A 144,179-nucleotide genomic window follows, 5' to 3' on the forward strand; every position below is an offset into this window, starting at 1 on the left:
AACAAAGTTGGAGGCATCACTCTTCCTGATTCCAAAATACATTACAAAGCTATAGTAATTAAAACAGTATGGCAGTGGCCTAAATACAGACATAGACCAATGGAACAGAATAGAGATCCCAAAAATAATCCCATTCATATATGGTCAAGTGATCTTCAGCAAGAGTGTCAAGAGCATAAAATTCAGAAAAGATAGTCTCTTCCATAAATGATGCTGGGAAAACTGAATATCCACATGCAAAAGAATGAAATTAGACCTCTATCTCACTCCATACATAAAAATCAACCCAAAATGGATTAAAAACTTAAATGTAAGACCTGAAACTATAAAACTTCTCAAAGAAAACATAGGGGAAAGGCTTCTTGACTTGATCTTGGCGATGATTTCTCAGATTTGACACCACAGCACAGGCAACGAAACCAAAAATAGACAAGTGGGACTACTTCAAACTAAATGGCTTCTGCACAGCCAACGAAACCATCAACAGAGTGAAAAGACAACCTACACAATGGGAAAAAATATTTGCAAACCATCTATCTGATAAGCAGTTAATATCCAAAATATGTAAGAATCTCTTACAACTCAATAGCAAGAAAATAAATAACCTGATTCAAAAATGGGCAAAGAACTTGAATAGACATTTCCAAGAAGACATACAGATGTCCAGCAGGTATATGAAAAGGTGCCCAATATCACTAAGCATCAGGGAAATGCAGATCAAAACCACAATAAGATATCATCTCACACCTATTAGGATGGCTATTATTTAACAAAGGGTAAGTGTTGGTGAGGATGTAGAGAAATTGGAACACTTTATACACTATTATAGGAACGTAGAATGGGGCAGTCACTGTAGAAAATAGTATGGCACTTCCTCAAAAAATTAGAAATAGAATACCATATGATCCAGCAATTCCAATTCTGGGTATATATCCAAAAGAATTGACATCAGGATTTCGAAAAGATATCTACACCTCCATAGTCCTTGCAGCATTATTCACAATAGCCAAGACATGGAAACAACCCAAATGTCCATCAACAGATAAATGGATAAAGAAAATGTGGTATAGACATACAATGGGGATATTACTCAGCCTTTAAAAAGAGGAAAATCCTACCATTTGTAACAGTATGGATGGACCTTGAAGGTATTATGCTAAATGAAATAACGAAGTCACAGAAGGACAAATACTGGCATGATTCCACTTATACAGAATATCTAAAATTGTGAAACTCACAGAAGCAGAGAATAGAATGGTGATTGTCAGCTGGGGGGAGGAGGAAATTAGGAGGTATTGCTCAGTGGGTGTAAAGTTTCAGTTATGGAAAACAAAGAAGTTTTAGAGATCTGCTGATCAACATAACACCTATAGTTAACAATACCATATTGTGCACTTTAAAATATCTTAGAAGGATAGACCTCATGTTGTGTTCTCATCACAAAAAAAGAAAAAGAAAATTTTTGGAGGTGATAGATATGTTTAGTACCTTGATTGTAGTAATGGTATCAGGGGTGAATACATATGTCCAAATTCATCAAAATGTATACCTTAAATATGTGCAATTTTTTATGTATCAATTCTATCTCAAGAAAGCTTAAGAAAAAAGACCGAGTTAAGGAAGACGACGCAGTCAAAGATCCTCCAAAGACCTCCTTTTGGGTTGATTCCATCCCTCTGGGAACCCACTTAATACTACGATGTCATTATCACCTTCACCACCTATTAGACTACCCTAGACTCCTTGATGTTTTATAATCCAATCCACAGGGTTCTGTAACTGAATCTAGGTGGCTTCCTCCCCAGAAATAATTCACACCACAAATGGCATTTTCTGCAGAGACCCAAAAGCTAAAAAAATTATTTTTTCATTTCAATGAATCAACAACTATAGCATCTGAGAGAAACCAATAAAAATATTACCTAAAGACAAACCAGTTTGGGAAATGAGGGCTACATTAAGCAATGAACATAGCCTCTGTCGGCAACAGTCTCTCTCTTTCTTGGTTGTAAATAGCACTGAGTTCCCGAGGGGAGACACAACAGTGCGCTCCTTCCCTGGAGGCTTGGAAGGCTCTCCATTCGCTCCCGCATTACTTGCATCGCTGGACTTCTGCGCATGCTCACTGGAGTGAGGGCAGATGAATGTTTTCTCTTGAACTATCCTATTTTTGCCTCTAAGTTTCTTTTCTGAGTTCGCATCTATTTTCCCCCATTCCTTTTCTCACAGATTTTGTCTCCATGGTGTTTTTCACCACTTTCCTATAAATAAGGAATATCTCGATAGCAGTTCATTTGCCTAATCAATCCTTCCTCTCAGACTTCTTGATATTTAAGTGGACATAAAATAAAAATACAAAGTGCCAGAGCCTCTAAGGAATTTTAGAAGTCTAGAATTCCTTGAAAATAGGGAAACACCACAGTTTCCCACCTGGTACTGTGACTTTCCTTTCCTTCTGTAACCCTGAAACAGAGAAGGCAAGCACCAGATCTACGTGGTGGCCCCAGAAGGATGGCTGGATAAGATTTGTTGCATTTTCCACTTAAAGGCAGCTCATCACAGGGAGAAGGGGAGCTAGTCTGCTAGCTATATTCTATGGCTATTTGTGTTTCATAGAAACATGTAGAACTCTAAAATATTTCTCTAGAAATGAGTCAGTCCCTTGACCTCATTGTATTATGAACTCAACGAATCTTAGTCTACCAACTCACATAAACAGGAAACATCACCTGTCAATTTCCTTTAAATATGATTAAATTACCTGAAAGGAGGGATTCGTTCTCAGTCATTGTTGGGATGCCCTTCCCTTCCTTTGGGGCACAATTGTCCAAAGGGCTCATGTGATACCTGGAAAATAGATGTCTAGTCATCTATTGCTGCATAGCAAACTATCCCAAAACATAGTGGTGTAAGACATGAAAGACTTAGGTTATCGATTCCATTTATATGAAATTTCTAGAAAAGGAGGAACTACAGAGTCAGAAAATAGATCTGAAGTTGCCTGCTGTTGGAATTAGAAGTAGAAATTGACTACAAAAGTCACAATGGAATTTTTTGGGTGATGAACTTGGCCTAAAATTCACTGTGGTGACAACCTTATATATTTACTAAAACCCATTGAACTGTACACTTTAAGTGGGTGGATTTTATTGTATACAAATTATACTTCAATAAAGCTATTTCCTTAAATTAGTGGCATAAAATAACACAGTGGCATAAAAAAACAACCACCATTTCATTGCACTCATGCATCCTATCGTTAGGAATTCAGTTAGGACCGTGGGCATGGCTTGTCTCTGCTCCACAATGTTTGTAGATTCTGATGAGAAGGCTTGAACGGCCGGGGGCTGGAATCCCCTGGAGCCTTGTTCACTCGCATGTCCAGCACCTGCACTGGGCTGGCTGTAAAGCTGAGCTCCACCGATCCTGTTGACTGGAGCGCCTACGCGTGACCAGTCCACGTAGCTTGCGTTTCTTACAGCAGAACAGCCAGATTCTGAGATGGAGCGTCCCTGGAAGGACCCTCCAGAGAACTAGCTTTCCAAAAGACCAAGGCAGAAGCTGCAAGACTTCTTCAAGTTCCATGCAAAGCTCTAGGCCAGCCTAGATTCGAGGGGAGAGAAATAAGACCCCACCCCTTGATGGTGATGTCACAGAGCCATTTTCTTCTAATTTGCAGAAGAGCATGGGGGATGGGAGAGATTGTCCAGACCATCTTCGGAAGATAGAATCTGCTGCAGGACCCTGTTCTTCAGAACATCATGGCCCCTGGGTCCCTGCCAGCCTCTCACTGTGCCAGCCCTCACGGCCTCCCCATAGGTGGGCAGAATTTTCTTTTCAAGAAGTAACAGAGATTGCTTACACAGAGGAATTCTGAAGCTGGGGTCTTGGCAGTTCCCAATGGCACAGTAAGGCCTGAGCCTTCTGGGGCCTTGTGGGGACATTTCGCTTTCTCGGCGCAGGCACCGTCCCTTGAGAAGCCCGCTGGCCTTGGCCCACATGTCTGATTCAGAAACTGCCCCTCATCGCTGCTCCTGCCCTTCTGTTCTCCAAGGCACTCAGGCCCCATCCCCGCTCAGAGGCACCTCAGAAAACATCTTCAATGAGCCTTATTTTTGATAAAATATGAGAAGAGGTTGCTCACAAGCAACAGCATTTATTTAGGGTTCTGCAAAATCTCCGAAGTGGAGGAAAAAGAGAGATAGAGTCCACTATTTTCTTTAAATTGAGGAAGGCAAAAGACAGAAGAAAACACACCAATTTTTCAGTAAGTCAACCTGCCACGGTTGCCAAATGTACACATGCACACAAGAGTGTGTGCACACACACGAAAAAGACAGAGAGGGAGGAAGGGATGGGGGGTGGGGGAGAGAAAGAGATCTGTCAAAGCCTCTGCAATACTTGCTTGTATGTTTCAAATCACAGAAAAGGAGGCCCACTTCGGGGTAGAATGTAATAAAGAAGGAAGAGAGGAGAAACTGGTGTCATGTGGAGAAGAAAATTTTAATTATTTGTGCTTTTGGGGGGGATACTTAATACCACATCTCATATTTGTGAGAGATAGAGCTCTAATCTTTTTAATTCACAAACACGTTTAACATAACCCACCAGTGACAGCTTAGAGAGCATTTTTTAAACAAATTCACTGACTTATCTATTTTTTTTTTTTTTTGAGGATTGGCACCTGGGCTAACAACTGTTGCCAATCTTTTTTTTTTTTCTGCTTTGTCTCCCCAAAACCCCCCTGTACACTACACAGTTGTATATCTTAGTTGCATGTCCTTCTAGTTGTGGGATGTGGGACGCCGCCTCAACGTGGCCTGACGAGTGGTGCCATGTCCCCGCCCAGGATCTGAATCCTGAGCCGCCGCAGAGGAGCACGCGAACTTAACCACTCAGCCACGGAGCCAGCCCCTGACTTATCTATTTATATATCAATGAATTCTTTACATGACCAGAAGAAAACTTGCTATACTCTAGGCAAAGTTCAAGGGGAAATGGAGAAACCAAATTTTATTGAGCACTTAATACATGGCATGCACTCTGCAAGGAGCTTTCAATTTGTTATGGAGTTGAATCTTCCCAACTATGTGAGGCAGCTCTTAACATCTAATCCTGTTTTACAGATTAATAAACTGAGACTAAAGAAAGTAAATAACAAGCAAATCTGTCCATACCTGGCAAGGCTCTGAGTCAATGCAAAGCTGGCTGTGGTTTAACCTGAGGCTTCCTGGACCCCCAGGAATTCGATTCCAAGGCTCAGAGACGCCTTGGTGCCTCCTAATGTGATAAATTGAGACCCATCTGATGGAGACATTCTGATAGGCCATCAACATCTTTCCCCCCAGCTCCAGTTTTCCATCTTGGCCCAGCTGAGAATGTAGCTCGTTTAGGAATTCTTCCCAATTAACTCCATCCCTCTCCGCGACCCCAGCAAGGGCTTTGTTAAATCGAAGTCTTCCCTCAGCAGCACTCTTATGCTTATTCCTAACACAGCACTGAACCTTCCAGACTATAAACAGCTCTGCTTGTCCATCTCCCACAATAGACTATTCGTTTTCTGAGGGGGGCACTATGTCCTACTCAGCATTTATCCCAGTGCTTGGCACACAGTAGATGCTCAAATGCCTGTTGAATACATGGATTAGTTATTAAAGATCCTGCAACCACGATTAGTGCCAGAGCCCCTCTCAAGGATTTCACTGAGCACATTGAACTTATAAATCATAAAGAGCTTTTCTAATGAGAAGAAATAGACAAGAATGCCTACATAAAAATTTCAAGCTTCCTGATGGCAAGAGACACATAAACAAAATTTAAAAGGGAAGTGATCAACCGGAAGAAAATATTTACAAAGCAAAAAAAGTTTAAATCTTTAACATATAAAGAATTCCTAAAAATCAGTATCAAAAGATGCATAATGTAAGAGGGGAAGGAAGGTTCTAATAGGGCAATTCACAGAACAAATGCGAACAGCTAAAATGCAAAAAGATGTTTAACATCTTTGATAATTAGGGAAATGCAAACTATAATGTCTATCAATTAGCAAAGATATTAAAAGTGTAGTTACTCAGGTGTAGCTCTGGTGCAAAGAAATGGACCCCCTCACACAGCACTGGTGGACGTGTAAACCAGAGTGACCTTCCTGAAGGGTAATTTGTCAACATTCATCAAAATTTTAAATATGTGCTCCCTTAAATTCCATAATTCCACTTGTAGGAACATATATTACAGAGATATGACTGGCATGTGTACACAAAGATGCGCATACAAATAACTGTTGCCAATCTTCTTTCTTTCTTTCTTCTTTTTTTTTCTTCTTCTCCCTAAAGCCCCCCCAGTACATAGTTGTATATTTTAGTTGTGAGTGCCTCTGGTTGTGCCATGCGGGATGCCACCTCAGCGTGGCCTGACCAGTGGTGCCATGTCTGCGCCCAGGATCTGAACTACCGAAACCCCGGGCCGCTGACGCTAGGCACGCAAACTTAACCACTCGGCCACGGGGCTGGGCCCCAGATCTATTAAATTTAATGAGGTCATGCTAGATGTGTTAATCTGTCCATGTTATATAGTTTTAAAAAATTGGTTACTGAACAATATAATAACTGATTTAATTTTTTGAAAAAATATGTATATTTCTTTGTGGAGATTTGCATAAGCACCCCCAAAAGTTCTAAAATGATACACTCCAAGCTATTAACAAGCTGTTTATTTCTGGGACTGGAAATGGAGTGAGCAAGAAAAAACTTATCCTTTTAACTCTATATTTGTCTGTACTATTTAAATTTGCTGCAGTTTATGGTGCTTTGCAATATACAAAAAAAGCAAGGAAGTTTTTAAAAAATTCTATCATATCTTTTCTTAGCTGTGTTGCTATTCTTTGTAGAACTAGGCAGAATGTTAAAAAAAAAAAAAAAAGAGAGAGAGAGAGAAAGACTGACGCTGGACAGAAAGGACCCTGGTTTGAGAGTGCTGCATCCCCAGGAACTCCTCAGCAACACACTCTTGTCCTCATATGCCCAACACCAGGCAAAGGTACTTTGATAATTGCTTGTCCAACTTTTTGTTGAAAGTGTCAGTATTTAGCTCACAAGATTCAGTGATATAGTCTCTTCCCTTGAGGAGCTTACAAAGTCCAGTGAGGAGATCAACAATAAACAGGTAGAACTTGGGCCCAGCCAGTGACGCAGCGCTTAAGTTTGCACGTTCCACTTCGGCGGCCTCAGTTCACCGGTTCGGATGCCGGGTGTGGACATGGCACTGCTTGGCAAGCCATGCTGTGGTGGGCGTCCCACATATAAAGTAGAGGAAGATGGGCATGGATGTCAGCTCAGGGCCAGTCTTCCTCAGAAAAAGAGGGGGATTGGCAGCAGATGTTAGCTCAGGGCTAATCTTCCTCAAAAAAAGAAAAAAAAGAAGAACTAGCCAACCCATAATGAGGGACAGGTGTGCCGCGATGATGGCATGACGGAGGCCTGGATAGATGAACACAAGTCGGCCAGGGAAAGCCAGGGAAGGCTTCACCAAGGCAGAAGCTCATAAACTGAGACTCAGACATTGAGTAGAATTTTTTTTTCAGGTAATTGAAAATGTAATTTTTGATGAAATTTTATATAATTAAAAGTAAAATTGTTTTTTGCATAAAACCATAAAAGAATTTGAGACAAAAGTAAATACATTAATTGAATACAAAGTGAAAGAGAGAAAGGTAGATGACTTCCAAGCTCTCTTCTGACTTTAGAAATGGCCATTTTGATCACTTGCAGCCTTTGCTGAGCACCTGCGGCGCGGTCAGCTCTGCACGGGGTGTGGGGCCAGGAGGGATGACAGAACTATGTGCCGTGGTCTCAGTCCTTAAGAAGTTTACAACCTCGGTAAGGGAGCCAATTAATGCACAAAAAGCATGTACCTAGCAGTGCCGAGCGCACTAGGTCATTCCAAATATCAGCCTACTGGCATTACGTAACTAGGCCCTAAATTGTATGGCACAGACTCCAAAGATGATGGCCATAAACAATCAACCGAAACCCAAGACGCACTCTTCAGATTTGTAAACTGATGTACAGGATGCAATATTCAGCTATATTTAGTAACACTTTCAATGAATCTATTTTTTAAAATAGTAAAGTTATATGAAATTTAAATTCTGGCAAAAATATACATAAAATAAGCGAGTCTTTAATTATTGTAGGCACTACACATGTTGGTCATAAAACAAAGCCGTCAGTACCCCTGGAGGAGTCAGGAGCAGTATGATGGAGTGCGACTTGACCTGGGCCTAAAAGGACATGCAGGATTTGGATAACGGAAGACATTAGGAAGAATCTCAGAGGCAGGAAGACCACCACCAAGGGTCTCCGGATTCTCTTCCATTCTGAATGACTTAATGATCCCACGTGTTCTTATTACCCTTGCTCCCCGTCCATAAAATGCCCAGGCATAAATAAAGTTTGCTTTTGAAAATCCTTGTCAGTGCTAGAGAAGGAAACAGACACTTGCTGGTTTACCAAGGCTGATGCAGGCGGGAAGCCCATTGGGGCACCAAGGATTTCCATCGACTGTACATTCGAAGGTTCAGAACTTTTGCTTTCTTGTCTCTCATTAGTCTGAGTTGTAAACTATTTGTTTCTAAGAGGAAAAAGTATTAGGAGAAAGCAGCATTTCCAAAAGTCTTAAAGACTGCGGGAGGTGAGTTTACAAAGCAGATGGAAGTGTACTAGAAACTAGAACTTTGGAATAGGCAGTGGGGACATGAGCTGGGGGAGGCTGAGGGAAGGGAGGAAAACCAACTCTTGTTAAGTTTACGGCCAATTAACATTTGCCTTACTTCAGACCCCACTGTTCAGCAAGGGCTTCTCAATATTAAAGGCAGCTCTTTGAACAATAGACTCCTTTTTCTTCCTGCAGTTCACAGCTGTCAGAGATCATTTAACTCCCAATATGTTTCCAAAAAGTGATGCCTTTAATGGGCAGCACAAACCCTGAGGTTCGAGCACGTGCAGCTCGACGCAGACGCGTAATGCTGGGGCATCGCTCGCACCTGTCAGGGTCCAGGGGGGAGGCCTAAGTAAATAATGCCCTAAATTGCATTTAGAAAAAGAACAGAAGAAAGGAAAGGGTCGGGGGTGAGATGAGAGGACAGATGAGGGAGACAGCCAGAGGGAAAGAGAAGAGAAGACGGGAAGTGATACAAGGATAAGTAAAAGACAGACAGATTAAACTTCTGCCATAGAAGTTGAAAAAGCGTTAATGAAAGCTTCAATTCCCTTCTTAAAGTAGAGCATTTCCATTCAAATGGGAGCATAGTCATAAAGGAACATGTTAAATCTCATGTGTCAGACCTAAACAAATTTCCTAGTTATTAGGAGTTCAACCAGTACTCTTATCATCTCAACACAGTTTTTTTTTTAAAGATTTTATTTTTTTCCTTTTTCTCCCCAAAGCCCCCCAGTACATAGTTGTATATTCTCAGCTGTGGGTCCCTCCAGCTGTGGCATGTGGGATGCCACCTCAGCGTGGCCTGATGAGCAGTGCCATGTCCATACCCAGGACTCGAACTGACGAAACACTGGCCCGACTGCAGCAGAATGCACAAACTTAACCACTCGACCAGCCCCCTCAACACAGTTTAATTTTAATTTCCAATTTGTTTTTCTTCTTCTACAACAGGTCCAGGTATCACGTGTACTGATTTTTCTGTTTCTCTGAGTACTATCAATGGCCTCACTGTTCTCCAAGACCAATAAAGCCAGTGGTGTGATGTTCCTCCCTTTGGGCTGGGCCTCTGCATTAGAAAGATAAACCCAATACCGTTATTAAAGACCAACTTGAAACCTAAGAAAAAGGCTCACGCTTTTAATTAAGCAAGGGTAACCTGCAAGATTCAAGTTTTTGTGAGCTCAGCAGTGTTTGTAAAAATATAAGAATCTTAAAAATCTTCCTTTCAAATGAATAGTCAAAAGTAGCAAAATTGGCTTCAAATCATGACTGTAAGTAAAATTCCAAATGCATAGAAATTTTAAATGTAATCTTAAAAACAGTTAACCCTTAAAAACTGAATTCGTTGAAGGGTGTCACCTAACTATTTTCTTAAGGAATATTTATATTTGTAATAAAATCATAGAAAGCTTAGCAACACAGAAAAGTTCTGAGAAGTAAACAACTTACCCCAAATGTTACCAACCAGAAGTAAGCAATGTGAAGAGTTCACAAATACTATTACCACAGAATCTCTCTGAAAAACAGACAGCTAAAAAATGATTGTTATACATCAACGCCATCTCAACAAAGCTGGGAAAATAAAATAAGCAATGAATAAAAACTCGATAGATCGATAGACAGACAGACATAGATAGATAGACACAAAGGCAAATAATCATTTCATTAGAATGAAATCATGCAATATGTGCCCATTTTAAATATTTAATCTTTTTTTTTCTACTTTTTTTTTTCTGCTTTATCTCCCCCAACCTTCCCCCCCCCCCCATACATAGTTGTATATCTTAGTTGCAGGTCCTTCTAGTTGTGGGATGTGGGACGCCGCCTCAACGTGGCCTGACCAGCGGTGCCATGTCCGTGCCCAGGATCCGAACCCTGGGCCGCTGCAGCAGAGCACTCTAACTTAACCACTTGGCCACGGAGCCGGCCCCAAAATATTTAATCTTATTTTATACGCATTTACTAAAGGAAATAGAAATGATGTAATGCTGAGGAAATTGCAGAATTTTCCATAAATGTCTCTTTGCCATCTATGATTAAGAAAGAGATTAAGTCACTAGCAGCCTAGAATCATCATTTGTTGCTGGCAGTTTAAAATATATACTTTATTTTTCGACAGTTTGGATTGATTTCCTGCCAGAAAAGATGAGGCCCTCTTTCACTTCCTCCTGCCTTCCCTACCCCTCCTAATTTTTGTCGCTTCATATTATTTTTATATTGTCAGGATCTGGAACATTTACACAAACCACAATTCCCCCATTAGTCTCTTCCTAGATCTAAGTTTGAATGGCTTCTTGCTCACAACTCGTCTTTCCACCACCGCCTCTCCATTCTTGAGTTCTTTATTTTGATTCATCCCTGTGCCCCACATTATTTTTTACAATGTAGGGAAACAACCTTCTTTGTAAAATTTATTAGAAGTTTTTCAGTTTAATGCAAATCATGGGACTTGGGTAAATGTGATTGTGCATTTATTGAGAGTTAGGAAAACATAATCTGCTCGGGCGCCTCAGACGTTAAACCCAGCAGGTCCCTGGAGATGCAGTGTTTGCGAGGACTTGCTGTACTCCAAAGGGAAGCCAGGCAGAAAACTGCAGGGGCTGACAGAGAGGCCGAGAGGGTGGGAGGAAGGTTCCAAAGCCGGGGGAGGGGAGACGTCGGCCACAGCCAGCCTCTTCAGAAGTCCCAATTAGGCAGCCAGTGCCTCTCGCAGGGGGAGTGAGGTCGGCCTGGTGTGTTGGTCATTCAGAGGCCAGCAGGACGACTTGGAGGGGTGATTCGTCTCCTCTTCATGCCATCTCTGCTTAGACCTTTAAAATTTACCTCAAACTCCGCCTGTCGAAAACTGAACACCCCACCCTCCCCTGCCCATCAGGACTTCCTCGCGTCGTCCCTACTCAAGTGGGGAGGCGTCCTCACCCCTCGCAGTCACGCAGCCACAGACTTTCTCCCCCTTACTCCTGCATCCTACATCCAATCCACTTTCGCCTTCTCCACTGTCACCATCCTAACCAGCATGACTTCATGGGTGACAAGTTATGGCTCTTCCTCATTCCATCCTCCAAAATATAGAAATGTACCTGTGAAGCAGCACTTGCATGGCTAAATGGCCTAATAAAACTTTTAAATTATTGTGAATATTTTATTTTGAAAGGCAGATGTCTCAGTTTTCCATGAAAGAGAAACCCTATGAACAAGAAACAAGATTTAGAGTCTCGACTAGGGGGTCAGTAACTGTTTTTGTGAAGGGACAGATAGTAATTATTTTCTACTTTGCAGGCTGCACAGGCTCTGTTGCAATGGCTCAACGCTGCCATTGACAGGAGCGCAAAAGCAGCCATAGATAACATGCAAACGAATGAACGCAGCTGTGCTCCAACAGAACTTCACGTATAAAAGCAAGGGGGGACATTCCAAAAAGAATTAACACGAATCCTTCTCAAACTCTTCCAAACATAGAAAAGAAGGGAACATTCTGTGAGATCAGTAAGGGTCTAATATCTAGAATACATAAAGAACTCTTTCAACTCAACAACAAAAAACAACGCAAAAGTTAAACATAGAATGACCCAGTGATTCCACGCCAAAAGAACTGAAAACAGATTCCAATAAGTACATGCACACACATGTGCATAGCAGCATTATCACAACAGCCAAAAGATGGAAACAACTCAAACGCCCATCAACAGAAGAAGGAACAGACGAAGTGTGGCGTACACGTACAAGGAAGCACTGATTCCTGCCACAACATGGATGAACCTCAAAACAGTAGGCTACAGGAAATAAGCCAGACACAAGAGGTCATATACTGTATGACTCTATTGATATGAAATAACCAGAATAGGCAAATTAATAAAGGCAGACAGCAGCTTGGTGATTGTCAGAAGCTGGGGCGTGGGAGGAACAAACCAGTTAACAGGTAAAGGGTTTCCTTCTGGGGTGACACAAATGTTTTGGAAATAGATAGACATGGTGGTTGGGCAACATTGTGAATGTCCTAAATGCCACTAAATTGTTCACATTAAAATGGTTACTTTTACGTTATGTGAATTTTACCTCAATGAAAACAAAAATAAAACAGCGGTAGATTTGGCCATGCACGCTGGTTAGCTGAGGCCTGGTCTAGACGATGCCAGGAGTGCACAGCTTGCTTTAACAGTCCCGTTCTGGGAGGCACTGAGACTAGCAGTTCTAAGGTAACCCATCACAAAAGCACTTCCTCTCTCCACGTTCAACACGACTATAATTCCAGGTGACCGCAGAGCTGATGGAGCCGAAGACTAAACACACAAACACACACTTGTACATGCACACTCACACACACGTACACATCCCTGGAGAGTCCCGGAATTCTCCTCACTGAGATGGAGCACTGAGAAGAACACACACAGAGAAATCAGTCCCGGCATTCAAGGCACGAGAAATCCAGAAAGTGAATGTTCACATGAAAACTGAAAAAAATGTAAACTTCAAGAAACCCATCAGCCTTTCCAGACAGAGGTCACAGGTGCATCTTAGAGCACTGACGAGCGGGGAATAGTTGTAGCTTGTCTTGCGTCAGCCCACGAGGATGCTTACATCAGCCACAGCATTTAGGACACAGATCTGACAGGGTATGTCTTGAGGGTCCGCAGAGACTTGGACCCAGAGAACAGCCTGGGGCTATGGCGTCACTTCTGACCTTCCTGCTTAACACGTACCTGTACACCACATGCCCAAGCCAGAAACCTGGTGGCCCTTCTCCACTCCTCCCTTTCCTTCACTCCCCTCACCCAGCCAAGCGCCACGCTCTCATACCCCTTAATCTCTCCTAAAGTTATCCATTTCTGGCACTCCTCTTGGTGCTGTCAGAGTTCAGCACAATTACCTCTCAGCTAGACTGTTGCACCAGCCACCTTGCTGGGCCTCCTCACTCCAATGCTGTCCCCTCCAATGCGTGTTCCTTATTCCAGCTTCAATGTGCTTTCTAAGACACAAATTTGAGATTTAATGTAACTGTTAAGAACTCAGGCTCAGGGTCAGTATGTCTGGGTTCGAGTCCTCAGTCCATCACTTTCCAGCCCCACGACCTTGGACAAGTTACTTCTTGTTATAGGCAGAGTTGTATCCACCCCCCCAAATTCATATGTCGAAAGCCTAACCCCAAGTACCTCAAAATGTGACTGTATTTGGAGATGGGGTCTTTGAAGAGGGAATTAAGGTTAAATGAGGTCATTAGTGTATTAGGGTATTAGTGTCATTCTGGGTATTTATCCAAAGAAAATGAAAACACTTACTTGAAGAGATATCTTCAGCATTATTTACAACAGCCAACACATGGAAGCAACCTAAGTGTCCACTGATGGATGAATGGATAAAGAAATTGTGGTATATATACACAACGGAATATTACTCAGCCATTAAAAAAAGAATGAAATCTTGTCATTTGCCACAACATGGATGGACCTCAAGGACATTGCGCTAAGTGAAATGCATCAGACAGAGGACAACAAACACTGTATGATCTCTCATATGTGGAATGTAAGACAAAAAAACAAAAACAAGCTCACAGATACAGAGAACAGATTGCTGGTGGCCAGAGGTGGAAGGTGGAAAGGAGGGAGAAATGGGTGAAGGGAGTCAAAAGATAAAAAGGAAAAAAAGACAAAAACAAAGAAATTATGGTGACACAGAAAGAATATGGAAACGGGAGTCAGAGGACTTCGATCTGACTCTCAACCCACGTGACCATGAGCAGCTCCTTTTGCTGCTTCCTGCCTCAGTTTCCCTATCTGTAACATGGAGATAATGATAATATTTACCCCGAGAGGTGGCCATGAGTCTTATTAATGAAGACAAAAATAATATAAGAAAGGATGTGTGAAATGTTTCTAAGAGAGTAGATCTTAAAAGTTGTAATCACAAGAAAAAAAGTTTTGAAACTATGTATGGTGATGGATGTTAACTAGATTTATTGTGGTGATAATTTCTCAATATATACAAATATCAAATCGTGTTGTACACTCGCAATGAATACAATGTTATGAGTCAATTATTAAAATAAACAAAGAGGCATTAAGTTAAAATGAGGTCACTAGGGCGGCCCTAATCCAGTATGACTAGTGTCCTCCTCAGAAGTGGAGATGTGGACACAGACTGTCTCAGAAGGAAGACCATGTGCAAACGGAGGAAGACGGCCCTCCACGAGCCAAGGAGAGAGGCCTCAGAAGAAACCAGCCCTGCCGACACCTTGCCCTTGGACTTCCAGCCTGCAGAACGGCGAGGAAATAATGTCCCTTGTATATGCCATCCAGTCTGTGGTACTTTCTTATGTCAGCCTTAGCAACCAATGCACTTCTCTAAAGCCTTGGTCTTCTGCATTGACAAAGTGGAAACACAGTTACTGTGACTGGCTATTCAGTGTAATTCTCAAATTCTTGACAGCCACGGCAAAACTGGAAACATGTCAGTGAGAGAACGAATTAGTCCAAAATGCTTGATGTTGAATTTAAAGAGGAACATCATGCGACTGTTTGGGGGGTCTCCAGGCTCCCGTTCCAGGCTGGCTTAGTCAGCATTTAACTGGGGGAATGGCTGAGCGCAGCTTGAAATTCCAGGTGCCGGTGTGTGCTGCGGAGGTGGCAGGAGAAGCCACGGCGAGTGTCCTCTGGGCGAGGGCGTGAGGGGTACAAGGGCCACCTGCGGGGGACACACCTCATCAGGAGTGGGGAGATGGGCCTCAGACGAAAGGCATCTGCTGCCCTCAGGCACATTCTTGGCATTTCATTTGAGAAGAAAGCCTGACGGCCAACATGTCAGGAACGTGCTTGTAAATAACGAATTCCTTAGAGGTACTGATCACTTCTCATCCTCTTGTCCAAAAAGCTTGCAGTCCCCTCTTTGAAGCTTACGGACACATCCTAGGGCTTCTCCTCTCAAATATAACACGGTTCCCCTCTTGCAATCATTTTGAAACGTGCGGCCATCCACGGGAGGCTTGGCCCTCAATGCCAGCACTCTGCCAAGCTCCCATCCAGAGTGCTGCGGGAAAGGGCCGGCTGCCTCCCACTGAGAGCACAGCTGAGGATACCGGGTCGGAATCATTCATTCACTCACTCACTCATTCATTCATTCAACAAATATTTAAAGAGTTATTTCATGGTACAGAATCTGTGCTAGCGATCCAATTATGAATCGCACACAACCCCTCCAGGAGTACAGGGTCTGCTGGGCAAGTCTGATAAGCCGTGGACGGGTCTTATTCAGGGTGATCCACGGTATCATAAAGTCAAAGATGGAGGCAGATGGGGAGGACACGCCTTTCAGCAGAGGGCAGAAGCGGGCTGACAGACCCCTCAGGACGATAATATCTGAGCTGAACAGTAGCTCTGAAGATGGGAGGAAGCAAACTGCCAAATTTTACTCTAATATTCAGCACAGTGGCAGAGAGCATAGTCCTGGGCTCTAAAGTTGACTATGTGGGTGTGGATCCTGGCTCTGCCCCTCACCAGCTGTGTGACCTTGGGGTAGTTAATTAACCACTCTGTGCCTCAGTTTCCTCATCTGTAAAATGGGAGCAGTTAAATAAGTTAATATATATAAATAGAATGTTGACACAATGTATATAAATATATATAGAGAGAAACATACATACAATAAATAAAAATATGTAGACCAGTGCCTGGCAGAAAGTAATTGCTACATCAGAACTCGTGATATACGGTTATCAATATGAGTTGCTTCAAATATCTTTGGGAAGCAGTTTGAGTAGAAATTGCAAACGTATGATAATTTTAGTAAAATATAGTTACTCTAGTAACTGGACAAATTTGATCCAGGACCCCATGGCACAAACACACACATACATCCACACACACACACAAACACAAAAGCTAAATTTACCTTGGAAGCAAGACTGCAGGAATCTCAACTTCAGCACGAATTCCTTCTATCCTAGAATCTGTGATTGGCATTGCTGCAAAATCTATGTTTACTAGACAGCTACCAATCCTCAAATTTCATGATGTTTGAATAATTTGGGTCTCTAAGGGGACTTGTGGTTTAACAAGCCAAAAAAGAGAATAATGTGTCTCTATCTGAACACTGTCGGAAGGGTAGCACCTTATGCTAAACGTGGGAACAGACTTCAGACTGCGTTGGCAAAAAGTCACAGATCCTGACATCTGTCGCAAACACTACCTCCCACAACTATCTGCTTGGCAACAAAAACATCAAAACAGTTAACAGTCAATAAAAACTTCTTTGGGTGGGTCAGGCCTTCTTTGTTCTCTTGAAGTGCTTGAAGTAACAAAGTATTTGATTCGTGAATCAAAACTCATTTTCTGGGTGACATGCTGTGTCCGGCTCCATGGGTCCTGTCTAGGGAACTGGCGGCGGACGCCATGGGCCCAGGTTCTGCTCACAGAACTCAGTCACGCAGTGGATGACGTGGCAGGTCAACAGGCAATTGCCACGTTGCCTGAGTCTCGCCCGCCTGGCTGGGAGAAGACATAACAGACGTGTGAGCTCAGGTATGACACTTACTCTCAAGTCACAATGTGCATTTCCAGTCTGAGCCGTGGTTTGCAGCACACTCACATTTTGTGCTATGTCTGCCAGTCACAGAAAGCTGGGTGAGAGGCAAAAATAAACCTATTAGCCACTTCTAATGGCTGAGTTCATATTTTCAGTGAAAACACTTGGGTTCTCCATGACACTAACTCATCTACTGCTCCACTTTCTCCCCCTCCTTTCAAAACCTTCTTAGACCCTTGGAGCTGACGCCTTTGTTTATATGGTTTAATTAAGACTATTGATCAAGTAAGGGGGAGTTTTTGAGCTCCAGCTCTTTCTGATAGAAATTACAGCATAGCTGGAAGTAAAGCCACATTAAAATTAGCTTTTGCAAGCCTTAAAATACTAAATACAGTACTTAAAAAAAGTATGTGATGATGCAAACTGAAGTCCTCAATGCCATGATGCAGCCTTACCCAGCATGCACTAGGGAGGGAAGAGGTGGTCAGTGGAGGGGGTAAGGTTTGGAATGAGCCTTGAAGGATAGATAATGCATGCATGAGTAAGAGATGGAAAATCTTGTCTCGTGACTCAGGGAAGGAAAAGTGCCGACAGTCAGAAATGGAAGATCAAGTAGCAAAGATCTGAAGCTGGAAATGAGCTTGGCACGTCTGTGGAAGCAGAGAAATCAGACCAGAGCCGGGGGCCTCTCCAAAGGAGGGGCAGGCAGGGCAGAGCCACCACTCTCTGATGTGTCCACTCGTGCACGCATTGAAATGTCTTCCCCACAGCACCACATAAAACTCAACTATCCCAAGTCCTCGAGTAATGGGAATCCTTTCTCTACATTCAATGGTTGGGAAGTAATGTTCATAATTATAATCCATATTGCTGATTCTGTATCACGAAGTGGAAATAAGTGTTTATACATTTATACCCTTCTGTTTTCCAAAGTATATTAAAGATAGATGGCAAAGATAATATAAAGTACAATGAAAGAGAATTAGGTAAGAGAAATAATGAAGAAAAACACCAAAGGTATGTATTAAATGGAGCCAGAAATAAGCTTAGTACTAATTATATGTCACTTGGGGCCATAAATTTGTCTTCTGGCAGCATGAAGAGAGAAGCTTGATGGTTACAGCAAAGTGATCACTTAATCCATCATAGTCACACATATCGTTAAAGCCATTAGAAGCATTAGGAATCATCCATGTCCAACCCTGTCATTTCAAGACGTGGCAGGTAGGGCTCCAGACCCTATGAGGACGATCACAGAGCTAGTCAGGGCAGAAGAGAAATCCACTTTCAGTACTGTGGAAATTACTCCCAGAGAGCAGATTAAAAGTGAGAAGTGAACCAATGAATAAAGGTCGCCTTCTGATGGATTTGGAACCTCCTTCAAGAGCAGTCAGATTTCTTCTGCAAAGGCTGCCACTGAGATGTGAATTAAGGAGCCCTTTAAGTTCCTAATTAGATTACCATAATTGTTGCTATGCTCAACTACAAAACCTGAAAGAATGTTTGAAATCCCGCACAGTCTTTATGAGATAGTGTGTTTCTTGTACATCATTCAGCCTCAGCAATGAACTGCGTCTGCTGATTTCACACTCTCCAGTGAGCGCACAGGCATATCCATTTTCTGGTACATGGGCACAGGCATTTTCTTTTTGGGTTTTTATTCATTCTAGGGAGTATGGCAACCACATATCCTCACTCTGGTGGAGAAATATGTTTCGCTAAAGCTATAATTTACTACTTGGGTCACTCCACTCGTAACAAAATGGTGACTTTACAGGAAAGACCTCATTACAACCACTTTGTTCAACTTTGTTGTTGTAATGAGAGAATAAAAGAATAATATTTAATACTTGCTGGAGACACTGGTATAACTGCAATGTCTAATTGAGCTAATAAAAGGAAAGAAATGTGGCATCATGCCCATGTGATGAAGATAAGACTAAACATAATCAACAAAAGTGGGCCACAAAGACATCCTGAGAGTCAGAAGGTGGAAGTGACGCAGCAGCCATATTACCACTACACTTGAAATGGCAGTGTAAGGCTCTTAGGCTGTCCTGCAGCTCACATCATTGACCCAGGGCAGCGGCCAGGCCCTAGCTGCTCCACTGTCCCCAGATCCTCCTGGTCCACGCCCCGGGCCAGGGGCATGCTGTGCTCAAGATCACCCCATCGTTGAAGCTGGAAGTGATGAGGGTTCTAGTTCATCCTTGCGGTTTCTAGCTCCTGCTTGTGGTGCCAGTTTGTCCTTGTTCTTCCCCACTTTTATCTGCCTTCCCTTCCAGCTTCTCCAACATCAGATGCAAAGACCAGTTAGTCAGCAACCACGATTGCATAGGGTGAAATCTCTCTAAAAACTCTCCAGTGGTATTTGCCCCTCTTCGCACGAGATAACACTGTTCTCCGTAGAATCAACAGCCCTCATTCTTCTAACGTGGGAGTTTTCTCTTCTTTTAGAGTTTCTGCAATTGTGTGGGGTATTTTTAACTGAAAAAAAAAAGCATTATAATATAATTAAGGAATACTTTGAAAAATGGGGGAAAAAATCCCTAACGTATGATTCCTTGTCTCCAACATGCCAAATGTTTTGTCTTTTATCTTATAATCTACAATTATAAAACTGCATGTGAGGCAGTTGATGGTTTATTTTAATCAGTTTGGGCTATAACAAAATATCACAGCTGGGTGGCTTATACACAAAAGGAATTTATTTCTCATGGTTCTAGAGGCTGGAAGTCCCAGATCAGGGTGCCAGCATGGTCAGGTTGTGGCGAACGTCCTCTTCTGGGTTGCAACCTGCCCACTTCTCACTGTGTGCTCACACGGTGGAGCGGGTAAGCTAGCTCTCCGAGGCCTTTTCACAGAGGCACTAATCCCGTTCACGATGGCTTCATCTCCATGACCTAAGCACCTCTGTAGGGGAGGAGGACATTTCCTCTCCCTAAATGTGGGTTCGTCTGGCCGGAGAACGAATTAAATTCACATGAGACAGAATAGCAAGAGAAAATTAAACAAAGCTTTATGAGGAACCATGGCCCGGGGCCTTTCTTCCTGAAGGAAGAAAGGGCACCAAAGAAGTGGGGTGCACATAGTGGTTATATACCCCCAAAAGGGGTGTTTCACATGTGACTGAAAATGTCCCTCCCACAATAGTCACAAGATTGCCCTGTCGGCACAGTGCTTGATGGACACAGCAGGTAGTGGTCTGCTGTCTCAGAGGGCGTAGCAGGAGGCAAATCTATTGTCTGGAGCTGGGCGGTTACAGGTGAGCACAGCAATCAGTTCCTAGCCTAAGGAAAGATGCTTAATCCTTAAGGAAATGCCAACGTTGGGAGGCGGAGGGAAGTCAGTTACAGGAGGTTACCAGACTAGCACAATAAAATGCAGATTTAAGTCCTTGCCTTTGGTATTGATTAAGAGTTTCTAGAGAGAACATCATCTCCTTTCTTCTTCCTGGTACAGAGAGGGAGGCACCTTTTTCGATAGAGATTTACCTTACAAATGTAAGTGTCCTAACAAAGGGCAAGTTCCATTCCTCCTTCCCTGTCCCAGTTTATCAAAAGCAATCAGCCTCAAATAATCCTGATGCCAAAGAGACATATCTTGGGGTGGCCAATTTCAGGTCCCCACACCTCCATCACTTTGGGCGTTGGATTTTTAACGTATGAATTTAATGAGGGACACAAACATTCAGACTATAGCAGGGCTCATAAGTTTTAAGGAAAATTTCCTTGTAGAAAGTTGTTCATCAACACTGCCTAGGAGAAAAGGTTCCCAACACGCACAGGGTGGTCACAAATTAATAAGATATCTTTGTGTGCTTTGTATCAACCCTTACAGTCATATTTCACTAGCTTTATTAGACAATCTGCAGAGGAAGTTCCATGTGCCCACACACTGTTTGGTTTATAAGGCTATGTATACAAGATTTCTTTGAAGACTTTTTTGTTTGCCCTTACCTGACCAAGTTGTCCAAATGACAGAATCACATTCTATTATATGTTTGCTGTGCCCAGATTTTGGTTTCCAAATACCATTTTCCCCTAACAGGAACCAGTGCTCCTTGGAGAAATGACTTATTCTGGGTCTGGCACAACAAACGTAGAAGAGGAGCCTAGAACCTCTGTCACCCCAGAGATCCAGGAAGCTACTGAGACTACTGGGCTGTTTCAAAAGAAAAGGGAACCAACTCGAAGTGGTTCCTACTGGCCAAAGACAAAATAATTTGAGCGCCGAAAAGAATAATGACATGGAGGAGATGAGAATATGTCAAATAGGCCACTTAAGCAAAAGTATTATTTTGAGCTGAAGGCAATTGAGAAACAGCAGATACAGGAAAAGCTGTTTACCCTCCCTAGCTTCCTAAAGGCGGGACAAAAGTTTCCCTTTGTGAAAGTGTCCCTCTCTCATGCCAGGAAGGGAAGAACAACCTTTATCCCCGGAGGTGGAGATAGTAAGAAGACGGGCTCTACAAACAAACCTTACTGAAGCAACCCTTACCTTCCATTTATTTCCCTCATATTGCTGCCTTCCCACAATTTACCACCCCAGAAGCCCAAGGTCCTTTTCCTTTGTCTTGTCAATGCCCCCAAATTTACTGCCCTTTGTTAAAATGATACATAAACCCACAGGTCTAACTGCCTCTTTGGATCTTCACTTCCTTTTCTTAGAGACCACCCTGTGCATACAGAATAACCCTTTTCTTCTGTTAATCTGTCTCTTATCAGTTTGACTCACCGAACCTAAGAGGGTAAAAACGTTTCTCCTCCTCTACCACTGCAATAGCTTGAGGCTACCAATTATATTAAAAACTCATAAATTCACCATGATACTAAAAATAGTAAGAGTAAACATTGGTCCCTTCTGGAGGACGCTCGGGAACCAGCTTATTATTCTGAAAACTGGTAACTAAAGAGAAATGGGCAGGCTTCCTCTACCCTTCTCGTTCAATCTGTTTTTCAAGACAACCAAATAGGTGATGAAGGAATTGTAGCCAATAAATACAAAAGCAATCACAGAATTAGAAAATCGCCATTTGACAGCCCTTAATGATCATCAGTGGTTGCTAAAACCAGTAGATGAAAGACTGACAAGGAACTGTATACTGAGCAAAGGAGGCTGACGGCACCTGGGCTACTGAGCAACATCAGCATCACACGGAAAAAGGCCACCAAAGAGTAGTTACCTTCTGAGGGGAAGAGGTGAGAAGGACAGAGCCCCACCTATGAAATATTCTAGCTGCAAAATTGAACCTGAACCTAATCAAGGCGCCACATGAAATTGACAATTCACAGGAAACACAGGGGCTAGAAGCACATGACAAAGGACACCAGAGGCTACAATCATCAAAATCCAGAATGTGAGAAGTGTGACAGAACATTTCCCCCAGGTTGGATGCCTTGGGGTCATCTATGACTCTTTCAAGACATCAACCTTTCTTCTTAATGCGCCTCCAAACCATACTATTATTCCTTTGCTATCTCTGTTAAATGCACTGTTTCTCTTTTTATTTTATTTTATTTTTTTTAAGATTGGCACCTGAGCTAACAACTGTTGCCAATCTTCTTTTTTTTCTGCTTTTTCTCCCCAAATCCCCCCAGTTCGTAGTTGTATATTTTAATTGTGAGTTCCTCTAGTTGTGGTATGTGGGACGCTGCCTCAGCATGGCCTGACCAGCAATGCCATGTCCATGCCCAGGATCCGAACCAGCGAAAACCTGGGCCGCTGAAGCAGAGCGCACAAACTTAACACTCAGCCATGGGGCCAGCCCCTAAATGCACTTTTCTCTTCCTTCCCATGAACTGTAACAAATTTACTCTTGTCCTTATGAGCAATCTTTTCCTTTTCATAGTGTTTATCACACTTTTTAATTAAATAGCAATATCTGTGTTTGTTTAGTTTGTGTCTCCCTCTGTCCATCCTAAAAGCTCCGTGAAGGCAAACAGCATGACTCTCTCGTTCTTATCTGTTACCCTGACATCTATTTAATGTATCATAATCATATGTTCCGTGACTGAATGCTCGATTGAATAAATGAACAAATGCACCAGCCTTCCGGACCACAATGTTAATTCCAGACATTTTTCCCCTTTCAATTCATCCTATAAACCGCTACCACACAAATGTCCCATAAAAATTACAATTATCCTATTACTTGAGTGACTTCCTTTCATCTATAGCATCAAGCTGAACTTCTCTGCTTCACTTTGAGGGCTGCAAAATCTGGCCCATCATTCCTTTCCTACCCAAAGACATTTCCCACCAGCCCCTAACTTTTCTGCTCCATGGCGTCCCATCCCTGCCACCCTCATCCCCAAGGCAGCCCTTTGCTGGAGCTGCAGCCATGCCAGTGGCGGATTCCCTCCTTCCTTCTCTCTGATTATCTGAATCCAACTCATTTCCAAAAACTCCTCTACAGTATCTTCTCCAGCTTCTCCAGAAGCTATCCATATTTCCCAGAGGCCAGAACCTCAGAGTGAATCAAGTCAAGTCAATCCTTTTCATGTTCATCTGATAAAACAGAATACAAAAGAAGTGAAGTGGCAGTTCCAAGCTACTTAGAAAGACAGATCAAAGCCCTGTGTACCAGCTCCCAGTTCAATGCCTCTTCACTCCACACCCGAGGGTCCTGCCTACCCTGTGAGTTGTTCAAGGACAGTATATTTCGCTGTGTTCTCCAGAGTGGTAGACGCGAAAGTAGGGTGAGCGTCCCTCAGGGGTACCCAACGCCATCGGGTAAGAAAATATTAGAACTTGTATTCATTTGTATTCTTCATTTCTTCCTTTTAAATTTTCTATTTCTATATGTGTTTTAATGTACATCACATATTGGTATAGTAGAACATGAATATAATTTATAAATACATGCAATGCATATACAGAGGTGCACGCTTCCGTATATACAAAATGTTTTTAACAGATAGGCAGCACGCAAACTTAGTAAAATCTGCAGTAGGCTGCTAAGCCAACTCCTGAGCATTAATAGCCCTAAGTATATATATCTATTGCCTATTGTTAACTAAGAAACCCTGGAACCATTTTGAAGGAGGTCTCTCTTCTCTGCTCCCTCCCTTGCTCTTTGAAATGTCTATTTTTTAAAGCCACTCAGTAGACTCCATGGCTTCAGGCAGTTTCAATCTGTTCAAATTCTTAATGACACTTACAGGCAATGGCTTCATTTAGAGAAGGCTTTCTTGAGAACTGTAGAGAGGATAGAGAGGGAGAGAAGGCTAAAGATCACGCCCCCGAGCCTGCTGGAGCACCTGGCAATATTTTCCTATGAGCTCACTTTTAGTGAGTTTATTTTGGTAACTTTCTGGAGATAAATCAAGTTCTAATTGGAAAGCAACATTTGTATATTGGGAGAGAGGAAAGTCAATAAGTGCTGGCATAAGGCACGGGGCAGCGTGGTGACTGACGAGAGCTCTCCTGAAACCAGACCCACGTATTGTACGGCTCTGGGCACATAACTTAAATCAAACACTCATAATTCCTCACTAGGTCAAAAAAATGTAAGCTAAACCCTTTGAAATAAAGGGTTCAAGTCTAGGTTTGCTCATTCTGGAATCGGGGATGTGAGAAAACTGGCGACTGAAATGAACATGATTTTTATTTCTGTTCCTTATGGAAGTAGATATCACCTAAAATAACTTAACAATCAGTTATTTCTAAAAAAGAAAAGAAAAGTTAAAGTAAAACACAGTTTACTGATTTGCTGGTTGTTCCCGCCTTCAAGTTGAGGTCGCTGGTTATATTGGTCATAAATCATATTCTACTTTTCATGGACATTCTGTTTAGGAAAAACATTGTGTTATTCTCCAATGTTTTCTCACCTGGAGAGTAAAAAGAATAAACTTTATCTCCTTAAACTTAAGCAAGAATTTTCAAAAGTACATCTAATTTTTTCCACAAAACGTAAGTGACCCAAAAAAGGACACTTTGTAAATTGCTAACTCTACAAATACTTCTCAGTAGACAAGATTTCTGATTACAGTATTAAGCACGGGCAATCAGCTGCATTCAGTATTTTATTCCTCAGATCCAGTTCTACTCTGTCCATACAGTCGAATCAGTTGGAAATGGAATTAATTATGTTTAGAAAGCGCTATTCAGGAAAGCACCGCTGGAGAGCTACAGATGTCCCCACACCTGTTGACTCCATCCCAAATCCAGCCCCATCCCCTGCACAGGAAGTTATTATTAGTTCTTTCCGGTGTCCTTCCTGTAGTCAGAAATATGTCAGCTGAGGACATAATAGAGCGTGCAACAGCATTTGCTCGTCTAGAATTACAGAACGTGGGGAGTGCGCTCCCAGAGGCTCGGCCCGCCTGTGAGCTCACAGACACCTGCGAGGTGAGTGAGGGACCAGGACAGCCAAAGTACCTTCTCCAACGGAAGGCGAGTCACAGTCCTCTCTGTGAGACACTTGGATTTTAAGGCTGCAAAGAAAGAACCGAGCACGGTTTAACATCCAATAATAATCCTCAGTCACGGCTTGTAGAAAAATACTGGAATGCCCTGAATATAGTGACTTTTTACTGATTAAAATTAAGCAATCTTCAAGTCTAGAAATACATCTGAGACAAAAATCAATCCTGTAGTTTATTTGTAAGTTGAGTCTCTAAGATTCCAAAGACCTAGATAGAAACGTTAAAAATCCATCGATTGTTAAGACATTTGCCTCTATCAGGGAAGAGAAGGGTGCACCGGGGACAGGCGCACAGGGAGCAGCTCTGGGAGCACCTTAGGAGTCAGCTGAGCAGGGCAGCACAGTTGAAAGGGTCTCTGCCCAGAATGACCAGGGAGGGCGGGAGTAGAGACTATGCTAATCGGGAAAATGTTATGTGAGTTTTTGAGCCATGAAATGAGAAATAGGTTTTGGCTGATGAAACCCACACTAGTTGGGGGTGAAGATAATTTATTTTCCTTTTTGAAAATAGGCACCCTTCCCTGGCCAGTTGATTCAGCTATTTGGAGCTTAACATTTAACAAGGCCCAAAGCTTCAAATAAGCCAGCGATAAGTGTCACAAAGAGGAAGCTTTCTTTCACGACCAAAGATGGATCTACTACCTCTAAACCATCTCCTCCTAGAAGTCGATCTTTTTTGCCAGACAAAAGACTATGATTAACGTAGGGTAAACTGCTCAGCCTAATTTGAAAAATGAAGCATTCCATGTGACCTTGAGCAAGTTACCTAACCTCTCTGAGTCTTAGCATCCTCCTATGTCAGTTGCACTTTATAATTCCACTGACCATGTAGGGTTTGGGGGAAGGTTAGAACAGCTTCTACATGGAAAGCTCTGGGTAGCACGTCAGGCACATAGTACGTGCTCAAGAAATGTTAGCTATCACTAATATCATTATTTTCTTACTAAACATTAAGGATGGGTCAGTAAATCGTCTTCTCTCCTGAAAGCATACCAAGAACGAGGGACTTGACTTTGGAAACTGAGGAAGTAGTTAAGCAATAGGATTCAGGGAGTCTTAACCTGATCAAAGTGAAAAGACTGTCCTTGGCAAAGCCTCAGGAAGGGAACGCTACGAAAAGGAAAGGCAGCCGGAAGGGGAACCCTGTGGAGGACCGACTTGACCCATATTAAGAAACTGGGTGTGATGTGCCATCTACGCCCTAGATGTTCGGCTTTGCCGCAAGCAGAGAGGCGGTGGTGAAAACGCAAAGGCGCGGAAGGTGCCCTTTCCTCGGAGAACCAGGCAGCGTCCTCGCGGGGAGACCCATGTCACTATAACCCAGCTGAAAACAGCGCCCGTTGGGGTGACACTGAGGTTGCAGCAGGAAGGACACCATCCATCAGCCTGAAAAGAAAAAGGGCTCCCTGCAAACATGAATGTGTCCCCACAGGCTTGCCCTCCCTCCCTCGCGCCCCTTCTCGGGAGGCTGCTCCTCTGCGCCGAGGTGTTGGGTCGGTGGGGGTGTCGGCTTAGTTGCTGAAGCAGGCCAATGGGATCAGAAGCTAAGTAAACTTCCTCCGCAACAATAAAGACCTGCTAAACAAAGGATTATCCCCAAGTGGGAAAAAAAGGATGTCTTTGCTGTCACTCATCGCTCCCTTCAGGGAACAAGCTCGTGAAAGCCAGCCTCAGACGCTTACAAATAGAGCAGCTTTCCCAAATCTGATTATGAGCCCTCTGGGCTTTGAAAATTATGGCAGCTTATGAAAAGTAACCACAGAGCCCTCTGCGGGTGTAGAGTGGGGCCCTGGGGGAGCGCCCTGGGAAGGGAATAAATTCTAGCCGGGCCCTCCAGGTCTCCTTGCCAAATAAAAATACAGAGCTTTCCATCAACACAGAACCATTTGCATCTTTGGCTTAAAAAACAAAGAGTAAATTCTTTCTGTTGTTGTGTGTGTGTGTGTGTGTGTTTGCTTTGTTTTACTCATGTAGATATTTGTGGTTGATGTAAAATAAGACTTCTAAAATTATGAAGGTTGCAAAGACAATATAAGATAGTACAAACCAAGGAAAATTGAAGTGTCTCCCTTCATAACATCGTCATAAAGAAAACATAAAGTGTGATATTTGTTATCACAGATTGCCCCCAGAGAGCCAGAGGCGAAGGCAGGGCTGATGGCAGCACTGCCCCTCCCCTGGCTACCCCTGGGGACCTCGCTAATCAATCATGGTACTGTTCCTTCTAAACAAAACAGTCCAGGCATTCGCCCATCCATCAGAGATGGCATGGAAGTGGAGACCAAGTCGGGAAGATATCTAGGAGTCACTGAATGAACTCTGAACAAAAATATTTGTAAGAAGGTACTTCACACTGGGTACCAAAGTGCGGAGAAAAGAATGCTAGATTAGGACAGTGGTGTCAGATGGCAGCGTACATCAGAATGCCCTGGAGGGCTTCTGAGGCACCGATTGCTGAGACCCGCAGCGTTTCTGACCGAGTAGGTCTGGGGCTTCCCAGAATTTGCATTTCTCGCAAGCTCCCAGATGGTGCTGATGCTGCTGGTCCGAGGACCGCATTTGAGAACCACTGAACTAGGGCTTAAGGACACTGTGGGCTGATCATGACTCCCAAAGGTATGTCCACATCCTCATCCCTGGAACCCTGCATGCTACCTGATATGGTAAAGTTTTTGCAGATATGGTTAAGTTAAAGGTCTTGAGATGAGGGGGTTATCCTAGACTAGCTGGTGGGCCTGCTGTGAACTGAATGTTTGCATCCCCCCAAAATTCATATGTTGAAACCCCAACCCCCAGTGTGATGGTATTAGGAGGTGGAGGCATTGGGAGGTTATTAGATTTAGATGGAGTCATGAGAGTGGGGCCCCTGTAACGTGATTATCGTCCTTACGAGAAGAGGAAGAGCCCAGAGCTCATTCCCTCTCTTGAGGACATAGCAAGAAGGCAGCCATCGCAAGCCAGAGACAGAGCCTTTGCCAAGAACCCAACCATGCTGGCACCCTGGTTTGGACTTCGCAGTCTTCAGGACTGTGAGAAATAACCATCTGTGGTTTAAGCCCTCGGTGTGTGGTTGTTATAGCAGTCCAAGCAGACGCAGACAGTCCCCAAATGCCATCACCAGTATCCTTGTAAGAGGGAGGCAGAGGAGATCAGACACAGAAGGGGAGGCGGCACCGTGAGCACAGAGGCAGAGGCTGGAGGGATGTGGCCACAAGCCGAGGAACGCCAGCAGCTCCCAACAGCAGTGGGGCAGGAAGGACTCTCCCCCAGAGGCTCCAGGGAGACCTGCCCTGCAGACACCTGGATTTCAACCTGGTAACACTGGCTTTGGACTTCTGACCTCAGAACTGTGAGAAAACACATGTCTCAAGCCCCCAAGTTTCTGGTAATTTGTTACAGCAGCCATAAAAAAATGAATGCACCATCTTAAACCTGAGAGACTAGATGCACAAACAGACAATGGCTCGACCAGTCACAAGCACAGAGCTTGGACCTACAGCCTCTGCAGCCATCAGCCTGGAATGGGCAGGCTTGGTCAGTAACTGCCAGCTTCCCTAATTTTTGCCACTGTTTCCAAATCAGGATCAAGGAGGAAAAGCCGATCCCACAGGATGCCTGCTTCTCCTTAGCTTTCTGCTGCCTTCCCCAGACCAGCAGCCTCCATCAGAGCATTCCTAGAGCCTTCCGCTTTTCGTGATAAAGATTCCCCACTCCCTGCCCGCCTCTGGGTCTCTGGCAAACGCAGGTGACGTGGCTGGGATTCCCTTGCATAGCGCGTTCTGAATAAATGGTCTCGATTTGTTGTCAGTTGGGTGGGTGTTATTTCCACAAATCCTTTGTCCCAATAATAAATTTGTACTCAGAGTTTACTTCCTACCACACCAAGCAGTACCTTTCTCACAGAAGATATTCAGCAATTATTTTTAAGATCGAAGTGACTTCAGTACAGCCTCCCATATTACAGATGAGGAAACTGAGACCTGGAGAGATGAATCGATTTGCTAAAATTTGTGTCAAAGGTAAGATTAGAATCCAGATTTCTGGACTCCCAATCCAGTGGTTTTTTACACTGGGAGGTTGCCCTATTGCTCCAGTCCCCACCCCGATCCACCACCTCCTCGGTAGTATTATACATCCTTGCGAAGGGCTTGGGATGGAAAGAGTGGCCTTTCCGGTCCTGTGACTGGGTTTGGCCATGGGACTTGCTTTGGCTGATGGCATGTTCCTATCCTGACTCAAGCAAGACTCGAAATACGCTCTCACGGCTGGGCCGGCCTCTTGCACCCCTGGCTGTCGCCACAAGAAGAACCTGCTTCGGTTCCTCGCAGGTCCGAGGAGGAGAAGAGACCCACAGAGCAGGCCTGCCCTCGCCCGGATCCTGGAGCCCTGATCAGTCGATCGTGGCCGCCCCAGAGACGCAGGAGCGGAAAGGCCCGGTGGGCCCTGAGGGTGCGTGGTATTTCTCTGCAGCAATAGCTGAGTAACGCCACTACTAATTATTTTAAAGAAAATGCCTGAGGCTCGCTCAACAATGGAAAGGTACAGCCGGGCAGGCTCCTCGCAGGGAGGGCGCACGGGGGGCGCTTCAAAGCCCACCAGCGGGGAGAGAGGAGAAGTCAGCTGGCGACCGAGACCGAGGCGCCTAAATCATCTCAGAGCCGCCCACCGCCCCCGCCCCCCGGGTGCCGCGTTCTCATAGCTGGAACCCCGTCTCAGGAGCCGCTGCCTCTGGGGCGGGATTCCACGGAGGCTGCGCCCCAGGGGCGGGCGCGGGCCGAGGAACTCCCGAAGGCCCCGGCCAGCTCCCGGGGGGACGCCCGCATGACCCCGGCCCGCTCCGTGGGGACCCCTGCAGGCCCCCGGCCCGCTCCGGGGGGGCGCCCTCAGACCCCCGGCCCGCTCTGCAGCGGTCTGCTCCGCCGCCCTCCCTGCAGCTAGTGGTCCCCTCAGACCCCATGGAGGCCCTGGGCCCATGCTCCTGAAGAGCTGGCCTGGAGAACCTAAGGAAGACGCAAGGAAACGGTGATAGTCTCTGGAAAAGAAAAAGCCGAATGAAGCTGGATTTGCTCTTTGATTCCCTTTCAGGCACATTCATTACGTTACTAATGAAATTTGGGCTATAACTCTACTTTTTGGACTCTGCCCCAGAGAACTTCTAGCACGTGCCCGAGGAGACATACGCAGGGGTCGCCGTCTGTCTGTCGTGTCCAGACCTAGAAACAACCCATGTGCCCAGCAGTAGAGGAATGGCTGCACGGACTTTGATCTCTCTGCACCCTGGAATCCTTTGGGACTGGTTTAAACGAAAAAGGTCAATTCGAAGTGTACTGTTGAGCATTGAGTGGGAAAGACAAGGGAGAGAATATACAGGCATATGATACCATGTGTGTAAATACACTCCCGCACACAAAACATGGGTATTTTCTGAATATAAAGTGCCTAGGGAAGCATCTGGAAGGATACATAGCAGCATCATAGTACTGCTCAGCTCAGAGCTTTTGAGTCGACAAGAACTCCGTCAGGGGAGGGGTCAAAGGGCAATCTGGTCGTCGGTAATGTTTTGATTTTTTCACATGGTGAATGTATTTGTCTTTACATTACTATATATTAACATATAATATATATTATTATAGTATATAGTATATATATATTAACATATAATATCTATTATTTCCGCCTAGGAGCACATGGGAGCACATGGATGGTAGGAACGCATGTCAGTTCAGTCCTACGGATATTCAGGTGTCAGGCGTTGTGGAAAGGATGGAATTAAAATACAGTCCTTGTCTTCAGTGTGCTGGCAGTCACCAGACTTGGGAAATGCCCTTCACCAGGGAAAAAACCCTGAAGATGTACCAAACCTTTCTTGCAGGATAGCGCTCACCGAAACCACAGCATCCGTCTTGTCAGTAAGTGCTCTTCGGTTCCACCCACAGTGGGATGTTCCTTCCGCTTCAGAACGCCTTCTTCCAGCTCTGCTCCAGGATCACGGCAGCAATCTGGAGGCTACAGTGACCGGCTGTGAGCACACTCCCGGTTCTGTGAAGTCTGCGCACACACACGTTAATGTTGGCGACGGTCATGGCTGGGTGTTTGGATGACTTGCAATTTAATCTTCTTCCTGGTGATTCCCTTTTTCAAATTTTCTGCAATAAATATGTATTAATTGAGAAAGCAAAACTAAGCAAATGCTAATTCTTTTTAAAAGTTACCACATGTTAATCAATTGACAAATAAGTGCTCTTTCTTTCAACATTCAGAAGCCATTTTTATTGAGTCCCTAACTCACCACCCTACCTACTTACCTACCTACCTTCAGCTGATGTGGCCACCTCACAGGAAGCTGGGGGACCCTGCGACCCCCTGTGGCAGGTGCATATCCCAGAAGGAAACAAGTAAAAGCTTCTGACCTGATGGAAAAACCCCCTTGATTCTGAGGCCTTGGGGCTGGTGGCTGTCTTGTTCCTGACGCTCAGACTTGGGATGGAAGGCGGGTTTGCCCTGGAGCCTCGGACTCAGCAGCTAGCCCGGGTCTGGCTCCCACCTGTTCGTAGAAGCGAGGGGCCAGGCAGCCTTGAGAAGCCAGTCTGCCCTGGGCCTGCTCTCCACCTTTCACTTCCCGGCTGGCCTTGACTCCTGTGTTCTAGCTTCTGGCGTGATGAAAGGCAAGGAGCAGGGTGCTCCTCTTGACCCTTACCAATTTTCTCTTCTTCCTCTTTCTCATCCTGAATCTTGTCCCTTGCCATTGCCAACCAAGCGCTCCTGCCCTGAAGCCTGGACTGCTTCAGGAGCCTCCGCACCGTCTTCACGGCCGCTACTGTCCCCTCCTTCGATCCACCCAGCATGGCGCTGCGGGACTGACACACTCGTCACATCACTTCTGACTCAGATCTCTCCCGTGTGTTCATGTCGCCCGACCTGAAGTCTGGATCCTCACCACAACAGTCGGCACCTCCAGACTCCATCCCGTCCGAAAGCTGTCTCTCCAAACACATCTCTGCCGCTCCCCCAATGCCGTCCACCAACACGTTTACTGACACCTGCCGTGCGAGCACTCCACTCGGTGCTGGGGCAGAGACACGGAGAGCCACCAGTCTGCTGAAGGAGACAGACAGCTAGCAGATGATCAGGCAGACTGAGCTAAGAGCTCTCATGCAGGGGCTGGGCGGCGGGGCCTCGGGTAGCACCACGGAGGAAAGCCTATTCCAGACGGGAAAGTGGGAGGAGGGTCTTGGAGGGGTTCCGGAGGAGATGATGCCTGAGCCAGAGCTAGAAGGGAAGTGAAGGCTAAAAAGCTGAAGTGGACAAAGGGCTTTCCGCACAGAGGGAACAGCACGGGCAAGGCCTGGAGGCCTGAGGGAGGAACTCATGAGATGGTGCACGTGGGCCTGGCCGGAGGCACGGGAGGGAGAGCTCACTCTGTCTGGGCAAAGTGGTGCTGATGGGCCGAGCCTGGGCTTTGAGCATGGCAGATCACAGACTAAATGTGACATAAGACAAGTTATTTAGCCTATCAGAGCCACAGTTTCCCCATCTCTAAAATGGGATTAAAAATATCAACAATGGGGGCCAGCCTGGTGGCACGGCAGTTAAGTTCACACACTGCTTCTGCAGCCCGGGGCTCACCAGTTCAGATGTGGGGTGTGGACCTATACGCTGCTCATCAGCCATGCTGTGGAGGCGTCCCACATATAAAGTAGAGGAAATGTGCACAGATGTTAGCTCAGGGCTAATCTTCCCCCCCAAAAAACCCAACGACCTAGTGGTTATGTTCAAGTTCAGCATGCTCTGCTTCAGCAGCCCAGGTCCAGTTCCTGGGCATGGACCTACACTACTCGTCTATCAGGGGCCATGCTGTGGTGGCTCACACACAGAAAGTCGAGGAAGATTGGCAACAGATGTTAGCTCAGAGCAGATCTTCCTCAGCAAGAAAAAGGAAAAAAACCCAACAATGTAGTGTTATTTTGAAGATTATAAAACAAGATAAACGTATATCACCAAGTTGAGTGCCTATCCTATGATGGAAGTTTGAAAAATACATGCTTCCTTTTGCCTTCCATTTCTTAATAAAAACAATAGCAAACAATTATGCAGCATTTGCTCTGCACCAGGCACTTGACTAGCATTTGTTTACTCATTGAATCCTGAGCACAACAGTATGAGATGGTACTATTTTCATACTCAATTTAATAGCTGGGGAAACTAAAGCACAGAGAGGTTGAGTAACTTCCCACGGTCACACAGCTAATGAGTGGCAGTTTGAATTGGACCTAGGCTGTCTGGCTCCAGAGTTTGCAGCGTTATCCACTATATTTGGAGAAGTCATTCAAATTAGTCTGCCTGAGACCATCCTGGCTGATGCCCGCTTTTCTCAGAGTAATAATCAGGTCCTTTTTCGTTCTCAAAAGTGCCCTGTTTGGGACCGTAAACTAGAGGATCCCCTAACTGCCCTGGGAACCTCCGATAGTCCCCACTGCTTAGGCAAGGTCCTCTTGCAAGCTGCGCGGAGGCGCTGACCCTCGGGAGGGAGGCCCCTTCCTCTCCCAGAGGTGACAGGATGCTTCCAGGTGCGACACTGATGATTTGGATTCTGAGCTAACTCCCGAAGCCGAGGTCAGTGAGGGCGCGGGAGCCGCCAGCTCTGCAGTCAGGATCTCCGCTCAGGGCTGAGTCGCACATGCCTGGCCCGGAGCCAGCACATGGTGGCCGTGTGTCTTCCTTCCATCGGGAAGAACGCCCTCCGAGTGCCCTGCAGGTCCTTCCAGTGAGTTGAGTGCACACGGCTCCCAGAGGAGCGGAAGGAGGCCACGGCCCCTTACTTACTGAAAACAACGTCACCCGCGTCAGCTTCAGACTCAGCAAGGGCAGGAGAGGAGCCCTCGCCTCTGCTCCAGCTGGCGAACCTGCTCTAGGCTCACGGCCCGGGCCCACCGCTCCACTACAGGCAAGGGCGAGGACGCCGGACCCACTGTCCCGGAAACGCCAGCAGCAGCGGAGGGAGACGGCATGCCATTGCGATCCAGGTTCACCGCGCTGGGTGATGAGAGAGGATGGGAGGGAAGCGGGGTTTATTCAGCCTCCATCGAGTGCCGTTAGGCGACTGCGTCACATCGTGTAGTCACAACGTCCTGGTGGAATTTGTCTCAGCATAGTTAATTCTCACTGAGCAAACTGGAGAGGGTAGGACAGCATTATCATGTAGGTATAATGTTGTCACCGAGTTTCATCCCCAGAGAGGCACCCTGAGCTGAAGGAACTCACCCAGTCCTTTCCCAGTGTCCCTCCTCCCCACTTTGTCGCTGATTAGCAATGCGACACTGGGTAGGTTATTTCTTGTCTCTGGGCCTCCTTTCCCCAAAGTGGTTAAACCAAATGATCGTTAAGGAGCTTTCTTGGCTCGAGGGCCCCTGACCTTTGAAACCATCCTCTTGTTCTCCTGATCATGAAACATGTCATTCATCTAGCACTGGCCAGCTAGCCTTCCTGGGGGTCCCTTGCCCTTGGACCTGTGAAGGGCCTGGAGGATGCCAGTGGTGGCTTTTGATGACGTTCCTGTCTCAGGAATAGGACCAACCCCAAGTGGTAAGACTGTGAACTAACCCTCAGATTTGAGTTATGGATGGATCTCCCACGCATTTCAGTCACATGTGTTAAAAGCCATCAGGGTCTATTTTATAATTTCTGGAAGATAAATGCCTCAAGAACACACATGAAATGCTTAGTAGGTCTACAGAGAGGTTCCGCCACCACAGCAGAACAAACAGAGGGTAGAGAAGCAAAGATCAGAAAGAAAGGAGTCACCTTTTGTTTAAGGTAGCATAAAACTGTAGATCAGAGAGGAGCAAAAACCTTTGAAATCACAGAGCTCTAGACCCTCCTTGAAATCAAGGGCCCTGGGACTGGGCGAGGGCCGCAGCTCTGTGGCCTCTGCCGTCAGGAGCACAGGTCCGGTTCCAGCGTCAGAACTCCATCAGGCCTTTGCCTTATCAGCCCCCACTTCCACACGTAGAAAGGCGGAGCGTCTCCTGAGTGAGGCGCCCCTTCTCCCTGCTCACGTCACTCTTCATTGCGAACAAGAGGACAAAATTCTCTCTTCTATCACAGTTTGTTTATTCAATCAAGCATTCATTCAGCTGATATTTAGAGAATGTGTAGAATGTCAACCAAGGAGAAATCACTACAATTTAAACAGCAGATATTTATTTGGGCAATTAGAATTGCAACTTGGGAGACGGAGATTCAGGTAGAAACCCAAGACATGTCCTGATTAAAGGAGAAAGGCTTAGTCGTAATGGGGAAAAGGGAGGAGGACGAGGTGAGCTGTATTAAAGAAGAGTTCATTGGTGCTAGACGAGGTAAGGCTAGGTCTGTGCTTCATAAACTGCCCTGAGGTTTGATCATCGGGCAAAAGGCTAGACTTGTACTTCATTGGTTGGTTAGGGATTTGGTCATCAGCACAGGCCAGTTTCATCACTCCTTACAGACAGGATATTCTTGTCCTTAGTGACTTCTTGGAGTGTCACTGGTTGGTCCACTTTGGAAGAGAAATAAAATAAGACATGCAAGGCGAGTCCTCTGAAATGGCTGCTCTGGCTCTATTTTAATGTGGCTCCACTCAGGTCACCTTTCACAAGAATGTGCCAGATTGAGGCTGAGAACATAACGATAATCAAAATAGACACAGCCCTCCCCTCCTGGAGCTCACAGAGCTTAGAAACAAGTGAGAAAGCAAGACAGTAATCATTACAGAAGTAAATGTATAAATGTATTTTTTTAATGTAAGATACCAGGAAGCAACAGGCTGCTGGAAGAGTGTCGAGCAGGGTTATCTGACGCAGTGTATTGTGGGGTCTTAGAAGACTGCTGGTATTTGCCTCCGACTGTTTTACAAGCGAGCTCCTGTAGGCAGGACCCCATCAGGTTTCTCTGTGCCTCGCCTGCAGCCCTGGCTGGTGCCACATAGTAGCAGCTCAGTGAATGTCCGCTGCAGTAAAGAAATTACCAGACCAGTGCAGTTCAAGGCCTTACTCCCACCAGAGTCAACAAAAAGCTCGGTTTACAGGCTTCCAAAGTCACAACCTGTGATGTTTGCTTTTCCTCATTCTCAAGGAAGGAGTTCTAGAGTTCCAAACATTTAAGAGAAGGCTCGAGGGAGAAAGTATGCGTAGCTCCTGATCCAGCTTGGGATGCTTTATCTCAAAGCCCGGAGAGTTTTTGCAGCCTTCACCCTGTCAGCAGGAAACTGGATCTGAAGACGCGGGAGATTACAGGAGCTTTCAGGACAAAGGAACATAAATCAAAAAGAATGAAAAGAAAACAAGATCCTTGATCCTCCTCCTGTTAACGTTCTTTTGCAACTGTTTTGCAAGAGAGCAAGTGAGGGAGGGTAAATGCAGTTCATAAAAGGGAATGAAGCCAGAAGTTAAACGGCTGAAGGCAGTGTGGAGCCCGGGTCTGCCCCCGCCCTTCTCTCTTTACTTTTTTCTGTCTTACCATTAACAACCCAAAACAATGAACTAACAATTGGAAAAAGATGTCGAAGAGATAAGCCGTTTCCTTCCGCTCTTCCCGGTCTTGTTTCAATTCCTGTGTAGTTCAGCATCTCTGAGCTATAGATCTTCTGTAAAGAGCAATGGTTTGAGCTCCACTTAATAAATCAAGATCAGAGTGCAGAGTGGTGATGAGCAGGTGGCATGGAGACACTCTATTCTGAAAGAATAAAAGTAAACCCGATTTAGATTTAAGTATTAACTCTTCAACAAAGCTGTGCAAGAGCTATGGAAGTCCCATGTCCTCCACAAACCAGGAGTGCGGGGAGCCCCTTCCTAGAGTTGCAGGGAAAAACCATCCCATCCCAGAGTCTCCTCGGGCTTCTGGTCTCCTCTAAGATAATGCGTTCCAAGAACCTCGGACAGGAACGATAATTCCAGCCCCCAAAACTTCCATGGTATTCTACTCTCCTACACAGCATATTACTTTCTCAAGAATTAGAGTTGCCATGTAAAATTCAGGATGTCTAGTTAGATGTGAGTTTCAGATAAACAACAAATAATTTTTCATTATAAGTAAGGCCAAAATATTACATATTTGGGTGTCCTATACTTTTATTTGCTAAATCTGGCAAACTTTCCAATTATCAAACTCAGTAGACCCTTAATATCCAGGGTTGCCAGATGAAATACAGGGGGACCCAGTTAAATTTCAGAGAAATTTCAAATTTTTCTAATATAAATATGTCCCATGCTACAATATTTGGGACATACATATAATGAAAAAGTTACTTGTTTTCTCTCTGAAATTCAAATTTAGCTGGGCATACGGTATTATTTGCTACCTCAGCCAACCCTACTCACAAGTCTTGTTCCCCCAAACAATTTCATGAAAGTAAAGCTAAGATGAGATGAAAATGAGGGCACCCTGGGCTGGGAGGGCAAGTCCAGAAAGAGCCAACAGTTGAAGCGAATGTGGAGAAGTGGCCAGGGTGAGCCCCACCTCTCTCCTTTCATATCTAAATTTTCAAAATCACGGGCTTGGAGATTTTCCTATTATTCGTGTGTTCTTTAAAATCCCTATATCTGAATTATTTCACCTTTACTATTCTTAACGCTGCTTATTTGTTTGCTCACTCGCGTGCACATACACATATTAATCTTATCAGAGATAGTCCTTTTAAAGAACTAAGTTTTAGTTTTAAAGAGTTTGCCTATTTCATTTGTTTATGCTTTTATCTTTAAAAGCATATATTTCCTTCTATTTTCTTTGGATTTACTTTGGGTTATTTTTTGTTTGGTTGGTTTTTCTCTTTTTTTTACTTTCTTGAGTTGAGACATTTTATGCGTGTGTTTTGTCATCACCATTAAGATTTCTTCTCTTTGCAATCACTGTATTTAGAAGTATTTTACTTTAATAAATATACTTTTATAAATATAAGAACTTCTCCTTTGGCTGTTTGCTGGTTTTTCAATCTGAGGTTGCTCTCTCATGGTGCTATTTTTATGCTCTTGCTTCGTAAGTTTAGGGCATGAGCCCGTTTTCAGCAGAGTTTTCCCACACGTGTCCTCGTGCCCAGCTTGTGGAGGTCCCTCTGCAGGTTTTTTTTTTTTTTTTCAGATTTTTTTTTTTTTCCTTTTTCTCCCCAAGGCCCCCAGTACATAGTTGTATATTCTTAGTTGTGGGTCCTTCTAGTTGTGGCATGTGGGACGCCACCTCAGTGTGGCTCAATGAGCAGTGCCATGTCCGCACCCAGGATTCGAACTGATGAAACACTGGGCCACCTGGAGCAGAGCACACAAACTTAACCACTCGGCCACAGGGCCAGGCCCCTCTGCAGGTTTTGAGCTTAGGGGCTCAGCTGAGCTTCTGTGCTACCGAGGGACAAATTCGCCTGCATGCTGCTCCCAGTGTGGGCTTGAGGTCCTGATTTGTCACAGGCCCTCTGTGTCTACCCACAAGCTAAGGTCACACCGGCACTGCCAGTGAACAGGCCTGAGTTAGCCCGTTGTACCATATATGAGAAGGGCAGACTGTTTAGGAGCCTCTAAGTTGGGGGGTGGGGGCAGGCAATAACAGGATCTTCCTCCTAGGATTTGTGTGAAGATGAGATGAAGAGTCCTGGCACAGAGTAAATGCCCAATAAATGTTAGATATTATTAAGGTTATTGTATTGTTATTATGGTTGATAATAAAACTGTTCATGAAGCACAAAAATTGGCACACAGCATAAGCAAAATAAATGTTAGCTCTTGTTAACCGGTTGCCGATTATTTCAAATAACGAGCATCTTGCTATTAGACTCTTTAATTTCTTCTTCAGTGTGTGTATCCACTATGTACAAGGCATCAGGCTAAAGCCAGCACAGAGATCGCGTGCAGCTTTTGTGAGGATGACCTGACAAAGATGAAGATGTACCACACTACCACAGGGCACCTGTGTGTGCACACACGTGTATAAGGAGCCATCATCAAGTTGATGATGATGACAACTATGAAAACACCTGAGTTACCATTGTTGCTGCTTTCAGACGGAAGAGAGAAGTCTCAAGAACACATACAAATATAAATCATAAATGAGGTGGGGTGTCTCTTCTGAGAAAACGAAGGGGTAGAAGCAGTGGTAAAGGCCCCAAATGGGTCTTGAGGGTAAAGGAAGAAACATGTGAAATGGCCTCAGTCCCAGAATAGAAGGAGAAGGCTCACCCTCCGTATGTTTCATCTGGGAGCTTATGGAAGACGCATTTAATTCAAAGTCACTTAGGAGCCTAGCATTTGTCTGGGTGTTTTTGTGAATGCTTGGCCTGTTTTGGTGGTTTTATTTTTGATTATTGGGTTTTCACCATTCTCTGTTTCGCATTCTGTGAGTGCGTATAGCTAAAACGTATCCTTTCTTCTTAGTCTACCCACCAATGTGTAATCCAAGTGGAAACACCTGCAAGGATTCAAATACATTTTCCAAAATTATTATAGTCAACTCCATTTAAAAATTGTAAGAGGGCCAGCCCAGTGGCACAGTGGTCAAGTTCTCACCTTCCGCTTCGGGGCCCTGGGTTCACTGGTTTGGATCCCAGGCACAGACCTACACATTGCTTATCAAGCCATACCGTGGCAGTTGTCCCACATATAAAGTAGAGGAAGATGGGCATGGATGTTAGCTCAGGGCCAGTCTTCCTCAGCAAAAAGAGGAAGATTGGCAGCAGATGTGAGTTCAGGGCTAATATTCCTGGGGAAAAAAAAATTGGAAGACATGTTCATAAGAAGTGATCAAAAATTTCCGATCTTGCTCAAGATGTGTTTAGGAAGAATAACAATGATCATTCAAGGCAGTGCTGGCCAATGGAAACAATGTGGCCCACTACATAATTTTAAATTTTCTAGTAGCCATATCAGAAAAAGGTAAAAAGAAACAGGTGAAATTAATGTTAATAATATATTTTAATTTAGTCCAATATATCCAAAATATTCTTATTTCAACACACAATTAATATAAAATTATTAATGAGATATGTTATTCTTTTTCTCATACTAAGTCTTCAAAATCTGGCACATCTCAATTTAGACGCTAAATTTTTATCAGAAATGCTTAATCTGTATTTAGATTTTATAAAACGTACAATTGAAAAAGTAGATTCATGTGGCCAAGTTGTTCTAAAATACTTAAAAGCTTCCCAATAAGTCAAGTGTGTATCATTTTAAGATTTAAGCTTAAATTTCATAAAATAAACAGAATTGAAAATCCAGTCTTCAGCTGCACTAGCCGCATTTCAAGTGATCAATGCTTGACAACACAGATCGAAGGTAGAGATACAAGTTTCCAGTCCTCAGTTTTCAGCCGTTAAGTAGCATAATCCACTTCTAGTTTTAGTGCCATATTTCTTGTTCTTTCAGCATCCTGAGTGCCACCCGACCTCCTCCATGTGTAGTAAGGCTAGCCCAGCCTCTGGGAGAAAAAGACGGAAAAGAAAAGGGGTTCACAACCAACTTACTCCAACGAACAAAGCAAATCCATCCCGCGAGCTCCACTGACATTTCCTTGATGATAGCATTCATGTCTGTAAATACTATAGGAGTATCCCAGGAATCCCATTTACACATAATTTGGGGGCGTTCTTGCACCTAGTTTTTCGCATTTCCTATTGGTAGGCACAGAGCCTTGTGGGTGGTAAGTATTCAACAAACGCATGTTGGATGAACAAATACAGGACCATTTGTGTATATTTTCCAGTTAATTATTTTCATAGAGTACCTGAAGATCATTTAAGGAAAATTTCTCTGTCCTATTCTTTGGGCAATGTCTTTGACTGAGAGTCTTTCATCCAGAGGTGCCTGACAACAGCAAAAGGAGGACAGAGGGAGGAGGAGGATGCTGGGAGGAGGTGAGCCACCAGCCATCTCTGCTCAGATGAATGAACAGAATTCTACCTCCCACCCTGCTCCCCCGCCGCAATCTGATGGTCACACAGGACCAGCACAGCTAGGACGTGGGCAAAGGGCTGTTAGCAGGATTCAGGTTTTGAGGGGAAGAAATAGAGCAGAGTACCCAACCCAGCAGAAAAGTTTCAGAGATAGAAGGGCCCATAGAGACCAAAGCACCGCCCCCTGAGAGCTGCCGAGAGCATTCATAAGTAAATACATACGAAAACACGTGGATTGTACAAACTCAGATGATTTCAACAAGGAAGAGATGGGGAAAACTCTGTCTAAGAAAAATGCAAATCACTTAGGAATCGCACAAAGAACTTTCAGATCAAGTCTACTTTACACAACTAGAAGGACCCACAACTAGAATATACAACTATATACTGGGGGGCAGTGGGGAGAAGAAGAAGAAAAAAGAGAAGTCTACTTTAAGCAGGCCATGTGCAAAGATGGAAAAGAAGATGCATGAGTAGTACCCACCTCTAGGAATAATGTCAGCAGAGAAAAAACCCAAATCAAGGTTAGGATTGAGAAAAAAATGCTCAAAAATTATTAAAAGGATATCGTGCTAGTTTCTTAATTGCTGCCGGAACAAATTACCACAAACTTCATGACTTAAAATAACATAAATTTATTATCTTACAGTTTTGGAGGTCAGACGTCCCAAATCAGTTTTCCTGGGCTAAGATCAAGGTGTCGGTGGGCCGGCATTCCTTCTGGAGGCTCTAGTGGATAATCCATTTCCTTGCCTTTTCCAGCTTCTAGAAGCTTCCTGTATTCCTTGGCTTGTGGCCCAACATGGCTCCATCCTCTTCTTCCGTGGTCACATCTCCTTCTCTCTGTCTGATCCTCCCGTCTCCCTCTTAGAAGAACACCTGTGATTACATTGGGCCCACCCAGATCAGCCAAGATAACCTCCCCATCTCAAGATCCGGAACTTCATCACGTCTGCAAGCATCTTTGGGGACTATTATTCGGCTGACCACAAATAAACGGAACTATTTTCAGGGAAAAACAATAAATATTTCTTGCAGGCAATGGTGTAACGCTAAGAGATGACAACGAGGAAGTGAATTTCCTTAATTCCCTTATGGCTTCCAACTTCTCTGACAGGAAGATTGATCCCTCGGCTGATAAATTTGGGACTCACACCTGCCCTGCCCAGCCCGAATAAGCTCATGCCTCACTATTTCCCCTCGGTCCCCATGGCCCGTTGCCCGTTCCTTTGTTATGTCATTCAATCACTCGATAAATATGTGTTGAGCACCCACTATGTGGAAGCAACATTGGAGTCACCCAGGAGAATCAGTGCACAAAACAATTGGAAGTTCCTCCCGTCAGAGAATTACCACCCTTGTTGGGGAAGGCACATGATAAAAAGTAAAGAAGGGAATTGTATGGCATTCTTGAAAGCAGCTAAGTGCTATAAAGAAAAATGAAGCAGGGAAGACCGGTAGAGATGGAGCAGGAGTTAGTGGCAGAGCTAAATCGGGTGTCTAGGAGAGGCTCAGCCGAGAAGATGGCAATTGAGCAAGGTTTGAAAGGTATGTAGGGGGCACACTCTTTCTTAGATGCTCTAAGAAAAGAAATAGCAAATAATGCAAAGGCCCTGCAGAGGAGCAGCATGGGCATTTTGAGCAGATGCAGACTAGCCGGATGCAGGAGAATCAGCAAGGGGGCAGTTGCAGGAGCTGAGGACAGATCTTAACGGGCAGGTCAGCCCTAGAAAGGCCCTGTCACATGGGGTCGCACAGGACTGCGAGCTCCAGAGAGGGCACACTCATTCTCATTGGTGTCCCTGGCAGCTTGCACAGCACGAGCTTGCATCATCAGCACTTGAGAACTGTGACTAAAGGGAGGAAGCTCTGTTAGGTTTCCCACGGGGCAGGCGAGGAAACAAGTCATTGTTTTCTCCTTAGAAGCTCACTTGGAGTTTCACCTTCCCTTCTGCATCTGGGCCAGAGGCCTGGGGCATCTGTCATTAGACTGCGCAGGAACCACCCCTGATGCCACGACATTAGAGCTGCAGTTGCGTTGGCCAGAATCCTGTGGGCTCAGCTCACACTCTCTGTCTACGTGTCCTGCAGCTACTGCCCTGCCCCTCCCTCATATTACTGTCCCTGCCAATGCCATCCCACCTTGGCCAAAGCCCTGGTGAGGCCTTGGTCCTCTCATCACCTGCTGGGGGCACTAGCTCAGCTGAAATCTGGAAAGAATGGAAGGACATGGGGTAGGAGAGGGAGGTGTAAGCAGTCGGGGTTGGGGGGCGGGGAGAGTCGAGAAACAGCCCAGGGAATGGGAGGGGAGGCACATTTGTTGCCGCACAGGGGAGCAACAAAGGGTTAAGTGATTTGCATTACTGTACTTGTGTGCAGGCCTGGAGGGCCGCCGGGCTGCACTTGGGTGGTCCGGTACGGTCTCAGGCAGCGACCTCTTAGTGGTATCGGTGTGATTTATGCAGCTGTCAAGCTGCCTTCACCAGGACAAGTGAACTGCGGGCACCGGCCGGCAGCCGTGCTCCCTCCGAGAGGGTCAGTAAATGGGGCCAAAGAGAAAGAAAAACAGCCCAAGGTGCCACCCCTCATCCTCCGGGTCCACTAATGGCGAGTCCCCTCTATAGAAAAACATCCAGCTGCCCACAGGAGACCGACTCACAGAGGCCCACTGTCTCGGGCCGCCAGGCTTGGCAGGGAGCCACCCACCACTGATGGAGCGGGAGAGGCCAGGCTGACAGACAGACCGACCTGAGCCCAGCCAGCTAGCCTGGCGTGGACCCGGGGACCTGCTGTCTCAGGTCCGAGGGTGATGTGACAAGGCCAGGGTGTGGACTGTCGTCCTGCAGCCAGGGAAGCATTGTCACACCAAGATGCCACCCACAAGGTCCTCCGTCCCTCGGGAGAAGGCCAGGGCTCTTGACCCTTCGGCACAGGCCAGGGTAGGTAGCACAGCAGGCAGCACGGGGAGAGCCAGAACACAGAAGCCATCTCAGCAGCGAGGGAGAGCCTGCCTGAGCATCCGAGGCTCGGGGGACCACCCCGCCCTGGACTGGGACCCTCTCAGGGTGGGTCTGTTCATAAGCACCAGGCCTCCCCACCCCCCCACACACCTCCACACACACACACACACCTCTACACTCATACCCTCCTACATACACACACACACCCCTGCATACACATAGATACCCCTACATATACACACAACACCTCTCTATACACACACACCCACACACACTCCCCTACACACACCCCTACATACACACCTGTTATCCACAGAGGAGAGGGCTCTCTCTCTTATTCAGTGTTTGATTGACAGTGAAGTAGCCAGGGACATGGGACATGCACAAAGCTTTAGAGGCCTGTAGAGTGCGTGTGTGTGTGTGAGAGAGAGAGCGTGTGTGAGAGAGAGAGAGAGCATGCACGCACAATGGCAGGACTGCACTTCTTAATAATGTCAGGAACTTTTCTTTAATGGGCCTCTTTCGCTCCACTGCCAACTGGCATGTGGTGCATTGTGCGTGTGGGACGGCAGTGGAAGGCAGGTGTTTCATCTTGGACTTGATTCCCAGCCAGAACGTTTCCGAGACCCGGGTGGCGGGCAGAGCCGAATTCCTGACTGAGCAGAGCAGAGCGAGAAGGGGAACTGGCTGCGTGCTCTCAGCCGTCGGCAACGGGCGAACCGCTCTCTTCCACCCCTCCCTCCTTCAGTCCTCTGCCTGCCCCTCACTCCGTGGGACCCGTCACTCCACAATGGGGTGCCCAAAGAGGAAATCTCTCAGCTGGACTCAGACAGACACAGGTGGCCCCAGCAGCTGCACGTCCCCTGGGTCTCTCAACTTGGCAAAGCTCTGTAGACTTGGCATTTAACAGTCTTGTCAGCACAGGCGGGAAAGGACAATGGCGTTTTTAATAGGCTTCCTGTTTGTTCAGATAGGAAGCTGCTAATGCCTCCTTGGAAATGGTGTCTGGAGGTAAACGTGCCAACTGGCCCTCCCGGCACCTGACCCGCCTCCTCTTCGCCCATTCAGCCGGAAGTTTAAAAGGTTGACAGTTGAGTTCAGGGCATGGCAGCACTTGTATTTCCCATTGCCAGGGGCTCTTAAGGACCCTGTGCCCTTCTGTTTTGCAGGACACCATTCTTCTGCTCTCGTCCTGGGTATAAAGAGAACAGCTGCCCTGGACGCCGGACTGTAGCGGGCTTGGCCGGCAGTGCTGGTGTAATTCCCGTCTTGGCCCTCTCCCTCACGCCCCCACATCCGGTCATCACAGACAGCTCATGGTTTCTTGAGCTGGCTTCTCATGTCAAATCTAAAATGTGGAACTTTTGTGCTGTCCCCAAAAGACCTGAGATGGCCTCCCTCGTGGGAATCCCTCACACCACACTACACCTTGTAGGGTTCACACAACACAAGGAGCCTTTTTAGGATTTGTTTCCTGGACAGCTCTCTAGAGGCCCTGGACAGAGAAAGTCACGAAGATGTGGAAAGGATCCTTTCCCTTTTCGGCTGCTCTTGAGAAAGCAGGCGGGTGGTGACGAGGCAGAAACTGTTCTCATGTGCCAGGTGCTTTTCTGACAGGCTCTGTGGGGAGGCCGTGCCTGGAAATAACAGGCAATGGAGCCCAGGGTGATATTTTCTGCTAACACTTCACATGTAGGGTCTTCTCTAACAAACTTACTGAGGGTTGCTTTCTTTTCCATGAAGTTGAGAGAAGGTTAAATTTCACACAAGAGTCATACACTTTCTTCTGTGGGAGCTGTGAATACGTTTGTCCCCTTTACTGTTCCTACGTGGCTTCAGCCCCACCGTGTCCCATCCAGGTCATTGCAATGACTTCCTAAGAATCCACCCTTCGTGCTTTCACCATAATCACCTTCCTAAAATACAAGCCAGATCCCATGTCTTCCTTCTCAAAATCTTCACTCGTACTCCCTCAGCCTAAATCCCAAACTTGAGAGCGGCATTAAAGGTCCTCCGACAAGATGACTCTATCCAGTCTCTTGTCCTATATCCTGCCTGCAGAAGATACAGACGATATGTGTTAATCCGAGTCTTCCAGAAGCTGACACCGTAATGGGATTAAAAGTGCACAGATTTGATTAGGGCTAACACCTGTGTAAGAGGAAATGGGGAGACAGCTGGAGAAGGTTGGAAAAACTGTCACAGTGGGATGAAGGTTTGACGCCAAGTGAAGGAAAGAAGCAGGGAATGTCAGGTGAAAACCCCCTGGACTGCTGTAGAGTCTAAGGAAGTTGCAGCAAGGCCACCGGGGAGTGATGTCAACCCATATCAAGGGAAAATCAGCCAATACAAGGAGTTCCTTGGCTCCTAGGAATGAGCCAATCTTAGAATTCCTGCATCAGCCAGCCACTGGCTGAGAGCAGACAATGGGAAATGCGCATGGTCTTGGTGTGGATTGGCTTATGGATTTCAGAGAGCAGCAGCTTGGGCCTTCGGTCAACTACACTCCCCAGAGTTGGAGGTCTACAAGGAGCATTCCCATAGCCTCCATAAGACACAAGTCAGCCAAAGAGGTAACCCACAGTTTCCAGAGCATGTCACTCGATTCCATGTATCCATGCATTTGCTCATGCCTTCCTCTTTGCCTGCTATGCTTTTTCTCCCATTCCACCACCAAATGAAATTCCACTCATCCTTCAAGCCTCCATTCAAGTGCCACCTGCTCCATGAAACCTGTTCATTACACTGATGATACTTTGCCTGCCCCTCTATTATAGCATTCCTTCAGATTAGAACTAGTTGTTTGCAAGTCTCTCTCCTCTCTGGTCTCGAAGGCAAGGACTGTTTAATTTCTCTTCATATAAAGGAGTCTAGCACTACAGCTCACATGCATTATTTCATTTATTTATTCAACAAAATGTATTAATTGTGCCAGGCACTATGCTAGGCCCTGCTGGTCTGGCAATGTAGAAGACAGGGAAGGAGCTTACTTTCCAGTCTTGGTGAGGGAACTAGTGGGATGACAATGGTTAGAGTCAGAGCAGTAAGCAAAAGTTGATACTGTACCTCCCACAGAAGATGGGGGAAGAGAGAAAAGAGGGCTGGACCAAGGATAACCAGGTATTAGGTTTCTAAAAACATACAGCAACAGTGTATAAGGTCTTGGGATGCTAAAGGTGGAAAGTTGAATCTGAGACCCTTACAAAAGCCAGAGCTCTCAAAGGGCTGCAATCCCAGTGAAAGAATTAGTAAACCTCAGTGACCCCATCAGCCCAGCAAAATCACCAGGAAACCTCTATCTACAATGTTTTTCAATGGGCAACACATCTGTGCCTGTGTCTTGCACTACTTTAAAATTTTTATTTTAACTATGCACAGTTTATGAAACCCCAAGCCAAAGTCAAGAAGATAATTTAAAAAACATAAAGCAAAAGTTCTTCTGAAACTAGTTCTCCATTAAGAATTACAAAGTGCTTGAGCAAGTAATCTACCATGAGTGAAAGTCAGTAGATACAATAGATGTTTAATTCATCAGAGCCTCAGATAATAGAAAAACAATGTAATAGAAAATAAAAAGCATGTTTAAAATATAAAAGGGATTTTGAAACAGTCTTAGAAAAATAAGGAAAGAATTATACTCCATGAAAAATGAACAGACAGATTTAAAAAAGAACCAAATGGAACTTCCACAAATGGAAAATATTTTCATTAAAATTAAAGAGTGAACAGGCAGCTCAAACAGCAGATTACCCAAGACAGACTTGGAAAAGTCATCAACTATGGCATAGTGAAATAATGAGATAGAAAATACGAAACAGAGGTTAAGAAATATGGATGATATAATGAGATGGCTGAATGTATGTCTAGTTGGAGTAGAGGCAATATTCAAAGAAATAATGTTTGAGAATTTTCTCAAATAGATGAAAGACATGAATCTTCAGATTTAATAAGTATGAATCTCAAGCAGAATAAATAAAAATAAACCCAACCCTAGAATACCAAATGGAGACCGCAGAACACCAATGTCGCAGAAGAATTCTTCAAAACAACCAGAGAGAAAAGAAAGATCACCTGCATGAAACAGAAATTAACCAGTGTAACTCAATAGTTCTAGTAAAGGTCAGAAGACAGGAGAATAGTGTAAAAATCCTGAAGGACAAAAATGTTCAATCCAAAATTCTATACTCAGATAAAATTCTATGCTTTATTCTATAATCAAGAACACATAAATTAAGGATATTTCAGGCATATAAATGCTGATGTAATTTATAATTAACAGGTTCTCAGTGGAAAATATTCAAAAGGAGAAGAAAGATTAAACCAAAGGCAGGAGGCAAATAAAAAAGATGAAAGTCAGCTAATAAGTTTTAAAATTTAGGTAAATCTAAATAAACATTGACTATAAAATTAATAGTAATAATAAAAACTAATTTAGGATAGTTTAAACACAAATGAATTTAAAGTACTTGACAAAAACAACATGTGAACCATGGAAGGATGTCAGGGTAAAGGTCTTCACTGTATTGTTCAAAAGGAGGACAGCCACAATAGGTCAAGATCTGGCCAGATCATGTTAGGTCAAACATGCATAGTAAATATCTAAGGGCACTAAATGCAATGGGATACCCTGAATCCAATCTTGGAACAGAAAAAGGACATCTGTGGAAAAACTGGTAAAATCCAGAGTTTAGTTAATAATTGTGCATGCCTGTTGTTTTGTTTTTCTAACTTTAACAAGTGTGCCATGCTATATAAGATGTTAACGTTGGGAAAAGCTGGGTGAGAGGTATAAAGAACTCTGTATTCCAAATTTGTAACTTTTCTGTACACCTAAAATTATCCCAGAATAAAAATCTTATTAAAACATACAAACTTTTAAAATCTAAAGGTAACCGCTAAAGACTAGAATGGGAAGGTATAACCTCCAAATCAGTAGACAGTAGAGAGAAATAGAAGGAAAACTTGATGATCAAAATACAAGGCAGGAAAGCAGAAAAATAAATAACAAAATAAAATAGTGATAAATAGAAAGTAAAAAATAAGTTAGTAGAAATAATTTTAAAGATGAGATTAGGGACTTGAAAAAGATAAAAGCAGCAATTAATGAATCACAAAACAGAAAAAAGATAAGCGAATTAATAAAATGCAGATCTAGTTCTTTAATACAAAAAGAAAGACAGAAAAACAATAAATCATTAAGTAAAATAATTTCCTTAAAAAAGGAGAAAACAGGAGAGTGATGTCAGCATCATGGCAGAGTGAGTTGTTCCCTTTGTCTCTCCCCTCTAAGTCACAACTAAACTGACATTCATTAACCAAAAGAGGACACCCAACACAGCACAGTAGGATCCCTGAGAGATCCACACAGCCAAACATCTGAAGGTTGGTGGACTGAATCCCCAGGAAGCAGTGGAACTAGGTGAGCAGACCCCTCCCCTTCCCCAGTGCCAGGGATCCAGGTGGTGGGTCCTCACACAGCCATCGGTATGACTGTAACAGGAGGTGGGGGCAGCCTGGCCTGTGCACAAACACTTTCACAATTGTAGCCTGGCCTGTGGGAGTGCCCACCAAGCTGTGGTGGCCTCATCTGTGGTAATGCTCCCCAACAGGTGGTGATGGCTCAGCCCCAGGCCCCAAGAAAGAGACCCACCTACCAAGTGCAAGAGCTCAGCTGAACCACTGGCAAGTGCACAGCTGCTCATGCTCAAAAGAAAGTGCCCCTCCCCTCCCACTTAGCACAGCAGCTCAGCTGGTCCCCTGCTGAGCACAGCAGGACCACCCACATTAAAGCAACCCACCCAGTGGAGCACAGAGGTCCTGCCTGTACATATATGCATGACCCACCAAGCAGCTGTGGCCAGCACACAAACACAGAGTAGCCCTACAGGCACAACTTCCAGCAGATGGGGTGGGACCAGAAAACACAGCTCCTGCCACCCCCCACCCAGAGGTTGGCAGGTGGAATCTGTGACCTGATCCTACAGCAAATGTGCCAGCAAAGGATCAATTCATCAAACACCATGAAAAACTACAGTAACAATTAAGAGCAGAAAGAAAATGACAAGTCTCCAGAAACCAATCCTGAAGTCAGAGAAATTTATCATTTAAATGACAGAGAATTCAAAATAGTTGTCAGAAAGAAACTGAACAAGTAGCAAGAAAACTCAGAAAGACAGTTCAATGAGCTCAGGAATAAAATTAATGAGCAGAAGGAATACGTCACCAAAGAGATTGAAGCTCTGAGAAGAAGAAAACAACAGAAATGCTGGATAGGAAAAACACATTTAATGAGATAAAAAGTAACCTAGCGACCATAAAAAACAGAGCTGATATTGTGGAGGACAGAATTAGTGATGTAGAAGATAGAAATATTGAAATGCTTCAGGTGGAGGAGGAGAGAGAACTAAGATGTTTTAAAATTGAAGAAGTTCTTCAAGTAATATCTTACTCAATTAGAAAAAGCAACATATGGATTATAGGCATTCCAGAGGGACAAGTGAGAGAGACACAAGTAGAGAGTTTGTTTAAAGAATTAATAGCTGGGAACTTCCCAAAACTGGGGAAAGAACTAGACTTACAAGTACATGAAGCCAACAGAACTCCTAATTACATCAACACAAAAAGACCTTCTCCAAGGCATATATTAAAACTGGAAAAAGTCAATGACAAAGAAAAAATATTAAGGGCAGCAAGGCAGAAGAAAATAACCTACAAAAGAACCCCTATCAGGCTGTCAGCAGATTTCTCAGCAGAAACATTACAGGCTAGAAGAGAATGGAATGATATATTCCAAATACTGAAAGACAAAAACTTTCAGCCAAGAATACTCTGTCCAGTGAAACTACCCTTCAGATGCAATAAGGAAATAAAAGCTTTCCCAGATAAACAAAAGCTGAGGGAGTTCATTGCCACTAGACCTCCCCTACAAGAAATGTTGAAAGGATCCCTCCCATCTGAAATTAAAAGGCAAAGATTTACAAAACCTTGAGCAAGGAGATAAATAGACAGAATCAGAAAATTGCAGCTCTATATTAGAATAGGCTAATAAACACTTAATTATAACATGAAAGATAAATGGAAGGAAAGTATCAAAAATAACTAAACAGTTCAATTTAGCCACAAACTCACAACACAAAAAAGAACAATTTGTGACAACAATAACTCAGAAGGGGAAGAGGATAGGGACGGAACCTGCTTAGACTAATGGAGATAAGGGGCTATCAGAAAATGGACTATCTCATCTACAAGATGTTTTATACAAACCTCATGGTAACCATTAAACAAAAAATCAAAGCAGAGCCACAAGACATAAATAAAGAGAAAACCATCACAGGAAACCACCAAAATGAAATGGCAGTCAGAAATACAATGGAAAAGAAACAATGGAAATATAGAACAACTGGAAAACAAGGGATAAAATGGCAATATTCTTCCCTCATATATCAGTACAGACTCTAAATGTAAATGGATTCAATTCTCCAATCAAAGGACACAGAGTGGCTAGATGGATTAAAAAACAAGACCAAACTGCTGCCTCCAGGAAACACATCGCAGCTCTAAAGAAAAACATAGGCTCAGAGTGAAGGGATGGAAGATGATACCCCAAGCAAATGACAAGCAAAAGAAAGCATGTGTTGCAAAACTTATATAAGACAAAGCAGACTTTAAGATAAAAAAGACAATGAGAGACAAAGAGGGGCAAGTGTATAATGATAAAAGGGACATTCCAGCAAGAGGACATAACACTTATGAATATATATGCACCTACTACAGGAGCACCAAAGTATATAAGACAACTATTAACAGACCTAAAGGGAGAAATTGACACCAAGACAATAATAGTAGGGGACCTGAACACCCCACTTACATCAATGGACAGGTCATCTAGACAGAAAATCAACAAGGAAACAGTGGCCTTAAATGAAATACTAGACCAGAGGGACTTAATAGATATATAGAGAACATTTCATCCAAAAAAAAGCAGAATATACATTTTTCTCAAGTGCATATGGAACATTCTCAAAGATAGACCATGTGTTGGGAAACAAGGCAAGCCTCAATAAATTTAAGAAGATTGAAATCATATCAAGCATCTTTCCTGACCACAAGCCTATGAAATTAGAAATCAACTACAAGAAAAAGGCTGGGAAAGTCACAAATACATGGAGACTAAACAATGTGCTCTTGAACAACCATTGGATCAATTAATAAATCAAAGGAGAAATCAAAAAATACCTGGAGACAAATGAAAATGAAAAAACAACATAACAACTCTTATGGGTTGCAGCAAAAGTGCTACTAACAGGGAAATTTAGAGCAATACAGACCTACCTCAACAAACAAGAAAAATCTCAAATAAGTAATCTTAAACTACACCTAGCAGAACTAGAAAAAGAACAAACAAAGCCCAACGTCAGCAGAAGGAGAAAAATAATAAAAATTAGAGCAGAAATAAATGAAATAGAGACTAAAAACACAATAAAAAGGATCAATGAAACTAAGAGCTGGTTCTTTGAGAAGATAAACAAAATTGACAAACCCTTAGCCAGACTTACTAAGAGAAAAAGAGACAAGGTTCAAATAAATAAAAGTAAAAATGAAAGAAGAGAAATTACAATGGATACCACAGAAATACAAAGGACTACAAGAGAATACCATGAAAAACTATATACCAACAATTGGACAGCCTAGAAGAAACGGATATATTCTTAGATTTGTACAAATTCACAAACCAGAATCAAGAAGAAAGAGAGAATCAGAATAGACAAACACAAGTTAAAAGATTAAAACAGCAATCATAAACCTCCCAAAAAACAAAAGTCCAGGACCAGATGGCTTCTCTGGATAATTGTACCAAATATTCAAAGAAGATTTAATACCTATCCTTTTCAAACTGTTCCAAAAAATTCAAGAAGATGGAACACATCCTAACTTGAATAAGTTGAATATGATGCCAACATCACTCTGATACCAAACCCAGACAAGGACAACACAAAGAAAGAAAATTACAGTCAATATAACTGATGAACATAGATGCAAAAATCCTCCACAAAATATTAGCAAACTGAATACAGCAATACATTACAAGGATCATACACCATGATCAAGTGGGATTTACACCAGGAACACAGGGATGGTTCAACACCCGCAAATCAATCAATGTGATACACCACATTAACAAAATGAAGAATAAAAACCACATGATCATCTCAATAGATGCAGAGAAAGCATTTGACAAGATCCAACATCATTTATGACAAAACTCTCAATAAAATGGGTATAGAAGGAAACTACCTCAGCAAAATGTGACAAATATATATATATATATATTTTATATATAAAAAAATATGACAAACCCACAGCTAACATCATACTTAACAGTGAAAAACTGAAAGCCATCCATCTGAGAACAGGAACAAGACAAATGTGCCCACTCTCACCCGACTCCTATTCAACATAGTTCTGGAGGGTTTGGCCAGAGCAATCAAGGAAGAAAAAGAAATAAAAGGTATCCAAATTGGAAATGAAGAAGTAAAACTCTCACTGTTTGCAGACGACATGATTCTATATATAGAAAACTATTAGAAATAATCGACAACTATGGCAAAGGTGCAGGGTACAAAATCAACTTACAAAAATTGGTTGCATTTCTATACACTGTTAACAAACTAGCAGAAAGAGAAGTCAAGAATACAATCCCATTTACAATCACAACAAAAAGAATAAAATACCTAGGAATAAACTTACCCAAGGAGGTGAAAGACCTACACACTGAAAACTATAAGACATTATGGAAAAATATTGAAGAAGATATAAAGAAATGGAAAGATATTCTATCCTCGTGGATTGGAAGAATAAACATAGTTAAAATGTCCATACTACCTAAAGCAATCTAGAGATTCAATGCAATCCTAAGCAGAACCTCAAGGACATTCTTCACAGAAACGGAACAAAGAATCCTAAAATTTATATGGAACAACAAAAGACCCCAATTAGCCAAAGCAATCCTGAGAAAAAAGAACAAAGCTAGAGGCATCACAATCCCTGATTTCAAAATATACTACAAAGTTATAGTAATCAAAGCAGTATAGTACTGGTACAAAAATAGACACACAGGTCAATGGAACAGAATTGAAAGCCCAGAAATAAAACCACACATCTATGGACAGCTAATCTTTGACAAATGAGTCAAGAACAAACAATGGAGAAGGGAAAGTCTCTTCAATAAAGAGTGTTGGGAAAACTGGACAGCCACCTGCAAAAGAATGAAAGTAAACCATTATCTTACACCATACACAAAAATTAACTCAAAATGGATTAAAGACTTCAATGTAAGACCTGAAACCATAAAACTCCTAGAAGAAAATATAGAAAAAGTACGCTCTTTGACGTCAGTCTTATCAGTATCTTTTCGAATACCATGTCTACTCAGATAAGGGAAACAAAAGAAAAAATAAACAAATGGGACCACATCAGACTAAAGCTTCTGCAAGGCAAAGGAAACCAGGATCAAAACAAAAAGACAACCCATCAAGTGGGAGAAAACATTTGCAGATCATGTATCTGACAAGGGGTTAATTTCCAAAATATATCAAGAACTCATACATCTCAACCAAAAAAAAAAACAAACAATCCAATCAAAAAATGGGCAGAGGGGAGCTGTTCCAGTAGCATAGTGGTTAGGTTTGTGCACTCTGCTTTGGCAGCCTGGGGTTTTCAGGTTCGGACACCAGGTGTATACCCATGCACTGCTCATCAGGCCATGCTGAGGCAGCATCGCATATAAAAAACAGAGGAAGATTGGCACAAATGTTAGCTCTGTGCTAACATCTGACAGTCTTCCTTGGGAAGAAAGAGGAGTATTGGCTCAGGGCCAATCTTCCTCATCCCCACCCCCACCCCCCAAAAATGAGCAGAGGATATGAACAGACATTTTTCCAAAGACGATATACAGATGGCCAATAGGCATATGAAAAGATGTTCAATATCACTAATTATTAGGGAAATTCAAATCAAAACTACAATGAGATATCACCTTACACCTGTCAGAATGGCTATAATAACCAAGACAAAAAATAACAAATATTGGAGAGGATGTGGAAAAAAGGAGACCCTCATACGCTGCAGGTAGGAATGCAAACTGGTGCAGCCACTGTGGAAAACAGTATGGAGATTTCTCAAAAAATTAAAAATAGAGGGGGCTGGCCCCGTGGCCGAGCGGTTAAGTTCGCACACTCCGCTGCAGGCAGCCCAGTGTTTCGTTGGTTCGAATCCTGGGCGCGGACATGACACTGCTCATCAAACCACGCTGAGGCAGCGTCCCACATGCCACAACTAGAAGGACCCACAACAAAGAATATACAACTATGTACCGGGGGGCTTTGGGGAGAAAAAGCAAAAAATAAAAAATCTTAAAAAAAAAAAATTAAAAATAGAAATACCATACAATCCAGCTATACCACTACTAGGTATTTATCCAAACAACTTGAAATCAACAATCCAAAGAGATTTACACACCCCTATGTTCATTGCAGCATTATTCACAATAGCCAAGACGTAGAAGCAATCTAAGTGCCCATCGACTGATGATTGGATAAGAAGATGTGGTATATATACATATATATATATGTATATATATATATGTATATATACAATGGAATACTATTCAGCCATAAAAAAGACAAAATTGTGCCATTTGCAACAACATGGATGGACGTTGAGAGTGTGATGTTAAGCAAAATAAACCAGACGGACAAAGACAAACACCATATGATTTCACTCATATGTGGAAGATAAACAAACACATGGATAAAGAGAACAGATTAGTGGTTACCAGAGCGGAAGGGGGTGGGGGTGGGTGAAAGAGGTTAAGGGGCACATACGTAAGGTGATGGATGAAAACTAGACTATTGATAGTGAGCACAATACAGTCCACACAGAAACTGATATACCATAATGTACACCTGAAATTACACAATGTTATAAACCAATATGACCTCAGTAAAACAATTGCAAATTAATTAATTAAATTAAAAGGGAGAAAACAAGTAGACAAAATTAGAAAATAACCACAGAAACAGAAGAAACTTAAAAAACTATGAAAGCGTCTATTGAGCTCTATGTAAATCAACTTTCTAGAATGACTCGGGTGATGGGTTTTTTCTTTGTCCTCCAGATCCTCTCTGCCCTTCTCCTCCCAGCTGTGGGCCCAGAAGGTTGACATTTAGGGACCACATGAACCGCTCTGACTTCCAGTCAGTTTTAGGTTCAGCCAGTGGGAAGGCGTGAGAGGAGGGACCTTATCCCCCCAGCTCCTTCCTCCACCAAAGGGCACAGCTCCTGTCAGGAAGTCCTCTCCTACAGCTATTCTCGTGGGTGCCCAGAGCAGCTGCCTCTCCTTTCCCTGGTGGATTACATTCTCCTGCATTGGTTCCCTTAACCTTGCCAACGATATTATAAATCAATCATCCTTTAATTATACTCTCTTTAATTGACCCTTTTGAGGTTCCCTGTTGGAACCTTGGCTAGATGATATGGAAGACTTGCAAGTAAAACAGAAATGACTAAGGATAACCAGAGAAAATGTACATTGGCCACAACCATAGCAGAAATTGAGAAAATTATCAAAGAATTATCCCTCCTCCTCATCCATTTGCCCCAAAAGTATTTAGGCTATGTGGGGGCCAGAATGGGAGACAGGGAGGAGGGGGTGAGCGTATCTTAGTATAACTGACATGGAAGATATTATGTATTATTGACAACCTGGATGGGAAGGAAGAGGGAGTGAGCAAACCAAATATATGACAAGATGGGGAATCTGTTCCTCTTCTCTTATCTTCCACGTTATAACTCTATTTGGGTTCCTCTTGTGTTAGAGAAGAATAATTGTGTTAAAACAGCAATGGAGTAAATTCCAGAACTCAAGTTCACATTGCTTTGATCACTGACCTTAGAGCCCAGAGCACCATTTCCCCCTTAGCAGCCTGGCTTGTTGATCTCATTTAGAGTAGAGGCCAACAGGAAGCATTTTTCACAGGTGTTCTGTAGAGCATTAGTTCCACGAAATTGTTGGTGAAAAGATGTCCCACGGTAGTGGTAGAGGTGCCCAGATCCCCTCTTTTGGGCTGATGTGTCCATTCGCCCAGGCTGCGAAGCTCATAGCTGAACCTTTCTCCGGGAAATGCCCTCAGCTAAAGGGAGTTGCTTCAGTGTGGGAGCCAGAAGCCACTGATGGCTGATGCAGGAACATAAAGGCCCGACCTCCTTGCCCAAGTTCAGGACACTCTGTAGGGCCCATCCCAGCTCCAGAGCCCCCAGTGGCACCGCTGAGGATTCAGCTGCAGCTGTGTGGCAGCTCAGCTTCTCCCTCAGCCCAGTCCTGCCTTCCTCACTTCCATATGGGTATGACTCCCGAGAACAGGCGCCGACTACTTATTCCACAGCCAATGCTCCATCTCAGCATCTGCTTTCAAGGAACCCAATCTAAGACAACGAACAAACACGTCTAGGAAGCCAGTCGTACTCGCTACCACCAATCATCTGCAGTGCTGCACAGCACTGCAACATCTCTGAGATTTCCACTATGAAGAATTTAAATTTGTTTGACCTAGCAATTACCACATTTGTTTGCCCACAGAACCTTTTTCCAATGCACGTGAACATGCCATGGAACGTACTTTGGAAGTATTGACTCAAAGGTCAGAGCAGTCCATAAGCTATAAGTCAATCTGCATGTAAGACACGGTTTTTATTTTTAGTTTTGGCAAAGGCAAACTGAAAAACCAAGAGACCGTTCCCTGTCTGTGATCACCAAGAGCCCCTGCAGAGGGGCAGGACAGCCTCAGGAATGGGGAAGAGGCTGGGAGCCTGTGAAATCCAACTCTGTAGGCCCTGTCTGTGTGGCCTTGGCCTGGTGAGTCCCTTATATGTACGTTAGAGGTAAGAGGAAGAGATATGCAAAAGAATAGCAGTAATGCATGTAACCAATAGAGAGATATTTGCAAAGGCTTAGAGATATTAAGTAAAGTAATCAATATATATCATAATTTAGAACCTTCACAGTAATTCTTCCTTATCACCTCTGTCATTTTGCTCTTATCTCTATCCTGTCGCTTTCCTAAGTAATTAAACTATGTGTAACGAAAAAGACATAGGAAGTTGACAAGATCACAAAAAAACAGGAGCCAGATTCTCTGGAAATTTCACTGTCGCCATGATCATCATGCACATCTATAAAGGCTATGAGCCATTGACTCATTTGGACCCAGCAAGGAGAGGCTAGAGCCTTGGTCTTCAATCTGTGTATCCATGGTTACACTGTTAAAAACTGAGTGAAAATAGGGGCTGGCCCCGTGGCTGAGTGGTTAAGTTCCAGTGCTCCGCTGCAGGCGGCCCAGTGTTTTGTTGGTTCGAATCCTGGGTGGGGACATGGCACTGCTCATCAAACCATGCTGAGGCAGCGTCCCACATGCCACAACTAGAAGGACCCACAACGAAGAATATACAACTATGTACCAGGGGGCTTTGGGGAGAAAAAGGAAAAAATAAAATCTTTAAAAAAAAAAAATGAGTGAAAATACATTGAAGATTTTGGGGTCAGATTTGTTGCAAATTGATCCTTTCATCACTTGGATGGAATGAATGAATGAATGAATGATACGGGACATCAGTAAAAAGCCTGGCGAGAACAGACAGCCAGGTGCCCTGGTGATGGTTTCTAAATGAGGCAACGAGCCATCTGTACGTAGCTGGTTATTTCACATTAGTTTTGGCGCAGGACAGGAACTAAGCAGTTCTAATTTTCCTTCTGCTTCATTTTCATTGCTTTTTTCTTTTCACATCATTTCTGGCAAAGTCCAGTATTTCCAGTATGCCCAGACTGGATTGGGGAGTTACAAACAGAAATACAGACCTCACAGAGGCACCTCTATGCAGAGTTAGCATTTGATTCTCCCTTCTCTTACATCCTGTTTTTTTCCTAATCAAGCTTTTGGGTGATTTCAGCCCTCACTAGAATCTTCACCAAAAGGAGGAACAGTCATGTTTGGTCTCTTGGTTTTTCAATTTGCCTTTGCCAAAACTAAAAATAAAAACCATGTCTTACATGCAGATTGACTTATAGCTTATGGACTGCTCTGACCTTTGAGTCAATATTTCCAAAGTTTGGAGCGGCCAGTGTCGCAGCCATGTGCAATTCTGGGAAGGAGCTGAAATGCCCTGCTCGTCTCTCAGTGGGCCTTGTTCACTTCACCCAACACGGAGGGCTGCACCGGGCACCTTCGAACCTGTCCAGCGCTGCCCAGGGAGAGGTGTGCAATCTCTTCCTTGTCTAGGTGACAGATCTTAAAGATCTCATGACACCAGGACCAAGGTCATGTGGACAACCCAGCTCCAAGGGATGGAGCTCAAAACTCACTTTCTCCTCTGAGGTGGTCTTTCCTCATAAAACCAAATGAAGCCTCATAAAATAATTTCCTTCCATGACTCAAAAGTGGCATCCGTAACATACACATAAATCTGGCAAGCTCCTCTTCTCTAATCACGTCATATGATATAAAAGGCAATATATTTTTTAAACCACCTCCTGTCTCTCCAATATAGTGACAGTCTGAGTCCCTTCACCCACCGGTATATGCATCATAAAATACTTAAGAAGAAGAAACAAGAGGAAGCTTCCTCCCATGTGGGGTGTTTCCCTCTGAAAAGCTTGTTTCCTTCCACATCTAGAACGGCACTCCTCCACAGGCCGCCTCCTGGGAACAACCTTGCGATGGGGACACAGACAGTCTAGACGTGAAAGCCATTTAACAGTTTCAACTCCACTCGAACCGTTTTCCTGTTTGCCAGACCCTGGTATTGATGCCTTTTCTTCTCGTTTTGCCAGTCTGCAAGTCAGGCACAGAAACGATTCCAGGGATCCCATCATTTTAGATGTATGAAACAAAGGAGTTTTGTTTATTTATTTTCATTTTTTTCTGCTTTCCCAAATTTTATCCTCAATATTTGGATCTGCCCAGGAGGGGCTTCATAATTTCACTAAGCAAAATTCTTTCTTACATTTACATTACATTACATTACATTACATTACATTACATTTTTTTGCATTTTATAAGATGAGTTTCACAAAAAGTGGACTAACAGAACTTATACCTTTTGAGCTCAATGCTACTTAAAAAATTAAATGTAAATAACAGGGAAATGAAATGAATACAGTCTGGAAGGGAAAACACCTGCTGTAGTTGGGACCATCCTGCAACCCCCTCCCTTTCTGCTCCGCAGACGCTGTTTCTGTCTGTGTTCACTGCAAACCATAAGCTCCCAAAGAGGAAGACTTCCCGGCGAAGTGGGGCCTGAATCCCACCTGTGTCACACACCTTCTGGCAACTTGTGCTGTGGGATCTCCTTGCCTCCCTCTAAGCTTTGCTCTGGGCCCAGCCCTTGGTCAGCCCTCCTGCTCTGTGGCTCCTGGAGAGAGAGCTGGGTAGGCCCCCAGGGCGGACACCTCTCTGATTTATCTCATTGTACCCAGCACTCCTGGTCGCAGCTCCCACATAGAGTCTACCCTTCAGAAGATTCCGCGTCGGCGGCCCAGGGTTCACCACTTCACATCCCAGGCAGGGACATACACACCACTCGTCAAGCCATGCTGTGACAGCGTCCCACATAGAAGAACTAGAAGGACTTACAACTAGGATATACAACTATGTGCTGGGGCTTTGGGGAGGAAAAAAAAAGATTCTGCAATGCCGATGGGATTAGTATCTCCCTAAATTTAAAGGGGGTGAGGAGAGCATTTCCTTTTTGGGGAAAAGGCATAAGTTTTGGAGATAGACCTGATTGGAATCTTGGCTCTAACGCTGATTAACTGTGACCCTGTGAAAATTACAAGCATCCCTGAACCTTTATTTCCTCGACAGTAAAATGGAAATGGTATCAGTCCTTTTAGGGGATTGCATGAAATGAAGTATGTCTCCTCTATATTTCTGGGAGTCACTGTCTGGTACATATCAGGTTCAATAACAAATATTAATGTCCTACCCCATTTCTGGAACTTCCACCTTTTTTCCTATCAGCTACTTGATGAGCTAACTTCTAATCTGGACACTTTGCACTTTTTTTCACAATATAATCTCTGAACAAAACATATTTCCAATCTAACTTTAGAATGTATTTAAGGCTTGGCATCATTAACCTCAATGCCCCCTCCCAGATATTGGCTGTACCAAAAGGTACCATCATTTTTCTGGCCAAAGAGAACATCTTGGGTGTCCGTTCAATCCACTGGGCATTTATAGAGCGTGCAATCATGCCAGGCGTTGTGCTGGGTGCTGGGGGATACAGAAACGCATTGAACACATTTTTTTTCCTGCTTTTTCTCCCCAAATTCCCCCCAGTACATAGTTGTATATTTTGGTTGTGAGTCCTTCTAGTTGTGGCATGTGGGATGCCGCCTCAGCGTGGCCTGATGAGTGGTGCCTTGTCTGCACCCAGGATTCGAACCGGCAAAACCCCGGGCCACCGAAGCGGAGCACACAAACCCAACTACTCGGCCATGGGGCCGGCCCCACACTGAACACATTTTAATGCGAGAAGCCTATATCCTGCTATAACGTCAAGCCATCCCCTCTCCTTCCCTCACTAAGTGAATCACATCCGTTGTCCTCGGTATATCCTTTGAAGAAATGTAAAATTTTCAGAAAATTTGCAGCCATAAAGGAAGGGAGTATCCTCTACTGACCTGTTGTTTGGTGAGCGATAGAAAAAGGCGGGGAGATACTGCAAGGGGTGCTTGCTTTTTGGTCTCATTGACAAACTAAATCTCTTGATGTGTTTAGGAAGATAAAATATATCACGTGCAACAGGACAAAAGGTATTACGTGGAAGTTTCCACTATTTCTCCTCACTTCCCCCTGCAGAACCGAAGAGGAGAGAGCGAATGGAGACAATAAAATGTCATCAGACTGATTTAAGAGAGAAAAGCCAATGAGAGCAGAGAAAGAAGGACGATGCATTACAGTTTGCTCATAGGAGGATCCCGTTTTGTATATTAACTTCAAGGGGAAATGTGTACAAATTTAATATGTCTTTACATGGAATTGTACATTGATGAGCTTTAAGAACTCTAACCTAACACATTCTAAGGTTTGCCAGTTTATGATAAGCTGACAAAAGTATGAGAACCCAGGAAAACATCAACCTTAGGTTAAAAAAGGAATATCACACTTTCTGTGGTGGTGTCATCCATGGTACTGAGCAGAGAAGGAATACACCTTATTTCTCATTTGTCTGAGGTTATTCTGATACAATCTCACCTCTTTCTTATCCTATTGAAGCAAGCAAGAAGGAAGGAAAGTGAGAAAATGAATGCTGCTCGCCCCATGGTGGGCAGTTCCCAGAGGGCATGCCGAGATCAGACATTACCCTTGAATGTGACTTTTCAACACCAACACTTGGCAATCCTGCTTGCTTTGTATTATCAGGAAACACATTAACAGCGTCTGCTCACGATCACACGTCTACCAAATTCCCAAAGGACTTCCGCCTTAGATTTTGGAGTCTAGAAGATTCAGGGGAGCATAAGTAACTCACTAAACTTCTTCCAGGAACTCAGGAAGATCATTCTCTTTTCTTTCTTCTGCCCTTTCACAAAAGTCCTCCAAGATTTCCACTAAAGCTGGGACATTTGAAGAGGGATTTTGACCAAAATGAGATGGCTGATTCAGACGCAGTGACGACCGGCAAAGTCGGCATCCTAAGGAGGCACTGCAGCTGGACGCAGAGGGCATCCTAACCACAAAGGACACCCACATTCGACCTTTGGGTACTTTCTAAATTCTTAACTGCAACTCTTTCTTGAATTTTCCTTGACTTTTACTCAAAAGACTGCATCAAGCCTTGTCCTTCCTTGCTTCTTTTGGGAAAAAAAAAAAAGAAGATCATAGACTATAACAAGACTGTAGACTATAGACTATAACGAGACTGTAGACTATAGACTATAACAAGACTGTAGGCTATAGACTATAACGAGACTGTAGACTATAGACTATAATGAAACTGTAGACTATAGACTATAACAAGACTGTAGAGTATAGACTATAACAAGACTGTAGACTATAGACTATAACGAGACTGTAGACTATAGACTATAACGAGACTGTAGACTATAGACTATAACGAGACTGTAGACTATAGACTATAACGAGACTGTAGACTATAGACTATAACAAGACTGTAGACTATAGACTATAACGAGACTGTAGACTATAGACTATAACGAGACTGTAGAGCTATAGACTATAACAAGACTGTAGACTATAGACTATAACGAGACTGTAGACTATAGACTATAACGAGACTGTAGACTATAGACTATAACAACACTGTAGACTATAGACTATAACAACACTGTAGAGTATAGACTATAACAAGACTGTAGACTATAGACTATAACGAGACTGTAGACTATAGACTATAACGAGACTGTAGACTATAGACTATAACGAGACTGTATACTATAGACTATAACGAGACTGTAGACTATAGACTATAACAACACTGTAGACTATAGACTATAACAACACTGTAGACTATAGACTATAACGAGACTGTAGACTATAGACTATAACGAGACTGTAGACTATAGACTATAACAACACTGTAGACTATAGACTATAAACTGAGACTATAACGAAACTGTAGACTATAGACTATAACGAGACTGTAGACTATAGACTATAACAACACTGTAGACTATAGACTATAACGAGACTGTAGACTATAGACTATAACGAGACTGTAGACTATAGACTATAACGAGACTGTAGACTATAGACTATAACAACACTGTAGACTATAGACTATAACGAGACTGTAGACTATAGACTATAACAAGACTGTAGACTATAGACTATAACGAGACTGTAGACTATAGACTACAACAAGAGGGCTTATTTTTGGCCTGCTCCAGACTCAGGGCAGGCGATCAGTCTGGTGAGTCACTGCGGTGTAGGTCTGGGCTGTGGGAAGTTCACGGCACTGAGGTTACACTGCTGGTCAGTAAAACACACTTTCTTTCTCCCTATTTTTGATATATTTTATGATTGACATATTCCATGGGTCTGCTGTTATTTCAATCCTTCTCGCTTTTTAGGTGTCTTATTTATTCTCCCTTATGCAGACCCTGTCATCTATTTACATTGCTATTGACTGAATGTTTCTGTCCTCCCAAAATTTATATGTTGAAATCTAACCCCCAATGTGATGGTATTAGGAGGTGGGGCCTTTGGGAGGTGATTAGGTCGTGAGGGTGAAGTCCTCATAAATGGGATTAGTGCCTTAGACCCCAGGGAGCTCCCTAGCCCCCTCCACCATATGAGGTTACAGTGGGAAGACAGCCATCTACGAAGCAGGTCCTCACCAGACACTGAATCTCATAGCACTTTGATAGTGGATTTTCCGGCCTCCAGAACAGGAAGAAATAATTTTCTGTTGTTTGTAAACCATCCAGTCTATGGTGTTCTGTTATAGCAGCATGAACAGACTCAGACACACATGTGCACGGTTGTCACATGGCAACACCGATGTGACACAGGCAAAGGCCACAGCTTCTTTAATGTGCTAAAGGACACAACATAGGACAAACTGAGGGCTGTGCAGAGAGGCCATGGCAACAGCTTCCCCATTTGTTCGTAAAGCTCCCTGATTTCAAGTCCCCAAGAAGCTTTACAATGGCCAAAAACATCAAGGGATAAGCGTAAGGAACATCATGGGACAAGGGTAAGAACCATCATGAGATAAGGGTAGGGAATATCATGGGATAAGAGTAAAGGACATCATGGGCTAAGGGTAAGGACCATCATGGAATAAGGGTCAGGACCATCATGGGATAAGGGTAAGGGCCATCAAGGGATAAGGGTAAGGGCCATCATGGGATAAGGGTCAGGGCCATCATGGGATAAGGTTCAGGACCATCATGGGATAAGATTCAGGGCCATCATGGGATAAGGGTAAGGGCCATCATGGGATAAGGGTCAGGATCATCACGGGATAAGGGTAAGGGCCATTATGGGATAAGGGTCAGGACCATCATGGGATAAGGGTCAGGAACATCTAGGGTAAGGGTAAGGACCATCATTGGATAAGGATAAGAACCATAATTGGATAAGGATAAGAACCATCATTGGATAAGGATAAGGACCATCACTGGATAAGGGTGAGGACTCCATGGGGCCATGGAAGAGGCTGGCCTTCCTCACTCTCAAGGGAGGGATCATATCCTCCTGGACCTTATACTGTATTCTCCTAGGATGGCATGTTTACATCTGACAATCAGCAAAAGTGACTTTACTATAAAAGGGGAAGGCTGCTTGAGGAGGACTAATGCTCTCAGTGGCCAGCTCATTAATGAATACTTTTTAACTATGGTGATTCCCTATGTAACCTCATAGCCTTAGAAACTTGGATAGTAAATACCTGAATAATGAGGACCACCCACACAGAAAACTGATTGATTGATTGATGGATGGATTGATAAGCATTAGTAGGCCTGAAATGTCTCAATGCCCTTGACCCCTAGCGACCACTGCCAACATTGAAAGGTACTCCCTTCAGAGAGCTGTGCGTCGAGCACCTCCGTTGGACTGTGTGAACAGCACTTTATCATTATGGTGGCTTATAAGGAACGGAAACAACGTGTTTCTGAGTAAGTCTTCCTCTTGCGCAATTTTGGAAAATTATTTTTGGGAATTCAATGCCAGGTAAACAACTTGTCAAACATGTTTTTCACCATTCAGAACTATTTCATAATTCTCCATTTTTCTAACTTTCACTGTGGGAGGCAGCGAGGAGGAGAGTCTGTGAAAGGAGAAAAATAATCATTTTTCCCGTTTGTTTTCCTGGACTTTCAGGTCTGTCATCCAGTTGAGCAGCCCTCAACTTTCTCTCTCCCCGCCTCCCCATTCTGTGTCCTCTGTTCTGGGGGCCAGAGGTTCCAAGATCTGCCTCCGGCCTCTTCTCCCGAGCAGCCGAAGACCGTCAGCGCTTTCGCCTCAGGTCTTGTTCCGCCTCTGCTGCCATCAACAGGCACCGTCATTCCAGGGCAGTAACAGAAGCCTTGGTAACGCCCTGAAAACCAGCTTTGCCTTTGTCACACCTTCCATGTCCGTCCAACTTTGTCAAGTCTGGTTGACTTCTACATTGCTCATCTCTTCTGTAAGGTTTGCAAAGTCCTTCTCCCTTCTCAGATAGAAAACCACAACTTGTCAAAAAGAAGCAAACCTGAAGCCCTGGAAGGTCAAGTTCAATTTCCATTAGAAACAGACACCTCATGGTGTTTAAGCAGAGGCTAAACCTGAGTGAATCAGGGCTTCCACCCCAGCTTTTCACACTGTGACACTTGAACCCACCAACGCTCCCAGCCCCAGAGCAGCTGTCAGATGCACTGGGATTTCTGCTACTGGCCAGACCCAAATCTACACCAGAGCCTTGTGGCCCCACAGCAGTGGGCGTTTACACAAACTCACACACACATGTGACAAGCACGTGTGCATGTGCACACACACAGAGTGAAGGCTGGGGTCTCCAAATTTTTTAATTTATCCTATTTTAGTCTAAAATTTTTAAAGTTCTCTTTGCATGGCTACTGCATAGACATTGACTGCTAATAAATTAATTCTTTCTCTTCAGTCCAGCAAAGGAATTCTAGTTAAGCTGTACTGAATATTAACATGAGTACACATGCACACACAAATTTAGGTAATATTTAGAGCAAAGCCAAATATTTACATAATAAAAAATTACCCTCTGATGGCAAACAACATATTTTTCCACTGCTGGAAGTGATAGAGGGCATTTTCCTCCCTGACTTTTGCTGATCCACTGTACAAGGATTTCTGTTTTCCTGAACAAAAGCTTTTTTCCTTGTCCTTGCTCTTCAAGATAAGGCAGTTTGCGTACAGCTAAAGACAGAAGCAGCCGCTTGTTTCTTGTGTGTCTGCACAAACACCTTCCCCTGGTCACTAGGATCTTCCTTCTCCGTTTCTCCCTTGGTGGAGTCAACTGCCAGTGGGCACGTGGCCTAGCTTCATGGAGGAAGATGAAGCACGGCAGATAAATTGCAGCATTATCACTGGTGTGCCCAGAGGCCCAGGAAACTAGGCATCTGCACATTGCAAAATAAATATGCTTAGCAGCCCTTTGAGTCAGCAGCAGTGGGAGCAGCCCACGCCATGCTGAGGGCACTTCGCGTGGTGCCGATCTTTAATTTCCAGGGTTAGCCAGCTCTCCGTTATGGCAGTGGTTTATCCCGCTAGGAAGAGCCAAGCCCTCTTCTCCTTTTTCTCCCCCCACTGCTTGATGCTTCGCTTCACTCCCATGCTGTGTTCCCGCCTCCCCAGCAGAGGACCTGAAGCCATCCAGTCTTGCTGCTGCCGCACCCCATCACTTAGCTTACTCCTGCATTTCTTCCTTTCCGTAGTGTTTATGCACCCTTTTTCCCATGGGCATCGCTTTGCAATTGTTCTTACTTTGCTTAGTGGATATCTAGTTTATATGAAAAAAAATGATCACAGACAGAAAAGCGTTTGACATGTGTTATCTCAGTTGTCCACCGACTGTTACCTACATGCCCCCCTGAGATAGGTTAGAATTCTGCCTATTCTATGAATGCGCACTTTCCAGAGTGAGATCAAATGATTTCTCCAGGTTCATATAAAGAGAAAGTGGCAGAGTCAGGTCACAAACCCATCCTTATTCCAAATCCAGTGCCCTTTCTATTACACAATGCTCTACTTCTTTTTTTTAATTAAGGTGAAATTCATGTTAACATAAAATTAACCATTTTAAAGTGTAAAATTCAGTGGCATTTAGTACATGCACAATGTTGAGCAACTACCACATTTGTCAAGTTCTAAAACATTTTCATCACCCCAAACCACTACGGCAACAACTAGTCTGATTTCTGACTCTCTTGTTACCTATGCTGGATATTTCATATAAATAGTATCATACAATATGTGACCTTGATGTATGGTTTATTTAATTTAGCATAATTTTTGGAGGTTCCCCTACATTGCAGAATGTATCAGTACTTTGTTTCTTTATATGATTGAATAATATCCCATTGTATGTAGACACGCAACTTGTTTGCCCATTCTTCCATCAACGGACATTTAGGTTGTTTCTACCTTGTGGCTCTTGTGAATAATGCTGCCATGAACACGCATGTACGTGTACTTGTTCGAGTCCCTGTTTTCAGTACTTTTGGGTATATACTTAGAAGTGGAGTTACTGGATTATATGGTAATTCTATTCTCAACTTTTAGAGGAATCATCAAACTATTTTCCACAGTAGCTGAACCATTTTACATTCTCATCAGCGATGAAAGAGGTCTCCAATTTCTCCACATACTCTCCAAAACTAGTTATTTACCTCTCTTTAATTTTTTCGTTATAGCTTTTCTAGTGGGTGTGAAGTGGTATCTCATATGGTTTTGATGTGCGTTTCCCTAACGACTAGTGGTGTTGAGTATCTTTGTCTGTGACGGTTGGTCATTTATACATCTTCTTTGAAGAACTGTCTATTCAGATCCTTTGCCCCTTTTGTAACTGGATTATTTGCATTTTGCTTGTTGAAATGTAGGAGATCTTTATATTCTGAATACTAGACCCTTATCAAATATATGATTTAAAAATATTTCCTCCCATTCTCTAGGTCGCCCTTTCACTTTCTTGATAATGTCCTTTGATGTGCAAAAGTTTTTAATTTTGAAGAAGTCCAGTTATCCATTTTTTCTTTTTTTGCTCATGCTTTTGGTGTCATTTTACTTCTTTTGTACCCAAAGTACCTAGATTAGCACTATACACCTGGTAGGAAGCCAATAAATGTTTGTCGAATGGTTTCCCGTACCCATGTGGCTGAAGAGAATGATCTCTAACTTCTCGTTCAGCTCAAATATGCTAGGACTCTAAGGCTGTTTGCAATCATATTCCGGACCATTTCATAATTTCCCCCAAACCAATAGATTGTTTCTCACTAGACTCTTAGAAAAATCATAAAGATACAAATTAGTTTTGGCATACATCTTTTTTTGCATATTTACATGGCATGTATGTATTTTACATGTTTTACGTGGTACAGGTGTTCCTTTCTAAGAAAGAAATGGCACGTTGCTAGTCTTCTGCTCGAGAGTGTTCAGCGTCTTTTCTGTTGTTCTTGGCTACTCAACAGCTCTGACCTCCTTTTGAAAATACAGACCTTTCAGTACATTTTTCTCAGGCATAAATCATGAGTGGGAGGGAGGAACCTGAACATTTAATTGTGTTATAATTGCTCTTGAACTGCTACACCAACTCGACTTCTTATTCCCAAGGAAATGATACCATTTCAATCTTTCTATGGTGATTTATGGCTACACTTTGCAGGAAACTCATTTATGTGGCTAATAAATCCAAGACGAATTTCCCAGGTACATGACAGAGAGGGCTGTCAACCTTTGCTTTGTCCTTTGTGATTGCCCATCCTCGAGCAGATGGCATGGACAACTCTTACTGCCAAGAGCAAGCCCTACCCTCCATTGCACCATCACCTCCTACCTCCTCCAGCTCCTAATCAAAGCTTCACAAGAGTTTCCAGCACAATGCTTATGCAGATCGTGGCTAAACGTGGTTTAGATCCAGCGCCTTCTGATCTATTCTCCAGTTTGGAATGCCCACATTCAAAGCTGCCCCTTCTTTAAAAAGTGATTTCTCAATTATTTGTGCAAACTAATTCAAATAATATATTGATATATCTTCTAGGGGAGAGAAATACACTTTGCATAACTACCATCCCCTCTGAAATAACGAGAAAAAAATACTCCTCAGGTAGAAAAACTCCTCTGGGGAAAATATGAGAAATAGTGGTGCTGTAAAGCATTGCATTTGAGAGATGCAAAGCCAGATCTAACGAAATATTTCGCAAAATCATAATTATTAGTTCCTTAGGAAATAGAGGCTCTCTTATAAATACTGGATTTATTATTATTTATTAGACCTGGACCAATCACATTTTAATGACGGTAGAGGGATATCTAATCTCAAAAAAGAAAACATACAAAACCTTAAAACATACAAGCAAAAAAACCCCTTTGTATGTAAGTTTCCTCCTCTATAAAAAGGGGTTAATGATAGTATCTAGCATGGGGTTGTTGAGGGCATTAAATAAGTGACTGTGTACAACACGTTTAAAACAGCGACAAGCACATAAATTTTGGCTATTTTTTAATGCCTTATCTTAGTAATATAATGGATAGAGTAGAAAAGTGGAGACAGGAGATGGCTCTTTTGAACTGTGGCTCTTCTTTCTTCCTCCTCTCTGTTCTTTCTTCTGGACACAACTTCTTTTTCATTCCCTCCCTTCACTTGTGTGTGCATGTGTGTGCGTGTGTGCATGTGCACCAGCTCCTGTGCATATGCATGCCCTGGTGATGGAGTGAGTACTGTGATTCTGACGGCCGTGTATGATCAGAGGGGCCGGTGACTAGAAATACTAGAATTCACAGCCAGTTCAATCAGCAACAACCAGGAAGTCACACTCCTTAAAATCCATCGTAATACTCCACCCTTGTCTCTATCCTAGAACCTCCCACGTGGTTCTGACCTGCTCACTGTGTCTCTCCACACCCATCCTTACCCCACCCCCACCAGACTGAGATGAAGACCCTGTTTTATACCTTCTGGTATCTCAGACCCAAGCAACCACACCAATGTTGGCTGGTTGATCAAATGCAACAAGCAAATGAGAAGAACTGTCCTGAAATAGGCTACTGTGACTGAAGCAAAAAACCACCGCCAGTCACACTCCCTGGAGGAATCCCTTAATGCCTGGAAAGCACAGCTTCCCCAGCTTTGCACAGAATCAGACTCCCAACTTACCAAACCAGACATGGTATAGCACCGGAATATTAGAGAAATTATATATTTTTATGAAATAAAAGGGTTATAATGGGCCTTAGAAGTCCCAGTTCCTTTTATAAAAGGAGAATATAAGGCCCAGAGAGATTAAGGGCTTTGCTTAAAGTCACACAGCAAGTTACCCTGAGAGCTGGAAACAGAACCTGTAGTATCACCATTCATCTGACTGAACATCTTCTGTCCCATTAGAGGCTTTAATAAGCTTCTTCTATTTTTAGAACTGGCCTTCCCAAGGCACAATCCTTGTGTTTTTCCTCATCTGCAAAAATCCTCAAACAACCAACTTGGCAAATTACTATGGCATTTACACCATGCAGTCAACAAAGGAAAACTGAACAGTAACTTACAAGTGGGAGAGCATGCTGGCTGACCAATTATCCTTTTTTTTAAGCAGAAATAATGAAAACTGCTTCCATTTTGATGAAGGAATTGGAGCTGTAAAAATCCAGGCATCCTTGTGGATTTAATGAAGTCAAGAAGAGCATTGACAACAACAGTAACAAAAATATGAGACTTCAATAGGTGTCCGACCCACTCTCAGTCACAGGAAACGTTGCCCTTTGGAGATAGGGTGCCAGACTTAGATAAAAGTATGGGGCACCTGGTTAAATTTGAACTCCAGGTAACAAGCAAATAACTTTTAGTCCCAAATATTGCATAGGACACACTTATACTAAAACGTTATCCATCATTTACCTGGAATTTGAACTTACCTGGGCATCAGGTATTTCACCAGCAGCGATATTTGAGGGAAATTGGCACTTCACCCAGGTGGGCTACAGCCCCCTCTTAATTCCCTGTGCCTGGTCACATGGTACTCTCCAGAGACAGTTCCATGGAACAAACACAGAGTTTCAGGAAGGAAAACCCTAGAGCGATTAGGGCAGAATAAGGTACCTGCTTGTCACCAGATCAGCTCTCCCGTCCCAGGCGGCCAATGGGGAGACAGACGAACGCTCCATCCATCCTGCTTCCCAGGGGAACACTCGCTGCACAAGACGTGCGCTGCTTTACGCCACAGATTAGTTCCTGAATGGAGAACAAATGAGATCACATTTTACCTGGGATAGGAAAATGTCTTTATTCAAAACAACCCTGGAAATAAACTCTCACACACACACACACACAAAGACACACACACTAAACCCCACCTTCCCTTGCTGCGAAGCCCCCTCTAATTAAAACTATGCTGCATTTCCACCACAGTTTTTCTGAAACTGAAATATATATATATATATATATTGTGTGTGATTAAGATACGTATATGCATATGTCTTAATCACGGCCTGGCACAAAAGACCACAAGTATTTTTAACTGTTTTCAATTAAAAAAATCTGCATTCCCTTCTCACGGCTCACTTCCATGGAGCATTCCAGCACCACCTGCTTCTGGTTAAGCAGAGTTGCCCAATTTTTCCCCTTAAACTGGGTTCAATTTAATTATGGCTTTTGTTTTAACCCACACCACTTAGTGGCTAAGGCAACGACAGAAACCGAAAGAACCAAAAGAAGCTGGCATCAAGTTTTATTTCAAATAATTTGAGAATTATCTTCGTATATTCGTCATCCCTGTAATACTGCCAACTGTGACATTAAAGATTCTCCAGGGAAAACATCCCTGTTCTGACCACTCACAGACCCGTTACTATCATGCCTTCCCTTTGGAAACTTGAAAGGACCCGCAGAGCTCTCAAGATACTTTAAATCAGGGTCTGGCTCTTCCTGATTGCTTATGAATTACATCAGAACCATCGAAAATCCATGGCAAAGACACAGTGGAAATACCCTTATGCATGCAGCTGGTTAATGCTCATGGATTATTCATGAAGCACCACCATTCCAAATTGGTCTAAAGGAAACAACAGGACAAAGGGCTCAGCAACTAGCTTGACTAACTGGAAATCCGAGCAGATGAAGTTAGTGTAGTCATCAGAACTAAGGCCCTCATCAGATCTGATTTCCGATGAGTTTCAGCTGAATCTGAGCAGCAAATACAAAGCAGCTGTTATAGCTGTACTACGATGGCAGGAGCCGGGCGAGAACCATTCCTTCAGATCTCTGGATCTTGGGTAGTAAAGGACACTCAGTGACATGCCCTCAAAAACTCATGCATATGAGCTCAGTGCATGGCCCTCAATGGGCAGCCACCTCATTTTTAGAAGGGCCAAAAACTGGGAACAAGGCAATATATGCACATCCGAGGGCAGGTCCCAACAGAACCTTGAAGTGCTTTCTCACGGGCATTGGTAAGGCTAAGCATCGAAGTCAGCGTGTGGCTTCTGGGTCACTGCCTTATTTCAAATCTAAGCTGGGATTTAGTGTCCTCTTGTTACAGAAGGAGGCTGAGATACACAGAGAGGTGATGGCCTCTGTCAGAGGAAGGTGCGGCTGTGGCACATACTCCTGAGGCCATAAAGAAGAGCGTAGAGTTTGGGATTGGCACTCAAATACCAACTCTCAAACCAGGGTCCAATGTGGAGGGAGCCACTGAATGCCAACACAGATGTTAATGGTTCTGGGTTCTCCTAGCCAGAAACTGAGTGGAGAGTTATCTTGAAAGGCAGGAGAGAGGATAAGACAAAGAGCTAGAGAAGATAAAAACAAGGGAGAGAGAAAGAAGGAGACCCCTAGCTCAAAGTGGGGAGAGATGTAAAATCACACAGATGTGTGTCTAAGGGAGTGTGTTATTGCTGTAGACGCCATCTACAGCAGACGTAAAGATGCACCCTTCTTTCAGTAAAGGACGCATTGTCTCAGCCACTGACAGTGCTATGGGCACAAAGGCTTCACCGTCAGCTCCTCCCAGGACTGCCTCAACTGCAGAAGCCCACCTGGCCCACAGTCAGACCTTTTCCTGAGTGGCCTGTAGCCAATTACTGATTCATCTCAGCCCAACTCAGGGCAACTCTGAAGGGCCATTCTGGCTCCAGAGCTCCTGTGGAGTCACCTGAGGCTGCCACACACCTTCTTCTGCCCCCTCCTGATTCCTTTCCTCCCTCACAGCATCCCCCCTCCCAAGGGCATTCCTTCATAAACATCCCACGCACTGGACTCCCTCACAGGATCTGCCTCCCAACCTGCAGCACCATCGATGCCTGGGTTTCCTTGACAACTTTCTAGGGTAAACTTGCTAAATCTCCCGTGGAACCATTGGATGATGCTTGGACAATTAATTTCTCATGCCTGAAAAATAATCCTCAGAAAACTCAGATCATCAGTTTGTTAAGGCATTGACTCAAGAACATATGTTTCTTGGATATGAGAATCATCAACACTAGGTGGAACAGTTATCAAACAAAAAAGAAGCAGCACAGAGAGCCAGCAAGGACAAATTTGGTGAAGGGGGAGCCCTGTTGGGGTTTTTTTTCCAGTTGTATGAATTGTTTGGATCATGGAGATCTGACTGAATAATGGGGATTTTTCATAGATCACTTTAGTTAAAAGACAGGATGAAGGATACTGTTCAGATATTGTTTGCCATGAATCACCCTTTATCTCCACTCAGAGGACAGAGAAAGAGGGACCTATGTTTTAAGATAAGGGCAGAACCTCCCCCCTCCCATATTCTCTTGAAAGTACAACCCTGAGCACTAACTTAGGGCTCACCCTGAGTTCTGAGCAGGTCAGCCCCTCATTTGCACAGATCTCTCGTAGCAAATTCCAGGTGGAGCTTCCTTGACCATTGACCAATGTGCATAGCCATGGAAGAGGCAATGCTTCATCTCTTAGCTTGAACCTGCTCTCGCCTATTAGCTACTGGCCAGAACATAGGCTCAGGAGCCTGATTTTGAAGTAACAGGGACTCCTGAAGACCGTTGGTAGACAAGCTGAGGACCCCTGAAATTAGAACAACTCTAGAATCTAAGGTGCTCCCTATGTTCAGACACTGAGGTTGGCATCAGTGGAAAACTGAGACACTAGGAGAGACCAAAATTTGACACTTGTTCTTGAAAGTATTCCAGCGTCTCTGGGCTCAGCCCAGGCACCACCTGTCACTTCTGCAAAGAAACCCGCAGGATGTGGTGTACTTTCAGCATTTTGTTTTAGGGATCATGTTTTTAGATGGCTTTTCAACAAAAGTGGCCTTCTCAGCCAACACTCCCAGAAGGACCACTGTCAACCTGAGATGACACAACCCAACAGTTGTACACAAGTCATGGCCCTCGCTGCCAGGAGAGAGGGCATGGAGGAAGACCATGAAAGAAGGTTATAGAAACCAGAACGCACAGCAGGAAATGCTAGATCATATTGCTTTTCCGCTCCAGCTGGAATTACGGTGTTCCGTGTACATCCAAGGGCTAAGCACAGTTAAGTAGGGGCAGTGAGGTGGAGTAACAAAGAAGGCTGTCCTCCAGGAAGGATGCTGAGGAATGAGATAAGCTATGGCACAGACACTTGAACGTCAGACACCAATTCTGGGGTCTCCCTGGAAGGAGATCCTTCTGATTGTTAATAGCCCTTTTTCTCTGCTTCTCAACTTTCAGCCATACACGGATTGCAGAGGGTACTTGTTTAGAATGCTTATCAGGGAGCCTGCTCTTAGAGTTTCTGATTCAATGAGCGTTGAATGAGAGCCAGGAATCTAGTTTGATTGATTGATTGATTTTTAAAGCATGCTATGGGTGATTCGGATGCATGGACCACAGTCTGAAAAACAGAGCTCAGACCTACAAGGAGACATTTCTCTGTAGATTTGCCATATGCTTCCCTCCCAACAAGCCAGTCTGGATTATTTCCACAAAAGGCAATCATAAGTTCCTAAAAAGTCAGTAGTATTTGAATGAACACAATTGTTCTAAAGGGAGTAGGATGGGAAGTAACAATTATTAAGTTCTGACTGCATGTTCAGAACTGTGTTGGCAGCTTCACCTACTAACAGTTTATTTAATTCGTACAAGACCCCTGGGTAGAAGCATCTCAGTTTTATAAGTGGAGAAACCAAGGCTTGGAGAAGTGAAGTAAGTAATCTGCCAAGAATGACCAAGCTAAAGCAACAGAGCAGGATTTAAACCCCAGTAGATCTGGCCCTGAAAGCACACTTGCCCAAGCGTAAGAATCATGCAGAGCAATTGTTTAAGATCCAGACTCTCAGTCCCGTTGCCTGGAGATTCTGGTTCAGCATCTTTGCAGCAGAGTCCCAGACTCTTGGCAGTTACCCCGCGGGATTCTTACCATGTGGGTTACCCACGCCACGCCCTCAAAGTACACACGTTTGTGGGTCCCTTCTAGTGGGATTAGGTGGCTCAACAGATCTGGTTTTCACCCTATGCCTTTAGGGCAAAAGTGTTGCTTTTAAAAACACCTGACAATTTCCTTCAAAACTTGTCTCGAAAAATAAATGTGTTGCTGGTCAGATGTTTTCCTTTCCTACATTGTTTCTTTTCTTAGAGAAAAATACTGGATCCGGATGAAGGGATTTCCAAAGCTATGTAATAACATTTGAGGGTGGGCAGCATTTTTTGCGTGACTCTAGTAATAAAAAACAGCAAGTGGTTGAAGAAATAGCCACAGAATTAGAACAACCACTGTGTTCCATACAGAGATTAATTAACTTGGTTGAAGGATCAGATTTCCACACTCCAGCATCCTGGTACTCTCTGGTTGCTCACAGACTTCAGGGTGCATCAGAATCATGTGGTATGGGAGAGGCTGTTAAGCAGGTGCCCAGGCCCCACCCCCACCCCCCTAGAGATTCTGATTTAGTGGGTTCTCGGTGGGGTTCAAGAATCTACATTTTGGAAAAGCACCTGAAGTTGTTCTAAAGCAACTACCTACAAATCACAATTCAAAAAACTACAAGAACATATCAAGACCACCCTGAGTTATTCATGGAAGTAAGTAGAGAACGGGTAGATGAATGGATGGGTAGATGACGGATGGACCGATGGAGGTGCAGATAGATAATAGATGAATGGACAATAGAATATCAACCAACACAGACAGACCATAAGATTTAGTGGAAACATTGCTGTATTATCATTACTTATTTGTAATCCTACCAGTTAATATAATTTAACTCTTTAATAAGGAAAAATGTTGAATATATAAGAGCTATGACTCCATAGACCCCAAATTTTTTAAAGTGCTGCACCATTAGTCCAAGGTGTCTCTCACATCTCTCATTGAGCCAATAGGACTCCGAGAAACCGTGGTGAGATAGTTAGCGAAGCAAATCCAACTTTACTGTCAATGTCCGTGATGAGATCGGGCTGTGCTCCGAGAGGAATTCCAGTATCCTTGGACTATAACCAAAGAGAAGTGAAAAAGGCAATAAATTTTCACAACTGAAACTTCTGGCATTTGGACAAAACAAGAATTGAACAGTTACCCCGCTTTGTGTTATTACATACTGAAAGTGCAAGTTGGTTCATTTTCTCAGTATAATGTGTGATAAAGCAGGCGTCACAAATCAAATGAGGAATCAAGTATTGAATAGATTTTGTAACAACTGCTTAGCAGGTTGGGGGGAAAATCAATTTGGCTTATTTTTTCACATCAAATACCAAAATGAATTCTAGATAGGTAAGTTTTTAAAACTAGAGAAAATTCAACTGTAAAAGTCAGAAAACAAATAAGTGATATATTCACAGTACAAATCTACAACAATAATGGTTTATAACTTTAGCAAAAAATTCACACAAAAAAGTATACATAAATCAACAACATACTGTCGCATTCTCTCTCATTTACTGCTCGTAGGACTGTAATTGGTATGGCATTTCTGGAAGCCAAATAATACGTATCAAATGCGTTATAAACGTGATTACTGTTTACTCTAGCCATTTGGCCTCTAGAGATTCATCCAAAAGTAAATTATTCAGGTCTGAAAAATGTACATGTAACAACATAAGAATGTTCATCACAACATGATCTTTAACAGCTAAAAGCATTGGAAATATCCAGATGTCCATCAATAGGGACGCCAAGGCCAGTCCCACAATGGAACCCCAGGGAACCTTTCAAGAACTGTGCCTGCATTTTTCACATGAGAACTATCAACGTAAGTGAAACAAATCAGAGGAAATACAGCACGTTTGCACTATATGTGAATGTACTTACTGTCCCTGAATTGTACGCTCAAAAATGGCTAAAATGGTAAATTTTGTTATGCTTCTTGTACCACAATAAAAAAAAATTTGATTAAATTTAATTTTCATAAACGTTAAGGAAATATTATAATGATAATAATCATTATTAAGGAAATATTTATTCTCTGAGTGGTAGAATTATGAGTGATTTTCACTTCTTAATCCTGTGATGAAAGTCTGAAGTTTTATAAGGCACAGATATAATTTTTAATTATTTTATTTATTATTGGCAAAGATAATAAAACCACTTCCATTTTGGAAATAGATTTGTCCAGCAGATACTGAAAATAAGCAGAGAAAAATTATACCTAATTCATAAAAGAAAAAAGATAAGTTATAAGGGAATATATAGGAAAATGTTCAACTTCAACAATAATCAAATTTATGCATACGAAGTAAAAATAAATGCTATTTTCAACTTCCAGTTTATCATTTTTTTAAGACAATACCTAATGCTGGTAACCCATGCCTTGAATTAGTGGTGCCTCTCTATTAGCACACATTGGAAAAATAATTGTCAGTTAGCATCTATGTAGTCCTACCCATTTCCCTCACCGAATCAAGCTCTATGCCCTGCCATCATTACCACGTAGCCTTCTCTCCCTTCCTCCTAATCATGCATCGTTCTGGCCTCATCATTCCCCATCCATCTAGAACCTTGTTTCCACCTGCCTCACACTTTCCTCCCCATTCCAGCCCTGGTCTTCTTCTCTTTCGACTTCAGCCTTCCTTTTCCTATTTTTGGCCTCTCCTCATTCTTCAAACGGAATTGAACCATCTTCACTACCCACGAAACAAGCCCTCATTAACACATTCCAAGAGAAAGATCATTGTAATTCTTAATTTTCTTCTAGTATATTGTTTTCTTCTAAATCACAGAGTTTGCAGCTCATGCATATCTTAGAACTAAATTTGATATAAAAGCTAGAAATTTAAGAATGTTCCAAGACCACCATTTCCTATGACACAGGTCATTTTCCACTAACTGACTAACTTTCTGTGGTAACTCATATCTTCAAGCTCTTGTTAGGTTTTGACTTCTGCATTAACCCTGCTCACGTGAGTCCTCATGCACCTCAAGCCATGACTGTTCTTTCATCTACACAGACACATGCAGATCGCACATAACAATCTCCAGACATGTCACATGGGGATGGAATTAAGGAAGGAAATTAGTTACTCTCCGCATCGCAGCTGAGATCTGGCAGAGCTCAACAAGGTGCCAAGGCCAACACAAAAGAGCCGTTCTATCAAAACATGGCCAGCTTTCCATGGCCATACATTTACCAAATACACAGGGAAAGCAAGGACAATTAGTAAGTTAAGCAAGAGTTTTATTAATTATTTATTAATTTGTGTATTTATTAATTAAATATTATTAATGTATTCAAATGTTTGGTTTTGGAGATTCCATGCATTTAACATGGAGAGTAGAAAATGTATCTGGCTTATTCCTTTAACGCAAAAACCTCAGTGAACACTTTTTCCTCAGTCCATTTACTTTCCTGGAAGCAAACGTTTGCAATGGAGAGAAACACCAGGGAGGCCTCTTTGTTCTCAGAGGGAAGACGTCTGAAAAGGAGACTGCCCCAGCTCCAGCTCTGCCTGAAACAATCGGGAAAAAATGTATATTTTTTTATGGAAAAATATTTTAAAGATGGAAAACATTTCAGTACGTGGTCTCACATCCTTAGCAGAGGCCAGAGCTCCAGAGCTCGGTAAAGGAGCTATACACATAAGAGGCACATCTGCCAACAGGTCTACCTTAGTTCCCTACAAACCCAAGCTCGAAGAGGTGACCATAAGGGTTTAGCTCAAAGGGAAACTGGTCAGACCAATTTGGCTTTCTCAAGGGTTCAGTAAACCAATTTCACTCATTCATCCACAAACATCTACTGAGTCACCTACAAAATAAATAGACTATTTTTTGGCCACAAAGAGAGGATCTGAGCTACATAAGCTTTCCCAGATGAGGCCTTCTTAGACCATCTGACCCATGTTGATTAAAAGCACGTACTAAACCCAGCCAAGACCAGAACTACTCAGGCCACTTGTAGGCTGGTGAGCAACCATGAAGGGTGACTGTTTTGAGTCACTAAGTTTTGGGGTAGTTTGTTCTGAAGTATTATTATAGCAATAGGTAACTGTTACAGCCACTATTACCAATAGTATTTCCCTCTGGGTTAGCAGTACTAGCCTATGTAATGAGACAAGACAAGGAAGTAGGAAAGAGAAGGGAAACTATCAATACATGTAGAAGTTATGATTGTATAACTGGGAAACTCAAAATTATCAACTAGCAATGACTATAAACAGTAAAAGAATTCAATAAAGTAGTGGGATACAAAATTATTACACAGAAATTGATGTTTTTCACATAAACAACGCGGTTGGAAGATATAATGGAAGAAAAAACCTTTATAACAGTAACAAAAAAGATAAAATATGTGGGAATAAACTTAATTTTAAAATATGGGATACGTTTAAGAAAATATTAAAACACTATTAAGGTACAAAATAAAATGTGTGGCGAAACTAAGAAGCATACCACTTTCTTGGAAAATAAAAGTGCCTAATTTTCATATTCAAAAAAGGACAAGACTGTCGTTTGGCCAAAGTTCCAAGTCACGAACAAGTAACCAGTGCTAATGAGAGAGAACTTCAAATCAACCCACAAGCTCTAAAAATCAGCCAATCACCAACAGCCTCACTTCTCTAGCCAGGCTTCCGAGTCAGCGGGTCAGCAGCCCCCTTACTCCCGTGACCACATTAATGCTGCTGAAAGTGTGCCGGTCCCCAAGCCCCTCCTCTGACAGCCCACCGATCCTAGAACACCAGGCTTTCCAGAACCTTGCCGGAGGTCAGCTCTGGCTTTGTGCAGAGATTGGGGCCCTCCGACTATGCCTTGCAGGCAGATGGGAGTTCACCTTTTCACACCGGATGTCGAGTTCAATTTGTTGTTAGTTCACAAGTTTACAACCCTTTCAGTGATTCAACCCGTTTACAGTTAGTTATGGGTTTGGACTTGTGAAGGACGGATACACTGATACTGCTGTGGGACTATCATACTCAATCTTCCATGCTCGTGGTGGTTGCTATTATCTATTTTTTTATGTGTGTATTTGAAGCTCAAATGCCAAAGAAAAAGTGTAAATTTCATGACGAGTTTTCTGAGCTGTGGAAATGAGGAAAATGTCCTTTTGAAGCTTTTTGTGCAGTATACAATTAGTCATTCAATATCAAAGTCATTCAGTACCAAAGTCAGATGTAAGCCAGCATATCCTAACAGTAAGTATAAGAGATGCACAATTTCTACAACTACAATCTTTTAATACTCAAACTTTTTGAGATAATTGTAGTTTCACATGCAGTTGTAAGAACTAACACAGCGATGCTGCGTGCCCCTCACTCAGCTTCCCCAGTGGTAACGTCTTGCAGAACTATAGGCCTAGGTCACAGCCAGGATGTTGACATGATGCTGTCCGCCCATCCTATTCAGACTTCCCCGGCTTGACTTGTACCATGTGTGTGCACGCGCGCACATATGTATTTACTTCTATGCAATTTTATCACACATGCAGATTCATGCACCCACTACAGTCAACACACAGAACAGCTGAATCCCTCGTGTTGCTCTTTCATACCCACACCTCACCCCTCCCCCATCCCTAACACCTGGCAACCACTAACCTGGTCTCCATGTCTCTAAGCTTGTCCATATAAATGGAATCACACAGTATATAGCTTTTGGGGAATGCTGTTTTCACTAAGCGTACTTCTCTTGCAATTCATCCAAGCTGTTACATGTATCAGTGGTTTTTTTTTTTTATTCCTTAGTAGTATTCCATGTTACGGAAGTATCACAGTTTGTTTAACCATTTGCCCATTGAAGGATTTCTACGTTGTTTCCTTTCTGACTACTACAAATGGAACTACTATGAACAGCCATCAACAAGTTTCTAGGTGAACAGAAGCTCGCATCTCTCTGGGATGAATGCCCGAGTGCAACTGCTGAATCGCATGGGAGTTGCATGTTTAGTTTTATAAGAAATTGTCAAACTGTTTTCCAGAGTGTCTGTAACATTTAACATTCCCAGAACTCAGCCTTTTCAAGCCACTCTCCCTCGGTGTGAAGTCCCTGAGCTTCAGATCCATGAAAATATCACTTGTCTGGGAGTCACATCCCCAGAATTCTCAGGTCCTCCTCTTTTCACCCATAGGTTAATGAAATTTCTCTGTACTGCAGTCTGTGTAAGTCAAATAAGATTATGGATTTGTGATACTGTCAGATCATTACTAATTTTCTTGCTGTAGGCTTTGCTTTCTCTATTAGTCTTCCCCACTCTGTAGGAGCTAAAGGTTGCTCTTTTAGGCCAGTGATCCAAGAGCTAGGTGAGATAAGAGTCTAGGGGAGCCAGAACGAGCCACGCTGCCTTGAACTCTCCACCTCTCTTGCAGTAAAGACCACTCGTAGTACCTTAGGTAGCTTCGGTGATTTCTTTCTCTGTGTCCCCCTTTGCCTCTTGGGTCCCCACATGCACCTTTGCCTCTTCTTTTGCTGACTCCAATCATTTCAATATCTTCTTTGCAACTTTCTGCCCAACTCAGCCCTTCAACGACTTTATCCAGGACAACATCGTTGTGTATGAGAATGAGGAACCACTGGATTCATAGCCTTTGGCTATGTTGAGCTCAGTGGTCTAACTAGGAATCCAAGGTGAGCCCCAGGATCACTGAACCCTCAGCACAAGGAGCAGGGCCCATCTGTGGTCCATTCTCTGTGGGTGTTTCTGGAGGAAACCTGTCATGTCTCCTCCAAGTGCATGAAGATCACAAGAAGGCACCTGAACCCCGATGGGCAAACTCTTCTCACCAAGACCAAGATCTATCACATTGTGAATAAACATAGCTGAAAGGAGGCATCAAAATCACCTTCCCTAAACAGGGAAATGCATTGTCTGACAATATCCATGCAGATATTGTCTTTGTGTTCAAAGATAAACCCATTCACACCCCTGCCAAGATGGCACCCATGTGCTCTAAACTGACTCCATCAGATGCAAAGCAATGGGCCTGGGACAGGCTGTGTAGGGGTGAGAAGAGAAAGGGGGAGAGCCATGATTAAATATGAAGTGGACAGTTCTATTCCTTCCCACATTCTGGTTCTTTCTTGTCATCATTCCCTTTTCCCCTTTCTCAGTCATTCTACTACCCAGCTAGTCTTCACTCTTGGTCTCATTTTTCCCAGGCAGGTGAATACCTCAGACAGAACAGAGCCTCTTCCTAGGCTTTGCCCAGCCCTCCCAGGGACCACCAGACCAACACCCGAACATACACCCTCAGCCAAGACACACTCAGCTCTGTGTCCACTGGACAATGGCTATGTTTTCTAGAATAGAGAAAGGTGACTGTTTTCAGAAAAGTGTTCCTGTTCCCAAGCCTCTCAGTAGCTGAGTTGCATTTATGGGTGGGAGGTGGGCAATTTCCACACCACTGGCTTTAGATCCAGGTCTTAGTCAGCCATTGAAGAGCAGCCTGAGCACTACTTGGAGATACGCGCAGATGTCTTGCTCAAGCCTGAAATTCCCGTCCCAGCACTGCTAAGCCTTTCCTCTGCCTTCCTCACTCTCCAGGATCCTCCTGTTGGGGAAGAACGAGAAGAGAGAAAGGAGAGGGCTTCACCCTCCCCGCAGCCGTACATTCCTAGGTTCGAAGTGCCCAGCAAGGAACAGCCAGGGCCACCTCACACATGTTCACCCAGCCTTACCACTAGCTCAGAGGCTCACAGGCTCACTGGGTTGAGGCAGAAAGGAAGGCAGGTCACTGATGATTATCTTTATTTGGCGAAAGGAGGTAAACAAAGCCTGAGCAACCACACTAACAGCTCCTTGACCTTCATGCCCAGGGAGCCGAAAGTTCTAGAAAGAGCTTAGAGTCACTTGTTAACAATCAGGACACTACCACTGCCCAACTCTTCAGGAGCGGTGAAGGCAAATGAGAGCACGTGCACAGGCCACAGCGCCCCTATCCAGCCCCTGGGCACGAGGGCAGCAGCCATGGACCCAGCTCTTTCAGGGCATCCTCGTCTCCAGGAGCTCCTCCGAGAGAGACTCACCCTTTGTCTCATTCAGGTTCCCTCTTTCCTACAGAAATATAATATCTTCTCCCTTTGTAAAAACTTTTGACCAAGCTGGGAGGACTCTTTGGCTCATAAATCAACTGTATAATCTTTTTTCAAAAAAACTTTTTTTAGAGACTATATTTTAGAGCAGTTTTATGTTCACAGCAAAATTGAGAGAAAGGTATAAAGATTTCCCTTACGCCCCTTGCCCCACACATGCACAGCCTTCCCCATTGTCAACATCTCCTACCATATTGGGACATTTGTTACAATTGATAAACCTAGGTTGGCGCATCATAATCACCCAAAATCCATCATTTACGTTTGGGCTCACTCTTGGTCTTGTACATTCTATGGGTTTGGACAAATGTATAATGACATGTATCCACCATTATAATATCATACAGAATAGTTTCACTGCCCTGAAAATCCTCTACGTTCTGCCTATTCATCCCTCCCTCCCTCCGACGCCTGGCAACCACTGATCTTTTTACTATCCCCATAGTTTTGTCTTTTCCAGAACGTCATAAGGTTGGAATCATACAGTACGTAGCCCCTTCAGATTGACTCGTTTCGTCAGTAATATGTATTTCTTTCCTCTGTGTCTTTCCATGGCTTAATAGATCATTTCTTTGTAGCATTAAATAACATTGTCTGGATGTAGCACACCTACTGAAGGACATCTTCATTTTGGCAATTATGAATAAAGCTGCTATAAATATCCATGTGTAGATTTTTGTGGAAACGTAAGTTTGCAACTCCTTTGGGTAAATAACCAGGAGTATGATTGCTGGATCGTATGGTAAGAGTATGTTTAGTTTTGTAAGAAACTGCCATACCGCCTTCCAAAGGGGCTATAAGTGGCATTAATTACATTCATATTACTGTGCAACCATCACCATTGCCCATCTTTAGAACTTCTTCATCATCAAAACCTGAAACTTGTCCCCATTAAATACTGACTCCCATTCCTGTTTCCCCAGCCCTGGCAGCCACCACTCCACTTTTTGCCTCTGTAAGTCTGACTCCTCTAGGGACCTCATATCAATGGAATCATTCAATATTTGTCCTTTTGTGACTGGTTTATTTCACTTAGAAGAATGTCTTCAAGGTTCATCTATGTTACACATGTGTCAGAATTTCTTTCTTTCTTAAGGCTAAATAATATTCCACTGTATGGATAGACCACATTCTGTTTATCCATTCATCCGTCGATGGCCACTTGGGTTGTTTCCACCGTTTGACTATTGTGAATAATGCTGCTTTGAATGTTGGTATACAAATATCTGTTTGAGTCCCTGCTTAAATTCTTTGGGGTACATACCCAGAAGTGGAATTGCTAGGTGCTATGGGAATTCTAAGTTTAACTTTTGAGGAACTGCCAAATTATTTTGCACAGCAGCTGCATCATTTTACATTCCCACCAGCAGTACACAAGGGTTCCAGTTTCTCCACATCCCATCAACGCTTGTTATTTTCTGGGGTTTTTTTATAATATCCATCCTAATGGGTGCAAAGTGGTATCTCATTGTGGTTTTGATTTCTGTTTCCCTAATGATTAGTGATGTAGTGATCTTTTCATGTGCTTATTGGCTATCTGTATATCCTCTTTGGAGAAATATCTCTTCAAGTCCCTTGTCCATTTTTTTATTGGGTTGTTTGGATGTTTTTGTTATTGAGTTGTAGGAGTTCTTTAAATATTCTAGATATTTATCCCTTATCAGATACGTACCCTGCAAATATTTTCTCCCATTCTGTGGGTAAACTTTTCACTCTGTTAATAGAGCCCTTTGACACACAAAAGTTTTTAATTTTGATTAAGTTTGACTTGTCTGTTTTTTCTTTTGTTGGCTGTGTTTTTTTGTCATATCCAAGAAATTATTGCCAAATCCAATGTCATGAAGCGTTTCTCCTATATTTTCTTCTAAAAGTTTTATAGTTTTAGCTCTTACGTTTAAGTCTTTGATTATTGTTTTTTGTATATGGTGTGAGGTAAGGATCCCATTTCATTCCTTTGCACGCGGATATCCAGTTTTCCCAATGCCACCTGTTGAAAAGACTGCCCTTTCCCCCATTGAATGGCGTTGACACCCTTGTCAAAACGCATTTGACCACGTATGAAAGGGTTTATTTCTGGGCTGTCTGTTCTATTCCATTAGTTACACGTCAGTCTTCATGCCAGTACCACACTGTTTTGATTACTGTAGCTTTGAGGTAAGTTTTAAAATCAGGAAGTGTGAGACCTCCAACTTTGTTTTTCCATTTCAAGATTATTTTGGCTATTCAGGGTCCCTTGAGGTTCCATATGAATTTTAGGATAGATTTTTCTATTTCTGCAAAAACTGTTCTTGGGGTTTTGACAGGGATGGCATTGACTCTGTAGATCACCATGGACAGCAGGGACAACTTAACAATATGAAGTCATCCAATCTACACACACAAGGTGTTTTTCCATTCATCAGTGCCTCCTGAATTTCACTCAGAAATGTTTTATAGTTTTTATGTACTAAGTTTTACATGCATAAAATTTCCAAGGAAGGATAAACAAGAGACTAATAAGCATTGTCCCTGGGGTGGAGAGCAGAGGATGGGAGGCCCTCATATAGTTACTGCACCCTTTCTATACTTCCATGCTTGCACCTTGTGCATCAGGGCCACACCCGGGGTGAGGCAAACGGGGCACACAGGCCACAAATTCATGGAGTTTCTCACTCTTAGGTGCTGCCCATGCCCTGGGAGAAGGGAAGTCCTCCTTAAAGTTGTGCTCCAGGCCCCCCCTTAGTCCCTGGCCTCTCAGGAATATTTCCTAATGCATGACTTGCACACAATCCTCATCTCAGGCTCTGCTTCTGGGAAACTTGACCTGAGACACACTTTAGTCTCTACTAAAACATCAAATCCTCAGAGCGAGTTCCCTTGACTCCCCCTTTCTAAAGTAGGGGATCCCTAACACCTCTTGCTCTCGATCCCAAAATGCTGTTTACTTCCTTCATACAACTTATCTCAATTTCTAACCAGTCGTTTATTTACTTATTGTTTCTCTAACCACAAGGCTGCACCCTCCATAAGGACTGGGACCATTGTCCTGGCCTAGTTTCTGGTATGTAGTAAGCACTTAAAATACATCTGTTGAAGGAATATGTGCATGAATTAATGGGTTTATTCCCTGAATGTCAAATAAAGTTCAGGGAGGATGATGTTTTTCATTAATTAATTTCATTGATTGAATTGAGATTCTAAATTCAAGTATCATCCTAGCTTTATAAACAGGAGGACATATTTTTTGTCTTTTTAAAGGTGTAGTTAGACACAATACTGGGAGGGAAAATATTATTCCTGAAGCTCATTCCTCTTTGTCAAATCCGCATATCCCATCTGGTTCTGATTTAATCAGATCTTTGCTGCTGCTTTTTATTTTCCTTTTTTTCTTTTCTTTCTTCTTTTCACTTGCTGAAATATTCCTACATATTTCCATTATGTCATGTATTTTGTAACTGTAGCTGAAATATCTGATTTCTTAAAAGTCTCTGGGCCAGCAAATATGTTTTGCCTTAGATAAGCCTCTGATTTGTAACACAGTGATATGATCAATGCACCTAGGGACCCCCTTTTTTCTGCCTTACCCTCTATACAAAGAAAACTTTCCACAAGTTTCCAGGACACAAAGACTCTTTATTCCAAAGTATGATGCAAATACCAAAGACGCCTTTCCCCCTCAAGGGCTTATAAATGTTTGCAGATACTGGGATTCCCACGTTGTTCCCCTGCAGCAGCAAGAGCAGAGGTCTGGGGGAGGAACCAGGGATTGAGAGCTCGGGGCCCAGGAGATGGTGGCACTTAGGAAAACACTCGGAGGGCGAAGCCACCCAGCAAAGCAGCTGCTCCCAACATGCTAAAAACTTTGCTGGTCCCGGAGCCAAGAGGAAGGTGCCCGATGGCCCTCTGTGTGTGAGCATCATCTTACATATGTGCGCCCTCCTCGGATGTGGACTTTGCTCAGATGTTCAAGGGTTTGCTCTAGAAGAAGAGTCCACAAACTTCTTCTGGAAAGGCCAGAGAGTGAATCCTTTAGGATTTGTGAGCCACATATGGTCTCCGTCACATCTTCTTTGTTTGTTTGTTACAACCCTTTAAAAATGTAGAGATGACTCCTAGCACGAGGACTGCATGAACAGACCACAGGCTGGATTTAACCCGCTAGCCATAGTTTGCCAACCTCTGACCGAGAGGACGAGAGGGAAGAAAGGATATTATCCATGCTTCCTGTGGTTTCTTTATGGCTCCTCGTCTAAGCCTTTGTATCTACCTTCTCCCCAATACTACTCCTTACCCATTCACTGGTGTGTGCCAGCCCCTGAGTCACGTACTTAAACTCATTGCAGAATCTCACTGAACAATCCTTTGAGCTAAGTACTTTTATTACCCCCAATTTATAGATGGGAAAACCGAGGCTTAGGGAAGTTAAGTGACCCTGCCAAGATCATACTGCTAATAAGTCAGAATCAAGAACCAGAATTAGGTCTATCTGATTCCAAACCTCCCATTTTCTCTTTCTGCTAGAACCTGACCATAGGAGGTCTCCCTCTGTCTGTCCACTTCCAAGCCCGCCCGCAAGTTTTACCTGATCCTTCTTCCTGAGGCATCTGTTGGATCACGACCTCTGCCTGCCAGAGCCTTCAGTGGTTCTCCATTACCTCCCAACACAGTAAGAGCTCCTCCTCTTGGCTCTTGATAGGACCCTGACTTAGCTTCTCGGCTTTATTCCCACACCCCTGGGTTCCCCGTCCTTCAGTCTGCCTGAGTCATTCTCCGTGTTCTCCCATCAGGCAGCATGGCGGATTTCCACCGCCTTGTTTTTCCTCAAGCCATCCCTCCTCCGAGAACATTCTCCCTTCCCACCTCTCATCTCCACCTTCCCACCTTCTGCCCTCTCACAGGCTCACCAGCTGTCCCTCCTTCAGAACGCCTGCCATGGACCTTTTTCGTCCAGGCAGGAGATGACGGTGCTCCTTGGAGCACAGCTATGGCCCTTTGCTTGCACCTCCGTCTGGGTGTTAAACGTCGGGAGATGGGGCAGGGAAGTGTGGTAAGGACATGGTCCATGCCCCGCGAAGGTCCTCGCCTTCAAAGCTGCCCTCATCCGGGGTGGGATAGGCCTCGTCGTTTCAGCACCTGCCCCGCTGAGGACCTCCCAGTCATCCTGAGTGCTCAGGAATGGCTCTTGCTTTGTTTGACGGTCTATTGTTTGTCTCAAGGGCATAATTCTTCTTTAGCTAGAGTTTCAATTAAATAGACTTTCCAGTTTTTCGTCACTCAAACCTGGTCTTCTAAGATGGAGAATTGAGTTTGGCCAACTCTGAAACCCGCTCCTCAGGCCCTGTCTCGGATCTTCAGCTCTCTTGTTAACTCCAAGACACGTGCATCCTTCTACCTACAGGATTAAGGTAGTGCGTACTTGACACACCATTTTCAAATATATTGTCACATTTTATCTTTATAAAAACCCTGTGAGGCAAGCGTGTAGCCTCATTTTACAGATGAATAAACTGAGGCTGAAGAAAGTTAGAGAACTCGCCCGAGGGCCACAGTGTGTCCTCACTGAGCTCAAACATTGCCCCCAAATACCCCCCAGGGATAATAAGCAGCAGTCTGTTAGCTGCTATAAACACGAGACTGACAGCTAACCCGGCAGGACAGACTGGGCCTCACGTGTAAAGTGCTCCCCGTGTGCCATTAGTCATCCATTAGGAGGCCCAAGTATCCCACACGTCCCCAGGGTTCTTATCTCTCCTAGGGAATGTGATGGTCTGAGGTCACCCAGCATGGGGCTCAGTCCCCTAGGCTGCTGGCGCCCAGCCCCCCTGTCGCTCTCTACCACAGCACTGTTTCAGGAAATACAGTGCGAGCCATGAATATAATTTTAAATTTTCTCATAGCCACATTTGAAAAGAGGTAAGAAGAAAAGGTGAAATTAATTTTAATTATATGTTTTATTTAACCCAATGTACCCAAAAGTACTATTCTATCAACATATAAGCACAAAACCTATTAATGAGATGTTTCACAATTCTTATTCATCTTCAAAACCCAGCGCGTGTTTTGTGTTTACAGAACATCTCACTTCAGACGGTTACACTTCGAGTGCTTGGGCCGCCTGAGGCTGAGGGCGCCGGCGCTGGACCCAGTGGCTCCCTGCTTTCCCAGGCGAGCACATCCGATGCAGGACCAGGCAGGATGGGCCCGTCAAGGGCACGGAGCCGAGCGTGGCACTCCAGCAGGGGCGGGAGTGTCGCGGAGCAAAGACCTCGCGGAGAAAGCGACATTTGAGCCAGCCCTGGAAGACAAGGAGGGAGCAGGGGAGGGCTCAGCCCAAGGCGTGAGCAGCCAGCAGAGGGAGGGACTGGAAAGGGTGGCAGGAACAGGGAGGGCAGCGCCGCTCACGTGGCCCGGTGTTCGGGATTCTGGAGAGCAGCTCTCCACACCCTCTTACCATGCCCGGTGGTGGGAGGTATGCTTACACGTATTTATCCACACATTTGTACACACACGTCTACATATACACACACATATACACACACATGTATGTGCACACACATCCCTATAGAACTGGCCCTCACTACACGTGGCACACTCAGTCATCTTCTATTCTATTAAACTCCCTTCTATCATAATTTTTTGATGCTGGCTGTGACCCACCACCCGGATTCCACAGCCACCCTGGGGTGAGACTGCTGAGGAGGACATGCATTGTCTGCACCTCCAGAACCCACTTCCCCTCCTCTACCCACTTCTGCATTTCCTCATGCAGGGGCATGCAATGGAACTGACCTACTTCTGGCTCCCGGCGGAAGCATATAACTGCAGCATGGCCCACCAGAGGGTTGCATCTGGTGGCCACCATGATTGATTCAGGGATAGCTATGGCCAATCAAAGCTAATCCCACAATTTTTGCTACAGTTATCAAAGCAAGGAAGAACCTTTTATACTACACTTGGGAGATGGCAAAAGCCCCCCGAGGAGAAGGCCTATTAAGAGGGAATCTAAAAGAGAGGAGAGCAGAGAAGACCAAGTTTTGAAAGTACCATTTGAGCCCCTGGATCAAGCCATGCCTGAAACCCCACCCCATATCTACCATTGGACTTTTAAATTATATGAGCCAATAGATTTCCCTTTTTTCCTTCAGCCCAATTGGGTTGGGTTTTCTGTAACTAAAAACCAAAAGAACCTGATTGATAAAATCCTCATGAGTGTCACTACAGGTGCTCAGTGCCTTTTTATTATCTGCTTTGGCAAAGCTCCAGGCATTTTTTCTTCCAGCAATTCCCTGTCCTTTACAATGTTCCTTCTCTCTTCTCTCCAGTTCAGATCCCTTTCTCTATGCATTCCTTTCACTGTAGCATGAATGTCTCATAAGAGTGTTATCTGGGCTACTCCCTAGAGGGATACTTGCCTTTTCAAACTCATCAGCCAAAGGAGCACCCTAAGAGTTGGAATTGCAGCAGTGTGGCAGATGGGTGGGGAGACATCTAGGAGCAAAGATTCGCCTGGGATCTGCTCTGAAAGACTGTAAGCTCCGTCCTGTACACAGGGACTGCTTTTTAAAAGTTAATTTCTAAGTCCCACTTTTGTTGTGGTGGTTGTTGCTAAGTGATGGGTTCTTTCCTGAAACTCCTAGCTTCCCTCTGGGTTAGTGACTCTCCAAGACTCTCTACCTTAATGTGAAACAAGGAGCCCAAAGAGGATCCTATGAACACTTGGAAAATATGAACACTTCAAAAATACATGCACTGCCAACATTTCAGAGCTGCAAAAGCTTGTGCCTGGAGCTGTCAAACGTCAAAAATAATTACCAGGCAGAACGTTACTCACATGTCTAGCGGGCACGATCAAAACTAATCCTTGCTGCCTTCCTCTGTCTGGACACAGCCAGCTAGGAGAGCTGCCCGGCCCAGTGCCTGGAGGCCTCATGGACTCGGAGACGGGAGCCCTCAACCTAATTCTGGAACATTCTCTTTAGCTGTCAGGGGTAATTCCTATAGCCACTGCTGAGCTGCTGTTTATATTTGTGTGTTTGTTTTTATACACATGCATATAATTTTTCATGTGTGTAGATTGATTTTATCATACCAGGATTTTTAACCTCTGCATTATAAAGTAAAGTATAAACAGACGCAGAAAACTATTTAAAACAGCTGTAAATCCAATCAACTACTGTAACCACCACCCAGGTCAAGAAATCGAACTCTGCAGCCACCCAGAAATCCCTGTCAAATGCTCCCCCGCAGCCACCACCCGTCCCCTCCAAAGAATGAGCCCTGCCGAGACTTTGTAACCATCCTTCCCTCGTGTGTCTCAGGGGCCTTGCACGCCTGTGGGGACCCCAGACACTACTGCTTGGTCTTGCCCATTGTTTAAAATTTTGAAAAGTCTTCATTTCTTCCCATCGTAGGTTCCCTCTCCGTCCTTCTCTTTTCCTTACAGATTATCTATCAGAGAACGCGGCATGCTTTGTTTAGGGGTTTTTTCATATATTTTATGCCTTTACCCCTCATGCTTTCCTCACCCCTCAGCCGTATCCCACGACCTCCTTCCCCTAATCTCCATCAAGTAACTCACACCAACAACCAACCGTGTCCCCTCCAGTATTTTCCTCTGTGCTTGTCAATCACACCCAGGTGGCTTGTTTGAGAGATGAGCCCAGGATGCAGGAGTGAGGGAGCAGAAGAGTGAAACAGGGCAGGAGGAGAGACCGTGTCCTCGAGCTGGGTACCACCGTGGGCACCAGGCTAAACCTCAGGGGAAGTGTGGAGACAACGCCTGGGAGCCGGCTCCCTGAGGGAAGGGAGGCCGGAACACTTGTCCTCGCTCTCATCCGCCTTGGCTGGGGGCTGCCCACGGGTGGGCTTTCCTACAGGCAGGCTAAGTGCTCTGCTGGGCCCTGGACGGAGCCCTGAGCAGCACAACAGAGAGACGCTGAGGCTCACAGAGGAGCGAGGTGCTGCCAGCAGGCAGGTCACCATCCACCACAGAGGCCCCGGAGATCACAGGAAGCCCACAGGGGAGTGACTCAGAGAGCGCCTGCCACTGCTCCTCCCAGCAAGCCCTAACCCCGAGGCTTCCAGCAGCGTTTTCCCCTCCTCCCAGAAAACGTCTCCGACTTTCCTGCCTTCACCACCTGGCTAATGCTTCTTTGTCCCGTGCACTGACCGCCCCACTTTAATCTGAGCCTAAAATAATCCTACTACCTTTCAAAGCCCCACTTCAAATACCCAATTTGGGAGGCAGCAGAGTGTGGGGGAGCCTGGACTTTGGGGTCCAACGTTCATGTCAAGTTCTGGCTCGGCCCTTCCTGCTCCATCAGAGCTTCTCCGGGGTGTCGGAGAGGCAGACGCCTGCCCAGAGCAGAGACACACGGGAGCCCAGCCCGAGCCTCTGCTGAAGACAGCACCACCCCCGGCACCAAAGGTCTCCATGAACCAAATGCCCAGGACCTTCCCGCCAGATGATCTCCACTTCCACAGAAACAAGAAGACACCTGCAGCGTGAAGAGCAAACCAGGCCCTGAGATCTGGGGCTCCGCACCATCCTTCGGCCGGGAGCCTGTCCCCAGAGCGCCCCCCAAGTCTTCCTCCAGCCCCTTCCCAGGCACGGCAGCCTGGGCCAGAGAGACCTAGTCAGCCAGCAGGAGCAGCCGCCCCACCTGCACAGAATGCAGGCAGCTCCCAGAATACGCTGGAGGATGAAACTTCTTCCCTCCGCAGAAAACCAAATGAGAGGGGCGAGGCAAGGGCCCCCTTCACTCAGGAGAGGGGAAGCGTCTGGAAGGGACAAGCTCGAGGCCACACTGTGCAAATGGCATTCCCCACTCGCCTCTGAGGCTAAAATACCAAAACTGACAGTATCTGCCAGCTTGAGAGTTACTCCTTGCAAATGACAACAAGTGATTTTATCATAAACAAGTTAGCACAGAAGGCCTCCCCTGCTAATTTAATTTCAGGAGAAATGGTGCTAATCCTTTAATTATGCAGCAGTTTATCTGCCAAACTGACTTTCTCCCCCGAAAGTACTTTGCTATCCCAGAGGCAGCTGATAAATATCTAAATATCTGCTCAAAGAATTCATAGTCTTACAGAGAAAGTTCCCTTCTTAAAAAAAAAAAAGCCGGCAGAGAGAGGAAAACTTAATCCTTTTAAGAAAGAAAGCTCTAGGTAGGCCTGATCACCCACGATCTCGCCCCTCAGGCCAGCTTCCTGCAGAGGAGCTGCAGACACAGGCAGGGACAGGGTCTCCATGCTGGGCAGCCCACAGGCAGCCACGAAGGGGGTGTTTCCAAAAGAGTGTCGGAGGATTTAACTGAATGGGAGCCACAAATAAAGTCTCAGATCCAGTTGAGGCATCGCCTGCTCGAAGGCCTGAAGCAGGAACGCCTCATGGTAGGCTAACGTTGAGTGGAAGATCCAGGATGCGCCCTGGAAATGGGCCGCAGTGGTTTGGGGGAAGTGCACTGTGCAGCTGGGGCAGGAGTCCTGGCTGTGCCACGTGGGAGCTATGTGACGCTGGCCACATCCCAGAACCGCGGGGGAAGCCACTTTCCAAATATAGGAAGCGCAACCTCTGCCTTACAAGCCTGTTGTTAGGATTAACGGGGTAGTGCCTATGAAAGCACTTTGCCAAGGGCGAAATACATACATGACAGTCGTGGAATATTAGCTGGCTGCTCCAATGGGTTACATTTTGAGGTACATAGAGCCCAAGTGAGCAATTTCAGCCCGTTTTTCTCAGTCCACTGCCCACTCCACCAGCCTGCCTTAAGTCCCGTGCAACTCCAAGCACAGGCAAATAACTTGACTCAAGCAACCTGCACATAGTCAAATACATTCTAAAACTAAAAGAATTCTACTTTTTTCCTACTAGAGCCAAGAATACAGGAACAGGTTAATGGAAGAGACTAGAGTGGCCAGAAAAAAAGATGAAGGCAGCGTTTCAGATCAGTGGGTAAAGGATGGTATTGGGGAAACTGACTAGGCAGAAAAAACAAAAAATGCTCAATTCATACATCACTTCTTCAATCAAATTAATTTTAAAAGACCTAAGACCTAAGCTTAAAAAAAACTAAACCATAAAACATTCAGAAAAGCATAACTAAATACTGTATGTTTACAATTGTGTTGAGGATACCAAAGTTTGATAAAAAAGACTCCATCAAAGAAATATTGATATATTCAACTATATAAAAGAAATTCAGTGTGGGAGACTAGATAGATAGATGCATATCAACAACGGTAGAAATCAACCAAACGATCGAGCAAGATTTTTAAAAAATTGCAACATCCCACAACAAACAGAAAATTAACGTAAAGAACGCTCTTTACAATAAGAAAAGGCTGGACAATCCAATAGGGAAAAAAATGTACAAGGAGCCTAAAGATAGCGTCCAGAGAAAAAGAAACCCAAACAGGGAGTTAGTAAATGAAGGGGCTCAAACTCATTCATAATAATTCAATTCGTATTAAAACAGACATGAAATGCCATTTTTTACATATAATAAAAAAGTTTGCTCATATCCAGCCTTTGTGGGGAATGAGGGAATAGGAATAACCTTTTTTGGAGAACAGCATTTTGGAGGGCCATTCGGCAATATCTCTTAAAAATTTTAGAGGCCGGCCCAGTGGCATAGTGGGGAAGTTCAGCGTGCTCCGCTTTGGCAGCCCAGGTGCGCAGGTTCAGATCCTGGGCATCGGATCCGAACTCCACTCACCAGCCATGCTATGGCAGCATCCCACACACAAAACAGACGGAGATTGGCACAGATGTCAGCTCAGGGCGAATCTTCCTCAAAAAAAAAAAGAAAAATTTAATGCAAGCATCCAGCAATCATACTTCCAGAAATGTGTCTTTCTCTCAGGTATGTAAAAATTATATGAACAAGGATATTTGTTGCAGCAATGGTGGCTTGCAAAAAAGGGGGGGGAGCCCTAAGTGCCCATTATCAGGAAACTAGTCAAATTAAGGTATGAAGCATTCATACAAAGGAATAATAAAGTGCTATAAAAAGAATAAAAGAGAACTATTTAGACTGTCCTGAGAAAAATGTCCATGTTTTGTCAACTGACAAAAGCCTACTTCACAGAAGAGTATGATTCATTTAGGTTCCATCAAAGTATATACAGATACAGACATGTTCTTAGACGTCCGCAGAAAAGTCTATGTTACACGAAGGGCAGTGACATTTAGAGGACTAGGGAGGGAAAAAGACCTTTAATTTAGTTCTTAATTTTAATTTGTATGAGGTGTGAAATTTTTAACGTGAACTTGTATTATTTTTATGCTATAAAATGGGAAGAAATTACTATTTTATTCTATATACACAAACCCCAACAAGGGTGCACGAAAAACATTCTCAGAAATAAACTTAATATCTCTATGATCCATTTTGTCTATAAAACTCTCTGGAAGTATATAAATTCTTTGCTTGGGGACTGCAGAACACTAAAACCGTCTAGATAAATTCTTAAAATCTCCAGAAAATATCAAGCATAAGCATTTCTGGCCTGCAATTTTTCTTAAGTATAATTGTTTCCTATTTTATTATCATATTTATGAATGCTCCACCTCATTCCAAAAAGAATTTGAGATTTATTAAAATGTATGTAAATAGTTCTATAAGATTAAAATAAGTGTGAAAATCAAACAGAAGGCAAATAAGAGGAGGAAAATAAATGAGGTTAGAAACAGGATTAGTAGGGAAAAAAACGTATGCCACAGCAGCCTGGTGTCTTACTACCTTGAGTGTCCTAATGTCTCCGACTAGTTACCCCGAAGAGCTCAAGGGTGGGTTTGGATATTTTAACTGTTGTCGCAAACTGTTTTTTCCTTTTGCTATGTTAAGGAGATGCAATCACCAACCTCCCTGAACCAGACCAGGCCTCAACACGAGAGCTACGCCTGTGACCTTTGCCCTGTTTTAATGCTAAGATCTCTCCAGGAGGAGCTCAGGCTGTCTCACCATCACCTGCAGTGTGTGTGGAAGCATGTTTCCCACTGAGCCTGCGCAAGCGAATACCCACCTCTCCTTTTGAATGTTCATCCCCCATCCCAAATAAATGTCCCTGCTTCCCTTGGTTCGGGGAGCCATGACTCTGGAAATGATTCCACGTGGTCTCCTATTTGCCACAAATATGCCTCACTTTGTGAGACAACTACTTCTGGTGGAGTCTGATTTAACCCACCAGGAGGGAACCCACCTGGGTCTCGGTAACACTAAATCCCCGCAAAGAGAGAAATACAACGGCTTCAGTCTTCGCGGTGCCCACAAGATGAGAGCAAACCAGTGCCTCGCGAGGAGGGCAGTCATTCAGGGTGGGGAGGCCTAGCGAAGTCTCCTTCATGGGTCCTCATAAGAAAACATGCTGCTACACTAATAGGGTTCTCTAGAAGCAACTACAGAAATGAGTTTTCATGGAGCAGCATCTCTTTGGGTTATGGAAAATTGAGGGAAAAAAACAAGATAGTGTTCTTTACTTTCTAGTGTGGGATCTTCTTCAAAACAAACAGATGAAAAAAAACACATTAACTCCCCTACTGCCTTGTCACGCTATGCAATTTAGAGTACTCAAGTCACAAAACACACTCACGACAAGCGGATGTTTCCCCTCTCCGGTCCCCAGCAGCCAGCAGCATTTCTGGTGTGCGGTAGGCATTCCACAGAAGCGCGAAGACACGACATGGTGGGACTTCGGGAAGACTTCCGACAACAATCTGCTTGTCCGCTGCTTCCCATGATGCTTTTCATCAACGACAAAGTGGACTGCAAAGTGGGAAAACACACAACGGAAGCTTGGAATTTCTTTCAAAACATATTCCTTCCTTTCTCTATTTACCCTAGGAGTTGGGAAGTGGATGCATAACCGTTAAAAGATAAGTTTTCTGGCGTGAGACCAGGAACAGGCTAAAGGTGCTATTGTACCGCTGTCAGCTCCAGGAAGCGTGCTGCAGCCCTCCTAAGAATGACATGGGAGACCTGTGACACAGTCAGCTGCAGGCTCCTTACCCACAGGACCTGCACAGAGAAGCAGCCGTCCATCAGGGTGTCAGGCACATATTTCATAACCGGGCGGGGGTTTTAGGAGTTAGGGCAAAGCTGAAGGCGGGAGCTGGGGTGGACCCAAGCACTTCTGGCTGGCAGGGAACTTGATGTTGGTGGCAGCCCCTCGGCCCCTCACCTTTAAAAATAAAGAGGAAATCCACCACCCCCTTTGGTGAAACCCCCCCAAAGAACTGACGTCAAGTGACTGGCTATTTCCTTTTCACTTTCTGGCCACAAAACTCATTGCATGACAGTCAGATTTTGCACCCTCTAAAGAACTAGTTTTCCATCCATGTATTAATGCGGCAGCCCTTCTAAATGGAAGGCAGGGGACAGGAGCCTGTTCTTGGACACGCCCCAAGAGAGGCCTGTGGAGGAAGGCAGCTGCAGCAGACTGAGAGGTTTGCTAAGGGAGAGAGGGTCTGAGCAGCACCTCAGACCAGCAAACAGCTACCACCGACCACACCCTCCCACCGCCCCACACCTCAGACCAGCAAACAGCTACCACCGACCACACCCTCCCACAGCCTCAGGTTGTGGTGAAAGCACTAAACCGTCTTGTTAGGATGGTCTTATCCTTGTAAAACAGTCAACCCGAGTAGCACAGAAATCGAACCCTTGGCAGCTGGTTGGTGAAGGCAGGCCATGTGCCCTCACATCCCTCAGTCTGGAAGAAACACAGCCACTCTGACAGCCACCAGCCCCTCGAGGCTGCCTGAGGACAGAGGGTGGACCGCACCCCAGTCCACCACAGGCTCACTTCTGCCTCTTTCCTTCTCCTTCCTTCCTTCCCAGAGAGACCGCGAGTCCACGCCCTCTTTTGCTCTTGTATCTCCCTCAGCACTGAAGGGTCCTAAATGAGCTATAGATCCTGCATTAATGCCTATTGATCAATGCAATCCTGTGTGAGCAGCCGGCTGAACACATCAGGCCACACCAGACAGACTGAGCAAAATAGGAGAGACATGCAAAGAACAAAAAGTCCACATACTTTATTCTGTAATCCAACCCAAAACCTTGGACTGAAAGCTCAAAGTTCCACAATCCTATCATGGAAGGAGGAGCGCACGCCAGTGGGCACACTTAGCGGGCTGCGGAACGTAATAAAAGTTCCTGCCCCTTTCCCCCAAGACTAAAGCTCGCGTGGCTATTCCTTTACAGATGGACAGTCAGCTACGAGAGATGATCGTGAAAGTAATTGCACAAGGAACGAGGTGTCGGGGAGGGGCTGAGACCAGGATGGGAGGGTCACCGGGGCAGTCCCAGGGCTCTTGCTACCACGTGGCACCCTCCTCCCTCGACCTGAGACCTGAGAGAAACTCTCGTGCCAGGCCATGGAGGTGTCACTGCCACCAAACAAACTACAGGCTTCCCAAGAAAGTTCCTCTGCAAGCAGTGTCTCTTGCTAGACATAAACACCTCCTTCAAAGCTTGAAATTTATTAGCACCCAAATGATGTTTATGACCCTGCGGCTTGTGATCCTGTCATGGATTCCATCAACCAAGGAGACTGGATTAGCTCACGGACCCAGGCATTTATGGCTCTGAAGTGAGCCACTGTTCAAAGAGTCCCGATGACAGATGGAACTGATCTGCCCACAGGTGGATGGGCGCCCCCGGAGCAGGCGGGACGCCCGCACTGGCAGAAAGGACATCCAGGACCAAGGAGAGAAGGCAACAGAATCAAGCAGGCATCAGGGCCACAGTCAGCAAGCAATCAGGGGCCATCACTCAGAGAAGTGAGCCAGCAAGAGAGAAAGGCAACCAAATGCTGAGGTCACGTCACAATCAGCAAGAAAAAACAGCCAGATTTGTCACTGAAATAGAAATTCAAAAGATGAATAAATGTCAGTGGAATTTTTTCCTAAAGGAACTTTCTGAGTTATCTATATACAAATGCAAGAGGAACGAATTTTTTACATTGTGGTTTGGTTTGGTTTTGATTTTTTAATTTTTAAAAAGCTAGAGATGTGTGCATTTTTGAAATGCAGTTTCAACATCTGTGGACTTGACCAGCACACTTCAAAAGAAAATGAAAATTATGGATAAACACTGAGGATTACTCACTGGGTTAGGAGTTCAGAGAAAGAGAAAAAAAGGAGACAGCCTTTTGAAATTGATATTCTAAATCTACCAAAATATAGGTGGGATAAAGAAATATTAATAACTCGAGTATTTTATCATCTTCTGCAGTAGTTGCTGATTTTGTTAACTATTGTTCGTTGTTATAAGGAACACGCAATGTGACAGTGGTGAAGATGACACTTAGATTATAAACTTCGGCCATTATCTTTGGGCCCTGTCTCTAGACCAGGATAATTGTATTGGGGTCTTTGAGAAAGCCCCCTCCGAGAGAGACTTCTAGATTTATTTCCAGGTAGCAGGCTCTGACAGATCGTGCTAATCCTGGATGCTGTTGCAGAGCTCTAAGTCTCTTGAGAATTGAGACTGCACGTTTACTCACACATATTTGCATGTTATTCACCAAATGATAAGCAAAAAACCACGCTAGGCTTGGGCAGGGTGCGGAAGATGGAAAGAGCACAGTCCCTCCAATTTCAGGGAGCTCACCCTCTGATAGGAGGTAAGACATTCACACAAGTAACTAAACGACACACACACATAGATAGAAGGTATAATGGAGTAAATATTCTCACTATGCATCTGTTTCCTTACACTACACACTAACAGATGAGAAATTTATACCTCCTTATGTATGCGTGTGTGTCTGTGTTTATATGTATATGTGAATGTACATGTATGTGTGTATGCACATGTATATGTGTATGCATGTTGTCCAAGGTACATATAGGCGTGTGTTGTCTGAGCTTCTGTGGAGACCTCCAGAAGCGGTCTGTGCCTCCACGGTCCATCTTCAGAGTCCTTCGGTTGGCCGGCCCACTTGCATCTCCACTGTTGTAAGTTATAGGAAGCTGGTTTGATGCTATTCATCAAGTCTCGAGATATAATAAAGCACTGTTTCTAAAACATTTACTCCCTGTTTTCCTTTCTAAAACTAACCTATGCCCAACACATAGCAAATGAATGAATGATATTTACTAAAAGTTTCTCTTCATAATTTCCCTTACACATATATTTTCACCTTCAGAATTCCAGCAATGTTAACAACTACGACTTTTGAATGTTCTGGGATTAGGACGAGTATCAAAATAGGCCCGACTACTCGTTTCCAGGTTGCCAGGCTCTATGTCATTTTATGTTAGTCACTCGATTTTCTCAACTCTCTGCTTTACGCCTCCAAGCAGCATTCTGGGAAGGAGTGAACCACCAGTATCATGAGAAATAACCTTTGTCGTAGTTTGAAATCTGGATTCTGCCAAGTCTTTGGAAAACTCAAACTGGACGATTATCTAGAAAGTTCAGGGGAAAGAACCCGGCATTTACGATCTGGGTGATGTGTCGTGATGACCAGCAGCGGTTTATTGAATGCCTATGGGTTGCATATCCATTTGGAAAGAGATTCTCAGTCTTTGCCCTTAAATAACTGATGAGAACACCCACACAGAGCCATTGAATTACCTTGCCGTGGCCCTAATTCTCACCTCTGTGTCCTAGCGGAGACCTGGCCCGGAGACCTCCCTGGTTTTCTCAGGACGGTGCTGGTCTCTGAGGGGCAGGGGTCTTCCCCTGGAAGGAAAGGAAGGCTCCCACGGCCGGGGTGTGAGCTGAGCCGGTGGAGGTGTGAGCTGAGCCGGTGGAGCCCGCTGTGCTGTCTGCCTCGCGGAGGAATCGCAGTGTGCCTGCGGCAAAGCGCTTACACCTATCTGTGTCTCCATCTCCCATTTATAAAACAGGCTAATTACGACCTTGCTCCCTTACAGGGCAGTTGGGAAGCTACCTTCACGTTTGTAAATCACCTCAAAGATGGGAGTGACCGCTGAGTTGCCGGCGGCAGGTGGGAGATCTCTGGCCCGAGCTCTGCCTCCTCGCCTCCTGGCAGCTCGCCTCATCTTAGATGAGGGGGAAGAAGTCATGAACAGCTCTTCCCCCCCCCCCCCACCCTTTCCTATTTATACTGAATATCCAAAGGGAAGCATAGTCCTTTTTACCTAAATTTCTGTGTTCTCAGCTCCATATGTTTTCATCACAACTCAGAAAGTATTAATATTTTTAGATGCAATAATTTAAAATCAGCATCTTTGTAAAATTCCACAAAGCCTATGGAATTATCATCAATAATTATTTCTATGCATCAATTTATGCCCGTGTTATGTCCAAGGGTATATTTCTATGAATTCAAAGACAGAGGGATCATGAATGCTGTCTCCTAATGAGTCTGACACCTCAATTGGTTAACCTCTCTTAGAAAAGAAAGAAAACACATTTTTAAGTTGCACGTAAAACACACATACACGTGTGTAATGAACTCAGATATATTCTTTTATGTTAAGAAATGCAAAACAGTGCACCTTTTCAAAAAAAAACCACTTGAGTATTAAAATGTCTCACAAGTACCACATTTTAAGGATGTATTAATTTACTGTTGATTGCCTCTTTAAAAATTCAAAAGCATGAAATTTTTTTTAAATAAACTTTAAAAACCATTTTGACCTAAATGATCATCAATAGGGTACTAGCTACATAAATTATGGTACATCCAAACAGTGTGTGTGTGTGTGTGTGTATGTGTGTGTGTGTGTATAATAGTATATACCCAGCCTAAACTCTAGAGGAATACAGAGAAAAAATGGTAAAAGTAGTTACTTCTGGAAAAAGAGATTAGAAGACTTAGACTGAAGGCCGTAGGCAAGTGTTAACATTAATGTATACTCTTGTTTAAGATTTTTACCATAAGAATGCACCATTTTTTACCTAAACATTTGAGTCACTTTAGTATCTTCTGTTACTAATTTGGCATCCTATGATATTTTATCTTGAAAACATAATTGTTTTTATAGCGTATACTATCAAGGAAAATGGTCAACCACACAGAAAGTAAACTGGTGTCTTTAGATTTCAAAATTGCCCGCCTTAGGTGTATACGGGAAATCTCCATACCTTCCGCTCAATTTTACTGTGAACCTAAAACTGCTCTGAAAAATAAAGTGTTAACAAAAATTGTCTGCCAGCTATTGGATGAATACGCTACCAAATAGCACCCCAACTCTGCTCAGGGGAATCACAAGACTGTTTTCACCCACTGATGAATGGGTAAGAGATTTATCCCTACTGTAATGTGAACACGCATGCGGAACTCCTCCCCCGGAATGCACCTCCTTGTGGACAAAGGAAATGCCTTATTCATATAATTTCCTCCAAAAGTCTAGTTCAACATAGTAAGCTAGTAGGTAAATAATAGTAGGTATTCAAAAAATAGTTCTGAAGTAAATAAATAAATAAATTGGCTTCACAGTATGATATCTTGCCCCTTCTAATTAAATTGGTTTCTTTACTGTGGCACTTTTCAAAACCTTTAATGAATAATTGCACATTGTAAGTTCAATGAGTTAAATATAGTACATAGCATTTCCCAAACTTGTTTTACCATGAAAAAAACATTTTTCTCACAAAGTCTTTTGTAGTACTAGGGTAATGAAGTCTGGACAACTAAAACTGGAAATGCTGCCTTGGCTTTTAATTGACACCTCATAGTTTCGTAAAACTCAAGGTCAGCAAAGGCCATTATCTCCAGCTGAATATCCGTGAGCTCCCTGCAACGCCCATCCTCCCCTGCTGGTGGGTCAGGGGCACACAGGGATGCGAGAGGAAGTGGTCTGCTGTTGCCATTCCAGAATGGAAGGTCTCTTCATCTTTCCCTTCCTTTGCTGGGACAGCTCTGGAAGTCAAGTGTTGAGATGACAACCTCACAAGTTGAACTGAAACGTCAGTTCACCAGATGTAAAAGAACCCCTGTCAATTCACATCAGAATTTGTGGTGAGCAAGAAATATACTTTTGTTGTGCTAAGCCACAAATTTTGAGTTATTTGTTACAACAGCATAACCTAGCCTATCCTGACCAAATGTTTGAATCGTCATGGCGTTCCTTCATATAAAAAATGTACAGTGAATGCCTACTATGTGCTGGGCTTGATATTTGAGGCATCTTATAATAAATGTACTACAAAACTGCCAAAAGAGAAATTAAAGCAACAAAACACATAGAGTGAGGGATGGACAGCCTCAGTCATTTGAAGGAAAGTGTGGAAGCTGGTGTTTCCATTTTTGCAAGCCTAGTAGTTACTTCGGAAGCAGTTGTCAGAAAGTAAGCTTAAATGCAAAGACAGCAAATTTGCCCAAATTAACTAGTATTTTACTATGTCTGAATTACTGCATACTTTCCTAACGACCAGGTGTTCTCTAAGATTGGAAAGCAGTATGTCCAGGAATATTTCAGCCCTCCTGTTATATCTATGCAGAATTCTTGGCTTAAAAAAAAAAACTACAAATCTAAAGAGAACATTGCAAGTGGCCTAATATATCAGAAACTGTCACCAGTCCTCACCAGTCAATGCTCTCGTGCATTTGTCATAATTAGGCAGTGTCTATGACTTTTCTGAATCAGGGCTACTTAATCGATCAGGGCTCTCAAGAGATTCCTAATCTCCAATGAAGGAAACTTTCACGTGAGATGAAATTCCATCGCAGCTGTGGACTTTGATTCAACACTTACAACCGCCCTGTGAGACGATGGTGACTTGGGAAGGAAGGAAGATGTTGGGGGACGTTGAGGCAGAATGTAGAGGAGGCCTGTTGTTCACTTGTCATTATCTTGAGTGGAGAAAAGTCAGGACACCGGGAGCTACTCAGTGTCCACCTCTCTGAATCCCAAGGATCTCCTTTTAAAGATCGACAGGAGTTCGACAACCACAGTGATCCAGAAGAGTCTGGAATTACAACACAGGCTGTCAGACGAAGCCCACATCGTGGGAAAACAAGATCTTTCGCTGGTTCTCCGTCCAGTGCTCTGTCAGCTCCACGACTTGGTGGCATATCCACTGCCACATACTGCTCCATGTCCCTCCCTTCCTCTTGCTGCTCCTCCTCCCACTGAAGCGAATAGTGTTTTAAAAGGACTGCTTTGGAAAGGCTGTTCCCAGGTCTCTGTGTACTGGCCGGGGTTTAAGCTCGAGTTTCTAGAGCTCCTGGGACTCTTCAAGGAAGATACAATGACGGTGCAATTTGAAATCTGTTGTCCTGGCCAAGAAAACCACACACCCTGTGAGGCGCTTCATCAGCCAGGGCCAGCCTGTAAGAGACAAGTCCCTCCAGACGAGGTCAGGATGAGGAGGACCTGGCATGGCCTAGCTCCGGCTGAAACGCTCGAGAACTCACCCGGGTCTGGCCCGAAGCGAGCTCTGAGACATGCCCTCCCTCTGACCGTTTTCACATCAGCTCGCCAACAATGTATTCAATACCCAGTCATGCCGACTGAGGGAGCGAAGCAGGTTCTCTTCAAATGGAGTTATAAACTGCCTCTCAGCCCTCAAAAACCATTAACTTGCCTTTGGTTTTTTCCAAATAAAAATAATAAAATTTTTAAAAGCAAACATTTTTTCAAATTTCCACAAAATGTATGAAGGAAAGCTATCCCACATATGCAGGTGCGTCTTCCTTAACACTCTCCAGGCACGTGAACACACGTGCAAGCACGTGCAGACGCAGGCGCTCACGCACACCTGTGTATAGCTGGGGAGAGACATGGGCTTATCAGCAACTGACTGGATGGCTTTTGCTTTACAAAGTAAAATAATACTGTTCCTATTTCTTTGGTATTTTCTTTTTTTCACTATGTAACAATCGTCTCTACAAGTCATTAGATCAAGTTCTAACTCCTTATTCCTATTTCTTTATACACATAAAATACACATAAATTTTACATAAACAGAATCCTCTCACTTTGACGGAGATCTGTTTAGTGTGGTCTTTTTTATCTTTTTCACTTGCCCTCATTTTCCCTATCCCAACAATTCCTAATGATCCCACGATACCGCCTAAAACTATTGCCCTTATTTTTCCTCTATGCTCACATCATCATAAACACACACACACTGGAATTTTGTTGGTCCATGTTTATTTTACAGACTGGATCATTTTGTACAGATTTCTCTGCATCCTTTATTTTCTTATCCTATAATACTTGGTCCACCGTGAGAGCTCTAATTCATTATTTTTAGTAGATAAAGATACAGCTCCATGTGGTGATGCTCGTTCTTCCATCTCACTTCCCCTACAGCTCTGTGTTTCAGGCTTGTATTTGTTTGTTTGTGTTTTTGCTTTTTCCTTTACCAACAATACCGCAATAAATGTCCTTGTAAATATAACTTTCCATATTGATGCTTTAATTTCTAAGGAACACAGTCACAAGAGTGGACTGCTAGGTTGGAAACCATGTGTATTTTTCAATTTTAATATATCGTTTTAACCGCTAAACTCACCAGAGGTTGCCTGGCTATTCCCATAAACACGGTGCTAATTCACCTTGCTGCTAGCCATGCGTGGGAATTCTCTTTACTCAGCATCCCCACCAGCAATAGGTATTACAGTCTTTTCAGATTTTGCCAATTGTATTTCATTGCTACTTTAATCTGAATTTTCCTAATTACCAGTGGGTTTGAGCACCTTTTCGTAACTCTTTTAATCATGTTGATTCACTCATCTATAAATTTCCAATATTTTTACTGGGTTGGTTTTCTTTTTCTACTTTTTCTCTTAAGTGACACACCTACAAGGTGAGCAGAAGACCGGTGGCCGCACAGAAGAATCAGGTATGTGCAAGTTTCCGTCACTGCCATCCTGGGCAGCCTTGCTGTAGCTTTGAGTTCTGCATCCCTGACCCCTCCATTCTCATAGTCGGCATCACCCTCACATGGCCAGCCAACTCTAATTTGGCAATTCAGTTTACCTAGTGTTTCTGATCTTCAGTAATTATCAAGACTCTCTTGTGGACATTATCCAAAGTGAAGTAAGTCAGACACAGAAAGGCAAATACTGTATGAAATCACTTATATGTGGAATTTAAAAAGCCAAACTTGTAAAAACAGAGAATAGGGGTTCCCCAGGGTGGGGAGGGCAGTGTGGGAACTGGGGAGATGTTTAAGGGTACAAACTTGCAACTGGTAGATAAAGAAGTTCTGGAGATCTAATGCACAGCAGAGTGATTATAGACAGCAATTCCATACTATAAACATCGAAGTTGCTAAGACACTACATCTTAACTCTTGTCACCACACACACACACAAAATGATAATTATGTGACGTGAGAGAGGTTTTAGCTAACACAACAGTCGTAATCATATTGTAATATATAAATGTATCAAATCAACACGTTGTGCACCTTAAATTTATACACTGCTGTATGTCAATTATACCTTGATTTTTAAAAAAAGACTCTCTTGTGAATCAATCTTCTTTAGGGTGGGTGGTTTTAAAAACACCAAGATCAACAAATTAAAAACAAATATTCGTATTGCCACAGACTGAATATCTTAGTTTCTGAACAGCTCATGATTATAACCAAATTTATGACTTACCAATTACCATTACACAACATGTCCTTGTAATAAATGATAGCTACGTAAAAGGACGAATGTCAGGCATCTATCCCAAGGAATGTCCTTGGAGTAACAGCTTCAGATACCAATTTAGATAAAACACATCTACTAAGAGGATTTCAAGGGAATACTAGGAGGGGTTTTTGAGTAGTGATTATTATTTTCTCCAGCTACAACTTAACAATTGCCCCACTAGTCAGTCCCATTGGTCTTGTCTCCTTGCTAACTAATTCAGACTTTGCTCTTCACAGAATTCCACAAAAATCTCATTCTGGAATGAAATCCAATTGTTCAAGATTAATTCTCCATTTAGAGTTCCAGAAAATAACCTTAATATACAAAGCATCCTTGGATTTTTCCGCGAAGTAATTAATTGTGCAAAATAGAAAGTATCACTCATAACACGGAAGTTCTCAGCACTGTGCTAGGGAAGGCACAAAAGAGCCTGCCCAGCTGTCTCAAAGGTTCTAAGGGGCAGACTCCCAGTTGAAAAATTCGCTCTGACTTCTCATTTTATTGTCAAGCCTTATTACATAAGGGTGATTTGTGCTCCACACTAATTAGCTAAGAGGTTTGGACATTAATCCACTACCCAATAAGCAGCCCTGTGCAATGAGGTGGTTTTTGAGAAAGACCAGTTCTGGCTTTATGCTATGGGGTCTATCAGGTTTAAGAAGATGTGTACAACATGCTCTTGCTGCCGGCTGAAGACGTTCACACTTTGCACTTGTACACAGGGGCTCTTTCCTCCTGGTTCTCTGTGTGCCTTGTGGGCACATCACTCCAGAGCAAGCAGTGTCAGTTGAAGAAATTGGGGGATACCACTGGAGAACTTCTATAAAAAGGAAGCTGTTGGGGCCAGCCCTGTGGCCAAATGGTTAAGTTCACACATTCTGCTTTGGTGGCCCAGGGTTTCACCAGTTCAGATCCTGGGTGTGGACATGGCACTGCTCATCAGGCCATGCTGAGGCGGCGTCCCACATAGCACAACCAGAGGCACTCACGACGAGAATATACAACTATGTACTGGGGGGCTTTGGGGAGAAGAAGAAGGAAAAGAAAAAAGACTGGCAACAGATGTTAGCTCAGGTGCCAATCTTAAAAAAAAAATTAAGCTGTATGTATCTGATAAGGGAGTGATATCTAGAACATATAAAGAACCGTTACAATTCAATAATAAAAAGACAAGTACTAATCCGATTAAAACAGGAGCAATTCACATTTTTCCAAGGATGATATACAAATGACCAACAAGCACACGAAAAGATGCTCAACATCATTAGTCATTAAGGAAATGCAAACCAAAACCATAATTAAATATTGTTTCACACCTTCAGCATAGGTAGAATCAAAAAGTGAAATAAAAACAAATGTTGGCAAAGATGTGGAGAAATTGGAGCCCTTGTACACTGGTGGTGAGAAGGTAAAATGGCGTTCTGGAAAACAGTCTGGCAGTTATTCTAAAACTTAAACATAGCGTTAGCAGTGACCCCACAATTTCACTCCCAGGTATATACCTAAGAGAAAAAACATAATCCACACAAAATGTGTACACGAGTGCTTATAGCAACATAATTCATAATAGCCCAAAGTGGAAACAACTCTAACGTCCACCAACTGCTGAAAGAATAAACAAAAGAAGGTCTATCCACACGACGGAATGTTATCCTGCCAGAGAAAGACATGAAGTACTGACTCACACTGCCACACGCACAAGCCTCTCACTCAGCACTTCCACTTTCTAAGTGAAAGAAATCAGTCACAGAAGACCACGTATTATATGATTCCGTTCATCTAAACAGTACAGAATGGGGAAATCTATAGAGACAGGAAGTAGATCTGCAGTTTCTGAGAGCTGGATAGCGGAGGATCCAGGGAGGGCTGGAATGGGGCATAGCTAAGGGCTGCGAGGTTTCTTTTTGAGGTGGTGAAAATGTTCTGAAATTGACTGTGGTGATGGTTGCGCATATCCGTGAGTATGCTAAAAACCATTTGAATTATTCACTTTAAATGGATGAGTTGTATGGTACGTGAATTATGTCTCAACTAAGATATTTTTTAAAAAAGGAAACAAAAAGGAAGCTGTGAGTGTGAGAAGAAGCACTCCCTGGCTGCCACAGGTAGAAGTGAATGGCTGGGAGGTGTCGGAAGAATGAGCCCAGACGTGGAGAAGCCATGGTCCCTTCCGATGGGAGTAGGGAGGTCAGGGAGCGAGCGGCCTAGACTCACTCTGCGGGTGTGACAGCATCAGAGCCCGTTCACTCAGTTATTCAACAAATGTTTATTGAGAACCTTCTACGTGCCAAATAATGGTCTAAGAAATTGGGACATAGCCGTGAACGGTTGTTTTGTTAAAAGAAAAAGAGAGCTAGTTAAGGATGCACTCTGCAGCATTGTTGTGCTCCCTGAAACTGGGAACAATCTGACCGTCCGTAGGGAAATGGTTAAATAACCAAGGTAGAATTGTGTGCATCTATGCATTTTTTAAAAATTTTTATTAAAATCTATATCAATGGATCTACTATTTTGTTGAACCATATGAAATTGCCAATTTTGTAAGTCAAAATGGTTAAATATTGGCAATTTCTTATATCGTTATACTAAAAAATACATTGCATGCAGGTTCGTCAGTTATGACAAATGTACCATTCTGGTGGGGATGTTGATAAGGGGGAGTCTGTGCGTGTGTCAGGGCAGGAGTACATGGGGGATCTCTGTACCTGCCACTCAATTTTGTTATGAACCTAAAACTTCTCTAAAAAATAAAGTCTATTAAATTGTAAAAAGACAAATTGCACACTAATGTGTATAATAATATATACATCTATATTTTTACCTGTTCTCCCTAGGATAGGGGAAAAGCACAGAAGGATAAATACCTGGCCGTTAACTATTGCTTACTCTAGGAGGGAGAGGAGCATCCACATGTGTGTGTATGTGTGATGGGGAAAGGATTATTAAATTTTTCTTTATACATCTTTACATTGTTTCATTTGTGACAATAATTATTACTTTCATAATAAATAAGCATCATTGAAAATTATAAATAAGAAAGAATGCCAGGGAGGTGCCTATGGAACTGAGTCCACAACTCAGATTCCTGATCCTTTATCTTCAAGTTTAGTTTCACACATGACACGACGGGCAGACTGCCCAGGCACGAACGCCCACCACGTGCTGAGGAAGTTTCAGAGAAATGGGAGCTAGCTGTGGATCTGGAACTGTCTCCATAGCTGCTCCAAAGGAAACACAATCAAAATAGTTTTTAACACTTACGATAAGACTACTGGACAAAGACTGATCACTCGACGTCGTTAAACCAAGTGCCCTTTGTGTGAGTTTCCAAGACAAAGAAGTCCGGAGGTATTTTATGCACAACATGAAATATGAGATGGGAAATCAGCAAAGATAAGATTTCCATACAATGGTGTGTTAGATGGGTCCCACTTACCTTCTCTAACTCCTAAACCAAATCCCAAACATTTGCTTCAATTTTTTTTTTTTAATGAATCGCTCTTTATGTACACTCCTCCTGGATGCCCAAGAACGTCGGCAGAATCATCACCTGAGAGGCAGCACAGGTCATGGTTAAGACACAGTCTCTGGGCACAGGATGACTGGTGCAAACCTCAGCTCTGGCCCTCGCTGACGTGGACACTCACTGAACCTGCACGTGTGTCCCGTTTCTCATCTATAAGGTGGGGACCACGATGAAAAGCACCTCTAGGGACTGTTACGGGGATAAAATGTGCTAATTTAGGTAAAGCATTTAAAATCGTGCCTGGCATTAAACCATATCCGTTTTTATGCACTGAAAACTTCTCACAGCTTTGGTACATTTTTCAAAAACTGGATATAATGCGCTACTCTCTCTCATTCATTCACACACTTGTACTGATTGCCTCCTGCCCGCCAGGCGTTGGGCGAGGCGTGGAGAATAACAAATGAATGAATAAATCTCACAATCTCTCTGTTGAATGGCCCATTGCACATTTCAAAATGTGAGTATAATAATCTTTTTAATCACTATATTTTTTTCAAAGCCAAAGACAAGCAAAAGTTGTTTTTATTATATAACCAGTGAAAGAATACATACGTCAGGAACAGGACAGCACAAACTGGATCCTAAGGGGAAATGTCACTAATGTGAGTGTGGCCACAGGGCTTGACACCCCCACTCAGCGTTTGTGGTGTGATTATAAATTATTGAGGCTAGATCCACAATCCGGAACAGGAATTCGATCCTGTTACCTTATGAGTTTGGCGAGTTGCATCAAGGTTTGCTCAAGTTTAGAGCACTGTGTCCACGGGTAACTGTGCAAATACACACTGGCTCACATGCACAGGCCTGAGAAAAAGCGGAGCCGATCTAGCAAGAACCAGAAAAGAGGTCTAACAAAAAACTGCTGAGCAATGTGCCCCTCTTTCTACATCTTCTCCCGCTGGGCTTCATGAGACAGAGGAGAACACTTCAGTGCATATGGTTTGTGATTTCTAAGGCTTTGGAAAGGTAAACAAAGCAAGAGATGACCGTGGAAATGCCCACTGACCACTGGAAACATGTCATCAGTAGCATTTTTGTGGCTCGATGATTTCTCCAAACCAGTGAGGGCAAACATGTTAGCTTTTGAAGCGTCTCTGGTTTCGGTGACACTTGGCAGCACTGCAGCAGGCCCCAGGCAGTCAAACGCGCCGTGTAGCCTGAGGGCACTGGCCGTCAGCCCATCCATCCATCAGTTCATTCTGCAGTTAGATCCCGGGCTGTGCGCCTGACGGTATGCAAAAAACTGGGATTACAGAGATTTAAGAAAAAATTCAGCACAAAAAAACAGGTACAAACCTCCAAAGCTTATAAAGTTTCAGTCAGAAAAGAATCAACGTTTCTAGCAAAACAAATATACAATTTGGTGTTGCTTTTATGTGGGCAACCAGCAGCCTAATATGTCATTATGTCAATTGCCCACGGTGCAAGTGCTAGTTTCTCGGGAGCTGGTGCACAGCGGAAGGCTCGGGAAGCTAGTAGGGAAGAAAGCCATCTTTCCCAGCATTGCTCCTGAAGGAAGACTAGTCCGCATTAGGCTTAGAAACCTCATTCTGATTCAGGAGAGAGACAATACCTACCCGGAAACACTGCCGTAACAATATGCAACTTTCTATTTTCCACAACGCAAAGCTCAGATTTCAGTAACACAGTCCCAGCAGACCCCGCTCTCGGCTGTTCTTTATCTGCTCTCTGGGGATTGCCCCCATGAATAAACCTCTTCCTCTGAAGACATTCTTGCATCCTAGGCTTCCCTTGGGGCCTCAGCATCATATTGTCACAGGACAACTATAAAATCTTTATAGCGGCAGGAATCGACTGACCAGTGGGTAAACCACACATGCAGTAAAAATTCCGCGTGTCAGAATTCAGAAGCCAGGGCAGCGGGGTCACGCTCGCTGCTTGGCTGCTGGTGTCGAGTTTCTTAAGTCAGAGAATCCTTTCATTAGTGCATTCCCACCTGTTCACTCACCTCCCTCAAAAAAAGACTAATACATAAACAACCAAGAAATTAAATAGAGGCAGCCAATTTAAAAAACATTCACTCAAAATACATAAATTAAAACAACAGAGAAACCATGTTTGTTTGGGGACTTAAAGGATCCAGATATAAACCTTGAGCTGCCCAGGAAAGATGAAATTGAGGGATTTGAGACATGGAAGGAAAAGTAATCCATCATGGTTACAAGACTTTGTTGGGGGCGGGGGCAGGTCACCTTTTCAATGCAGAATAATTCCATCTTCACAGATGCATTGTGAAAACAACTGATAAGGCACAAAATGGCCCAGATCTGTCATTTACAAAGAGGAGTTCTCTGCGGCTTATCTAGTCTCTCACCTGATCCAGGCTCACAGTTTCTAGACCCAGCTGGGTGTTACCGCAGCCTCTGGGTATTAATCAAGAACTCCCCCCCCCCCACCACAAGTCCCGCCTCACAAGCTGGCTGCGATGGAAGATGCAGGAGGAGGAGAAGACATTGTTCCTCTGCCAAGATTTCCACCAATTGTGACCCTAAAATAAGGAAGCCCTCAGTCTTGATGCTCTCCCTTCCATCTTAGAGAGTGCTGACAGGGTGTTCCCCAAGCCCTTGAACACAAGAATCCATTTTCTAGAACTCCTTACTGAACAATCTCTGATCCCTGATGGAAGGGAAGAGGCATTCCCCAGCCTGCTGCTCTGAGAGCCCCCAAGCAGGAGGTCCAGGTCTGTTCAGAAATCCCAGTCTGTCTAACGGAACACTGTGGCAGCCCTGCCCCCCACCCTCTCATCCACGACGCCTAGGGGCATGGAAGGAGGAGAGCTGTCAGTGGTTTCCTCTTCCCAGGCCCCCATGTAGGGTACCCCACCTATTTATGGTCTGTGGTCAGCTCCACAGAGATGACAAGTGCTGTTAGTGGCTTTTTGCCTCTTTTTCATGAAGGTTGGGAGCAAGTACTTCCAAAGGAATATAACACTCTTAGAAAGAAGAGGCACACACTTGAGACCCCTGCCTAACCCCTGAACTCTGCTTCTGCTCCAAATGTGCCCTTGTAGGGAGCTCCACGGCTACGGTAAGGCAAGTGGTGCAGGGTGACCAGGCCTGCATCACAGAGCGCCTGACCTGATCCGTTCATTAAACAAACACTTGTTACGCATCTGCCACATCCTGGCCTTCCCAAGGCTCAATATTCTCACCAAATCTCTTAAGAACCTGATTCTCACTATGAAGTGACAACAGGGACAAGGGTGACACAGAGCTGTGCAAGTTGTGTACTGTACAAGAACATCCAACACAAGAGGTGAGTAGGAACCGAAATCCAGCCCACAATCCTCTTGCCAAGCCAGGCACTCATGGGGCTACCCCTTCCCTAAGGTACCAAAAAGCATTTTCTAGTCAAGCAGAGGCCCTATGCAGGCCGTATGACATATGGTCAGATGTCAACAGACTGTCGCACCCATTGCCAGCTCTGTCCCTGACAGATGAGGTAAGAATGGATGCATCTCTTAATTTGCTATTGCCTCAGTCTCCCCTTCTGTAAAATGGGGACCATAAGGCTTCTCCAAGGTTTATAACTTGAGATAGTCATTGTAAGGAACAGGGTGAGCTCACTAGAATGATGGCCCTCAAAGACCGCACTGTTTATATTAAATATCAAACTTTATTTTTCACCTTGTCCCAAGAGAGTGCTACTTACCAGCTATGGATCAGCCTATTATCAGAGAGGAAAAGAAACCCATCTTGTAGCCCTTGCCAAGGAAAATTAGTGTGAGCTCTTATTTCTCTAACCATGCAACCGTCCCGAGAAAGGCCAGGCTAGGCACTAGTGGCACAACTCGAGGCCTATGCAGGGACCAACAGAAACTTCACCTCAGTTCTTCATCAACTGCTCTCAAGTTTCATATGGAAACAAAGGTCATAAGTAAAGCTACTGACCAATTTGGCAAAGAGATAGAGAAGAAGGGACTTTCTTTCCTCGAGGGCAGACAATACACCTTTCTCATCCTGTATTTCAGGGCCTGAGTTGAATAGTGGCGGCTCAACTGATATGTGTTGACGTTTGTGCTGAGCAGCCCAAGTGCCTGGTCCTCCCCTTCAGGGCAGGGACGCGGACCCAGCCATAGGGTTAGGAGGCTGCTGAGTAAGTCAGACACAATCATCCCAATGTGGTCAAACCTGCAGAAAAGGGACTTCGAGACCCAGGTTTAGAAACTTTCTGTCTCTAACCTAATCTCACATGTTCCTCTCTTTCCAGCATTAGTGGAGTCAGAAATCATGGCCATGAAGTAATCACTCTGATTCTACTTTCCAGACTAAAAGATTGACATTTTAAGAAGTTCTAATTTAACTATCTTAAAATGCTGCTTCTAACTTATAGATGAATTTCTTTGTTATTTATTTATTTATTTTTATTTTTTTTGTTGAGGAAGATCTGTCCTTAAGCTAACATCTGTGCCAGTCTTCCTCTATTTTATACATGGGTCACCACCACAGCATGGCTGATGAGTGGTGTACATCTGTGGCCAGGATCCAAACCCACAAGCCTGGGCCACGGAAGTGGAATGCACCAAACTTAACTACTACACCACGGGGCCAGCCCCATGAATTCATCTTTCTAGGTACAAATGTAAACGAACTAATGTTAGTGTCATTAGGTCATTCTGTGACCTCTTCTCTAAGTGCAGGGCTTCTGATTTTCTTTTTGCCCAATTCATCATTCAGTCATAGACCGTATTCTCAGCCTTGAAAGCCAATAGATGGCTTGCTGATTATCTAACGTTAATAAAACCTCAAGGCTGCAGTAGAGAGAAAGCACGTGCTGCAGTCTCCAGCTGGAGGCCCCATTTCTGGTGGATTGCAGACCCTCATGGAGTGAAATCCAACTGTAAGTTGTTTTCTCTTTCCTCCTGGGAGTTGAGGAAGGGATTTGCAGAGGGAGATTCTCTCGAACAACAGTCACCAGGCTTTCAATGTGTTTACTCTGGTTTCAGTCGCATTGATTCCTCCAGCTCAGCCATTCAATAATACTTGGCCACTTAGCGGCGTCACTCCTCTCGCCAGCACCCGGCCGCTTAAGAATGTATTTACTGCCACCTTGTGGAACAGAAACAAACTTACTTATAAAAGGTCTGTTCTTTCAATTATTTTTGTCACACTTGAAATTTTTTACTTATTTTTGATCACTTTTGCTTCTCTGGGAAGGAGCCTCCGTGCGGATCTTGTTATAGGAGCATGTTGCACCTGGCAGGGGGAAAAATCTTGCTTTCTTCATGCATCATCATCCTCGGTCACCTGGAGCTACGACAGAGAGAAAGCAAAAACTTCCATTTCCTGGAAAGCTCCTAAACCTCACCAACAGTGCCAGGAATCGAACCATAATCCCAGATAATTACATTTACAAGAAAGGGCCTGCCCATAATCTCTCCAAAAAATAATGTTATTCACATATGTTTTGCATAGAAATCCACATACGTGGGCTTAGCCATATTTAGATTCTGGTCTTAGACTAGAAAATTAGCCTGACCTAACGAAAGTGTTTAAAATTGCCTGCGCTACAATACATCACATCACTTGCTTTCAGCGCAGTGCGTGGTCTGGTTTATTTTCCATTACATTTTCCTGTTGCAGAGACATTTCTATAGCTGTATATATCTCTGTAGCTGGCTGTAGGGGAAGGGCTTAGAAGTAAGACTATACCCATGTTTGGATAAACATATCTATCTGTTTTACCTCAGAGTGAACTATCTCATCATGGGAAAGTTTAAGTCTGCTAAATATACACCAAAAATTTTAAAGGGTTTAAAAGGTCTCTGTTCAAAAAAAAAAAATGCATAACTTTTTCTCTTGGAAGAAGCTAGTTCTGTATAATTCTTCTCAGCAGCCATTATTCCTAGTACCAGAATGGATGACTCATGTCCCCGCAGCTTTGGCCTGAAGCACCACGATGGGTACTGAAACTGCACAATAATCAAATCTGAACAGACAAAATGAAGGAAGCGGCTAGAACCATCTTGCGGGAAAGCGCCTTCTTTCATGAAACTACTTTTTTTTACTGGAGGAGAGATTGCCTCTGTCCTGGGCTGTGATTTCCACAGCACAATCCCCTTTAGCCAGCCAAAGAGATGGAGTGGAAAGTTCAGGAGAGGAGGGCGGAGAGAATGTGAGGCTCTCTCAGGAATGCTCAGGAATCCAGTAACACTAATGTACGAATATTTGGGAGAAAAGCAAGTGTGACAGAAGGCAGAACCCAGAAAGGGAGCCAAGCCGAACGCTTTTTCCCAGTGTTGGTCAGGAATCCTGCAAGTTCCAGTCTCGGGTTTTCAGACTATTGTCAACACTGGAAGGGTTCATAATGGGTCAAAAGTCCAGGGAGTGGAAGAAGTAATGCAAGGAAAATAAAGTTGAAGAAAATAGCAGACTGAAAAGCAAAATGCATCTTGATACTATGTGATAAGCACTGTTTTTTAGTCTCTGAGTCCTCAAGAAGAGAAATAAAAGAGAATCCAAATGGAAGTAAAAACTCCATGAGCTCTTTCTGAGGAAAGGAAGTGAAAGCAGTCACCAAATATTTATTCAGAATGTGTGAGGACCATTGGTGCTGTTCACCAACGTGGTCAGCTCTCCCAGCTCAGCGGAGAGTCATACTTCTTGGCTCCAGGGATGTTGGGTGGGGCCATGTAACTAGTTTGGGTCAATGAGTTGAGAAGAGAAATGACATGTGTCACCTCCAGGACAGAACGCTGAATTGTTGATGCAAGACTCAGAGTTCTCTGTTCCCTGTGGCACAGTGACCTGCAGTTCAAGATGGCGGCTGCTTAGCCGTCCTGGGCCTCTGAGAGAGTGCCACGAGCACAGCCCGTTGACCCATCTGCACTGAACACGCAATGGAGGAGAGAAACAAATCTTTATGGTTTAGGCCACTAACATTTCGGAGATGTCCATTACTGCAGCATGACAAAGGCAATCCTAACTGATACACATTTGCAGTAGGCGGGCAGCAGGCCTGTCTCTCTGAAGTAGAGAGTGTGTGACATGGTCTTCACATTGAGGCAATGAGTGCCTAAAGCTTGCAGTGGAAAGGGAGGGAGGGCCTTGGCTAATGTGAGAAAATCTTAACATTTAAAAGCAATTTTCTGCCTTCCCAAAGGGAGAGTGAATTCACTTTCCAAGCAATTGTTACCTTATTTTAGGAAAAATGCTAAAATGTGCCCTTTGGTTACATTAATGCAAATCAAGAATACTCTCAACGGTTGTTAGGGGAGAAAAAACCCAACTCTAATTTAATTCAGCTCTTTGAGGAGAAGTTAAGCCTTGCTTTGGAAATGACAGTTGTTACACAGAGTTGAGTCAGAGTTGTGACTCAGAGCCTCTCTTGCTTTCCTGAGGGAGAGAAACTTAATTCTCTCTGTTGGTCTTGCTCACACACATCCTAGGTATGCCAACTGCTGTCCGCTGCGGGCAGCCCACAAAGACCCCGAGGAGAGCCTGGGCCCCTGGACTGGGAGCAGAACCACTTCTAAGAGCTACACAAGTCCTTTCTCTGTTGTTCTTCACATCAGTTATTCCTGGGCCTATTGAAGGACCTATCAGAAGCGGCAGCCTGGCCTCTGTGTGGAGGGGAGTACAGGGAACAGGAAACTCCCCACTTGAGATGCAGTGGTCAGGAGGACAGCAGCGCTGCCCCTTCAGGTCAGAGCAGCCTCAGCCAGAGGAAGGAGGAAGCCCCACTGCCCTGCAGCCAACAATGGCCATCGCAAGAGACACGGGGTGGCGTGCCAAGAAGACCAGAACAAAGGAGGATGAGGAATCTGATCGGACCATGTGTTCATACCGGTGATGACGATGATAGCAGCTAACGTCACATAGTGCCTACCATGGGCCAGTTACCGTTCTAAGCCAATACACACACACACAGAGTCACAGCAGCAACCTGGAAGACCCTCAAAAAGGAGTTGGGAACACTTTGGGAGTGGAGCAGAGTTATACTTCTATAACCTGGCAGGGAGGGACTCGGGGTGAGTGGGGTTAACAAACACATTTTTTAAATAAACAGGGGCAATATCTGGACTTACCATATGCAATTGACTAGTTGGGTACTTCTTCCATAAAACAAGTAGCTAACACTTACGAGGCACCTACTGTGTGTCAGGCACAATCGTTCATTCAATAAATACACTTAATCCCCAGCTGGGTGGCATGCCCTGTGAGGAGCACCGAAGACATCAGTGGACACGGCTGGTAAAGTTTCCGTCCTGATGGGTACAGGAAATAAGACAGCTAGTTAGTTAGTGTATTTTTACGAATTGTGAAATATGCTACAAGGAGAACAAACACCCCCGTGGTAGAGAAGGACAGGGTTGCTGAGGGCAGCGTGCCTCAGCAGAGCCCCTGAGCCCGTGACGCCAGCTGAGCCCGAGAGACAGAGGAGCCTGCAGACAGGGACGGCTCTGGGTGCAGAATCTCTTCCCGCAGGACAGCTCTTAGCACACAGAGGCATGAAGGCCCGGGGCCGGGGCTTAGTGAGGGAGCCCAGCGAGGGTGAGTTTGAATTTTATTTTAGCAACAATGGGAAGCCCTTGAAGAGATTTAAATGGGAAAGTAAAATGGTCTCACTTACGTTTTTAAAAGATGATTACAGCTGCTGAAGTGAACTCACGTTTCCTGAGCTTTCGCCTTGAGCCTGACTGTCCCAGGCACTTTGGATTGTCTCCTTTAATCCTCACAGCAGTCCCGGGAAGTAAGGCATCGTCCCATTTCCAAAGGATGACTCGGCTGCCTGAGCGGCCGCAGCCAGCTGAGCACCTGCACAGTGCGGATCTCACGCAGTGTGCACTTCAGGCATGAGGTCTTGCCACCAGAGAGAGTTTAGGGCTGTGCTCTTAACCAAGGAGAAACTGCCAAAGCCCTAAGGGGCCCCAAAGGCAATGCAAGCACAGGGCCACCCCAGGTGCACCAACTATCATCTGCAGGCCAAATGGATACAACGCACGCTGGTTTTTCAATGCTTATGACAGACAAAACCACACGTTCATAAAAATATCACTGAATTTACTATGTCTTTGTGCCACTGTGCATCTTCGCAAGCAACAGATATTGAAAGTATAAGCCCCAAGCGCATGAGGTCCATTAAACTGTCTGCCTTTCCAAGGGGCCCTTGCTCTACAAGCACGGAAAAACCACCGAGCAACAGTTTCCCGCCTCATTTCTGAGAGGGCGGGAACTCACAGGGCAGTCAGTGTGCCGACAAGATGGGGGTGAAAACTCCACAAAGCCACCACTCCTGCCTCAACATGCCGTACAGTTCTGCTACCAGCGTGAAGACAAGACACCCTATCTTTGAATTACCTGTCCTCACACTGCTTAATGTTGACATGCACATACGAGCACAGTCCTACACACAGGTGCATCTGAAAGGCCAATCGAGGTGATCAGACATGAGCCAAACTTGAGAGACCATGAGCAAGGTCACCCATAGACAGACTTGCCCATGATAGGCCCATTTGATATTAAGGTACGCTTGAGTCTAATTCTTTTATTTCATGGAATTCAACACCAAAAGCAAGCCTTTCAGTCCTAGCTCCACCCACCCACATGGAAGCGAATGAAAGCAAGACGCTGCGTGGATGTGTTTAGAGCTTGGCACCGGCAAATTTATGTCCTATTGTCCCAACCCAGTTGTAAAATATACCTTCTACTTGACCCAGAGCGTCATGATATCTCTAGCTAAAACTGCCAACAAAAGGAAGGTTTAAGGATTTCAGATCTAACCAAGCAATAGCTTGTTGGTTTTCTTTATTTACTGCTTGCTGTGTTGAGCGCCTCCTTATAAGAGGTGCTACAATAAATGCTTTACCGTCATTGTCTTTATTATACGCAACAGCCCCATCAAGCATGAGATGTTATTGTCTCTATTTCATGGACAAGGAAAATGAAGCCTAGAGTGGTTAAGTAAACTGCCAGGGTAGCTAGTTGGCATCTTAGCTGAGATTCAGGGACAGGTCCGTCTATTTTCAAAGCCTGGGTACATATTTAATCACTCCACTCTACCTGACTACCTCCCAGAAACCACAGCCATCTGATGTAGGGCATCATGGAACACTCCTTGATCTTTTATAAATAGTTCTCATTGGGAAATTGTGACTATTAGCGTCACCTTCAGATAAAGGAATGTCAGGGAAGTCAGAATCATAAAATCATAGACCTTCAAGGGGCTGAGAGCTAAGCAATGATGTGGTGGACACCACTGTGTACCAACAAGAGGTAGACAGGTCAGTGGTGACAAATCAGCGCAGCCATCTCAACAGCCAACCAAACTATAGACACTAGGTGAGTGTTGTCTTCCAGAGAGAACATAGACTTTAAGGTGTGAATTCTAGGGTGTTTATTTATTATTTTTTAAAGATTTTATTTTTCCCTTTTTCTCCCCAAAGCCCCCAGTACATAGTTGTATATTCTTAGCTGTGGGTCCTTCTAGTTGTGGCATGTGGGACGCTGCCTCAGCGTGGTTTGATGAGCAGTACCATGTCCGTGCCCAGGATTCAAACCAACGAAACACTGGGCCGCCTGCAGCGGAGCGCGTGGACTTAACCTCTCGGCCACAGGGCCTGCCCCTCTAGGGTGTTTATTTTTAAAACCAACCACTTTGATAAATCACCACACTTTGCATATGCTCTATAATCCAAACACCAGTTAAGGACAATATTACATTATTAATTGCATTATTACCAGGATAAAAACTCTTTATTTGAAAATTTTTTCCTGTGTTCTGTTTATGTATTTTTTCAACAAATTGAGCATTGTCTTTTAATATTGACTCATATATTTATACAGTCATGCACCCATAACAACCTTTCAGTCAACAACGGGCCACATATACGACAGTGGTCCCATAAGAGTAGCACCCTACAGCTTGGTATATAGTAGGTCATACCATCTAGGTTTGTGTAAGGACACTCTATGACGTTTGCACAATGACAAAATCACCTAATGATGCATTTCTCAGAACGTCTCCCCATTGTTAAGTGACGCATGACCATGTATATTTATTTCATGGATATTTTATTTGGTAGATTTTTAAAATATTTTTACCGGTCCAGTCAATATAAAATTCACCAGTCATTTCTCTGCATTTATCTCAAAGGGTGCTAGACATCCTTTAAGGATGCCACCACACGCTTGTGGTCATTCACGTGATAAGACGTCTGGTGTTTGTTCACGGCGACGCTTGATGCCGCCACAGCGGCACTGGGCTCGCCAGCTCCTCAGTGGCAGGCATTAAGTTAGTTGGTAGATTTCAGTTTTAAATGAAGACTGATATTTTCTCCTTTTTAAAGAATAGTTATTTGAATTAATCAATCATGTATATTATTCTTACCCAAGTAATTTTAAAAAACAGAATTCACCGAACATTTGTGTCAAATCTGATAATCATTGTTTCATGAAGTCCCCACAGAGTAGTAAAAAATTACTCAGTATATGAACAAATAATTAAATCCAAATTCTTAGTTTTTACGTGTTCAGCATATTTATCTAGGAACAAATAATACAATACTAAACGTGTCCTCAGGCTTCAATAGATATCTTGATTTCATGGAATAGGCATAATAGGAACAAACGCACACCTACGTGAATATGTGTCAAGTTTTTTGCTTTCTCAAATTCTGCCTTGAAACTTTCTACATTTAAGACATTTGTTAAAATATGTTATTTTTCTCTTTTCTTATAAACTGTATTCAGACATAACAAGTATAAAGAAAGCTGCATAAACCGTAAGTGTAGCACCTCAATCAATTTTTATAAAATGAAGACACTCATGTAACTAGCACCCAGATCATGAAACAGAACATGACCAGCACCCCAGAGGCCCCTCCAGCCCCCTCTGAGTCACAGCCTTCCAAGAGTGACCAGGAGCCTGGCCTAAACCCACGATTTAGTTTGGCTCTTTTTAAATCGTGTGAATGAGATGATACAGTACGTACTCTGTGACCATTTCCTTCCTGCAATACTATGTTTCTGAAATTCACCCCTGTTGCATATAGTTGTCATTTGTTTATCCTCATTGCTGTGTAGCGTGCCACTGTAGGAACACACTACGATTTATTTCTCCGCTACACTGCTACGTGGGACATGGGTACACTAACATATTATGTGTTGCTTATCTGAAATTCAAATTTAACTGAGCCTCCTATGTTTTGCGTGGCAACCCTAATCCTTGCCAACACTTAGCTTTGTAAGTAGAAGAGCCTACTTTATTTAAAAAAAACAAAAACAAATCACTTGCTACCCTTGTACAAGTTACATCTGCAAAATAAAAGTGAAGATTTAACAGTTATTCAGTTCATCTGAATATCACAGACGGGGAAACTGGTTTATTCAGAAGCATCTCCTCCTCTAGGAAAGAAAAGTTCATTTTATGTATTGAAGTATGTCTATCAGCTGTCTACATTTACTAAATTAGCTGGAACATGGGCAAGTCTTCACTTTATTTTGATGTATAAACAGCCTCAATTGTGTTAACAGTTTGCTCACAAACACAGAAGTTGTAGGTGTAACAGTGTTTGGTATTTCTATGAAGTCCTTCTATCCTTCAAAACATATGACAAATTACAAAATTAATTAAGCTCTGCAACAGTCCCCACCCCAGCGAAGGGAAGAAGGAAATTACTTACTTTAAAGCTCAGAATCCCAAAGTCAAGATATGAACCAACTGGTCACAGAGCAAACTTCAGACCTAACCCCAATGATCTTGGCTCCGTGTTCCAAAGACCAAGCTTACATCAAAGGGAAAGGATACTCCACCTAACAAAAACCATTGCCATCCTTCCTTCCATCCAACGGTGGGAAGGAGAGTTGGGGGTCAGGGAATGCAGAACTTTCAACAAAGTGCTTATCTTTATGCTTAGATATAAGCCTCATAGGCAAGGTTTCAACCTCAGTAAAGCTCTAATTTGCTTTTTTATTCTAAAAATGGGTACTCATCAAGAATACAAAGGTCAGCCTAGTGACAGCCACAGAGAGCCAGAAAAATACAGATTCATGAAAATCTAATGGGGTCCAGAGGAAATTCTGAGGTTAAATTCCAAATGATCATTTGGAGGATATTCTGAATTAGCACTATTCTGCTGTTAGCTTCCAGTGTGATTATCGAACGAGTACTGAAAATTACTGAACTAGTGCCATGAAGCTGGTCTAAATTCCTCTCTTGACTTCTCTAGCCACAAAAATCTTGGCATGGGGAAACATTGGTCCCAAAATGAATATTGTTCAGTCCAGAACCTAAACGTAAGTGAGACTCTGAGGTTCTGGTGGGAACAGCTGGAATATTTCTGGGGAAAGCATTTCACTCATTCCATATTTGTCTTCAAATATCAATCAATGATTTACGAAATTTTTCTTGACAATTAATATTTAAAGAAATAGAAAGTACATATTTTCCAGAGCAATTTTGCCCCTGAATTATTCCCTTAGTTCCTCCAGAAATGTCTCCACCAAATTGCTTATACTAAGTGTCTTTGTCCCTTTTTCTGCACTTTTCTACTGAATGAAGCAAAATGGTGATTTAAGTGTAAAAATGTCATTATATGTACGGTTTGTGACTATGTACTGAAAACAAAAGCAGGAGATCTGGAAGAAAATCTGCTAGAGGTGAAAAAGGTAAAATTTAGTTCTCAAATGCAAAAAGTTGTACAAAATACATTACTTAAATTGCGTGAGCTGAAGACATGCTATTGACAGCAGAATTCCTTAATGGGTAAGGAAAAAAAGTTGGCAGAGGCACCAAATTAAAGAGGGAGAGATTTTTAAATGATACACATATAATCAATACACGATAATCAACTGTGATCCAGTACAAAGAAAAACAAACTTATCTTATTGAGTAGAGAGTTGTTTAGCTGAAAAGGGAATTTTTAAGTGGCGAATTCATGATGTGCCTTCAAGTCTGTGAAAGATTTGAAAGGTTCCTATTTACCCCACAAACCTGGTCATCCTCCCATGAGCCCCCTCACCTGCCATCTTTCTCATCTCAGTAAATGACCCACCCATTTCCTCATGTCACAAACATAGGAGTCATTGTTAATTCTCTCTTTTCCTCATTCCTCTCCTTATTCAATCCATCACCATCCATTGTCTCTTCTATCTCCAAATTATATGGTAAATTCATGGACTCCTCCCCATGCTGACCGACAGCACCCCCTGTTGAGGCCCCCATGGGTGGCAGCAGGGCAGCAGCCTCCTCGATGCTCTCCTGTCCCCTCCTGCCCATCAATGGCCCATTCTCCATGCAGCACTCAGGGGACTTTTAAACTCTTCTTATTAGATCACATCACTTCCTGATTTTTTTTTAATTAAAAAAATGAGAAAACACCCTTCAATCAAACTTCTTAGCGTAGCCCACAAGGAGCTGCAACTAGCATCACCTTGGCACATAGGAAATGCTCAACTGTATTTACTACATACATACAACACAATACATACAATAAAGAAGGATTTTTAAGGGAGACTCCCAAGCAAAGAAGTAGCCCCAGGACAGTAATAGCAAAGGAGGGGCAGAGAGGCAGGAAAGCCGATCTATAAGGGTTTATGCTCTAAGCAGGTCAGGGCTCCACACAGGCAGTTCTTTGCTTGGTCTTTGTGGTCATCCTCCAAAGAGGCCCCTGAAGCTCTTCCGTCTTCGGACGATGCATCTGCTTGCTCTCTCACCCTGCTTCCCATCCTCCACACTCTGGTTCCATCACTTCAAGGCAGCCACCGAGGAAGCCAGAGTCTCCTGTGGGTCTCATCAGCCAGTTCCCCGGGTACAGGCATCTCTCTCTGCCAGGTGGCATCGTGCACAGGGCCTCCTTGGTTGTTGGGATGGTGACTACTGGGCCATGCCCGGCTCTCAGACACTGGTGATGGCACAAGCCTTCATGGGGCTGCCAGTGGCTTAGGTAGGACCAACCGGGTCCCAAGAACAACAAAAACTGGGCCCAGAAAAATTGTAAAGAAGAGTTGTAGAAGAACAGGCCAAAAAAGAAAAGAATCCAGAGAGTATGGAGAAGATTCCCTAAGCCACACCTTCACTAATTCTCATTGAGGCAAAATTAGACAATAAACTCGGAACCGCGTCATCTATTATTTGCCATCTGTTGTTTAATAATACGCTTCCCATTCCTCACTGGGTGTTCAGTTATTCTCACTTATTCCTTAGCTTGCCATTTGATTACTGAGTTAAAGAATCCCTCCAAGTATGACTCTACAAGTAGGTGTCTGAATCGGGAAACACCATTTGAGTTCAATTTTGGTGAGAATCAGGTCAACGGCAACCTTCACAAAATGATGCCTTGACGAGGTTTATTCCCGTTGGAGTATGCTACGCATTTTCAGTGCCATCCACGCAGCAGAAACTTAACATATAGACGTTAGGACTAACAAACATAATTTGTGCGGTATGGAAGTGTGTGACAATTCTATGATTTATTTGTTAGGGGAAGGCCTATTTCAGTTAAGGAAACAATAGTTAATCAATAGCAGATCGTTAGAACTAATGCACAACTACGAAACTCAAGACAGAGACTGCAGAAATGACTGACCGATGATCCCTAGTGCTAATTTGAAAGAGTGTTTTCAATTCTTGGACTCTCTCACACAGCCTACATAAGAATAACAACAACAAGTAAACAAATTCAAAGGCAATACTAATAAATTATGACATGGCCAGATATATTTTAAGTGTTGTTAGAGAAAAAGGACAATCTAAATAATTTATTTAAAATCGAAAGTTGCAACTTGAGAAAACAGTCTAAATACTCCATTGAAATAGCAGGAATCATAGGGTGTAATCAGAAAGGGACCTCATTTTTATTTCCTACTGCCCTCTTAATGTGTTGTAGGGCTATTTCCACCCATGACCCTAGATGCAAAATTGACCAGCCCCTTTATTTGTCTGGTCCCTTTTATATAATATGAACAGTGTGCATTTTGAGTCACATGGCATAGTCCCAGTTTCAGACTTAAAATGCCCAGCATCATGTAATAAGTAGAGCTTTCATCTTGTTTTAAATTTTAAAGCATATTTCACAGCCTCCAAATCTGGCCACTAGATAGGAAGCCCACAGTTGGAGGAGAAAGAGACGGAGTGGGCACATTCTCTTTCCCCATCTGGATCCCTCTTCCCCCATCTGTTAGCCGTGATTCCTGGCCCCTCCAGGCCTGGGGTAGGGGAGGAGAAGAGAAAAGGAGGCAGAAGTTCTTCCTTGACTACTACTGGCCTAGAATACAGCTGTGGGACCTCAGGACTTGACGGTTGTTCAAAGCTGACATTGATTCTTTGGAATGCTTTTGTGGATTTTTCAGACATGCTTTCCCCCTCTTGCTAGGTATTGCATATTTGCAGTCCTTCCACCTGGGCAAATGACTCTCTAGTCCAACTGGTTGGTGGAGCGTTTTCCTGCAGCTAATAGACTTCCAGTGGCGCTCCTCTAGCGTCTTTCTGTTGAGACAGCTTTGGCCCTCTTGGGTAGGAATTAAGACAGCCTTTCGCTAGTGAGAAAGTCTGGTCCATAGGGAACACTTGTGTGTCCTTTGCTCTTGCAAACTCTGGAGTGCAGGCTGATCCCAAGGAAGCAGGAAGCTCTCCTGTGGTCCACCATTACAGCAGCAGGTTGGTCGGTCACTCATCCTGTAGATTTCTAAATTTGAGGCCAACACCAGTTCACTCTATCTACTGAACTGCAGGGGTTGCATATTAAGCTCTCCAAATTGTCCCATTAAAGTCAGTTTCCCTGGGCTTTAGACAAGAGGTACCCACAGCTCTCCCCCAAGGTTGGGGAGGACTTGCAGCATGTGGATAGATGGCTCCAAAAATCCTTGCCTCTAATCTCCAAAGTCTGACTGTTATAACCTTGATGTGGGTGGGAAGGAAACAGGAGTAATGAGACTGGGTTTGTCTATATTCTTTAAAGATCCTGCAACCTGGTCTCCATCCTCACTTTGGAATGATTGATATACTATATACTGTATACTATACACCATATACTATATACTATATATATGTATATATATATACATACATATTACATAGGGTGGGCTTTTACCAGGATTTCTGCTTTAAGGACCTATTGCACTAATTTCTTTGAAACATCCACTACCAAGGCTGATTTGACTCTCCAGGTGAATCAGCTGCTGAATATGTCTGGGGGGAAACATACACAACAACATAACAGAAAAGATTCTATAGGCCATCAAAATGTCCCCATATGTCTTCTTGAGGCACAAGGAGACACTAGATTAACTTTTTAGGCCACTCTCAATCTGAAGTGCTATCATAACCAGGCTATTCCATCAAACACAGCTGGGAGAGCCAGAGGCCTTTCTGTAACTCAGCCCCAGGTCTACCCCAAGCCCCCCACAACTCCGCTCTTCACTGCTCTTCTCCCCTAGCACTGAGAGGCTTCCCAGTATCTTTCCCACCCCTCTCTTTGCTGACTCTGAAGACAAGTTCACAGGCTCTAAGATCAGGCTCCTAACTCCTTGGGAAAACAGAAGGATGACATCAGCAACAACCACAAAATCTGGAGGAAGACAAATGTTCTTACAGCCCTGGCACCCTCCTGAGGAGAGAAATGAAAGTTCTGGTGTATTTGAGCCCTGGCTCCTATTCTTGAGGGTAAGACTCTGAACCTTTGGTGGCCATATAATTTATCATCCGTACTGAGGCAGTTTGGGACATAAAAAGAGGTGCTAATGATCATTATGCTGGGATAGAGATAAACGCCTTCTCGTCCTTCTCTCCTGCGTCTGACAAAGTCTGTGTGGACAGGTCGCCTCCCCGCGGGGCTGTACACAGGCCTGAAGGCGTCTGCATGCTTGTCTTGGCCAGCCAGTTTGGTTCTTTGGTTTCCACTGGGGTTTTGCCCTGCGCTGAGACTGGTCACTTAGAGCATCTCTTCATAGGTCAGGTCTTTCCCTAGAGAAAATCTTTGCCCAGTTTCTAAATCTCTCATGGGTTAGAATTAAAATAGTATAGAGTAAACAGTGAAACTTCTCAGTGTTTTTAAGTTATCTTACAGAGCCCAAAAACATCCTAATATTCATCACAAATGTACATTCTGCCCATATGGAAACCCTCTACCCAGTGAAAAATGGAAAAAAATACAAAGTCAAGCCCTTAATGAAGCATCTTTATCAGTTCAAAGTACAAGTGCAAATGGTTTAGCCAGCTGCATCATTCATTGCCAAACCCAGGACAAAAACTCACGTCTGAGAATTTCAACAGGAATATCCTCATTTGCTTTTTACCACGTGATTACAGGATTCCTGCATCTTTGGAAAATACCGGCTCTTCTTAAGTGATCTTTTTCTCTTAATGTAAAGAATTAGCACTGTTTTAAATCTTCTACTTTTGACCATTATGATCTTTATTAAAGGGTTTAAGTCTAAGCTATTAACTCTGGCCGCAGAACATCAGTCTGAAAGATAGGAAGGAGAAATATGCTTTATATCTGAGCATATCTCAACTAGATAAGAACAAAACGTCCCAAGTGTAATACCCACCATAGTTAGCCAGTTTATTTCCTAAGCCTTACTACACCTTGAACAATAATCACCTCAAAAAAAAACGCTGTTGCTATGTTTCTCTTTGTTATTTTCTTAAAAAGAAATATTATATGGATCATCTATTCCAGATGACCTCTAACATCAAGTTACTTTTTCTTTATGCAATGTGTGAATACCATCCAGATTTCCAATGACCTTATTAACCATATTAAATTAGAGAGTTTTGACTGAAGGGCTTGAATACTAAATGATTTGTATCAATATCATTAAGCCATTGGCTTGATGTTAAGAAACTCACTTTCTGAACTATGACCCTGGAATTGTGCGAATATTTCACGTACATACAGCTCATTGAACAAGCTGATTAAACAGATCAGCCTAACCTCCATTCCATATTAAAGTGGAAAAAGGCTGCCCAAAGAATAAAAATTCATTTCCTTACTTATTATTATCTTCCTCAGCCTTTCTCCTTAAATTCTGCACACACCTTCCTGTAACGTTTGTTCTCCAGTTGTCAGGCAAGTTCATTTCACCCTCACACATGAGAAGAAAAAGTACCTTGTCTCTTTATTTTAACTAAAATTTACATTATACTTCACCACTTACAAAACATTGCTTATATGAGTTTGTCCCATTTAAAATAGTTGTTTGTGAACGTCAAAAATGGTTGAATATTGGCAATTTCCTATGGTCCAGTGTATTATATCTCATTTGATCCTTCCAGCCACCCATGAGGACGATATTCTGATTCCTGTTTTACTAATTAAGCTGAGATTCAGAAAGGCGAAAAAATTGGCACAAAACCACTCAGTAAGTACATGTCCAATACCTAGGGCCCAAATCTTCTGATTCCAAATTCTTTTTTCCCTATTATAATGTGCTAAATATAATACATAACTCAAGGTTTCCAAGGTATCTTGTGCAGAATGTCTAGAGTCTAAATAATCTCTTTTCCTTACACTCACTGAGGTGTTTTAGGGAGAGGATTCAAGAACCACTGAGATTACGTTTATTTAAGTTTTGGAAAGCAATTTATGAGGACAAGGGAAAGAGAAGCAGAAGGAATATAAAGGCTCCTATTGTACTCCTGATTGGCTGGGGCTGTCAATCCCCCTGTATGGGTGATAGCAGTGCATGGAACTACATGGCTTCCCAGACCATCTGCTTTCCTTTAATTTAAAGTGTCTCCCTTTTTCAAAAGTAGACTTTTTTTTTCTAACTGATGTAACATGAGGGTCAGTTCTTTATAGGAAAAAAAAGCCAGCATCATCTAATTCACAGCCTGGATCAAGCCACCATGAATTTCAGTCAAAAGAGATTCTCATAGATCTTGACCCACACATGTCGCTGGTTCTATCCATACACTGATGGCTACTGAGCAGAACCAGTGTCGATAACCTGGAAGACAGCCTTGCCAGCGTTAGTAGGCTGCCTCCCCAAAATTAGGGCCCACAGGTAGCAGCCAGCACATAAAAGCTGAGCATTGAGGAACTGGAAAGCAAGAGATCTGAATCAATCTGATAGCCTCTTCAAACCTCCTCCAAACTGTCAGCCTCTTTTCTATCACATCCCCCATCACAGAGATCGCGGACTGCACAGGAAAAGAAAAGAAAGCTGCGATGCATCTTGTCTATCTCAACAAAGGCACCCTTTACTAACCTGGCACTGTATGAGTAACAGAATGCATTCCATTAAGAGATCCCTGCCCTGAAGAAACTTTAAAACCCACTGAAACCTTCATATCTGGACAGCACATCTTGGAAATGCAATGTGAGAGAATGTTCCCGAGGAGATGGAAACCTATTTATAATCTTCACGTTGTAGGTGAGTAAACCACCACAGGGAAGACCTAAATTCTCTTTGTAAGCTAAATTGGTAAAATATGTCCTATCTGAGAGGAAAAAATAATATATACACACATACTCACGAAACCTTGAACTTTCTGGGGTTGTTAAAGTGATAGACTCAAGATACTGAGAGGCTGATAAGGCTGAAAAGGAACAGTGTGAGCACAATGTGTTTTAGTTTCAATTTCCATTTTTAAAAATATGCTTGGCCTGAATTTTTTCAGACCTGTCCAAATTTCTCTCTGGCCCAGATCCTGTGGATGAGTACCAAATGTTTATGGCTGGCTACAGTGACTCTCCACGGAGGATATCTTCCTGTTTCTTATTCAAGGCACCAGTAATTAATCTGAACTGTCCTTTCTCAGACATAGAAGAACCAGATTCTACAATTCCCTCCTTTCCTTCCTGACCTCTCCCCACCCTTTCAGGAGCAACGGGAAACATTTTTCCTGTCGTCATAAGCTTCTTGGTTGGGGTTGTGTGACTCTACAGTTAAGCTTCAGGCAGTTTGAGCTCTGAGATATCTGAATGGCAGGAAGTGATTTACCAAGATTCATCCCCAGAGGACAAAGATTGGAACACAATAGTGATTTTGTTAATAATATGAAAAGAGATTTTCTACGTATAAATCACACTGGCATATGTTTCTAGGTTCAGTGTCCATAAGGTTCCAATTTAGACTACAAAAAAAAAAATCACACTCAACAATCTCATATTGTAGATATGATATGGAACTAGTGAATTTTATTCAACAAAACCGTTCACCTCTAGGGAAAAAAACCTAGTACAATAATTATCTAGACCCAAAATATTCTTATGGCAAATTGTTAAAATATTTTGAAAGAAAAATTGCGAAGAAAATAACATAAGAATTCTCCCATAAAACACAAGTTTTAGATCCATGATAATTTGCAGTGAATTTGACATTTAAGAGGGTATTTCTAGTTAGGGACTTTACTAAAATCTCCCTGACGCCAAGTGTCCATAGGTAATGTATTCTTTACTTTTTAGTTAAAGAAGAGAGAAAAGAAAGAAAAAAAGTCTAGGCCAGCCCCAGTGGCCTAGTGGTTAAGTTCAGTGCACTCCACTTTGGCAGCCTGGGTTTGGTTCCTGGGCACACACCCACACCACTCCTCTGTCAAAATAGAGGAAGATTGGTAAGAGATGTTAGCTCAGGGCAAATCTTCCTCAGCAAAAAAAGAAGTCTGGCATCTAGATTTCCTTAAATTATTTCTGAAAAATTCTCAAGCAGCTCTGAAGTTAAGGGATCTGAGATCATTCATTTATTTAGAAACATGCATCAGGAGGCTAATAGGTAGGAGAGACCCACAGGGCCCTGCCTGCCCTTAAGGAATTCATAGTCTAGTGGGAGAAAATGGTTTGTAAACACTTGGAATACAAGGCATAAATAAATACCAGCTCTAGGACCAAACACTCTACAAATTCCATTCATGACCATTCTCCTCACTTCCAGGGAGAAGGAGATTAATAATAGTTTCTCTGTGCACAGGACACTCAGGAATGTACTTCTTGAGATTTATGTTATGTCTAACCTCACAATTCAGATAGGTATGATTTGTTGGATTTCACAGATAAGAAACACTGAGCTTCACCTTGTGCACTGTTGATGGGGATGAAAATTGACATAGCTACTATGGAAAACAGTACAAAGCTTCCTCAAAAAATTAAAAATAGGATTACCATATGATCCAGACATGCCATTTATGGGTATATAAGAAAATAAAATCACTATGTTCAAGCAATATCTGCAGCCTGGGTTCATTGCAACGTTATTCATAATGGCTAAGACATGGAAACAACCTAAGAGTCTATCAACAGGGGCTGGCCCCGTGGCCGAGTGGTTAAGTTCGCGCGCTCCGCTGTAGGCGGCCCAGTGTTTCGTTGGTTCGAATCCTGGACGCAGACATGGCACTGCTCGTCAGACCACGCTGAGGCAGCGTCCCACATGCCACAACTAGAAGAACCCACAACGAAGAATACACAACTATGTACCGGGGGGCTTTGGGGAGAAAAAGGAAAAAATAAAATCTTTAAAAAAAAAAAAAAGAGTCTATCAACAGATGAATGGATATAAAAGATGTGGCGCATATATATGCAACGAAATATTATTCAGTCATTAAAAAGAAGGAAATCCTGCCTTTTGTGACAACATGGATGGACCTTGAGGGTATTATGCCAAGTGGAATAAATCAGAGAAAGACAAATACTGTTTGATCTCATTTATATGTGGAATCTTAAAAAGTCAAATTCCTAGAATCAGAGAGTAGAATGATGGTTCCCAGGGTCTTGGAGTTGGGGGAAATGGGGAGATGTTGGGGAAATGGGGAGATGTTGGTCAAAGGTACAAACTTTAGTTATCAGGTGACTAAGTTCCAGAATCTAACGTACAGCTTGGTGGCTACAGTTAACAATACTGTATTCTATACTTGAAAGGTGCTAAGACAGTAGATCTTAAATGTTCTCACACACAGAAACAGTAACCATGTTACTATGATGGAAGTGTTAACCAACTTTATTGTGGTAATTATGTCACAATTATATACGTGTATCAAATCATTACATGTATACACCTTAAACTTACACAATGTTATCCGTCACTTATATCTCAATAAATCATCGGGGGGGGGGGGAGAATGGCATTGCAGTGCAAAAACAGTCAAAGATAATACATAAATTAGCGGGTGTAGCTGTATTCTACTAAAACTTTATGGACACTGAAAACAAAAGAAACACTGAAGTTCAGAATGTTTACACCTTTGCTGTTTAACAGGGATAAAATTTCAGCTATGCAAGATGAATAAATTCTAGAGATCTGCTGTACAACATTGTACCTATAGTCAACAATACTGTATGGTACACTTAAAAATTTGTTTAAAAGGCATATATCATGTGTAGTATTCTTGCCACAATAAAAAAATTTTTTTAAAAAAAAAAGAGATGTGCAGCACCATGGGGGAAAAAATTGGAAATGGAATGTAGTATCCCATGTCTTGATAACAGTGGCTGGAGATAACAAAAAGCAAAGTACAGGAAAGGGTCCAAGATGGCTGCATAGGAAGACCCTGAACACACCTTCTCCCGTGGACACACTGAATCCGCACCTACATATAGAGCAATTCCTCCTGAGGAAGAACCAAGGACTGATTGAACAGCTTCTGCACAACAAACAGTAGAGGGACCACATGGAGACTGGTAGGAGAGATGGAGACATGGCATCAACGGGAACCCCAACCCCAATGCAGTGACCTGTAGTAGAGAGAGATATCACTGAGGGGACTGTGCACAATCTCTCCCACCCTGGGGCACAGGGGAAAAGCAGAGGTTTCAAGGGCACCCAGCCTATACATAAAGGAAATCCATAGACTAACCCTAGAGTATCTGCCAAATGGTCAGGGAATGGCTGGAACTCTCTCCAGGATTGGAGATGCCAGGGAGCACCATTGTATAGCACACCCCTTCTACCTTGCTGGTACAGATGGGAGCACGGTCCAGGTGCTCTAGCCGACCTGCCAAGGCCACTCCAGTGTGCCCCATGCTCCTGGCCCACACCAGCTCCAGCGATCCCCACAAGGCAGCCCCAGCGTGTCACACCCAAGGACCCTCCCAGCCCAACCAGCTCCAGTTGTCCCTCCAAGGTGGCCCTGGAACAACACATATCCTGAGACTCCCCCCAACTCATGCCTGCTCCAGTTCCAGCCAGCCTGCCAAAGCTACGTGGCAGAAGCAGTCTACACGAGGGATACTCCTACACAAGGCCACTCCTTCAAGAGCAGGAGCGGTCCCTGCTTCACCTAATTCATAGAAAGGCAAACACAGACAGTCAAACAAAATGAGGAGATAGAGGAATATGTTCCAAACAAAATAACAAGATAAAACCCTAGGAAAAAAACCCTAATGAAATGAAGATAACTAATTTACTTAATAATGAATTCAAAGTAATGGTTATAAAGATGCCCATGGAACTCTGAAGAATGGAGGAACACAGTCAGAACTTCCACAAAGAGTTAGAAAATAGAAGAAAGAACCAGTCAGAGCTGAAGAATACAATAACCAAGATTTTAAAAAATACACTTGAGGGAATCAAGAGCAGATTAGATGATAGAGAAGAATGAATCAGTGATGTGGAAGACAAAATAATGGAAATCACCCAATCAGAACAACAAAAAGAAAGAAGAATTTTAAAACATCAGGATAGTTTAAGGGACCTCTGGGACAATACCAGCATACTAACATTCTCATTATAGGGATCCTAGAAGGAAAATAAAAAGAGAAAAGGACAGAAAACTTATTTGAATAAATAAATAATGGCTGAAACTTCCCTAACCTGGGAATGGAAACAGACATCCAGGTTCAGGAAGGACAGAGAGCCCCAAACAAGATGAACCCAAAGAGTTTTGCACCAAGATATATTATAATTAAAATGGTAAATTTCAAGATAAAGAGAGAATCTTAAAGGCAGAAAGAGAAAAATAACAAGTCACATACAAGGGAACCCCCAGAAGATTATCAGCTGATTTTTCAGCAGAAACTTAAAGTGCCGAAAGGAAAAAAACTTACAACAAAGAATACTCTACCAGCAAGGTTATCATTCAGGAGAGGAGAGATAAGGAGTTTCCCAGAGCCAGCCCTGATGGCCTAGTGGTTAAAGTTCAGGGTTCACTACTTCAGCAGCCCAGGCTTGTTTCCCAGTCATGGAATCACACCACCCATCTGTTAGTTGCCTTGCTCTGCAGCGGCTCACATAGAGGAGCTAGAACGACTTACAACTAGGATATACAACTGTGTGCTTGGGCTTTAGGAAGGAAAAAAAAATAGTTTCTCAGACAAGCAAAAGCTAAAGGAGTTCATCACCATTATACCAGCCTTACAAAAAATGTTAAAAGGTCTTCTTTAAGTGGAAAAGAAAAGGCTATAACTAGAAATAAGAAAATATATGAAAGAAAAAATCTCACTAGAAAGACAAATATATAGTAAAGGCAGTGAATCAGCCACTTGAAAAGCTAGTATGGGGCTGGCCCAGTGGCGCAGCGGTTAAGTTCACATGTTCTGCTTTGGCGGCCCAGGTTCACTGGTTCTGATCCTGGGTGTGGACATGGCACCACTTGGCAAGCCATGCTATGGCAGGCGTCCCACATATAAAGTAGAGGAAGATGGGCAGGGATGTTAGCTCAGGGCCAATCTTCCTCAGCAAAAAGAGGAGGATTGGCAGGAGGTGTTAGCTCAGGGCTAATCTTCCTCACAAAAAAAAGCCAGTATGACAGTTAAAAGACAAAAGAAGTGAAATCAACTGTAACCACAATAGATAGTTAAGGGATATACAAAATAAAAAGATGTAAAATTTGACATCAAAATCATAAAATGTGGGGGGAGGAGTAAAAGTGTAATATTTTTGAAATGCATTTGAACTTAAGCAACTATCAGCTTAAAGAGACTGCTATATCTATAGGCTGATTTATATGAACCTCATGGACACCACAAACCAAAAATCTACAATAGACATACAAAAAATAAAGAGAAAGGAACCTTGACGTAATACTAAAGAAAACCATCATACTACAAGGAAAGAGACCAAAAGAAGAAGAAAGGAACAGAGAAAAACTACAAAAACAACCAGAAAACAATTAACAAAATGGCAATAATCACATATCTATCAATAATTACTTTAAGTGTAAATGGACTAAATGCTTCAATCAAAAGATATTTGGGGGTCAGAACTGTGGCCTAGTGGTTAGGTTCAGTGAACTCCACTTCAGCGGCCCAGGCTCAGTTCCTGGGCATGGACCTATACCACTCGTCAGTGGCCATGCTGTGGTGGCAGCCCACATAAAAAATAGAGGAAGATTGGCACAGATCTTAGCTCAGGGCAAATCTTCGTCAAGCAAAAAGAGGAAGATTGGCAACAGATATTAGCTCAGGGCGAACATTCTCAGCAAAGAAAAAAGAGACATGGAGTAGCTGAATGGATTAAAAAAAAAAAAACAGGACTTATCTATATGCTGCCTGCAAGAGACTCACTTCAGATCTAAAGACACACACAGACCAAAGACAAGGAATGGAAAAAGGTGTTCTATACAAACGGAAATGAAAAGAAATCTGGGGTTGGGATATAAAACAAAACCTACTTTAAAAGAAAGACTGTTACAAAAGACAAAGAGGGGCATTACATAATGATAAAGGGATCAGTCTAAGAAGAAGATATAATATTCGTAAATATTTATGCACCCAACGTAGCAGCATCTAAGTATATAAAGTAAATATTAACAGACATAAAGGGAAAAGTTGATAGTAATGCAATAATAGTAGGAGATTTTAATACCCCACTTAGATCAATGGATAGATCATCCAAACAGAAAAGAAAAAGAAAACATTGGCCTTAAATGACACATTAGATCAGATGGACTTAATAGATATACACAGAATATTCCAGCCAAAAACTGAAGAATATACGTTCTTTTCAAGTGCACAGGCAACATTCTCCAGGATAGATCACATGTTAGACCACAAAACAAGTCTCAACAAATTTAAGGAGCTTGAAATCATATTAAGCATCTTTTCTGATCACAGTGCAATGAAACTAGAAATCAATTACAAGAAGAAAAGTGGAACAAGCACAAACGTTTGCAGACTAAACCACACGCTACTAAACAACCAATTGGTCAATGAACAACTCAAAGAGGAAGTCAAATAATACCTTGAGACAAATGAAAATGGAAACAGAACTTTCCAACTTTCCACAGCTTCATCTATGGGATGCAGCAAAAGCAGTTCTAACAAAGAAGTTTATAGCAATACTGGCCTATCTCAAGAAACAAGAAAAGTCTCAAATAAGCAATTTACACCTAAAAGAACTAGAAAAAGAAGAACAAACAAAGCCCAAAGTTACTAGAAGGAAGGAAATAATAAAGATCAGAGTAAAATTAACTGAAATAAAAACTAAAAAAAAACCAAACAATAGAATAGATCATTGAAACTAAAAGCTGGTCTTTGAAAAGATAAACAAAATCAGTAAAATTTTAGCCAGACTCATCAGAAAGAAAGAGAGAGTCCAAATAAATAAAATCAGAAATGAAAGAGAAGTTACAACTGATACCACAGAAATACAAAGGATCATAAGAGGTTACTATGAACACTTACATGCCAACAAATTGGAAAACCTAGAAGAAATGGGTAAATTTCCAGAAACACACAACCTTCCAAGACTGAATCATGAAGAAATAGAAAATCTGAATAGATCAATTACAAGTAATGAAATAAAATAAGCAATTTAAAAACTCCCAAAAAACAAGAGTCCAGGATCAGACAGCTTCACAGGTGAATTCTACCAAACAGTCAAAGAGGAAGTTAATACCTATCCTTCTCAAATTATTCCAAAGATTGTAGAGGAAAGAACACTTCCAAACTCCTTTTACAAGGCCAACATTACCCTGATATCAAAACCGTAAAAAAGACACCACAAAAAAGAAAATTACAGGCGAATATCCCTAACAAACATAAATACAATAATCCTCAACAAAATATTAGCAAACCAATTTCAATAATACAGTTGTACCTCACTTAACGATGTGAATGTATTCTGAGAAATGCATCATAAGGCGATTTTGTTGTTGTGCAAACCTCATAGAGTATACTTACACAAATCTAGATGGTATAGCCCACTACACACCTAGGCTACACAGTACTAAGCTAATGGGACCTCCATCATATACGCAGTCCATCGTTGACCAAAATGTTGTTATGCAGCATGTCACTGTACATTAAAAGGATCATAGGACACAATCAAGTGACTTTTATTCCAGAATACAAGGACAGTTCAAAATCTGCAAATCAATCAATGTGATACACCACATTAACAAAATAAAGAATAAAAATCATATGATCATTTCAATAGATGCAGAAAAAGCATTTGGCAAAATCAACATTCGTTTTTGATAAAAACTCTCAACAAAGTGGGTATAGAAGAAATATACCTCAATAAAGGCCATATATGACAAGCCCACAGTTAACGTCATACTCAATAGTGAAAAGCTGAAAGCTTTCCCTCTAAGATCAGGAACAAGACAAGGATGCCCACTTTCACTTTTATTCAACATAGATTGGAACTCCTAGCCACAGCAATCAGGCAAGAAAAAGAAATAAAAGGCATCTACACTGGAAAGGAAGGAGTAAAGCTGCCACTATTTGCAAATAACGTGATACTATATACAGAAAACCCTAAAGATTCCACCAAAAAAACTATTAGAACTAATAAATGAATTCAGTAAAGTTGCAGGATACAAAAACATCTAAAGAAATGTGTTGTTTCTATACACTAATAACAGACTAGCAGAAGAAAAATTAAGAAAACAATCCTATTTACAATTGCGTCAAAAAGAATAAAATACCTAGGGAAAAGGTATGTATTCCTTATTCCAAGCTACAGGTGAAAGACTTGTACTCTAAAAACTAAAAGACATTGATGAAAGAAATTGAAGATGACACAAATAAATGGAAAGATATGCTGTGCTTATGGACAGGAAGAATTAATATTGTTAAAATGTCCGCACTACACAAAGCAATCTGCAGATTCAATACAATCTCCGTCAAAACACCAGTGGCATTTTTCACAGAACTAAAACAAAGAATCCTAAAATTTATATGGAACCACAAAAGACCCCAAATAGCCAACACAGTCTTGAGAAAGAAGAACAAAGCTGGAGGTATCGTGATCCCTGGTTTCAAAACTGTACTACAAAAACTGTACTGTATTCAAAACAGTATGGTACCAGCACAAAATAGAATAGAAGAGAGAGCCTGGGAATAAACCCATGCATATATGGTCAATTAATCTATGACAAAGAAGGCAAGAATATACAATGGGGAAAGACAGTCTCTTCAATAAATGGTGCTGGGAAAACTGGACAGTTAAATGCAAAAGAGTGAAACCAGACCATTTAAGATATGGTGTGTCTTATGCCATATACAAAAATAAATTAAAAATGGATTAAAAACTTGAGTGTAAGACCTAAAACCATAAAACTTCTAGAAGAAACCATAGGAAGTCAGCTCTTTGACATCTGTCTTAGCAATATTTTTTGGACCAGTCTCCTCAGGCAAGAGCAACAAAAGAAAAAGTAAACAAATGGGACTACATCAAACTAAACAGCTTTCGCACAGCAAAGGAAACCATCAGCAAAATGAAAAGGCAACCTACTGAATGGGAGAAGATATTTGCATATCATACATCCTATAAGGGGTTAACATCCAAAATATATAAAGAACTTATATAACTTAATATCAAAAATCAACTCGCTTAAAAAATGGAGAGAGGACTTGAATACACATTTTTCCAAAAAAGATATACAGATGGACATCAAGCACATGAAAGATGCTGAACATCACTAATCACTAGGGAAATGCAAATCAAAACCACAATGAGGGGCCGGGTGCTTGGCAGAGTGGTTAAGTTCATGCACTCTGCTTCGGCAACCCAGGGTTTCACTGGTTCGGATCCTAGGCACAGACCTAGCACCGCTCATCAAGCCATGCTGAGGTGGCGTCCCACACAGCAGAGCCAGAAGGATCTACAACTAGAATATACAACTATGTACTGGGGGGCTTTGAGGAGAAGAAGAAGAAAAAAAAGAAAGCTTGGCAACTGATGTTATCTCGGGTGCCAGTCTTTAAAAAGTGTAAGCTGCAGTGAAATATCACCTCATACCTGTCATAATGGCTATTACCAAAAAGACAAAAAATAACAAGTGTTGGCGAGGATGTGAAGAAAAACTAACCCTTGTGTATTGTTGGTGGGAATATGAATTGGTGCAGCCACTATGGAAAACATCACAGAGGTTCCTCAAAAAATTAAAAATAGAACTACCATACAATCTAGCAATTTCATTTCTGGGTATTTATCTGAAGAAAATGAAAACACTAATTCAAAGAGATATATGCACCCCTATGTTCATTGCAGCATTATTTACAATAGCCAAGATAAGGAAGCAACATCAGTGTCCATCAATAGAGGAATGGATAAAGAAGATGTGGTATGTATATACAATGGAATACTACTCAGTCATAAAAAAGAAAGAAATCTTGCCAATTGCAACATCATAGAGGGACCTACAGAGTATTATGCTAAGTGAAATAAATCAAAGAGAAATACCGTATGATTTCACTTTTAAGTGGAATCTAAAAAACAAAACAAATGAACAAACAAAACAAAACAGAAACAGACTCATAGATACAGAAAACAAATTAGTGGTTACCAAAGGGGCGAGGAGGGGTGGAGGGTGGGCAAAACAGGTGAAGGGAATTAAGAGGTAAAAACTTCCAGTTATAAAATAAGTAAGTCATTGCGATGTAATGTACTGCCTAGGGAATATAGTCAATAATATTGTAATAACTTTGAATGGTGACAGATGGTTACGAGACATCATGGTGATCGTTTTGAAATGTATATAAATATCCAATCACTATGATGTACACCCGAAACTAACAGGATATTGTATGTCAATTATACTTCAATAAAAAAGGCAAAGTACAGTGTCAATATACAAAAGTCAATGTATTTCCTCTATACCAGCAATGAAAAATCACAACTGAAATTTTTAAAAATACCATTTACAATAGCACCAAAAATGGAATACTTATAAATCTACCAAAATATGAACAAATCTATGTCCAGATAATTATGAGACAGTGGAGAAAGAAATTTCTTAAAAATCTAAATAAATGGAGAGATATTCTTGGGGAAGAAAAAAAAAGGGCTTTTTAAATCCGTTGTCTAAAGTCACAGAGCTATTGGGCAGGAAAGCCGATACCTGCAGCTCGCTGTTCCATGTCCGCGCTCACTTACCCAAGTCCCGTGTTCACGTCTCAGTGTCCGTTAAGGCATGCTTCATCAGCCCTTTTGTTACGGTACTGCAAGCTGATATTGCTGCAGCAGGGGAACCCTTTACCAAATTCTCAAGATAATTTGCTTTTGGAAAATTATAACTCTTTATACAACCACAGCATGAATTATAATATGTAGTTTTAGGACCTAAGGTTCCATTTTCATGTGAGAGCTAGAAGGAAAGACCTTCGAAGCATTCTGAAGTGCCTTTTCACCTTATTCTAGAGTAGCTCCCTCGTGTATCCCAAGACAGCCGAAACTTCATGAGGCTCTTCGTGCTCGCCTGAAACTACCCCTGCAGAGAACCACCGGGGCTTGCAGGAGAAGTTTAGAAGTAGGTTGATTAGATGTTTAACTAGTTGAATTAGAAGTTCGATTAGTTAAACTGTTAATTCACAGGTTCTGATGAGGCAAGGCTTTCCTCAATGGGCTCACCAACCACTCAATTCCACGCTAAACCAAACTTCCAGGTAAGATGGGCCCTCACGTCACCCTTGGTCTCCAGTCTCAGGAAGCGTTCGGTCCGGCTGACGAGGAGGCCTCTTTCCCACTGCCCGGAAGCCCAGGGTGTCCCTGATGTCCTGGAGAATTCCCTTCAGCTAAGCTAGACAGCCATGAGCAAACGGACTCACCTTCTATCTTGCCTGTCTTCTTAAGGGACATCTACAAAGGGGTCATCTGCTCCTTGTAAATTCTATCAGATGTTCTGAGGATACAATGCAGAGACTGGCCACCATTTTTAAAACAATTGCACACAGTGATTTCCTTACCCTGCGCTAAAAGGGAAAACATACACACCTTCAGCAAATTCACTAAATATGTACTCCCCAATTCTGTGTATTTCTAGGACAATACGTTTCTTTTTCATGTCCTAAATATGTCCAAGTTAAAGCCTACATTGTTTTAGCTATTGGAGATATTAGTAAATGACACAAAAATAATTTTGATTAGTTTTATGCCACAAAATTTGAAAGACAAGCCTTTTCCTCATATTAGGACAAGGAGTATTAATTCAATGTTTCAATTATTAGATATTATTTTCCAGTATATTCTTTCTAAAGAAAAAACAGATCTCGTAGTTTCCACCCTTCTGTCC

The 144,179-nt window shown here is 43.2% G+C and overlaps 3 long non-coding RNA genes across 3 annotated transcripts; all 3 read right to left on the minus strand.

Annotated features, from left to right (window-relative positions):
- Positions 1-36,412: 36,412 nt before the first annotated feature.
- LOC139078596 (uncharacterized) lies at positions 36,413-37,369 on the minus strand. The gene is made up of 2 exons (XR_011531612.1): positions 37,154-37,369; positions 36,413-36,933 (listed from the first exon to the last, which is right to left on the minus strand). It is a non-coding gene; the product is annotated as an uncharacterized lncRNA (long non-coding RNA).
- A 2,813-nt stretch (positions 37,370-40,182) lies between these two features.
- LOC139078598 (uncharacterized) lies at positions 40,183-98,497 on the minus strand. The gene is made up of 3 exons (XR_011531614.1): positions 98,321-98,497; positions 72,374-72,505; positions 40,183-40,375 (listed from the first exon to the last, which is right to left on the minus strand). It is a non-coding gene; the product is annotated as an uncharacterized lncRNA (long non-coding RNA).
- On the minus strand, positions 40,569-44,983 carry LOC139078597 (uncharacterized). The gene is made up of 3 exons (XR_011531613.1): positions 44,831-44,983; positions 42,215-42,433; positions 40,569-41,092 (listed from the first exon to the last, which is right to left on the minus strand). It is a non-coding gene; the product is annotated as an uncharacterized lncRNA (long non-coding RNA).
- Positions 98,498-144,179: the final 45,682 nt, after the last annotated feature.

Source organism: Equus przewalskii, chromosome 22 (genome assembly GCF_037783145.1).
Source record: "Equus przewalskii isolate Varuska chromosome 22, EquPr2, whole genome shotgun sequence".
Lineage (NCBI taxonomy): Eukaryota > Metazoa > Chordata > Mammalia > Perissodactyla > Equidae > Equus > Equus przewalskii.